The following is a 116,358-nucleotide window of genomic DNA, read 5'->3' on the forward strand; positions in this document are numbered from 1 at the left end:
ATCTCCTTTGCAAGGCTAAATCTTCTACAAGTTTTTTCAATGATCTTGTAATGCGAGGAAGAATTTTGGAACATCCTTTTACCTCACTGAATTCACCAAGGAGAAGCTGACAGTCAGCTGAGTACTATCACCAACACAGCATAGCTATGCAGGATGAGCTTCAGCTGGGGCAGCCATCTCTGAGATTTGCAAGGGAACTACAGGATTTTACTCCTGTGAAAATTTGTGTGTCACCCTGCCCTCCCTCCTCATGCTCAGTGTTAGGGGATCTTGGAGTTTAAGGTCCAGGAATATTTAGTGGTCTTGGAAAAGGCTCCAAATAAGCTACAACCAAATGTCAGGTTTCAGGTTAACAAGATACACAAGTATTTCTATAGTGCCTAGACTGCCATACACTACCTAAACGATCCACCATTGCTAGATCAAATGTAATATATAGTTATTGAAATAAGAAAAGAGCAGTAGTACTCTTTTCTCTCCTCAGAAATGCTAAGGGTTGATTTCCTTGGCACTCACAGGGAACCAGCATGCATTTAACCATGCCATGTGTACAGCCAGGGCCTCTCCCATCACAAGCAGCCAGCACTTAGTTCCAGCCTAAACATAGAGCTGAGCCATTAGGCATGACGGCTTAGGTACTAGAAGTGGTGCTGATCACTGAACCAGACAGGATCGTGCTGACCAGTTGGAGCTGTATCCCCCAGAAGCCACCAAGAGTCCCAGTGGCAGAAGGCAGTTTCTCCAAAAGATTTTGTGCAGGCAGCTAGGCACGGTGTCAAGAGCATTTTACCAGGTACACTGGGGAGCATGATGCTTCCCACCGACAGCAGGCAAAGGGCCACTGCCCCAACAGCCCAGTAACATTACCGCCAAGGCAGACTTGCAGCCAGCAGAGACGAGGAGCAGGTGGTGGTGTGGGTCGGCGGCGGGGATGGGTCCCGCGCAGCCTGTGGGTACCAAAGGCAGCTCCAAAGGAGGGCTGTAGCCATTCAAGCGCTTAGCTGCATTCCCTACTGAAGTTAAAGGGTAGCTGTTCCTCATGGACATCCACAAGGCCAGGATTTCACCCGAGCTGTTTAACAGCCCTGAGGATTAAGTGCTGTATCCTTTGTCTTGTTAGAGAGAGCGGAGAGCCTCCTGGCAGCAGTCATGGCATTTACAGAGGCTTGGCCCCCACTTTCTCTCACCTTAAAACCCATGTGCAAAGCACATGTCGGACTCACTCAACCTATTTTAAACGCCTCTGTGCATGCCCAGCCCTGAGCCTGCCTCAAAGTATCCTGAGGCGAAGGGGGGAAGATGGGCTCCACAGCCCCCGTGCCGCAGGGCTTCCTTCCCACCTCCTGCCGCGGGCGGCCCTGCTGCTCGCTGGGCTTTGCCTCGCCTCTCCAGGGGCTGCCACTGCACCGGCACGGCCCCTTGTGCCCATACTGGTGGGTCACGCTGGAAGGAGCTCCCCTCAGAAGCCTCCGGCTACGTGCATCTGTATTCACACACTTTTTTTTAATTAATTTAAAAGTTTTTTTAAATTAGCTGTTAAATTAACAAGAAAAACTGTATAAATATATATATATATACTTATATATATATATATATATATGTATCTTAATCTAGCCAACCTGGGGCTACTGCATTTCTTAAGGGTCACAGGGTCAGTGCTGTTCTTGCAATCTCAAGTTACCATGGTGATGCCTTTTTTAATTATTATTATTATTATTATTATTATTATTTTAATACCTTTCATTGCTATTTATGACTTTTTGCTCTATTTATTTCTTATGTAGTATTTTACTCCTGTCCATACGTTGAGTTGCGATTCCCTGGCTTGGACTTGTCTTTGAAGTTGCAAGCTTTATCCCCAGCCACCACCAAAACGTCTTACAAGCCCCAGCCGCCCCAACATCCACCATGCCCATGGTGGCATCCTCTGCAGGCACAGCACCAGCAGCACCCAGCTAGCTGGGCTCACCCAGCTGCCCTCTCTGGCCTCATGGAGGTAGCAAAATGCTTCTCCCAAGCAGTCCTGGCCCTGGCTGCGCAGCAGGTACCCTACAAGGGGGCTGCCTTACGTTGCTCATGGTTAGAAACACAAGAGACACCACAGAGCTTTGAGACTAGGAGGATGTAAATAGCAAGAGTTTCCAGCACTGTCTTAAGAGCGGTTGGGTACCATTTGCTGCTGAATACTCGGAGGCACTTCTTGCCTACGAGCAGTAGTTAGTGCTTTGGTAGCAATGTCAAACCAGTGGTGAACCAGGCCAAATTCTAAGGGCTGCTGTGCCTGACCAAGCTTATGAAGAGGAGCAAGATGGGGGCCAGGTCATCCCCCCCAGCACATCGCCCACCACCAGCGTTGCTGCCAGCCTGTGCTCCTAGCAGGCACTCCAGTCAGCAGCCAGGCTCTGGCTGCCTCTTGAATATGCTACTCAGGTCTTACTGCCCCAGAACCTACCTGGGTAAAGCCCCTGGGGAAGAGGACCAAGACAGCAAGGTGCAGGAGAACCAGCCTCCTTCTCCTCTAGAACCTACAGCAGCATGTGAGATAGTGTGCATCCCTGCCAGAGCACTCATCCCTGCCAGGGCACGCATCCCTGCCGGAGCATGCCCTGAGCACGAGCAGGGCATTATGGAAAGGCCCCATGCAGTGACGGCCCGTCACACATGAGGTCATGGAGCTGCAGCATGTGTGGCTGTACCTGCTCCATCAGCCCATGCAGGGTGTACCTGGTGTGCTGCCCCAGCAGTGCTGCCGCCTGGGTTTCTCGGGCGGTGGAGATGTTTTGGGGCAGGAAGGTGCATTTCCCTGATTCCCAGAGTACACCCAGACTGGGCAGCATGTTGTAAAACACTTTCCAAACAAACAAAGGCAAAAAAGGTAGTTTCCTGGAAAAGGGTTGAAAAATAATCAAGTGGAGGCAGAGCCCCGTGTTTATTTTGCTGCTCTGACTGACACAGCAAAAAGCAAACAGACCGAAGGAGAAATTAAACCCAAATGGGAAGGGGGAGCGGAATCGATGGAAAGTCACTCAGCCTTTTGCAGCTTCCCAGAGGGAGCTGGGAGGAGGTGAGGGAGCGGCCTTGCACCTCCTTAACTCTTTGCTGGTAACATGGTTCCACACTCCCCCCACATAGCTAGGTAGGTAGGTAGAGCTAGGACTTTTATACTACTGATTTTGAAGGACAGTTTTCAATGTATAATAATATATCAGTTTAGGTGTGCAGTGTTTGAAAGAGACTGGGAGAAAGAAAGAAAACAAACCTCAATCAATATTATTGGATTTTTTTGTTGTAAAATATTGTAACCTTGTATAAACGCAACCTTTTTTTTTTTTTTTTTCCTTTAGCTTAATGGCCTGGGGTAGGACATATTAAAAAAAATAAAAAAGTTCAGGAAAAAAAGAATAAAAAAAAAATCATTAAAAATGTTGCCATGTGAGGTTTGTGCCATGCAATGTTATTGCCTATGCAGCCATGTATTACCAGTTCATTACAGTGGAATATTAAAAAAGAACAAACAGTCTTGCAGCTTGGTTCTTTTTAACCTTTTCTGAAGTAAGTTATTGCACTTGCAGATTTTTTTTTTTTTTTTCGGGGGGGGGGGGGGAGGTGGGGCGGGAACTGGAATTTCTGGGTGCCAATTTTTCTTTTTTTCCAGTTTTTGGAAGGAGTGGCAACGCTGGGAAGGAACCTGCTTCCTGGCTGCCCTGGCCAAGGAGGCACAAACACTGTTGTTGTTGTTTTGGTTTGCAATAAACTCCTTCTCTTCTCTCTTCTCAACTGCAATCTGGCTGGTTTGTTCCTGACTCATGACAGATGAAATGTGATCAGAGGGGCCTCCAAAATCTCACGTTAATTGAAGTTGGCAAAAAATACTAACAGTGCCCTTTTGAACCGCTGACGCAGTGCGGGATGGATTAGCCGGGGGTAGATTAACAACAGGTGGCAGCTCACAGGCCACTGCCTCTTCCAGTACAAAGAGATAGGGACCAGCCAAGCGCGGGAACCTCCTGCCAGCCAGCTCCCAGAGAAGGAGAGTCTGCCCACCCCAGAGAGCCCGCCCACCCCAGAGAGCCCCAGTCGGCATCACTCGGCGTCCCCGCTATGAGAGGGCACCGTAGCAGCAGGGAAGAGAGGAGGATGGTCTCCCTTGCTTACTGCGCTGCTTCTGTCAGAGCTTAAGCCTCGCAGGACTTCTGCAGGTCTCACAGCCCTGTCCAAGCAGTCCGTAACAAGGCAGCGGGCAATCAGTCACAGCTGTCATGGGAGAAGTGACTTGGCAACAAGATGCCACGGAGCTGGGGAGCCTCAGCCACCCAGCTCCCTGTGCGACGGCACTGCTGCTTTTACACAGCACAGTCACACTCGGGGCACTGCAGTGCGAGGTCTCCTGGGGTCCAAAGAGAAGATGTCCAGGGCTGGCAGTGGGGGGATCTTGCCCCCAGAAGCATTCCTTTCTCCCATATTCCCACAGGTCCAGTCACACCCCTTCCCCTCCCAGCTGCACTTTGGCAGATGCCTCCAAGTCCCACTCGCCCTCTCCTCCGCCGTGGCTCTGCCAGGTTGCCCAGAGGCGACTGCCGGCAGCTACACTGCTCACCGGGCGGCCGGGCAGACTGAGCCCTCCGGGCTTCACTTCTCCCTGTATGGAGGGGAGTGGAAAACTGGATTCTGGGAGGGCCCTTTCTGCTGCTTTCATTCCATGAATGAACTCAGCTGTGACGCCGTTTCCTTCAGACTCCACAGACCGACCAGCACCAGTAACAGCCCAAGCCCGTGTACCCAGATGCTGGGTGAACTGCCAGGTGCCCTTTGTGGTCAGGCAGAGCTGAGAAGGTGCCCAGCAGCCATTAGCAACCCACCAAGACCCACCGAACCCCTCTGGCCTTTCCATCAGTCAGCTGGGAGCACCAGCTCAGTTCAGATGGAGCATGGCTGTTTTCCATCTCACAAAGAAATGGATAATGCAGGTGCTGTTGCAAGCTTATCCATTCCTCTCACTTGTACAGGAAAAATTCCTTCCCTCCCCAAGCACTCAAAGCCAGATTCTCTAGATGTTGGCAGAGTTCAGACTGTTGAGAGCCTAAAGCCAGTTTCAGTAACATCCTGGTTGTATGGGTTTACATCAGAAATTGCTCCTGGCCTGAACATTGCCAAAGAGCTAAAAAGTCTCTCTATAAACTCTAGATAGTAGCAGGACCCAGATTAGAAATGTGCATTCTTGTCTGGAAGCTGCACTTTCTTACTGGCATTACAGGAGTTGTTTAAAACACATGGAAAAATCTCACTCCCTGGGAGATGTGGCTACAGCACCTAGGTTAACACATTCCTTCTCTGCTGGAGAACATGACTTTGAGGCAGGGCAAAGATCGGGCAGTTTTAATGAAAAACAATTTTTTCTTCCTGTAAACTAAACCGATTTGCCTTTTTTCTCCCTCTTTTTAAAAACAGGTTATTAACCTTTAAGCAGATGGATGTACAATCATCTTCTCCTTGGCAAGGAAGGTAACAGCCATGCAAGGTGCATCTGCTTATGGCCAGCTGGAGCCCACATGCAAAGGTGTTGCATTTAATCTGAGACAAACAAGTGTTTATTATTTGTGAAGGGATCTTCCACTTTCTCTTGCTTTTCAGTTTGTAACTTACTCACAGGGCAAAGACAGATGCTCCGAGTTAACGATCCCCTCCTTTTGCTGTAGCCTTGCTGAATTCCTGGATCTCATTTTACGGTCCTTTTTCTGCTTCGAACCTTTTTGCCTGCTTGTTTGTACAAAGTGTGGCAAAGGGGGTAACAACCCTGTCAGTCCTCAGCTGAAGGCACCCAGCACTAACTGGGCCTAGCACCCAGCTGAGACCCGGGCCTCCCTTTGAAAGAAAGGTTTCGCTAAAGAAGGACCTGTAAATTTTCAAACGTCCAGACCAGCAGGTGAGAAAAAGTGTTTTTCTTGAGTGTATGGCTACATGGGCATGCAGAAGGGAACACAAGAGCCTCTGGCCTGAAAACCTCAGGTGTATTCCCAAGGGACTATGGGCTTATCTACAGGATGAGCACAAGATGTTCACTCTGGGCAGGTGAATATCCGTAAATGGCACTTTTTAGTCAGTCCCAAGCTTTGGCTTTTAGCTTTACAGGTTCCCATTGCTGCACAGAATGGGGGTGGGGGGGTAAAAGAGATAAGTTTCATCCTTAAAAGCACAGCGTGCAACAGCAACCACATCTCATAATCACATATGGAAAACCTCATGTGGGTCTGTATATCCCAAGTTCTTCACACCTTTCTTGGTCAAACGGTCGGTCCAGCCTTCACCTTTTTCCATTCCCTTACCAACTAAAATTTAGGTTAAAAATCCAACAGATGTGACTTAACAATTAAGCTGGCATTTTCTTTTTCTTGTTACTCTGTAGAAATAGTCACAACACAGATTATTTCTCTTTACAGACACCTGGTTCTCCCCTTGCCCATCTTACCTGTTGTCTTCCCCCCCCTGCATATAGTCTGGTACTGAGCACTGCTTCAAGTTCATAGACCTAATGAAATCACGACCAAGTTGCACTGATCTTAGTCCACAGTCACCGCAGAGTTGTCACGCTTGTTTGGAGCAGGAGCACTTACTATTTATGCAATTGAACAAGCATTTAGAATGAGTAAAGGAAACCTGAAGGAGAATTACTGGATCCTTTTCCAGACAAATGAAGACAGCAAACAGGCAACCTTGCAGGGAGAACCTTTAAGCTGCCCTGTTTTCAGTCGGAAAACTCCCTGCGTGCTGCTAGCTCCGTGCCACTCCACTTAATTGCCTCAATTGTCGCTGTTATCCTCTAATGGGAAACATAACTTGCTTTCAAAGCAACCACAAGAAGCTGCAGACAGGGGAATCCTGAAGATCAGCAGAGGTGGGACTGCATTACCACCATTTCCATCAAGCTGAGATTACACAGAGTGCACCAGGAATGTCACTAAATAGCTTCAAGACAGGGCAGGCTGAAGCACGCCGACACTGAACGTCAAGGCTAACGGTCCTCTACCTTGAGCTACCCCAAACTCCAAACAAACAACAGCTCAGACAACAGTGTGGCCGTTCTGCTAAAACACAGCCTCTCTCCATTCCCTTATCTGCAGCTACAGGTGAGAGGCTGATCCTACCCAAGCAGGAAGATCATGAAGCTCAGTTTATTGCACTCAGATACAGCAGTGGCAAACATCATAAAAAGAACTTGCACTGTCCTATATGCACTCCCAACAGCATGAGATACAGCAGAAGGATCCATGACTCAATCGTAAAGCAAAAGTGTTCTGGCTGATTTTTCTGCTAAGCAAATACCATCTCTGTCTACATATCAATGTTTGCAAGGAGTCTGAAATGACTGCCTGCTCAGGGGATAACTTTCAGATCCTACAGAAAGATGCAAAGAATATGGTGTTCAGAGTTTTCTGGCAGTTTTTGACAGAAATTATTTTTTCCAGCCTAAAAATCAAAAAGAAAAGGCAATATAGATGGAACACTATAGTGAACTATATATAGAACAATATAGATGGAACACACTTCAGTTTACAAAATAACATGCTTTGCAGCAGTCCTAGTAAAATTCAAACATGCAAGTCTTTAAGAAGAATGGTGAAAAAATCATACTCACCACATCTGATCTCTGGCTAAGGGATTTAAAATCCATTTTCTCATCCGCACCATCAGTTTTACTTTTTCTTTCCCGTATTGTGCTGTAGCCGTGTTAGGACAGCAGCTTCCATGTGAAGGGGCTGGATGGAAGATTTATGCAGTACGAATTAAACCATTCTGAGATATTTCCTGATCAAGAGATGCTCTATCTGTGAGAAACACCCAGGGTACGAGATGTTCATTATGGAGGGCATTCATGCCAAGTCTTCAAGGTATTTTTAACATTAAAATTGCCCACTTAAATCCATTTTCGTGTGTCTCAGTATAGCATTTTTCCAGAGTGCTCAACACTCGCCAATACAGTCTAAAAAGTAAACCAAGTCAGAAGTACTGAGCATCTCTTAAATCCAACCTCGCAAATATTTTGATATCTGTGTCTCGTAAGTCCCTGAGTTTAAGAGACCTTTGATTTCATAATTGAGAGTGGCTGCAATAAAGCATTATTTGAACTGCACCAGCAGAAGCAGGATGGACATCAAGAGGTTCAAGAACAGGAGCTGGAGATGGCAGGAGAAAGTAATTCAGAACATTAAGGCTTGAACTGGCATGTCCTGTATTGAGATAGTGGGACTGTGAGGAAGGAAAGAGCCAACACATTGTAGGAAGAGTTGGTGATACTAAAAATGCATCCTCAAGACTCACTGCGCCTGGAAGGACAAGGGCTGCAGCACATCACCCCCCTTGCTTTGCACAAGTACCAACCCCAACCGTACGGTGTGCCATGCACACGCGCTGCCCTTTTGCAGTGTGCTCCACAGGGACTGTGCTGCAGTGCTTCTGGAAACAAATTGCTGCCACCACACCGGCTTCCACAATCTCAAGGACTCAGCCGAAGTTCTTTTCTCCAAAGCACAATTCTTTAACAATTGCTGTCTCTCTTCACAAAAAGAGAAAGGATCTGTTTCCTATTTCTCCAAGATACATGCTACTGTCAAATCTTGGCAGAAAATTAGAGTAACAACTACTCTCCCCAAAAAGGTGACTGGGATGAATTCATGCAAGCAAACTTCTACTTCAAAAGACAACCATCCAGTTATGGGAAAGGCAAAACATTGGCAGCTCCTTCTGAAGTACACTGTGGCTATTGAAGTTTAACACAGATTTATGTAGCAAAACAGCCTTTCACCACAATTCTCCCTTCTAAATGCATCTATGTTCCCTTGTGCCACTCTAGAAGTGAAATACAACAAACACTCCTTGGATTTACTTTTTAATATACCAATATTAACCTTTTTTTATAACATATTTGCAACGAAAAGTTAAAAATTATCTTAAAGATTGACAGCAAATCCATTCCAAATCAGGCATATAGGTACATCTTACTTTACAGATTTTGCATCAAGAACATCACAATTATAAATGTGGAGTGGAAACAGGCCATTTTACAAATTTTTTTTTTTTTTTTTTACAGTCCATTGCCCAGTTTTCTCCATGGAGACAAAGTGCCGTCTAAACAAGAAGGCCCGATAAAAGTAAAATGCCAAAGGACAAACATGATTGATAGGGGTCACCGGGCATTTTGTAGAAGGGGAATCCATTCAGACGCTTTGAGATGCAGGCATGAGGACCTGTTGCCTTTTTACTGAGACTACAGATCAGTTTAGGAGGTTGGTTAGGCTGGTGCCCCCTAAAAATATCCCACCAACTACTTCAAATCCTCCATGTCTTTTAAGGCTGTGCAAAGCATGCACTTTTTACTGGCTTACAGAGAAAGAACGAAGAAATCCTGTCAGCTTCACAAAGGACCGCCAAAACTGAACTGACTACTGCACTGTCACGGCTACCCTTTTAAAGCAAACTTCTCCAGTGAAATCCACTGGTATCTCCTGATGCTCAAGCACCAGGACATAAATCAACAGGAAGATTCAGAAAGAAAGTTCACGTGCATGAATATGAGAGGCTGCAAAGGAGAACTAGCGAGTGACAAACCTTCCTCTACCTCGTGATACCCACTGGGAGGACAGCAGCTGCTGTCACTGCAACAGCGATTCTCCTAGCTCACCAATACCCCTTCCCACAGCAACTTCGGAATGAAACAAAGACTGCAGCAAAAACCATTTACTAGTAATTAAACGTTCCCAGAGAATTGGATGATAGTTTACAGGCATATCCCAGAGGAGTTATGAAGTGAAGCATCCCCCTCAGAGCTATTGTTCCAGTATGATTTTCATTCACAGCACATCCACTGCACTGGGCAATAAGATAAGTCTTAGTGGGGGTGAGACAAATAGGAGCAGATGTTTCCTGTTTCTAGCCTGACTTTCATTTGGTTTCTGTCATTGCTGCGTATCCAGCTTAGGAGAGGGGGTGAACTGTGATGCCTAACACTTGTCCTATTGTTTGGGGTTTGGCAAAATCTGAGGAATAAGGTTGCTTGCAGTGTAACAGAAAAACAGCCCATGGAGTAGGATGTCTAACTGGCATCAATGAGGTTTCAAAAGACAGTGAAATCACCTTTATCTGGTAAAAAACATTTTTATCAGTGGAGCTGGAAAAGAGATTCCTTTCTTGGCACAACTTGGGACACACATCAAAGCGCAAGCGTAACAGTCCAGGCAATTTTGTTTCTAATTTTGTTACATTGTCTTCTAATTCAGGTTAATTTCAGTATTGAGAAACAATTCCAATGCTCACAATAAATATAAAGCTTCTCCAAAAGCCTAAGCTGTACTTTTCAATGGCAGCCTGTGGCAATGGGCTCCTTAAATTACAAGCAAAGACCCAACAGTTTTACCAACAATGGTAATTCACAGGAGTTTGTAAGTGTGCATTTATAATAGTGTTGTACATACACATATCCCTGCACGCTGAAGCTGTAACTGGGAATTTCTGTAAATTTAAGTGTTCTACAAACCAATACTACAACACTTTGGTTGCTGAAGAGGATTCAGATGTGAAAACCTTACTTCATAGCTGTTGTCCCTGTGCATGGCTACAACGTAAAACAGTAACTTGACTGATGTTTTGATAATGAAAATAAAAACGTAAGACGACTGAGACATCCTTTTATGTATAATACAATTAGTTCTAACATACAGTCACAGTTTCTTTCACAGATGCAGCAGAAAACCTGAGGTTTATGCAGCAAGAAGAGGCACAGCAGTTGGAGTTCTGTTCTGCAGGTCTCTGCCTTGAAGGGGACCATCCTCCCAGCTGCCGTGTGTCTCAATTGGTGTCAAAATAACGTAAGTAACACAAAATGCTTTGCCCTTTAAACCATGTGACTACACACAGGTTTTTGTTGCTGATGTAAAAAAAATAAACATTTGTGTCACTACGCAGAAGAAAATGTTTATTACACAGCTACTCAAGCCAACAATTAAGCTCAAAAGACAGAGGCCCACCAACCACACAGGCAGTAAGTTCCTCCCAAAAGAGAGAAGCTACACGTTGCAGACAGTTGCTTCGAACGGATGGATTCTTACAAACCAGAGATCTGCAGCACATTCGATAGAAGAGGTCAGTCATGCCAGTCAGACCACAGAGAGCGAGACTGTTTTATTCTTTCAGGTGCACAGCCTCCTTTGGAGATAAACATGTGTTTGACATCACTGGGAGGACCCATGAATTGATTCAATCCTCTGTGAGCAGTGGAGAAGCAGTTGTTCAGCTTTCTGTTACATCTTTATGCAATGCAAAGGGAGGACAACATACCAGAACACAACATTAATACCCGTCTCCCTCAGATGTAACTCTCTCTCTAGCGATTTTATTCCTCAGGGCCTTATATTCCTCATAGCACCTTCTCAGCTGTCGTTTTCATCACTCTCAGGTTTGTCTCACAGCTGCCTTTACAAGCTGCCGATATTGGGAAAGCTCTTCAGTTTCTCAGGAAAGTCATCTTTGTACAGGACAGGGTCAGCACGGTGCTCCACCACTTTTAGAGGCATGGTCCCAAAGACAGAGGCAAACTTATTGATGCATTCAGATCTGGTGAAAGGGAAAGCAGTGTAATTAAGAACCCCAACAACCGGGTTAGCTACCAGCTCCCACACCAACATAACTGGTAGAAATCTTCCCTCTTGTGCTTGGAAGTATTTCAGCCATGCTGGCTACTAATAAATAAAAAGAGAGCCTCACAGAAGAGAGAACTGAAAAGAAGCTGGTGTTCTTTGATTTATCCATTTAATCGCAGAGACAAGCAAGGGGATGCTGGCAGCAGCACATGTGCACATGGAGGTCAAAGCTTCCCTTCGCCCTCCCCCTAGAATTCCAGTCATTCTTAAAGCAATGTACATGCTGTAAACCAGAACAGATTAACTGCCAACATGTCTCTTAAAGGGCCACTGTTGGGTCAATTTAGCTCATAACAAAGGTTTTGCAAAAACCAAGCCTTTGTGAAAATGGAGTTTTAAAAAAAAAAAAGTTTGGGTTTTTTCACGCTTCTTCAGAAGGTCCATCTTTTCCCACAAAAATAAACACGCCTCAGTGTATAGGCAGTACTGATTGTACTGTAACTTAAAAGCGAAGCTGAATTAAAACTATAAAATGAAACCAACTAGCTTATTTTCCTTGTCTAAATAAAGAGATATTGAGCAGTAAGGCATCACATTAGCCCCAAAAAGACTGGATCATTGATGACTCTTTCAGTTTTAATAATCTCAGGTGTCAGTAATGCTGTCGAAGGGAATAGCCACGTGCTTCAAAAAACAAGCAAACAGATGTTTAACCTTACATCGCTCCTTTAACTCTTTCACTGAAAGGCACAATACCTGTGGAAGCAAGGCAGGGAAAACTTGGCTCATCTCACCTCAGCCCATGCTCAGCTAACATTCGCTGCGTACCATCTAAAACAGCTTTTAAGAGCTTCAGACACTGAGAATCACGACAACAGTCCCCAACACACAGCATAACAGACACAGCTACAAGAAAACAGGTCACATTTCTTTTGCCGTTCAAAAGGGAAAATAAAAAAGAAACGAGGACTTTGACTCAGCTACAGAGGCTGACGTGCTGCAGGCGATCCCAGAGCAGGTCTCTCACTCTCCAACCACTGCACCCTCTCCCAACCCCTTCGAAGGGTTAGGGGGTCACTGCGGCTCCAGGATAATTTTCCTCAACAGACCCGGTCAATCACACCAACTGAATGTGACAGTTTTGTGATGGGGACTGCTCAACACTGCCCCAAACACTCTTTTGAAGTAAATGGGACAGCAAGACTGGTTTTCAAAATTAATTCCTCAGCCTCTGAGCCATCCCACGGCTCCCTCCTCAACTGGAGTAAATGACTGGAAAACACAAAGCCCAGGTTGTTAAAGCACTATGCTCTCTACATAGCTGTTTCAAGCCATAATGGTCAGGTTTCAGGCCATTCTTCGGCCTGAGAAAAGTGTCAGAAAACTACCTCATATAGGGCGATACTTGAATAAAATATTTACACAGGTAAATGCGGTTATTTCACTTTCTGATACCTTCCCACCCCCTCATACTTCTTCCTACCTCCTAGTTTTGGACTAGGAAACAAATGAAAAAGAATTCAGAGTGTAGGAGGAAACTGCAGTGGGAGGCAACCTCTAAACCTGATGTAAGCACTATTTGCTCCAGGGTAGCACAGATCTGAAACAGTAAAGGAGCCATCAGTCAGGACTGAAGTGAAGAGACCCAAGTAGCTGTTCAAAGTCTGCAGGAACAAGGTGAACCATCGGGAGGGTGAGCTTTGGGCCCTGGGCACAGGAAGGTTACATTGACACAGGAAGCAGGAGCCGAGTGTTTTCTCCAGGAACACTGTGTAGTTCCTGTTGCCTCCACGAGATGCCCAATGTGAGATAACTGAAAATCAGATGTGTTTAAGGTAAGGTCAGACTTCCAAATCATCTGCAGCTTCTAAGAAACATGGCTTACTGTAAGAAGTCTCATGGCAGGAAAACCACAAACTTCACAGGCGAGGAGGTAGATGCACTGGGAGATGTGCATGTGAGAAGTCTGCACAGCTGCTGGCCCTTACTGGTTCTGGAATACAAGAATACTTCTAGTCTACTGGTTCAAATCCTGCCTCTGCCAGTAATGACTGAAAGACATTGTAATGTAACAGCTGCTTGGTGGCCGGTGTGAAATGAATTAGTTATCTCAGCCTGTTGCCTGGCCGGCAGGTGTCCACATCAGACCAGCCATTGTCACAACCGGAACTAAGCAGCACCCTCAGAGCGAAAGACAAAACTAAATGGATAGTGGAGACAAAAATGACCTCTTCCCTCCAGAGGTTATACTCCCCAATCAAAGATGAGGTCTTAGGAGAAAATATCATGATGGAATCCTTCTACAGCCAAACTTATTCTGGTGGCAAGACCATTCAAGCACACAAGTACAACATCTTTAACCACCAAGAAACCACTTCATTGTTAAAGAAACGAAAAAATGGAAAATGGAAAAATCAATACATTCTAATCACTCTGGCTGAATCAAGTTAGTTAGTCCTCGGGAAATAACACATTCAAAGATCAGAAATAGGCTTTTTTAGACAAAGGAAATGGCACACACACCAAAATGTTCAAAGGAAAATTGCCTCTTTTGAAAAATTTCATCTCCTGCACTGAACTACATCCTTTGAATTCCAAAAGCCTTTGCCACTTTTGGACAATATAAACCAAAAAGGATATCTAGAACATTAAACATTCAAAGCTAGGTAGCCAAAAGAATGTAACATGTCACCTTAACATGGAGGGAAGGTGTTTTTCCTGGCCGTGTTGATTTTGCAAATTCATACTAACAGAGGCATGTTTGCTTCCAAGAACTATTCTTTTTTTACCTTGCTCTGCTGACAACATGCAGTTGTGCTCAACAAGGAACTAAGACTGCATGAACTCAGAAATGCAGAGCCCTGTTGCCCCTGGCAGACTGGGTGAACTTGGTGTCTGATAAGGTCTCTCTTAATAAGTTTCCTCTCCTTTATAACCCAAATACTTTTTGGCAGGTTAACTCTCCACCTGCAGCCTTTGGCTAACTGTTACCTGGTCAGTTTTCCTCTTAAGGGGATGGCTTCCTAGTTCCACTCTAACAAATACACATCCTAAATAAGATGCTGCTGTTAACGTTGCTGCAGAAGCAGCTCAGCCCTTTGTTCTATTTACTGACCAGGCAGCTGCCCTCTAGGCTGCATTTTACAGTTTGCCATTTTTGAGAGCCAGATGCAAAGATGCTAAAGGCAGAAAACTTGCTGCTACTTAAATGGCACCTATAAATACAGGGATTATGAGATCCTCCTACAGCTTCTTCTGTGACCTGATATAAAGGCTAACCTAAGGCAAGAAGGGGATTCTTGGTTCAAAGATTTCTTTTAGTTGATGTATTTTAATGACAGAGAATTAGTCATCTTGGAGAAATTACACAGCAGGAGGAACAGCAGTGTTGGCTTTCCCATGATTCGCTGTAAATATCCTTCAGTATTGGTCAAAAAGAATCTCTTAATAAGAGTTCAACTGTACCACCTTTCTGAAAGTGTCTCTGCTGAAAGCGTCAAAAGGCCCAATGGAACTGACTTCTCAAACCTTTTACGCTTACAAAACAATCATCGGGCAGTTGCTGGGCATCTCTCTGCTATTTCTGAACCAGAAACCTAACACCAAATACTGTGCATGCCCATGACAACCCTGATAAACTGTTTTACAAAGAGTAGGCTGATCCCTCGATATTCAGGCAAGTAATTAGCTCAGACTACCTTCTCGCTATTTCTGAATGCTGAAAAATGAGGAGTCAGGCACTTTGGGAAGCTGCAAGTAAAGCTGATAAATGGCTTTTTGCCTGATACCCCAGATATTGGTTTTGGTACCCAACACTGTAAAGTTATCTGTACAAAGTTATTCTTTTATAATACAACAAGGATTCCCTAATGCATGTGCTTTTTCCAGTCAGCTTCTCTCCTTGCCCTGAAAATAGCAAGTGTATATATATCTATATCTATATATATATATATACACACACACACACACAAGCCATAACAGCCTTACTCTCTGCTAAGTTAGGAAAATTTGCTCTAGGAGTTGCTATCATTTATTATACACTTAAAATGAATAGCTAGCTTAGCAGATTCAAGAAAAAGAAACCCTTTCAGATTTTCCAGTAACTCCCTTATATTGAAGGTAGATAATAATACAGGGCAAGAAGGTATTAGGTATAGCATGCAGTTTCAGTATGATATGAATGATCTTCAAAATGAAGCCTGAATACACCCAAACTGTATATCCCCTCAGATTTTCTCCTGCACTCATACTCTAACCCAGCATGTACTCCTTCAGCTGGGCAAATAAAAGTATGTGGATTTGCAGTCAGTCTTAACATTCCCCACAACCCAGTTATCTCTGGTGTAGGAAACTACAGAGATGCAAAGCAACAGTTTAAACATGTTCTCAATAAACTGTCAATGATACTTTACTCTGAGGATATAAGAATAGCTATAGACATGGAAATACGACCTTTACCCTGCATCATAATGCACTTCAGAGTAAAAAGCGCTTTTTCATCTTCTGTTTTTATAGTGTTTACCTTAATGAGAACCTAGTTAATAACCAAAATTCCTATGTGCTGTTGTAATGCTACTAGTATGATCATAGGAAAGCTCAACTGGCTTCAGGTAGTCCATCGTGTAAGCCAGTGCAGAATTGCTAGACACAGGACAACCTCTTGTGCTTCCCCTTCAGCTACAAAGCTTCCAGGCCCTTCCTTAAGAAGTCTTCTGCAGAGTAATTTTTACCATCTTAATGGTGTACATTTTGCTTCTGACTTGCATACTCCTGTTTTTTAATCCAGCCTTATTATACATCCAGCCTAAACACTTTGTCACTAACCTTGGCAGGTTATGCTCTTCAATACCTGGCACGATACTTGGTTAATAATCCATCAGCCAAACTATGTATGTGTTTATGTGCATTGTGTAACGTGTGTTTACACATCAAACAGACACATGCACGCACTCTTCTTGTAAATAAGACCCCAGCCTACCAACCAGTTTTGCAATAGTTCACTGCATGTATCACAACACATAAATATTACTTACATTGTTAAAGGCCAGTAAATGGATACAACACTTTAAATGTGCTGAGCACTGCAGGTAAGGACAGAAAAAAGCTCACTGTTAAGATGATAGCTGGTAAAATAACCATGTTTGTCTCTCAATGCAAATCTGAAATGGACTATTTTAAATGCAGGTCAGATTTTCTTTATTTTATCACCTCTTCTGGTGGTCTCTTCCAGCATTACGGCTACCCCTGCTTACCTACTCCATCAATTCTAAGGCTGCAAATAATTTTTCCCAAAGTTTGCAGGAGAGACGCAACAGCCCAGGAAGCCCAAGGTGAAATGACTTTATCAGTCCTAGATCTCAGGTTAATTCCACCAAATAATTAATATGTACATTTATTGTCAGATAACCCTTCTCAAACATGGGTGTTGAATAGTTTTGTAGAAAAGTGAAGCAATTTCCCTTATTTTACACATTCAGAAGCCAAGGCAGAGGGAAGCTTAGTGTCTTGGTCAAGGCTGGGAAGCCATTTTACTGTAAAGCAGGGAATGCAACTCTTATACTCACCAACTTTCAGTATTTCACTCTGAACATTCACTGCCTTTCCAAATAGATTTCAAATTTAAATTCTCACAAAAATATAATAATGCTGCCATTGTTAAAAAATGTGACATGCAATTGTGCAGGCAAATGCCTTTCAGCAACGTGCTTCGCAATCTTTGGAGCAAAGAAACGTACAAAAATTAATTCAAATAACATTATTAATAATTTACATCCTTGTAACTTACTCTTTGGTAAGCTAGCAACTGTCTGGTTTTAAAAAAATAAATCTCATACTCATTACAGTTGATGTTCCCCGGTAAAACAGAAATGTGGTATTACCGAAAGTACTGCCAACAACCTGAATTTCATCTGTGTCCTACACACTTCACAGCAAAGCTGCTAAAAATTGTGTCCTTCTAAAGTCCTCTCTTGCAGTAGTCCACTTTTCGGTGTCACATCATCCGCTGCAGGAATGGCTTATGCTGATCAAACCCATGTGACATTCTTCCAAAATCAGTAATTTACCGAAATACAATCAGTGAGCATTTTTGATTCTAATTTAATGAGACATAGGATAAGATTCTAGGGATGAGAATGAAGCAATCAGAAGAATAAAGGGTGGTCACTCACCTTTCCACCATGTGTGTCTGGTCCAGTGATAAGCCATCAATTGCTGTGCATTCTGGACATTTGAACTTCTTTCGTGGTGTCACCTGCAGAAAGGTATGCCAGATATCATCAAATATCAACAGAAGGGACATTAATCTCCTTTCACAGAGAGCAGCGCAATACCTCTGAGCATGCCTGCAGTGTAAGCTGAGCTGTCTCAAAAAAGGGGGGGGGGGGTAAAAAAAAAAAAAAAAAAAGCCACTCCATTCCTCCATTCAGCTCCATCTGGCCCGGCTGACTGCAAAATTCACAGGGGCCCAATAAAACCAGCTTGGAGGGTTTTTTGCTTCTGTAACTGAAAAGAAGTGGCGATGACAAGCTCCTTAATTCCTGTTTAATGACTGTTTTCTCACTGCCAAGGTCCCTGTATAAACACCATTTGTTCTTGCAGCCATAACAGCGATGAAATATAGCTTCCCATACTTCACCGTAACATCAATCCAACAGACGCTCTTTTGCTCACTCCAGTTAACAGCTGACTGGCAAACTCTGCAAGACTCTCCGAATCGCACAGAGGTGCCAAATTTCTCTGCTGTGCCCTCATACAGCTCAAAATCTTTTTCAGCAAAAACACACACTTTATCTTCTAAAGACTTTTCTAGGAAACGCAGCCACCAGTCCCAGTAAATGATGATGGACAGATGGGAAAACGGACCCTGCTAATTGAAGGAATGCCTGGTGGCCTCTAAATCTCATTCCAAGTTGACACACTTTGAAATGAATGTACAGAGTGAATGTCCAGACCTGAAAACGTGTCGAAACATGTCAGGAAATTAATTCAGGGATAAAAAGTTCATTTAAAGCTGATCTTGCAATTAACATTCTTGCAATTAACATTCCTATAAATCAGCTGTTACCAGGCCATGACAGAGTGAGCTGTGGACAGTTGTCAATTTCTTTCCTCTAGTGATCTCAAATAAGTTAAAATATTTGTATGTGGGTGTGTATATATACACACACATATATATAGCTATCATTTAAATTACCTTTTTTTATACCTCATCTACACGGCTAAAATAACCATCAGAAACAACTAGTGAAAAACAAGTCTCTGTTCCCGTTAGCATAAAAGTTTTACTAAAAGGGGTTTTCTACCATGGAAGGAGAACAAGACACCATACCAGGGTAAATGAGAGAAAAGGGAAGATTAAGTACTATATTGAAGCCTAGTAGATATTTATCTAGTAGATAAATTTGTATGAGTATGTACATCATGTTTTAAACTTTGTGAAGCTAAACTGCAGAAAAGTCCCACCTTAATGACTGATTTGCCAGTGACATTTGCCACTAGAAAATTCATGGCAATATCTTCACAATTCATATGAGCATCCACCCAATTCTTGATGTCTCCAGGCATTTTGTAGGTGTAAAGATAGTTGAAATACTGCAGGACAGAGGGAGCGAGAGAGAAGGTAATTTTAAATACAGATGCAGTAACTATAAGACTCTAAATCTTTCAGTCACTGAATAGCAGGTAATTAAGGATGGATTAAGGGCAAACTGTGACACTGCCTTCAGCCAAGGACTACTTTAGCAGATAGAAAATCATTTTGGGTGCTTAATTGCATAGTTACTCCTTTCCTGACCAGCACACAGATTTCATTAGAATCAGTTTTGTTTTCTTGAACTGCTAGCTACAAAACTACATTCACTACAAAATTTGCTATGCAGCTACAGGTCATGCAAACTGGCAAGAGTTATTCTGTAAGTTCATGAAGGCAAGGGTTTTATCTCACAGGCAGAGACAAATCAGGTGTTTTCACAGCAACTAAAAGAGGCTTAGGGAAAGTCTGCAATCTGTTCTATGTTGTAGAAAACATAATCATGGCACCACAAGACACTCACATAACCACAACAGAAACACATACAGCTCTTTAAAAAAGGCTGAAGTTACACACTAATATACTATATTACCTTGTGATAGAATGCTGCCCCAGTGAGCACCATTGAGACTTCATTGGTCCATTCTGATTCATATTTCCATTTGTTCATCTCATGGTCCCAAAGATGCAGGCGGCCTGGATATCCAACCAACCTGTCAGGGAACTCACGCCAAACCTGGAGAGAAAAAGATGTGCCACGCTGCTAACCAGGCCTGCACAGCGAGCAAACGCAAACATATGGATGCAACACATCTGGTTTGAGATGGTAGAGCTACAGTGGTGCAAAGACAACATCCATTCTTCTCAGTTCCGATTCTTGGACTAAGAAGCTGCCTGGAAGAAGTACGAAAAAGCCCAAGCTTGCTTTGGAAGGACCCTACAACTCAGGGAAGCTATACCCCAGAGCAAAATGCCACTAAAGCAGTTTCCTTGTCATAGAGAAATACAACCGACTACTCAAAAAGATTTTAATGCTAACTAAAACCAAGCATGATCAAAATGGAACTTTTGACATTAACTTCAGTAGATATGGCTACAACCTAACTACTTTCACAGCTGGCTTTGGATCTAACCAACCTGCTTCCTTTGATAGGAACAGTCTTAAAACAGGCTTATATTTTAATATTTCTGGTATTCTTTAGTGGGTGCTTAGATGGATCTACTGCTGCATGGAAGGCCTCTCTGCCCTTGACTTGTTCCAGACAGCTGGAATCAATCAAGCTACCATCCTTGTCACTCCATACATTATTTTGTAGCTGACTACAGGATCAAACACAGTAGACAAGAACAAGTAGAAGGGCATCATTAACACAACCCCAGTTCTCGACACTGCTGGCCACATTAAATAATGGGACAATTTTTGCATTAGGAAAAAAGGGAGAAAGGATAATAATTATTTAGAAGGGTCTGAATGCTATTTGCTTGCCAAATATAGTTTGTCTCTTTGCTGATCAACAATGAAATTAGTATTTATCTGCATTATTTGCAGACAAACTACTCAAAATTTGGCCTTTAATCCAAATAGCTGCTAGGTTTGTTGAAAGAATATGAGTCCAACACACAGTGTTAGGCCACAAGAGTTTCTGTTTCAGGTTGGTAGTGTATAAACAAACACATACCCAAATTTCATTTGGTATGCATGATCAACAACAACAACAAAATAGCTCATAAATCCCCAACAATCACTTCAATAGTACATCTTTTTTCTCTGTACAAAAGGCAAGAGAACTCTGTGGTTGAATATGCAGTAAAGAAACTGTTCTCTGGAATTCCACCATCCTGCAAAACTCACCTCGCCAGCAGTTCACTTGGGGCACTTTTTCTGTGCCAGCATGTTTCAGTTGGGAGGTCTGGACTACAAGGACTCTATGCTAGTATTTTGTCAAAGTATGATAAAACAATCAGCTTTAAGTTACTGCTTCCATATCTATATTTCTGTGATTTTGCATTACTATATACCTTTTCATCTATACATCTCAACACATTTTATTGCTGTCAGTTAATATAGCTTCAGAATCCCATGATGAGAGCAGTTGTTATTTCAAACGCACAGATGAGGAAACCTGCCAAAAATCATAGAGGAAACAAGAATGGGAACCAGATCTTCTGACTCTCCAACTTGTAGTTTATCCAGAAATCAATCTTCCTAGACAGTTCTAGGGCACAAGTACTGGGATAGTACTCAGACAGGACAATGCTCTAACACAGAGGCTCTTGAAAGCAGAGATGATTTGGAACTCAAGGAAGAGAATTCATAGGATGTTGTTATAAGTTGGTGCCATCAGCTAATTAAACAAAATACAGATTTTTGTCAGGCAAGCCAGTGAGGGCTTGAGATACCTATTTTGACACGATGTAAAAAACACTAATAAAGAACACAAAACCAAAGGTATGCCCACTCCCTCTTCCAAAATTTTATTCCTCACTCTCCAGGACTAAAAACATTAATGATGTAATTGTTTTTTTTAAAACCTGACTATTAAAATGCCCATCTCCCAGATGCTGGAAGGCAACACCACATAAGCTACTGAGGCTCAACAAAGGATTTGACAGAACACTACAGATCTGCACCATACTGGGCTAAGATTTCTTGTAGAGGGAATGGCATCTGTATTAAAGGCAGCTGAAAGAAAGATTAAACTTGGCTATTGCTTCCCAAGGGACATCAGTGCCCTCATGACACAGAACCACAGTCTCATATCCCTTTGAGTTTTTGCCCTTGGTGTCATCTTCAAGAGTCCAAATGACTAAAATAAAAGCCAACTGTAACGTATGTTACTCAGATTTCTTTGTATCACTGTAAAGCTCAACCCTACCCTGATTCTGGCCTCTGGAAATTGTCAGTTTGATGCATCTAAAAAATAATGTGGTTACCTTAAACAAAGATTCTTTTTAAAGTAATTCTATCAAAGTCAGTGGAAAAGTTTGGCTTTTTAATAGTGTTCATCACTAGCTCATTCAATGGTAATTCCTGGAAAGGCTCCAAAGAGCTCCATCCAGCTCATTGCCCAAATCCATACATATGTTTTGTGCCAAAATTAATATATACCGCTACTGCTTATAGGGAAGCTTTCAGAATAAAAACAGTAGTAATGATTCTTATACTACTCTCTATTTTGTACTACCATCCATTTTCTTGGTTGATGGTTGCCTATAATTTATTAGTCTGTTAGGAATACATTCCATTTTAGCCAGTTATCTTATTAGCTTTCTCAGACTAAAGAAGGACAGCCTGATTTAATATTGGTAAGGGACACATCCAAGGAAAAACACATTGCCAAGTGAGGAGGGGGTATGCTTCTTTGTGGACAACACTATTCCAATGACTCTACTAGACAACCCTGAAGATAAACATTTTTGGATGAAGCATCTCCCAGATGAAAAGTCAAATGGAAGTTCTGACTTCGTAGTTGCACTAAAAATCTTGTAAGAGACACCAAGAGAAAACAATAGTAACTTTGCTTCCAAGTTGTCCCTCAAGTGACATAAACAGCGCAGTTAAAACACCCTCCAGTCATACCTCTCCACAGACTTTCTGCCTCCTAGCCTTAACTGCTCTGCGCTGTTCCACTGTACCATGAGAGCAGCTGCCACAACTCATTCCCCATGTAGCTAGAAGGGCAGAGAAGCACTTCCCTTTCCAGAACATACTCCAACATTTAGGCATTAAATTTATTAGGCTATATTAAGTCCCATGCAACTTCAGGAACTGGTAATCACAACTAGAAAAATTTTAAATTTAATAAACAGAAAAATAAAAATCATTGCCAGCTATCATGGCAACATAAGAATGAAACACTGACTACTCTCTACGAATGAAAGAAAACCCAACCATCAGTATTCCTTCTCTCCTCCCACAGCCCCATCCACTCTTAATTCTCCCCTGGTCCTCAAAAGGATGGCTTTGGGCTATTACTAAAACACAAAGCTAAATGGAAACACAAAGCCCATTAAAAGATAAGTGATGCTTCACATGCACACAATTTGTAAAACAACTTTGATTTGAAAAAAAGCTTTGAATATGTCCATCAGTTACCCATGGATAAATCTTTTGGTAAGCAGAGTTGTATTATTCCTCCTACAAAGGAATATTGAAAAAACCCAACTTTTAACAGTCAAGATGAGTATGGAAGAATTCTGCTAAAGAAGGCATTCAAACTTTATGATGATTTTAGCCTAGTGAAATATGCAATTCATCAGAGTGTTGATTATTTTTTTTTTCAAAGAATACCAGAGACACGAAGCACTGAAAACCAGCTCTGAGACAGTGTATGATTATCTACTAGCAGAAGGCAAAAAGCTTCCAACAGAAAACACACAAACTTAGAAATGCATCAAACAGTATTTTCTATGAACAAAAGCCATGGAGTCAGAGCAATAATCCCAATTTAGATACTCTCTCCATTTCTTGGGTCTCTCCGATACTCCCCCTGTGAACAACAAAGATCGGGAAGTGGGGAAAAAGTTGTCCAGCCCTTACAGGGTTTTTTTTCTCCAGTGCCCCAAGTCACACCTATGATTTCATCATGTAACTTAACAGAAACACTGTTTTCAAAGTCAGAATGTCATGAGTATTCTTCTGCTACCTTAATACAGCAGCACACAGGGACTATTTTTCTGCTTGCTCCAATAGATTTATGCAATGTCATAAATCACTGTACCATAATAGCTCACTTATAACAAGTAAAAAATGTCTGACACTTTGAGTGTTACTATAATTTTTTATGGCTGAAAGTGTACAGAGATCAAAGTTTCCTGGTTTTTTTAGACTTGCTCTATACATTCAGACAAGTCTGTGACAGAGAGGGTTTTGCCACATGTTTAAATGTAAAGTCTCAAGGATGTCAGGAGGAGAAAAGAAAATTACTGAATGTCACGTTTCCAGCCCTTCTTATGACCAAAGCAGAAGCAGACATACTTTTAAAAGAAAACTTTCTAGTAACATTATATGCTGCTACTGTTCCCTCTGGATTCCCCTGCAAATGAGTCAAGAGCTTGAGAGATACTTTTCTGGTAACACACATAAACAGATAAATAAATTATCATAGGCTGAGGACAATTTAAACATCTGGGAGCCAGCTCAGGCCTGTCAAGCAAGTCACAGACACTCAGGGACAGGAAAGATCAATCTTCAGACCCTGATTTCTGTGCCAGAGTAGGAACCAAATCACCCACCCTCTATATGAGGAGAATTGTGTATTTATAAATTAATCCACTGTGCTTCTGTATTCAAAGACATTTCTATTCATTTATTCTATGGGGCAGGGGCAAAACAATCTCAAAATACAAGGATTCAAACTACCCATGGGTTTGTCTCAACTATCTGCTCAATAAGGCATTTTAATTTTCCATCGATGTGGCTGAGTAGTAAGCTGAATTCCCAGTATCAAAAAGGAACAGGATTTATAGTAAAATGTAAAAGACTGCAAAAGCAATAGTTTTTAGTCTGCCAGATTAAACAATCTCATGTCCAAACAGTTACATTCACACACTGAATATAAGGACTGTTACTTAGATAGTCCCTGCAACCAATGCATATGGTTCACAGAAGGCAAATAAATTAGCTGGCACAGTCCAACAGTTAGACCTGGGGATGATGAGTTCCAAGTCCCAACTGCCACCTAATCACATTGACTACAGAGGAATTCACATCACCTTTCCTTTGCCTCACTTTTTTTTTTTTTTTTTTTTCATGAGGACAACCCTTTCCTGCTTAAGTGACCAAGCTCAATATATTTGAAGTTACAGATATTCTCCATTGAGGGTGTTTAAATTAATGCTTCAGACACATGAGCACCACAGTTCTACTTCGGACGACTTCAGGCTGACACAGCTGAAACTCAGCTGCCGTTTGAATCTCTGCTTTGAAGCCCTGCAAGCCTGCTTTGCCAGTAGCAGAGATTCATTTGGAACTACTTACACAGCACTTAGGTTTTTATAAAACTTATTTTTATTTACTTTGAGACAGCTCAATGAAAATGAAAAATCAAACTGCAAAAGGAGCCAGGATTTGCACAGCATGCACATTATGGATTCACTATCTTTCATCCCATCAGTTCACCCCCTAAACCAGTAGTTATAAGCACCAACACGGACGAAAGTAAGTCAGCTTGCAGAACTGCCAACATTGGACTGCTCTGCTGTTGCAGTGCAGTGCTTAAGACATGCTGTGGAGACAAAGGAGTATAGAGGAGGCGTATGTGGCCAAGAAACCCCTTCCTTCAGTTGTCTTCTCTTCATTCCATCTTTCACACTTCATGTACTAACCTGTTACTCTTAACCTGGCAAGGGAAGTATTTCCTTTCTGGAGACACACATGATAGATTAAACCTCCGTCTCCACTACTTAACATCTTTGTTATTACATCAGCGTACCTACATTACCACAAGTCAGTTCTTGAGTCCAAAAGCTCGTTACTTGCTAACAGTCTCTTTCACTTGAGACAGACATGCATTTTACCACATATGCATTCACATTAAAGAAGTACTTCCAACATCTCTCAAAAAGTATCTTCTCATGTTAACAGCTACACTTAAGATTGTTAAAAATGAGACAACTATCACACTTAGTTTGCTTTCTACCCTTTAGAAAAGTGGTTTTCATTATTTCACTCAATTTAGGTAACAGTTTTGTGTTCTAGCTCTCATGTATGAAGCCCAGTGTTGTTTTGCTCCTGATATTGCAGGTACAGGTGTGACTCAATGATTCAAACCTGTCTTAAAACATGATATTACATTTTCTAATGTTTCTGATTTATTTACAAATATAGCATATTTGTCTCAAACACACACATGCAACATCAGTGTCAGACTATGGTCTGTGTCATACTCAAACACAAATGGAAGACAAAAAATAACTAATTCAAACCAAAGTTTTGGAAAGAAGATAACAAGGTTGCTTTAAGTAAGTGCACTTTTTAACAAACAACTCAAACGCCTAGGAAGACTGTCAGCTCTTTGTACTGCCACGGGTAACTGATTTGGACAAACTTTCTTTTTGTTGATACCCTCATCACAACAGCAGCAGTTGAAGCTTTGCCATTTCAAGCATATGATACACGTGTCCCCTCCTTGACATTCTTCAGTTCCTCTTTTCATTTGACTCCACCTTACTTCAGCATGTCCTCAAGAGGCCTCCTCTGTTCCCAACACTTAATCTCTGAAACTTGTCCATCAACACACACTAACTCGGACAGCACTTCTGATTTGTCTGAAAACTGTTGGAAACCGTTAAGAAGAATGCAATTCAGCCTCCAGACTGCTTCCATTACACCAATTACACAACACTTTCTGGAGTCTCTTGGCATTACTGTGCCAGTTACTGAACATTTTCTGTTAGCTGGCAGTTTTTTTCCATAAAGTAATAATTATCTGTAAAAACATTTCAGTCAGCATTGAACTGTTAGGGTAAAGAGAGATGCAATACTGAATTACCAGACTGTGCAGTGATTCCTCCACTTTACATACACATGCAATGCTGAAGCGGATGCCTAAGAGACAGGAAAAACTTAACTCTCTTACCTCATAGCCAAACTGGAGTTCATCTGAGGTTAGCATAATGATATCATCATCAATAGCCAATACCGCTTCTGTTTCAATCTCATCATAGGGGAAGAAGCGGTTACTAAGTTTGTTTTCTGCAGTCCTAACAACTTTCAGGGGAACACGAATCTTTGGCCAGAGAGAATCTAGAGAAAAAAAATTCAAAAGAAACAGAATTCAACATTATACTTTACTTCTGAACAAGTCTGCACATCTGTCTTAGCTTCTCTTTACTCATTTTTTCTTCTTATCTTAAAAAAAAAAAAAGCTTCTTAATGGCCAATTTATCCCTGACTTGCAGTTAGGCAAACACATAAGCATATGAAGGCAAGAGAAGTTCAGCTACATTTCCCTCTTTTGCTCTCTACAAAGAGCTTCACAGACAGCTATATGGACAATAGCTTGCCCAGAACAGCAGCGTGCAATAATCACAAGTCAGTGATAGTATGTATTGATTTAGGACACACAGCAAGAAAAGATATTTTACTCAACTGCAACTATTTAACAGAATTTGAAGCAGCAGTACACAATCACTGACAGCAAATAATTTGAAAAAGAATGTTAGTTCTATCAGGTGCTGAGAAAAAGAAATTTTATTATATCAATTAAAAATCTACATACACTTAAAACATTAATTGCTATTGACAGTTAAGGAGTAGATCCTGTGTATGAGTAATTTCTTTCATCCTCAAAGTCCTAAGTCACAGTGATAATTTAAGGTAGATAAATGCAAAAGGATTCTACTTGCGCCCTATAGCATCCTTACAAGTAGAATAGAGCACTGGAGTACACAGTCATGAAAATTCACAAGTCAAATGATGCTTCAACCAGCAACAAAAAACCCCTGTAGATACAAAACTTGATCAAATTCACTCTACAATGTGATTCGATTTCCATTTCTTGCTATGTGTTTAACACGTAGCACCTTGTCAGTTTCTGCAGGCTTTTCCACATATTCAAAAATTTTCAAAATTCTATTCTATTCCCAGAAAAGTGTAACTGCAGGCATAAGTATAGAACATCCAGCTAAAAGAAATACAACTAAGGACTGATTACTAAACATTCCTTGTAAACACACATATTTAACCATATACATTTTCTACCACAAAGCTTAACAGTAGTCATAACAGTATGATGCATCCCAAAAGCATCAATTAATCAAAAAGTAGTTTAATTAATAGCTAAATAAATAGCTAAAGTAGTACAAATGTGATTTGTTGGTTTCTTTCAGCTTTCACACCAACATATTTTAATGAAAATTTGAGGGACAAGAAAGCATTGTAAGCTGAGTCTAAGTACCTTGTGAACAGTAGATAGATAAACACTTGGGTGATTTACACTGGTGAAATGGAGGGGATGACAACGGTATGTGATAAGAAAAATAAGCAAAACTACATTAAATCAACCACAAAGTGACTGCTCGGATATTTTCTAAGTTGTTCTCTGTGTCAAATGAAAATGTGTGTAAGGATACTCCTTGCGAGAGGGGATCCTTCCCCTCTACTCAGCATTAGTGTGGCCACACCTCGAGTACTGTGTCCAGTTCTGGGCCCTGCAGCACAAGAGAGACACGGACAGACTGGAGAGAGTCCAGCAGAGAGCTATGTAGATGATGAAGGGACTGGAGCACCTCTCCTATGAGGAAAGGCTGAGAGAGCTGGGACTGTTGAAGCCTGGAGAAGAGAAGGCTCAGGGAAGGGCTCATGAATATATACAAATACCTGAAGGGAAGATGTAAAGAAGATGGAGACAGGCTCTCTTCACCAGCACCCAGTGACAGGACCAGAGGTAATGGGTGCAAACTGAAGCACTGGAGGTTACATCTGAAAGTGAGGAAACACTTTTGCACTGTGAGAGTGACCCAGCACTGGCACGGGTTGCCCAGGGAGGTGATGGAATCTCTATCCTTGGAGATACCCAGAAGCTCTCTGGAGATGGTCCTGTGCAACCTGCTTGAGGTAACCCTGCTTGAGCACGGGGATGGGACAGGATGATCTCCAGAGGTCCCTTCCCAGCTTAGCCATTCTGTTACTCTGTGCTAAGTGGAGTCTATATGAACTGACACTGAGCCCGAAGCTTCTGAAATTTTCACCAGTGGTCTGAAATACCTACAAATTGCCAGTGCAATTTGCAAGTGACATAATAGAGTCATGGAGACACGAAAAACAGCGAGAACAGTAAGGCCACAGAGAGCACTCTGGACTGCTTAGTAAACTAGCACATTTGAACAAAAATCAGACAGACACAACTTGACACACAGTTAAACACTAGGACCAAGGCAACTTTTTCCCTAAATGCAGCTGCTGAAGAGGATTAAGGGGTCCGAGTGGACACCAGTTCTCAGCAAGCTGTTGGGGCAAAATGGATTAATGCAATTTTTGCATATGTAGATGGGTAAGTAGTAAGAAATGGGGAGAGAGTGGAGGGCAATTTTCCTTGTATGCAGACATACAAACATACTGTCTGATTCTGGTGTTCGTATTTTTCAAAGCGTGTTAAAACACTGGAAATGATGCAGGACAGAGCCACATAAGTTATTTGAGGGCAGGAGAAAATGCCTTGTGGTGAAACTTGGAGACCAATCTGTTTATCTTACTAAAAGAAGGAACAAAAAGTGGATTTGATTAACATGCACAAGTACCTACAAGGAAGAAAAATGCCACATGTCTTCAACCAACTGGAGAAAGACATAACAAAAACCAATGACTGGAATCTGAAGCCAGGCAAATTCAAAGTATAAATAAGGCAGACATTTTTAATTGTAACAGTGGTTAACTTCTGGAAGAAGCTAACAAGGACAGCAGCTGATTCTGTCCATCTTGCCTTTCAACAAGATTGGGTATTATTATAGAATATGCACTCAAGCTAGAAGTCACTGTATTGAAAAGAAAGGTAATGTGATGACTCATGACTTACAGGTCAACCCAGACGACCTTATCACACCCTCAAACTCTATGAACAGTGAGATTATTGATCAATCGGGATGAGAATAGGAAGCACGAATGTAAACTACTAGGACATAGGGAGTGAATACAGAAATTCAGAAAATAGCACAAGGAAATAAGATTCTTGCTTGTGTGTTTTGAGAATAAAAAGAGGAAGGTAAAATGGGTGACAATGAAAAAAGCCACTGTAAGGGCCAAAATAAGAGAAATCCTAACATAAGTAAAAGCGGGTTTAGTTTGTAAACAACAATATATAATCAAATTCTGGAAGTGTTCTCAGCAGAAGGATCTGAAGAATGCTGGATGACAGACAACACCAAAAATAAATGGGTTATAACATGATACAATTATGCACACACACTTCCAATTTCATAATAATCCAGAACCAGGTCTGCTTCCAAGACAGCTTTGTCTTCTTTCCACTATCAGTCTGTTGCACTAGGAAGATAGTTACTACCAGAGAAGAAACGGAGTTGCTTTATTCCAACTTGCTCCCAGGTATGAGTGTCCACATCCTCACTGCCACTGGGCCTCTCAGATTCAACAGATCACACAACACTCAAATAAAACACAGAGCTGCACACTGCTTAAAGACACCAGGGTCCAAACACCACTTCTCTGGGAAAACAAAGCAGTATTTTCAAACCACAGTAAGAGTCTTCAAAAGTCAGTTTTTCTTGGAGCTGTATTTCAGAAAGAAGGATTGGCATACATGGGTGGCCAAAATAAAGGAGAAGAAATACAGAATGATATTTACTGGCAAAATTTGTATCCGGTTTCCTACCCTGAGGACATTCCTGTGAGACTGAAAAAGTGACTGTAAAATCTACCTTTATCTGGGTGGTCTTGCAGACCATGGCCTGTATTTGACATGCTACTCACCTCTTTTCCTTCTAGTAGAAGGCAAGAGGTATCAGCCCAAAGATCAATGCCCACTTGAATGGCTTGTGATATTGATCAGCAATCAGTTGGAAGGATTCAACCATGTTACTGATGGGCTCCAATGGAAGTCACAGTCAGGGAGCAGCTGGGGAGATATAGCAAGTGCCTTGGGGCCACAACAAAACGATCAAGAGCCATAGATTCCAATTATAGTGCAATGAGCTCATTTTATTCTGAGCATTGTAAGGTCTTTGGAATTGTCTGCTTGAACCATAATCTGAAAAAATGACTCCAGTAGGACACCACTGAAATTCCAAACTTTTCATCTAACTAGTCATCCTAACCTCAGGAGTCAGTAACAGTGAACGACTGGAACTGTTTATTGCAAATTAGGACTCCCAAGTCAACTTACTGTTTCCTTACGGGGTTACCATACAAGACACAAGTATAGGCTAATTGCCTATAATTATCCAATTACAATCCTAGTATTTATATCAAATAACTTTAAGCAACCTGCTAGAACCCCAAAATACAATTTCAATAGCTATCAGAATTGCCATATGTATGTATGCATTTGTAAATTTGCATTTATAAGTATCAACAAAGTTTACATTTTATACGTGTTAAGTACTGTTTTATTCGAGCTTTTCTTCCTCACACGTCTCCACACATTATGAGACAACTGAATTGCAACAAAGATCTTATTTCAGTGCAGGAATACACTGAAACAAAAATTGAAATTGAAAAGTCACCAGGATTGAAAAATAATAATTCAGAAAATTAAGCAAGCATGGATGCTTTAAACTTCTAGCTCTTCAGAAAATCAACTGTTTGATAGCTTACTAACAGACATGCCACTTGCATAAAAATATGGCAACAGAAGAAAAAGTAATGAAAAGTCTATGAAAAATGAAAGCGTAATCTAAATATAATCAGCATGCATCTCGGATGCCAGCAAATACTGTTAAATCCACATGATTTACTAAGGTCTTGGAAAGTCTCTCACAAAACAACCCATTCTCAAAAGGAGGTATGTTACTGTAAAATATTTGTGCTTTGAGAAATATAATACAAAGTTTCTGAGGTTGGACTTAAATTAATGAATCGGAAAATATCAGCATTTTGGAGAAACTTTGAATAGGACATTAGGGTACCAGTTACTCTGCAGCATGCAAAATGAAAGAAAGCGTAGGACTACTTGCTACCTAGAGGCTGATCTGATACTGAAGGCTGCTGTACCTACGGAGATGGAAGCGCATGGGAGATGTCATGACACAATGAGATCTGGGTAAGCACTTTGGCGGCCTGGGCAAAAATGACTATCACAAAGGACAGCAGGCTCCATTCAGAGATCCAAGCATTCAAAATCAGCCCTGCTGCAAGAACTCCCAAAGAAATATATGGTCAATTAAAAAAAAGACAACAGCTACATCAGAAGTCAAATTTTTGGAATCCATAAGGAAGGTTAAAATTGTCTATATTTATAAACAAAAGAAGAATAGTTGTACTTTTTTTACACGTAGGAGGAATGTGGCTTAAAGAGAAGTCAGAGACAGGGTCTGCCACTTCTTTAACATCACACTGAATTTTCAAGATACCGCTTGGAAAGTTATGAGAAACTTCAGCACTAGTAAAATGTATGGAGGGAATTCTCAGTTTAGACGACTTTATTACAATCAATGTAAAAGCACATGCTTTGTTCTTAAGGTAAGAGGGCACTGCATCATTTAACAGATAAAAGATAAAAGAAGTCCAAGACAAGAAGGCAGATGAAGTCTTACAAGACAGCATGAGAACTTTTAAGCATACAGAAGTAAAAACGCATGTTTGGACAGGGAATTATTCTTACTACTTTTAAAACCAGTGAGGACTTTCTGTGATGCAGTGGAAGACAGAGGTAAAATATGAATAAAAGCTCTCTGGAGTGTATAAACGTCTATGTATATACAGACTCTGAAGAGAATGACAGGTACCTCCTATTGCACGTCGTACTGAAATAGAATCATACAATCACAGAATGGTTTGGGTTGGAAGGGACCTTAAAGACCATCCAGTTCCAACCCCCTGCCATGGGCAGGGACACCTCCCACTAGACCAGGTTGCTCCAAGCCCCATCCAACCTGGTCTTGAACACTGCCAGGGAGGAGGCAGCCACAGCTTCTCTGGGCAACTTGTTCAGTGCCTCACCACCCTCACAGGGAAGAACTTCTTGCTGATACTTTGTCTAAATCTCCCCTCTTTCAGGTTGAAACCGTTATCCCTTGTCCTATCACTACGCTCCCTGATAAAGGGTCCCTCCTCACCTTTCTTGTAGCCCCCTTTAAGCACAGGAAGGCTGCTCTAAGGTCTCCCCGAAGCCTTCTCTTCTCCAGGATGAACAACTCGAACTCTCTCAGCCTGTCCTCACAGGGGAGGTGCTCCAGCCCCCTGAAACAATTACGAGAGAAGACACTTACACTTGCTCCTTGGTGACAAGACTCAGGGCACTCTTGGCACTTTGTGCCATTTAGAATTACTGACACAATGATTGCAGGAGCTGCCCATAGAAAACAGCATGTGGTCTTCTAAATAGAAAATGGGCAGTTTCCCAGCTCTGCCAAATGCAGCTTCCACTTCTAATGGGCTTAACAACCACATACATGACTGTGTTTCTGGCCAGCCCGCAATCCCACCATTAAGTCCTGCAAGTCCGCATCTCATAGCAAATTTTTCAAGCATGATTTCAAGATGATTTCCACAAACTGCAGGATCAAAAAAGTGATGTAATTACACTCTCATTTAAAACACTGAACCATAAGAGAGCAACGAAACCCCCCATCCTCTGAATACACATTTCTCAGCTACAATTCCCAGTGAACTACATGAAAGACAAGGAAGAGAAAGGAGGAGAATCACGACAGGAAACTTCATTACAACCTAAAGGAATACCCTCTCGCACCAAAAAACCCTTCACTTTCCACACCTCCCTAGGCTTGCCAGCAGGTGTTTGTAATAAAAATATAAGTAATACAAGCTTGCAAAATGCTTATATATAAAAATGAATTCTTAGTCTGAAATCTAGCCCTGTTTCTCAGCTCCAAATGAACTGTTACTTCATACATAAAGAGGGATCATTAAAAATAAGAGAGAGTAATAATTCTATAGAGTGTATTATCTCTTTTCAAAGAGAAATGGCACTATCGTGTTGTTAAATAGCATCATTCTCTGTATCCTTGATTCTAAGAAACTGGGAAGCATTTGAAGGGGTCCTTTGGCAGCAGACACATTATTATCTATCTAGTCAGCAGACAGAAGTGTATTCATATAGGAAGATACTTGCTGTAGTTACTAATCACCCTTTCCAGTTTCAACATTCAACCTAGGGCAAGTGAGAATCTCTGTACAGAAGCTGGTGTACAGAGCTAACCAGTATTCTTGGGACACCCACTCTAAGTAGTATCAAATGAAAATGCAGTGTACACTCTTGACGGCAAGAACTGAATGCTTGCCAGGATTAAGAGCAGTATTACAAATTAAAATTAAAAGAAGATCCACTTACTGGCTAAAATAACGGCAGTTTGATGACTCATACGAACATGCTTTTCCTGTTTTACTTCCCCAGTAACACCAGCTAGGAATATCTCACGACTACGGAAAACCTGGCATGAGGTATTAGTTCATATTAAGCTCAAAGTTCCCACAACATCTATGAAACCCACTTGGAACTACAAAAAGGAAAAATCTTTCCAGAAGTTGTGCAAGGTAGACTAAGATCAATAAAAAACTGGCAGAAAACATCTCTAAACACGCTCCTCCGTACGTACCTGCAGTTGCACAGAAATCCACACACCACTCTCAACTGTCTTACCTCATCTTTTATAAAATCTCTCATGTGATGCTCATTCTAATTGGTCTATAGTAGTCTGTATGGATTCAATTAATTGAACATGGATGATGGAAGCCTAAAAAGTACTTTTTCAGTCTCAGAGACTGAATGGCAGAACTTAGCTGGAACCTGAAGTTTCAGAAAACTGTCAGAAATGACATCAACCACGTTACATCTATTTATTACCAGAATTCCTTCAATAACGGCTGACTGAAACAGCCTATCCAGGCATTTCGACTACTTCGACTTAGAACTATCTGTTCAAAACACGTGCTCTCTACTTACATTACAATGTTTATATTGGTCTACAGTAATGCACAAAATTCCTCTTATATGTAACAAAATAGAATATGGGTTTCTAGGACATTATTTAGAACACAGTTTTGTTAAGCTAGGTTTATTAAGATAAATTTCTAGACTTCCTTGGGAAATAACATTGCAAAAAGTTCGTACTAGGACTTGTGGAAGACTAAAACATTATGAATTAGTTCTCTAGCTAAGCAAGGAAAATGGCATTAAGTCTATCGTCAAGAAGCAAAATTAATTCAAAACCCAAGGAGAAGTTAAAAAAATCCCATTCCTACCAGTGCTGACTATTAAAGGCACAGTATGCAAAAAAACTTGCCACTGAAGATTTTTTCACTATTTTTTTTAAGTTAGCACTTTCTTAAGATACCGTAATCCGTAAGACACACAGGTTCCTTATCCCCAGTGTTTTATATCAATGTTGTCCATTAACAGTATCAAACTGGAATACAAAGGTGATTATTGCAGTAATACCCATAAGCCTTATGGTCTGTATCTTATTCCAAGTTTATCAGCAACTTAGCTCCAGGAACCACTACTGATACAGCTACACAGAAATCACACATTCTTTAAAATACATTTTTCATTTTTATAAAACTGAACCTAAAAAGGAATCAAGCTACCCCAGACAATTTGTAGCTTGTTGCATATTTACTAACAGTAATGCATTTACACAGTTTTATGCCATTTCTGTGGTAGACAATATGGTTTCTTCAATTGTCTGAAACAAATGTGATGAAATACCAGTGGAAATTTCTATCACAGACTATTTTCTTGAATTTCAGAACTAGCAATTCAGACAAATACAAATGAAGGGGCAAAAGTATTTAGCTGATGGAGAAAAATGAAAAAAACATCCTGTCTACCCAAGTATTCCCAGCAGCAGGCACTTGGACCACAATGTTTATTTTAATGGATGCAGAGTGAGTGAGAAAAAATAATGTTTTTCTCCTGTAATATTTCAAAGCTTTGAATCTTTTAATTAATATTATACATGCAGTCATGGGCTTGCTGACACTACTGCTGGGTTGAAAGACTTCTTGCATACCCTGTAGGGCTGAGAATATATGCAAAACTCAGCCAAAGACACAATGCAGTGATCACATCCCCTAAATCCAGAGAGCACTTGGGATCAGCAAGATGATTCTATTAAGCTTTAAGGTTCCAGATTAAAAATCATCATCGTATGTGGTATTTTCTCTGTGCTATTTCACATATAACATTTTTTTACCATCATAAGCACATGGAAAACTTCAAAATCTTTGCACAAGACATCTACATTGCTCACAGATTTGTCTGTTGCAGTTGTATTTTGTTTCCTAAAACACTGCTCGCATTTTGAGCCTGAAACCAAAAGATTAGACCTTTGTTTTCTGTCTTACCCAAAATACACAGTAAAGCTTCCACTCCTTTACACACATCTATGTCTACAATATCTCTCAAATATGGGAAGGCAGTGTGTTCAACTAAGCAAAACAAAGGCCAAAGCACAGGACCTTCTTGAATCAACTCCTTGCCCTGAAGCTGAATTACTGAGTGATGGTGAAGACTACCTCTGTGTACCCCAGTTTCTAAAGCTGTAAAATGAGAAAAACCAGTTAATCTACTATTTGTAAAAGTTTTGAAGGTACTCAGATTAAATTAAACCCACAAAAAGCAGTTTCCTTTATTATTTATGTTTTAATACATTTATACTTTACTTTGATTTCAACGTAGACATTAACTTTCTAATTAGAAATCTTGCCATTACCTAATAATAATGCCATGAATGATGCTACTTACGTAGCAGTTTTAAACTATAGGTCTCAAAGCATTTTATCTAAGATAATATTGTTCTATTTGTTTTATGGTCATGGAAACTGAGGAACAGTAAGAAATTAGTTGCTCCCATTCAGTAGGCAGAAGTTGTGTCTGGTCAGTGTCCCAGCTACAAGCACTATCCGCCCAAGAAAAAAATAATTGGAACAGTCTGTAGGGCTCATTAATTTGTGTTCATTTCTCAAGAACCTTATAAGATAGCCTGTGTGTTCTTCCCTGTGTTCAGGTACCATTATGGCAAAGCAAGTAGGAACTCAGAGTAGTTACGTGACCAAACACCACTTAAGTCTGTACTAGTCACAGAATCACAGAATGGTAGGGGTTGGGAGGGACCTCTGAAGATCATCTGGTCCAACTCCCCCACCAAAGCAGGTTCACCTAGAGCAGGTCACACAGGGACACATCCAGGGGGGTTTTGAATATCTCCAGAGAAGGAGACTCCATAACTTCCATGGGCAGCCTGTTCCAGTGCTCTGCCACCCTCAGAGTAAAGAAGTTCCTCCTCATGTTCAAGCAGAACTTCCTGTGCTCCAGCTTGAGCCCGTTGCCCCTCGTCCTGTCACGGGGCACCACTGAGAAGAGCCTGGCCCCATCCTCTTGACACCCACCCTTTTTTATAAGTGTTGATAAGGTCCCCTCTCAGTCTGCTCTTCTCCAGGCTAAAGAGCCCCAGGTCTGTAGGAGAGATGCTCCAGCCCCCTAGTCATCTTTGTTGCCCTCCGCTGGACTCTCTCCAGTAGCGCCATCTCCTTCTTGAGCTGAGGGGCCCAGAACTAGTCATCTTGTGTTTCCTTCATACTCAGTGGAAGAAAAAAGGGTACTTCTGGAGGGGTGATTTAGTTTACCCTAAAATAAATACCTAATGCAGGTTAGATGGAGGTGCTTGGGTTTTTTCACAGATTCTACAGGAAACGCAGAGTGAGATGCTCAGACTTGCACACATTGCTCTCAAACATTTTAAGCTACGAGAGTGGTCCTTTCAAACTAAGGACAAAGGTAAAAACACCCAGTCTTTAAATTGATACTGATTTCTAGCCCATATACATGTAGCTACCTTTTCTCCAACTTTTTATTTTTGTATGTTATTTGGGTGAAAACTTTCCAGTCAAGTGTTCAATCAATCCACTGCTGCCTTAGCTGCTTCCTCTATTTACTATCAGCCAAAGTGACAAAAACTTGTTGTATCAGAGCTGCATCTACTCCAACAGGCCTGGATTTGCAAGGAGTTGGTTTCCACACACCTTGCACACTTCTCACACCCAGTACCATTCCACAGCACAGTAGCCAAAATCAGCTACAGGCTCTTACCTGCACTGAGAGATGCTCAGCAGTACTGAGGGCAGAGTGACCACAATTCAGTCTCAACATTCATCTGACAAATATCACCATTAGTCCATTTTCAGGTCATGCTGATAAATACCTTTTCACTCAAACTTTACTAAATGTTGAGGACAAGCAAAAAAGGATTTTTATTTTATAAAGTGTCATGTTTGTTGAAGGTGCAGCATCTTAAATTCTGTACAAGACTTAGAACATTTCATTTTTATTCTGTTTTCCTCTTAAGTCCTGAGTTTCATTACATAAAGGCATAATAACAAGCACATAAGCATTCATTAAAACCACAAAAAAACAATGTTAATTTTAGAATTTGCATGTACTTCCAAGTTTTCCATTCCTAGGGACAGATTCCCTCTATTTCCAATACATATTGCTTTGATAACAATGACATTTTCAGTTATATTTTTCTGGTGTTGACAGAGGAAAGAAAGGAGCAGCCACATGTCATATTTGAGTGGCACTGCACCAGCTACATCTCCGGAGATTGTAAATCCAATTCTCAATTTGCCACACATAATCACTAAGGAAGACAACTCCTTCATCCAGCCCTCCCACTGACATATGCAAAACAAAAACGCACAAAGGGTTGCAACGACAAAAGCCAAGTTTTGCTTCTGTACCGAAATGTGTCCCTTACATGGAAAGCACCAGGAAATACAGCACTGGGTGCTCTAGGAGGTTAAGCACCTCAGCTTTACTATAACCAATTAAAAGTGAACAGCCATAAAAGCGCAGATACTACTGTAGGGTAATAAACCAGACTTTATCAGTGACAGTGGTGCACATTACAAACTTCAAACTCATTCCTTGCTCTAATCCATCAGAAACTTCCTGGCTTTAACAGGCTATAAACAGCAGAAGCTTTGAAGTCCATGGATTAGGATCACTAACAGACAGACTGAACAAGAGACTGGCTGAAGAGCCAAGTGGAATGCCCTGCATGGATCTGGAATAGAACAAGTTAATTTAATCAAACTGACCTCTCTCTAGCCATAGGCCAAGAGATTACAACGGTTATAAGAGCAATAAAAGGACAAGGGACACTAGAAACAGATAGTTATCTGCTTCAATGCAATGCTTAGGCTAATGTGAGTGCAAACTGCCTGTGCTTTCAACTATGCTCTCAAATCCACAATTTTAAGCTCTACAGGAAAAAGTGTAGTTTTGGGGTTTGTTTTGGGTTTTGGTTTTAAACTAGTTTATGACTTAGTGGTAATCGAGGCAGAAAAAATTAAACACACCAGTTTTCAAGAATTTCTACCTGCAAGATTAATACAATCATTCAACAAAAAAGATCATTCTAATGATTTCTTTGCTTCAACTCTTCTGTATCTCAGACTCACTCAAGGGAAATCTGGAAACAATCCATTTAGGTGAAATCCACCTGCATTCAGTGCTCACATAGCTGAATATAATGGTAAGGACTTTTGCTTTTAGAAAACAACTTCTTACTGCAAAAATTCCCATTACCATTAATTTATATGCAACACTTCTCACTCTAAAGGACTGCAAAACATCTAATAAACCACTAAACTTGAGGTGTTTAGCACAGCAGTATTACAGAACACTTTAAAGGAAACAATAAAGCTACTCCGCTTTAAACCGGAGCAAGTTGCCAAAATGGCAAATGAGCCAAGCGAATGGTCACAATAGCGTGGCTCTGAGAAGCAGTCAGAAGATGGTAAACTGAGACACACTCAGGGATTAACTCTTACACTGTATCTTGCCGCTATGCAGAATGGCTAAATTCGAAGAATGGAAAGCTGCAGCAGCTGAAGCCTCTGCAAAGAAAAAATTACAAAGCGAGGAGTCCTAACGACACGCTTCATTCACTACAGAAGACAGAAGAACCCACAATACAGCATTTTTTGGAACATGTAGTGCTAGAGAGCAACATTTCTTGTCCCACAAATTCACCACATTTTCAGATGAGAATGACAGATTCATACATATGTACAGCACACAGGAAACCAACTCATTTACAGCTACTGTATCTACAGTATTTAATCAAGAATGAGAAGAGGAGGCTTTAAATGACCAGAACAATGGTCAGGATTTTAGTATTTGTGTTCAAAACTTGGAAGCTCACCCTAGGAAGCTATAAGGCATGGAAATAAAATGAGCAGCATTGGAGCAGCTGTCTGGCACTGGAGAGGATTACCACAGGCCAAGCCTAGCTACCTTCCTTTACACAGGGCAATGCCTCCTGGCTCTCCCATGTACTCCACAGTGATTTCATAAAGGAATTTGCCAGTGTCAGGACCTATGCTTCCAGCTGAGAACCTGGGAGAAGAGTAAGGGCAGCATGGTCTTGTGAGGCAGACAGCCCGGAGCTGGGAAAAAAGGGAGCTGGCGGGAGACAGAGCAGCCACGGTGGGTGCAGTGGCATTACGTGGAAGGAGACAGACAGACATGGGATTAGGATCTTGGGTTTGAAAACACAGGCAGCAAGCTGCGAGGACTGGGCAGCCTGAGACTGAGGTCCTGGCACGAGAGGATACAGCATGGCAGCATGACAGCCCAGCAGATATCCATGCCAGCAAAGCACACCTCAGCTACTGAAAATTAAACAAATGAATTCAGAGATTTACAGCATTGAGTTCACACTGGAGTCATTAATACACTTTTGAAACCAAATCCTCCAAAAATCTACACATTTAAATCATTTGGGAAAAGGTCTGTGAATGTGCCCTCATTTTACAACCATGAATTCAGAAAACTTAAAATATCATCCAGACTTCACCAGATTCAGTCACAAAGATTCTAAAGAGCAACATAGTATCATATGTGTTGGAAACAAATATTTTTAAAAAGGTACATATATCTTGTCTCACCGGGCTAGCTGTAGCATTTTCACCAGACTTCTGGTGGTGTAGGAACTTTTTTTCAGACATCCAAAACGTCCCAAGTTTTCATTTTATCAGTCAGAATATTCACCCATTTTATAGCTCCGAGCATTCAAACTACTTTGCTGCTTTGAACTACATTTGCCCTAGAAAACAGTCTAGCAGAAGTAATATTTACTGTGATGAGAGAGTGTCTACAGAGAAATAAAACTAAGCATTGACAAACAAAAGATGGGTCTTTCCTTACCGCTCCCCAAAATAAAGTTAAGGACTGGAATGTTTCTGTAACTATTATATCTGTTACCTTTGATTCAGAAGCTGGCAGCACAACCACTGGTATGCTTTTTTCTTTTAATCTACTTTGCCTTTTCTCATTTCACTTTCAAAAATACTGCCACAAAAAAAAATATCCAAAGTAATTATTTTGCAAGTAACCATGAAATAGTTTTTGAAGACATATTAGTGAAGTAGAAGAGAGGTCATTCTGTAACAGGTGCAACTAGGCATGCTACCCTGTTTCACCCTCCTTCACCACACCATGGGGTCTTACCTTCTGGTGGATTCTTATTCTGGTTGTTCCAGACAACTAACAATTTGGACAGACTAGGCACTTTAGACACCTCTGTGATGACTCGGAAAAGGCTCTCCACCCGGTCATAAGTCAGAACTACAGCTGTGAAACCTTGGGACTGAGGTGGGATCAGTGGAAGGAAGAGTGGGTTGCTCACACTGCTCCATTTCTGCAAAGGAAAAAAAGAATTTGATTAAAGTGACTTATAACAGTAGGGAGTAATTCACATAGTCAGAACTAGCTGTCAGATTTGGAATTTGCTCAGATAGGTAGATTGACTCAAATTCTGGCAACAGTGGACTTCAGCAATTTCTCAAAATCTTTTTTCCAATCTCTTTTTTAATTCAATTTTCATTTTCACCTAGCTGTAACATTACAAGAGGGGTTTTAGATAAAAAATAAAGTGGAAGAGGCAGGTAGATTTATGGAGAAGATAAACCAAGGTGAATTTTGAACCCAGCTAGTATGACTCAATTCTCATTTACTAATCACTATTTCAGGACATTTATATTTATAGTCGGGACTCAATAAACAAAGAGAAACTTAATCAGCACTACAATTTCAGAAGCAAAAAAGCTAACAACACAACCAAAGCAGCAAGACCATAAACCTGGCATAAAATGTGTACCCAAGCTAAAAAGGCAAAACCAGACACTAAGAGGAATAATGTTCTAGCTTCCACAAAACTGTTTGTTCAATGGCGAAAAAAACCCACCTATTGCACAAAAAAAAAAAAAAAAAAAAAAAAAAAGAGGCATGAGATGTAAAGATGAATTTCAGAGCATGATCTACTCCTCGTGAATTTTAACTAGGGCATTCTGAAGGTCTTACTTCAATACACTGCCAGCATAAGGAAGCCAGCTCAGCTGGCAAAAGACAAGACAGAGAACTAAATTCTCACTGACTGTGCCAACCTCCTTTGAAGCCAACAACGTGGAGGAGGTGGCAGTGAAAGGACCATTCCACAGGAATGAAAGCGCCAGCACTTCAGTCTCAACTTTTCCATTCCAGCTGATGTTCCAAGCAGGGGTCAGACAGAGAAGCAAAGGGAAAACCAAGACCTTTTTGGACAAGGTGAAATGAGGAGTTGGGAAAGCAGAAACTGAGTGATGCTGTTTTGCAGGGAAGTCTGGAATCCTAGCCTGTAAAAACTATGAACGCTCATAAGAGGTTAGTAACTGCCAGCAGTTCACAAAAATACTGCCAGAATCTCCAGCTAAACTCATACCAGAAGCCTGCTCGCATCAAGAGGAAAGCAAGTTTTACAGACTCAAAGTTATCAGCTCATATTTGCAGACAATATACTTTGTAATTTTCCATTTACTTATTTAGTCTCTGTGTTACCCAACAATCACCTTCCTCATGTTTAGTGGTTAGACACCTCTAACTAGAATAACTTCAAGGACAAGGAGAACAGAGAACCTATTTACTAAAAGAGATGATAACACTTTGACCGTTTTGGTAAAACAGAAAAAAGTATGATGTGAATATGTTTTCCTTCTACAAACACATCAACACTGAAGGGGGAATAAATATGTGAGATGGAAAAAAGAAACTTAAGGCACAGCATTGGCACACTTTTATCCAGGATGGCCTAAGCATATGTTCCAGGCAAGGATCTGCCAGTAGGAGTAATACCCTTCAGTAGACTTCCTCAAATACTTTGAAAGACAGACTAGTCTTCAGCTACATGTACTTTATCAGGCCTGACACAAGTAGAATTCAACTTAAACTGTTAATGGAAAGCATGAAGTTCCAGTTTTTACCCAACAGGAGTAATAGGATAATGTAGGAATAGTAACAGTGCAATATGGAACTTTGGTTCACGAAAGCAACATGGCTACCTGTGATAGCAGAGGACTACACTCAGTAATTCAGAAAATATATATCCAATATGTATATACATCTCCATTAATTTAGCAATTGATATAGGAACATAGAATGGTTTGGGTTGGAAAGAACCTTTAAAGGTCAGTAAGTCCAACCCCGCTGCAGTGATCAGGGACACCTTCAACTAGATTAGGCTGCTCAGAGCCCCGTCCAACCTGACCTTGAATGTTTCCAGGGACTGGGCATCTACCACTTCTCTGGGCAACCTGTGCCAGTGTTTCACTGGCAGATATTTAATATCTCACCAGAGATGTGCAGAGACAAATCTGCTTTCGGATTATCACATTTTCTAAAACTAAAGCTTTTATACACATTTTTGCTAATTTTACAAGATGACTGGTGGCAGACGGGGACAGCCCCCTGATATTGCTCCAGCCTCAGTAATTCCTACAGCAAATCACAATCTAAATGTTACCAGAGCATAATCCATCTCATTAAAGCTTTACAGACTCATTTCCACACAACCCCCACCCCAAGACTGTTATTACCCAAACAACCCTTTTAATGTCGAGCAGCTTCTTAAAACAACTTTCAGAAACCCCTTTTCATTAATACTTGAAGCAGAAGTTTAACATCATATTCAGCAGAGTGCCAAGAAAATCTTATGTTTCTACCCTACAAGAAGAAATAATGTAATCTACAGACAGTGCTGTATTTACTACTTACAGGTGAGTTTTGCCACCTAAAGTAATGGCTCCCATTTGAAGTTTTTTCTAGCAACTTTTTCTCTCTGGCCACAGCATTTCCTAACAAATTACTTGATATAATATCCTTGGAAAAGGATTATTCCTTTTCTATCATCCAAGGCTATTTTAGGTATTTACAGAAAAAAATACAGATGCACATGTGTGCACACATGCCTATGTGCCTAAAAAAATTAAGCTTCAGGTACATTACTTAAAAATCCAACTTTTACTACATTGAGAAAGGCATGAAAATTCTCCCCTGCTGGGTATAACTTAAGAAAAATAAGGCAACTTTTGAGGTGCTTTTGCTCATCTAAAGGATGATGGAGGGAGGGAAAAGCTTGTAGACATACACTAATGGATGGGAGAACCATGCCTCTCATTTGAGAAAAACATTTCAAAAAGGCAATTAAGCATCTCTCAAGTGCCATTAAGAGCCAACCCCCTGCTGCCTGCCTGAAGAGTGTGTCTACAGTCTGAGACCTATTGACCCCACTTTCTGCAGGAAATCGGGCAAATTCAAGCCTCCATAATTTGCTAAAGTCTTCCAGATTTCTGCTTGGGAAAAGCAAACCATACAGGCAATTAATTCAACAGCAACCTAATCAAATCTCCATTATGGCAGCAAAGCATGAAATGGATAATGACACAGGGATGGGTTCTCTCAGTCACTGCTCAAGAAACCAAGTCCTGAAGGAACATTTGCTCCAGTCCCATTTTTATTAATATTCTTGATGGAAATTCACAGGAACTTTCACTCTCAGGAGAAGAGCAAACAGCAACAGTGGAGTGATCATCCATCACTTTTCTTTAACAAAGTGCTGACACTCAGCTATGGATAAGACAACCCTTCACTCTTGCCCTCCCAGCTAATACCATTAGAAGAGCTAGAATAATTAATCTAAGATTAACAGGTTGTTTGCTGTGAATCAGAGTAATCTCATGTCACAAAATCACAGAATGTGAGGGGTTGGAAGGGACCTTGAAAGATCATCTAGTCCAATCCTCCTGCCAGAGCAGGACCACCTAGAGTAGGTCACACAGGAACATGTCCAGGAGGGTTTTGAATGTCTCCAGAGAAGGAGACTCCACAACTTCCCAAGTCTCGCAGTCTCAGTTGTCTGACAGCTCTTTGCAGTTCCCATGAAAATCCAAAGTAGTGGGACCTGAACAACAGTGAGAACTTACGAATAGCCTGAAGCTGGGGAGAGAGGAGAATTCAGGAATGGGTATGTATACAGGGCAGGAGTCCGACTGCTGCAGCTGTCCTGTGCATGCTTCCCACAAGTGTGCATGTGTAAGAATGCCTTAGAAATAAGGCACCTTCCTTTACTATAGAAACATCAAATATTGCTCTCCCTCTTGGTCATTAAAAACAACTTGATTGTATTTTAGGATAAGTTTATTAAGGACAAGATATCAAGTGAGTTGAATTCTTACTATGTAGGATGCTTAAGGCTGAACTCAATGTGGAGTCTTTGGGTTCAAGTTCGCAGAGAAGTTTTAAACAGACCATTCTTAGCAGGATACAGAAATGAGATAGATGGGAGTGTCAGGACATCAATGAACACAACTGGACTGGGAACCGGCCAATCATAATAAATACTACAGAGCCTCAAAGGTATTGGCAAAATACCAGACATAACTAAGACAGGGCCCTACCCCAAAACTTCTTATTTGGGTGTACACTGAGCACGATTGAAAGACACTTGAAGAAAGACAGAGCACACACATTACCAACTGCATCACAGAATGGCCTCCCGGAAAACAAGGCTGTGTAAGACGTTCCATTTGATGGAAGAGAGTCAAGAACTTCCCCGCTACCATTTATTGGGCAAACTCAGCGACAGAACTGTAGAAGAATAAAATTTCACTTCTCCCATGAACAAGACAGTCTGCTTTCCTCCCTGTGTATTTTATTTTCAATAACTAGACTGTTGTAACCACGTATTAAGTGAAATCACACAGTTTGAACCACAACTCACCATCTTTCAAAAGCACAGAGGTAAGGACAACAGTGTGTTGAATTTAAACAGTAGCTAGGCAGTTCTATACATCTAAGCAAAACAGAGATATAGCCCCTGCCTCTGTGGGCAAGGCTTTTTCAGATGGGCTGTACTGAATATCAATCTAACCTCAACGTGGTTTCAATTACGAATTAACAGACCAAAAAAAGCCTTGATTTATTCTATTTTGCTCCAATTATTCATGATAAGTTTCTGCTGAATACTTTGAGAAAGTATTTCATCATGCTTCCCATCCTCAAGTGGTCATAGGGCAAAACCAAAGGAATTAACCCTCTCTGCTTCTCCAGAACCAACCATAGTGCTTACACTCTACAGAATCACAAGCCAGGCTGCAGTGGCCACCATTTCATGATTTGATGAAGATTATAAACCCTCCTCAAAAAAATTTTCTCCACAAGACACATAGGAGTTGCTACCTATGCCTTCTTGAGTGATAAAATCTGATACTGTCATGAATCATGAACTTTGATTGCCAAAATATATCACGTAACTATGTTGTAAGTTACTCACTAAGCTACTCAGCATCTTTTTTTTTCTTTAGCTGCTTAAACCTAATCAGCTGTCTGAGCCAGTCTGACAATCTACTGGATGAACACATTCTTTGATATCAAAACTCAGCTTCAGGCTCATATTCTCAACTCCTTAATTTCAATAATGTGTCAAAGGAATAGATTTGCAGTGAGAGGACGAGAATTATCAAGAACTGAGTTATTATTTATGGCTGCCACAATACTTATGCTTTTTGGAATCCCTCCATCAATTTTCTTACCATTGTCTTGTAAGAATAAGAATATTCTAAAATTATAACCTTAATAAGAATACTTAAACAATCTGAAAGAGAACCAGGAAAAGGATCCATGTTTTTCTGTCGGGGTTTTTTTGTGGTTTTTTTTTTTTCCTGGTGTAATCAATGTAGCAGCTGCTGACCCAAAAAACACAGGGTATGACATAATCTGCATTGTGAAAATGGAGCTTAACATACCTTTCATGCTCCCAAATCCAGAAAAGACAGGGAGTACTGAAAAGATGACTTGTGGAATCCAAAGCAACAAAGTCTTTTTTTTTTTTTTTTTTTTTTTTTTTTACCGTTAATAGCTCCCATTACATATAATAAAGCTGCACAGTTATGAAGCCACATGAGGCACCAGGAAGTGCAACAAACAAGGTAAGAACAACAATGAGACCCCCATGCTTAGCCAGCAAAATTTTTCTTTGGGTGCATCTCAAAACCAGCTTTGCTAAGATTAAAAACATGTCTCTCACTTGTACATTTAGGTGTCTACTTCTAAGATAAAGACAAAGCAAAAAGCTCTTACAGAAAATAAAACCCAACAGTGTTAAATGGTTAGATGTAGTCTTAAGAATTAAAATGCCATTCAAGTGAAATATTTAAAATCCAGTTTCCGATTCTGTCAACCAAATCTAAAAATTTGTTGTTCGTGCCTCAAAGGATATCACTACAATAGAAATAAAACATACACCAGATACCAGCCAGGATAAATCAAAAAGTGAGTGTTAATATTTGCTTAATGCTTTGAAGATGAGGAATGGTACTAGGACAGAAGTACAGTTACAACAGTGGCATTATCTGGAGACTGAGTGCTGCAAAATACTAGTCAAAGAGCTTAGAAACAGTTTAATTGTTTAACAACTGTCAACCGCCTGGTAACTGGCAGAAGCCCACAAAGTAATCCATAAATGAACATCCTACTTAAGCTTTGCTAAATGAATGGCACATTTTGCACTAAGTTAATACAGCTATTTTAGTTTAAACCAAATGATGGTGCTGTTTTCTGCCTCACTGGGAGGAATTAAATCTGATATGTTTATTGTTCAGATCATAGTGATATTCTCTAGTGATTATTAAACTATGGTCTGTATCATCCAAGGTCAAAGCTCAAATGCAGCCCCTGACAAAAAAAAAGAATATTTTACAGGTCTACATTATAAACAGGCTTGAAAGAATTTCAGCAAAAGCAACTAAAGAAACCTGGGAAAACCCTGTCTTACACATTTTTCAGAAACCCATACACGTCAGCAAGGTACGAGGCAAAGTAAGAGGAGAATTTAAATAATCTACAAAGAAGCACAAGTGAGAAAGTAATTTACTTCTATTAGAGCATAAAAAAGTACTTAATTGAAGAGAACAGATCACCTCTCAAACCCAGGTCATTAGTTCTAATTCGGCCTGAACTGGTAACCATCAGAATGCACACTGTAGTAGCGTTCATTTGCTAGCTTACTTGAACACTGATTGCCCCTGTCTAACGGATAATGGTTGCACCAAGAAATACAAAAGGCATTAAACTCCCATGCTTGCAGCAAAAGACCGAGACAAAGTACTCAAGTTCAGGAATGAATTTCAGGCCCCAAAATCATCATTTGTCCCTCTTCATTAAACGGAGGAAAGATCTTGTACTGCATTTTTATTGAAAGTACTATTGCATAACGTATTAGCATTTTATACGCTACTATTCTTCCACTTCCTCAACAGGACAGTGAATGAGTAGGAAAATAATCCACTTTACAATGTTGTTTTTTTCTTTAGAAAAGGCCAACAACCTTCAGTCAACCCATACAAACACACCACAAAACTGCATGGATCACTTCCTCAACGCAATGTACTAAGTATCGAATTAATTGCATATGCATATATCTTCTGTGTACCTTATACTCTCTCCGGTTGGAAAGACACCCTCCTGTACTGCTGCTGTATCCACACTGCAGTGAAGATACTCAGGCAACACTCTCACTAATAATTTGATCCAATATAAGCCACACTAACACCAAAAAAGCAGCCTTCCAGCCACCCGGTCCCTCCCTTGCCACCAGCACCCCCACAACCCCCTTTTTTTTTTTTTTTTGCTGGGTAAGTTTCACCTGAGGAAAATTATTTTGGTTAATTCACCACAAGCGAATTAGAAAAGTCAAAAAGAAGGTAGCACACAGAGAAAGAGATCGTCATCCAACTGTAGAAGAGTGCAGGGCTGCTGCTTTTGGCAACAGTACTTGCTTACAGTGGTTAAAAATGTTTGGGAAACTATAGATTCAACACAATGTGGGTTGGTGTTTCTTTGTGTTGAGACTTGAGAAATATCTGGGGAACAGGAATAAAGCTTATCTATATGCAGATCCGGTCATGAGCATGCCTCACTGATTTTACATGTGTGAATATCACTTTCACGCTGGCTGTCCAACATAACAGCCAACCCCTCAGACACAAAAAACAATGTGATTTTGCTGAAAAGAGAATGTAATCATTATGTTTGCAGATATGACCTAATTAGAAGTATCAGAGTTCAAAATAAAGCTAAGCAAAAAATCTTCACAAAACAGCCAGAAGTCTCTACCAGTCCTGCTTTGCAAGTAACATCAAACTTGAGGCAGCCTTTTGTGAAAGATGCAGCTTTCTCTTCACAGGTGCTGTCATTACAAACTTACTTAATCAAATATTTGAGGCTCCTAAAAATCTCTTTTACCTAGCGTACTCCGACTGTAATCTGTTAAATGTTTGCTAACTCAGATTAAATTCTACTGTACTATAATCAAAATAATCAAAGGCAGTACAACACGGAATCATAGGCAATAGACCAAAATCAGATGATGAATCTTAAAACCAAAAGCAGACTCATGTGGCTGCAATAGCTCAACAAAATGCAGAGTAAAATGTGCCCCTTGGAGAGTTATCCTAAATGTCAAATAGAAATAATGTTTCTATTGCTTTATTTAACACCTGACGCAGTCACAACAATTGAGCAACAAAGCAATTAGCAACCAAAACATTTTACCAAGCTCTATTTTTCTGTTACTTCTCAGGATCCTAGTGACACACTAAGCAAAATTAACCCCTATAAGCACACACACACAAAAAACCAACCTTAAACCAAGAAGCTAGGCAGGTAAGCAACCACAGCCAAGGATTCTTTCTAGTTAAAGGGCTCTCCTCTGCATGATGACCTTGCACAGACAGCAAGCTCTTCTTTCTGTTAGAAAGGTGTATTTGTCCTAGCAAGTAAGCTCATAAACGAGTAATTTTCTGGATAAATATTCCATAGGCAAATCTCATTTTCAAAACCTCACTATTCAGAGCACAGGGAACTGAGTTCTGTTGTCCTGATTAAAGAAATCTGGCTAATTGCAGTAAGCCCCTTGCCTTAAAACGGTGATTGTACCTCCGTACCGTCTGTTAATCTACCTACAGGTTCTGCTCATTCTTTCTGCAACTCCATGTTCTTATCTAAATCGTGTTAACGTGAACAAGAGCGTGGAGAAGAGCACTGCATTTTATCCTTACTGACCACAACATCACCGGGAACAACAAGCAGAGCTAGAGGGACTGGATGCTGAGCCAGCTGAGCTTGAAGGCAGCATGCACAGGGGAAGTTCTGGAGGTACAGCTCTGGCCAGTAACATAGGAATTTATGATGCCCAGTTACTCGCACATTTCACTATGGTATTGCTGACTTGCAGGTGATTCACTTTATCAGTTACCTATATCCTGGCTCTGGGGCTGACCTGAAATAATTTTCTTTAAAAGCTTCAGTCTTGGAGTTTATATAGAGAAGAATATGGAAATTGTCTTGTAAATGAGGAACACATTCAAGTCATCTTTAGTTACTTCATCTTCTTATCAGAGTTAGAGGAGACAGTTGCCATCTTCTGCTACCTCAAATGTACATATGCATCTGCTTTCCAACTACAATTGTAACATTGCTACGAGCGGGCATTAGGCATGAGCCTAGATGACAAATATGCTCAGGCTCAACTGGATCATTATTCCCCTGACCAGCAGACACCAATTGTGGAATTCCAACTAGTGCAATTTTTTAAAAAAATAATTAAAATAACTAATATTAAATTTATTGACTTATTAAATTTACTAGCAGACACTGTATATATCATCACCTTCCAAATCGTCTGCAGTTAGAAATTATCTGAGTCTTGAAAAATATGCTCCCCTATAGACCACAAAGGATAATATTCTCTCACCTCAAAGAGATAAAATATATGCACAGGAAAAAAAAATATCTCAAAGACAAATTGGAGAAGGTTCCAGTTATTTGCTTTGAATGAAAGAACAACGGTCAAAACCAAGCAGTATTAGCTGGCTTAAACAAATAAGAAAAAAAGAAGAAAAAAGACTGATGGAAGGAAATGTCACACATGCTCCGAGTACCTATCAAAATCCCCAGTTAAAGACATCACAGGATCGTGTACTGCTGTTCTACAAATTTAACTGCTTTTGAACAACTCCTGATCTGAATTCTATTTTCTTTAACTGACCCTCTGAAAAAAGGTCACAAGCACTCTGTGTTGCTGGCTAATATGGAGCTTACACAGCCCATAAAGGAACTTATAATGACATTTCTGTTTCATATTGAAGCAAGAAATGAATTCATGCACATATTAAGCAATTTTCATAGACTAGGATAAACATCAAATTCTTTCAACTGAGACATAAAACCACCAAGGAACTGACCATTCATGGCATGAGAGAGTCACGATACAAGGTGTTAACTCCAACGTCCTGGACAAATTCCAGCCTGTCTAACTGCAGTCAGCCTTCCAACTTTTCTTTGCAATTTCACATTGATACAATATCCCTGCCCTACACCCTTGCACTCCCCCAGCATGGTATTGCTGCTACATGTTCCTCTACAGTTGCAGAGTTCTGTTCTGTATGTTGCTGTGTCTGTGGTCATAAACCTTCTGCTTAAGAACCTCTAGGCTGAATGACTAATAGAAATATTTTTTCCAAATATATATTAAAAAAAAAAAAAAAAAAAAAGGAGCCTGCTTGTTGTTCAGAGTAAGATTAGCTTCCCCAGAAATGGGTAGGTTTCCAGTATAGGACAGAACCCCAGAGACGATGTTTTTGCATCCCCTTTAAAAGACTGAGTAATCCTAACTCAGTTTTCTTCATTTTACTAGGTGTTTCAAGGTGGTTGTTTTGCTAGCGTAATCTAAAGGTGTTGTTCTGATCCCCATCTTGTGGAGTAAATACTTACATCTTGTGCAGCTTAATTTCTTCCTTAAATACTGACAAGTGCCATGTTTTCTCTCTAGGCAATGACAACAGAAGATTTTTAATGCCTTTGACTAGGTGATGGAAAGATGGAAAATCATCTTCTGAAACCCAGCAACGAGCTTCTAACTCTTCGTCAGCAACTCTACTGGCCTGAAGAGTTTAAAGTAAACCACACTCTGCTCCCGAGCACTCCTACCCAGCTTTCAGAGAAACTCTCTCTAAACCATCACAAAGTGAGACAGTTAACAAGTTTAGTTTTATTAGTAAAACAAAACTATTTTTCATATTTTGACATAGAAAATTAACTGATTATGAGTGAAAATCATCTGCAGGCTTTTATATAGTAAAAAAATCAGAATCAGCTGCTTAGTGCAGAAGGTTAATTAATACTTCAGTGTTTCTTCTTAACAGACGTACGTTCAACCAGTAAAACTTTTTTTTTTTTAAGACTTTTAAAGACAAAACTTTGATCATCAGTTTCTGTATAAGAGAAGTCACGTAGAAATAACATGGAGAAAATTGTAGGCACAGAAATAATTATCTATTTCATCAGAATTACATGAAGGAAGCCTTGCAGGTTGTTTAAGATCTTCAGAACTTCCAGCTACTATTTCCACTGCACTTACTTATTTTTAGGAGCATTAAACTCACACTAAATTCAATGCAAATGAAGAACTGTGTGTGCATGAAAAATAAATAAATATATAAACAAGCAAGCAATTCAGTGAGTGCAATAGCAAAAGTTAAAAGTTCGCATTTCACTGCCAGGACATAAAATGAACGGCTAGTTATTTTGCCAGTTGTCATAAAATATATTAGCTTCATCTGTGCGAGTTACTAACACAACACATACACAGGCAAACACACATACACAGAATTATTACCAAGTTTCATATGACATACCTTTTATACGAGAAAAAAACAATAAACCCACAATTTGTTTTATGAGTAAATCAAACGAATTTACTTACCACAGCTGGGGGATCATTCCATTCTTCATAAGAAATGGCAGCATATGGGTAAATTCTATCATTGATAATCTGAAGAGTAGTAAGAGCAATTGCTTTCATTGATCGAAAATATGCTTCCCAGAACCACCTTGCCTGTAAAGAGAATAAAGTTCACATTCACATTGTGCAAATCCAGTGCTCAATAATCAATTTTGGCTTGTCATGCACAGTCTGTGCCACGCAGTCTACGTGTCAGGTGGAAATTAAATTAGGAGGCATGTTTATCATAGCTAGGATATTTCCATAGAGCCTGAAGGCTTCAAACTCAGCCCCAGCCCCCAAAAAAACAGGACTTGGAGCCAATAAAAAGAAGCAGCAGCATTACTTTGCAAGTGATTAACTAGAGTGAGAGTACTTGAAGGAATCAGTTACTTTCACAATTTTATCATATCTTTTTCTCTTGAAAAATGTCAAAAGCAGACCATAGAACATAAGAAACTGCTGTTATACTCCATTTTTCCAAGGCAGAGGAATCCACAGTGCAGCTAAATAAATAGCCAAGTAAAAGCATGCAGCCTAAAACGTGGAACGTATTAGTCACTTTTTAACATCAATGAGACAGTTGATCAGCCAGAGAATTTCAGTATTCATGAACACTACCATACTAATACCTTCCTAAGTCTTCCAAAAAACAAATATTATTTTAAAAATTAAATATTAAATTTTTACATAAAAATACATATACATGCCAATTTGTTACAATCATTAATCTAGGCTAATTTACAACACAGGCAGTGTAAAACTGCTGAAGCGAAGCATTTGATTTTCTTATACACAGATGCACTGCATTTTGCAGATGAGTAATTTTCAAGATAAGGTCCTGCATAGCAAGTTTTAATCTTGTCCCAGTTTCTGTGTAAGACACAAATGCCAGAAGAAAAGCAAATTGGAAATGAAAACGTTGACTTATCTGATTTGCTGTTAGAGACACGAACATACTTTTTAAATGTCTAGAATCATCAAATGATCCTGCAGGACCCCATCCAATCCAGAAGGAAACACGCTTTGCCAATAAATGTATTTCAAGTGTTCTGACCTCAGAGATGTGAATTTTTTGAACATAATTTTTCTTCAGAAAACTCCAGCACCTTGAAGCGTGCAGAAGGTAATTTAATTTACAGTCTCCCTATGGTTCAGTATCAACTATGAGTGTATGCGTTTGCATCTAGGCTGTAGAACAATTAAAACAAAAGACATTTTTCTGATAATTGGAAGCTTAAAAAGCTTTCAGAGGCAGAATACAACTGAAGACAACATAGAAATTTGGGCAAGTGCTACTTTGCTTGTGCTATGGATTCCTTAAACAGCAAAAAGGCTCTACAGACAGGCTGGTTTTAACCACGTGCTGTGAGAACGTTAAATAACATTATATAAATATTAAGATACTGAAGGACTACCAAGCTTTCAAAGATAAAGACTTTCAAGATGAACCAAAAATAACACTCATTTTGTTGCTGTTAACAAGCTGCCAGCCTGTCTCGCTCTGCACGTCATTAATTTTTAATAGACGACAAAGAGCGATTCTCACATGTATACTTTGTGCCGGAGCATTCCTAGGCTCAGTAACAGTGTACAGGAAAGTTACAAGCACTGAAAATGCAAATTCACAAGCAAACTTGCACATACTCATGCATATGCTACCCTGTACTTTACTCTGAGCCTAAGCTATGGGATTCAGAACTAAAGACCTGTTGCCAAAACACTGGCCCTGAAACTCTGCTCTGTGGGTAGTTTGTAAAACATGTTCTTCAGAAGAGTTCTGTTAAATATTTAAGATTAAAAAATCCATGTCACAATTAAAAAAGTAAACCTGGAAAGTGCCAAGTACTCTCTGGAACACTACATTTATTGTGAGAAAACACTCCTGGACACAGTCCTGTGCAACCAGCTGTAGGTGAACCTGCTTTAGCAGGGGGTTGGACTAGATGATCTCCAGAGGTCCCTTCCAACCCCTACCATTCTGTGATTCTGTGAAAACACCAACAACCATAAGCCTCACTACTTCAGAATGTTTCAAAATTTTATTAAGGAGATTGTTGAGTATGTCCAAAAATCACACTTCTCTGGACCTCATCATCCAGAGAGAATGCAAAGCAATTTCACTCTAGAACAGAATCACTTCCCTCCCCTTATCTGTCTCCCTGGTAGTAGCTAACAGCTGGACAACAGCCCAACTACCAAGAACACAGAACAAAACAAATATTACATTCAACTATAAAAGCACAAGAATTCTATAAACAGGTAAGAATAAATAAAGTCTACCTTTCTAAAATATCAAAAAGACACTAAATAAAGCGAACACTACATGCCAAGCACAGACTTAAGTATTCCTTTCCCTACATCCCATTTCTTATGAAAAATGTATTATCCAGAACTCAGCAGCAACTGACTTAAAAAGAAAGCCAGAAGTCGATTAAAAACTAAAATTGACCAGAACAGTGAACCTGTCTATTAAAGTATCCCAAATAAACAAGAGTAAGAAGACAGATTTCAAATTTCATTTTCACATTAGATAACAGTTTAGAACCACTGCTATAAACAGCACAAAGTAGGAAGAAGAAATTATTTTATGTAGTCTTTTAACTTTATAAAGCAATTAAGTAGCTATTAATTGTGCAAAATACACATAGGACCATGTATTTAATTGTTATTAAATGACAGCATTCCTATACCACTCTAAATCTCAGATTGTTTATTAATACTGTAATATCTATGATTATCTAGCTTTGTAACTATAAAAGCTGTTTTTCTTCCTTTGGCAAAACTAGGATGGATCTGATCTAGCTTCAATCTGCTGAAAGAATCTTTGCCATGTCAGGCAAGATTACACCTTTATACCAGAAGCAAAACTGGAGAAGAGGGCAGAGGGAATTTACTTTTTACAGACTAACATTTATATAATTACTTTTTTGTAAAGAGCTAGAAAATGTTCCCACAGTTGGTTGTAATTTTTTGGAGTTGTGTTTCTTTAAGGCAGAACTCAGAACCTTCTAAGGGGATTTGAAGTCTCCAAACAGATGTTTCAGGGTCTCATTACTTCCTCCCCACCTTGTTTGCTTTTATAAAGCAGAACTGATTAACGTGGCTTGCTAGTGTCTGCTGCTCAGCATGCTAAGCTACTAAAGATTTTGGGAAAGTTTTCTATTGGGAAGATGTATGCCGATTCCATTTGAAATGTATTTTCAGCTCTACTTGGCATGGTTGAAAAAGCTTATGTTGGAATGTAACAAATACCTAGGAGGGATAAAAATCCCATGAATGTGTTTGGGATACAGGAGAGAGAAAAAGAAAAAACAAGAAAAAAAGAAAAAAGAAGAAAAAATTAAAAAAGAAAAAAAAAAAAGAAAATGAGAGAGATATCTGCTCTTGACTCCTATGACAACCTTCTTAGGATTCTTACGTAGTTTTCTGAGCCTTTTTTTTTTTTCCATATGTAGGAATTCAAAAGAGTAATGGTTATATACTCGAGAGTAGCTGGGTAACATTTGTAAGGTATGGCAAATTTAACACACTAATTAGAGCTATCTGAAAGCCTTTCGGGATCTTGAAATAAATGATCCATAATTACAATCTTATCTTCCACATAGTATTGATTATACACAGTCTACAACTATGATACCTTTCAACTTGAACTGAAATGAACTTCTAGTACTCTAGCAGTCTGCTTGATGAGGTTTCCAAATTTTCTAAAGAAACACACTATGTGGACCACAGACTTGTAGAGAATGCTAACTTCATAAACACCTAAATATTGTTTAGGTCACAGGTAATTTAACTTGTAAATAGAGATCGAACATTACTTTGCACAATGGCCAAAATGATGCGGATGAATGTATGTTGACCTATGGGATTTTGTTCTGGGTGTATGGCTTACCAGGAACTGCAAACAGGTATTTAAGGAACACAGCTTCTCTCCTCTTCTAAATTTCTAGGTATATAGAAAATCTATGATAGATCCACGATGAAAGACAGAAAAGCATTATTTTCTAACAGTTTTACCAACATGTGGAAGAGTCAAACGTAGAGTACTGAATGGTTTGACTGAGAATGAGAAATACATTATATTATTGGGTTGCCCAATGGGTTGGAAGTGACTGGAATCTCTTATAATAGATTCCTCATGAAATTAATTTGCCTGAATTAAATTTCTGCAGAAAATTTTACAAAGCCAAGACAGCCTCACCATGAAAGCCAAAGATCTCCAAGGGGTGAGCTCTGCAGATCAAGATCATGAACACGGGCATGCCAGTAGTAGGCTCTAAGCTGTTTCTCCTCCCTCCTCCACACCTCAGTTTCAACTGTCGCATCCTTATTAGATCACCCATGAAAACCCACCACCTCCTGTAAAGGCTAAAATTGCTTAATATAACGTAGAGGTATTAATTTATCTCTATAAATACATATGCACACTTTGAGGAACACCAGTAATATAGTTCAGAAACTTTATGTAGTTTTCTCCTTCAAAACTGTAGCTGGTATGCGAAATTTTGTGTTCCTTCAACCAAATAAGCAAACATCCAACCCAAGAGTTCAATTCCACTTGTTTTCAGTTCCAAGATTTTGTTCAAGTGGACTACGAAGAAACTAAACTGACAATACTCAGCACATACTGGTACAGTCAAGAGCTTAGGATGGAAGCACTTGCAGTTAATTTTCATAGGAGACAACAGGCAGCAGCACACAGCAATACGGTAGCCTACTGACAGAAAGTAACATTTATTTAGGCAAGGTGTTATTTTCCTTAGAAATAAACACACTTGGGGGCCTAGCATCTCTTCATAAGCTCTTTACAAGCCAGCATAGCATCAGGTTACAAAGCCCATTCATATAATGTTTATAAGTTCTAGTGTTAATGCCACTAATGGTGCTCCAGTGTAGAGTGCAGGCCAGATCAATGTAAATCTTTTGATTAGTTTGTGAAAAGAAAAACACTGGGCATGAGGCAAGGAAAAGAGACTTTCTGTAACTTTCAGATCAAGGGGAAAACAGTTCATGAAAGGAACGTTCTAGCCTCCTGTCTTTTCATAGCCCATGATTTGGTGGGAGTTGGTAAAATTAGCAAAAGGGGAAAAAAAGATTCACAAAACAGTAGTAAAAGTTAACTGCCCATAAACCACCACTTCTCTCAGCTTTTAGGTCAGGCACCATGATGCTGTAAGATTTTGCTCCATTGCAGGAGTTCAGTGTTTCCAAAATGCCTTGAAAAGGTTTGCAAGGCCTTGAAATACAACCATTTTCACACTGGCTGGGGTGACTCTACTTAACTACTTTCCCTTCTCAATGGCTCTTGGTGTTCCTGGTTTTTACTCCCTGACCAGCTGGGTTAGGGAAGTCTGGCCAAAGAAAAGAGCATGGCCTAGTTGCTGCAGCAGCACTGGCCTGGAAGCTTGGTGATCTTACTTTTAATCCTGGTTCTGTTACTTATTTACAGACAAATGTTTGACATTCGTTTGATTTCTTACTTCTACTTCAGCCTTTCAGTAGTATGTGTGATACTCACCTCACAGAGATGTTGTTATGAGACTTAACCATTCTAGACTTTCCAAATTTTGGGGTGGACAGAAGAACAGGGAAAAAAAAAACAAAACAAAAAAAACCACTTTATCCTCTCTTATTATTTGTAAAAAGAAACCTTAAACTAATAAAAGTAATATTTAGCTAACCAATGCTACCAAAGTAACCAACTGTGGCAACCCTCTGCTAACACACATGCCTTCAGCAGAGATAGAAAAGATATTACAAGAAATACCTACAGCTCTGTTGTGTATCTAATAGCTCTGGGCATAGAAGTTCATCCACAAAGACCTTCAGGCTCTTAAGTTACATGTGATACTGTAATATAATCAAATGTTTTTTAAGTTACTGAGACCTAACAAGTTATTGCCCATCAAGCAAGATACTTTAATTGGTCACAGGCAAGCCCCCCCCCCCCCACCTCATTCCATTGTGCAGTAGGATTAGATAGATCACTGAGGTTCAAGATAAACTGACATACATATTTGCCCCGTACTAAAGATGCGTATGAGGATAGCTGATATACAACAATCAGATAGTAAGTTTGAGCTCTCAAGCCCCCTACTCCCCCCACCCTGCCCCAAGGTAAAATGGGACTGAAGAGAGAGAGTAAGTTCCTCTTTTGGATGAATAAGCATTTTTATAAAAATTTCCCAAGACAAATTTTAGGTTCAGACCACGGATACTGTAATCCTAAATTCCCACAATTTTTCTGCCTATGAATTCTAATCTGCCCCCTCTTTCTGGGCCACCTTACTGTTCCTGCAGCTAGTTTCCCCATTCCAACAACTTCCTTGCTGATCGCACATACCACTTTTAGTACGCAGCTCTTCAGTCAGCTAAAACCAGTGTCATCTTTGCTTCTTTACACAGGCTTACAAGAAACCCTCACAAGACTTTGTATGATTAAGATTTAGGCAGTTATTTGTTGTTTCCAGAAAGTGACAAGAATTTGGGTTAAAATGTTTATTTGCTTTAGAACCTTTAGCAATATCACACAATCAAGTTCAACACACCTGAAGCTGGGTGGCTCAATCTTCTTTCTGTAATCAGTGGGGGAAAAAACAGGGTCATTCAGAGAGAAATTTAGAGCTCTGGTACCTTAAAATACCTCTTGAACAACCCATTCCTCTCTTATTAGGGGAGCATGAGAGGACAGAGTTAAGTATCTTTCTTTCTCTTAAAGCTTTATCTTCAAAAATTATCTGAGGGCCCTCTCATTTTTCCAGAAAGGCATGAAGATGTGAAATGAAAACAAATGTAGGGTGCATTTTTCAAAAATAATTCATGTTTCAGGCTATGGAAAAATGTAAGAGCTATGCTTTGAAAAGCTCGCTCACTTTTGGGGTGCCAGTACAATTACCCAAAGCAGGAGGCAACTTCTTTAGAAATCGCAATCTGAAAGTAAAAATTAGATTCTTACCCCCATACACAGACTACCATGTAGGAATTTTAAGAGTTAATCCATTAAATCAATGCAATACTGGTAAAATCATGCGAACTTGCCTAAAGCTGAAAAGCTTTCTGAATTATTTTCATGTTTTATAAAAGATCAGATTAAAAACTTTCAAATTTGACCTAAGCTAGTTGGGTTGTGCCTATCTGTCAACAAGGACCTCTCCAAGAAAAGCAGTAGTGTAGGCATTGTACAGAGTGCTTATAATATCAGCATGTCTCTTAAGGCTAAAAAATGGGGGTAGCAAGAAATTGCATTTTTGGGGGTGTCTGATGACTTCAGATAAAGACTAATCTGTAATTCAACATTGGGTTTTCCCAAAGGTCAAACCAGAAGTTTCTCCAGAAGGGGAAAGAGAGGAATGAGCAGTACAACAATGCAGGGCACATACAGATGCTTACAGTTTAGCTAAGGTTTGCTTCTAACAGAACACGACAACATTCTTTTAATATTGTTTCTGAATTTTCATTCCATCTTTCAACACTTGTTTCTCAGCTATGCATGATTCCCAAGTAAATCCCTGAAAACATTCATCTATTTAACTTATACAACTTATATATGAATTGTCCTTAATTACAAAACACTTCTGCAGGATGAACAAGCAAAGCAGTAATTTGTATTACAGTCCTGTATTTTAAGAAAGATTCTAGACAGACACTTTGCGGTCCTGGTTTTTATTGCAGTTCAGTCTCAAAAAATATATCTTCAAAAGTAAAGCAGTAAGTGGATTTAATCACCTGGCTCAATATTCTCCGCTGTAGTAATTTCAGCCAAGAAACAAGCACGTTTGCCTACTTTAGATACATCAGAGAGTGAAAACTACATCTTTTCGCTGTCCAAATTTCTTTTTTTTTTTTCTTTTTCTTTTTGAAGCTGCTGATTCTTAGAGGCACACAGGTCAGAGTTCAAAATGCTAGTCTTACCTTTCAGATACCAGCCGCTTGGGAGCAACTCACTTCTACTGGCTCTCAGTTTTATTGCTGTAAACTACTTGACAATTGCTGACTCAGCTAAGGGTAAAGCAAAATGTTAGTGCAAGTTCAGCTATTAATCTTAAAGTTCCTGCACTACAGTGTTCCTCAGATTCTCCTCCGTGGTGCTTTGAAAAGAATCACTTATATCAATTATAGTAATCCATACATATAACACCACATACTATGCATGTATGAGAATGATTCTTTGAAACATATCTGTTAAAGTTAACATTTTGGGTCTTGCTTCCATACTTTCAGATAATTTGTGGGGTTTGTGGTTTGTTTTTTTTTTTTGGGGGGTGGATTTTTTGTTTTCATTTTTTTGTCTTTTTTTTTTTTAAGGTTTTCATCTTCTGTTACAAACGAGAACCTTGTTCTGCTTAAAATCTAGCTCAAATATATGACACAGAAGCAGCTATTTTTAACAGAATAGTTCTTGTTCTCTCTCATGAAATGGTAACATTTCATAGGGGTTTGAAATCCTGCATTATCTTGACCCCGGCAATACAGATTTCTGCTATTTCTTGTCCTAGTGATAGTAACTTAGTTTTAAAAATAAGAAGAACACAAGACAAGATAAAAATACCACGTAGCACTGGCGTTCTCCCTTCCCTCCATGTATTTCTGCACCTCAAACTTCTTTGATTAATGAGCATCTCAGCTTCACAGCTCTGTTGCAGAAGGCAACATTGCACCAGCCAAGAAACCTGACTTACTGCCCTGGCACCCTACGAATCCACTGACAAAATACATTTTGGTTACGGAGCCAACAAATAGGCGTCAGCACTACAAGCAGCAAGGAATCACCCCGTTCTCAGCTTTGGCTGGGAATACTTTCACAAAGCATGGAAACGGAACCAGCAAAGAAAACAGCACATGAAGAAAAAAAAAAAAAAGTGAAGTTTCATAAAGTTTCACTTGGAGCTTTAAAAACATGTAATGTTACAATGGCTACCACTTACTGAATTCCCTTTGCTCCCAAAGAGCTTTCAAGCTCTGTCTTCCTATTTACAGCCAAATGACACGTGTTGACACCACAAAATAACACAGCTGTAAAGCTCCTACTCTGGCTTCCTATCTCGTCATATCTACATGATCTACTCATCCAGTAGTCATATCTACCCAATCATCACTGATAATGATGTAAAGACACAAAAAAGATGCTACTCTTTCCCTCCAGTTTCCAGGAGTTCGTAGGGCTCCCTAATTACTCCAATTTCACCAGGCTGTTACTGGGAAGGGGCAGGCACATCTAACCCATGGGGCAGTCAAAATTACCTGGATCAGCATCATCCTCTTTATGGTAAGTTTGTCCTTTACACACTCTCTGTTAACCACACGAAACCAGACTTACAGTGAGCTAAACTTACACTATCATTGATTCAACAGCAGTCTAGAAAATAATAGAAAACAAATATATGTATGTAGTTGCAGGGAACATTCAACTGCTATATGACCACAAGTTGCGGGGTGGGGAGATGTTTTAGTCACATTTCTTGACAAATGATGGACAGCTCCTGAAACTGAAAGCAATAGGTTTCTAGTCCCAGGGGTATTGCCTTCAAATATGTCTATGTTCTCAGGGTAGATCGGTTTTCCCTGCTGCAGGCATCCTGCTGAGAGGTGAGGTCCCAAGCAAAACACAGGAATCTGACTGCAAGCCTTTGAGGTGGCAGGAGCCAAGGGGGGTTCAAAGACAAGGCTGGCTGGCGGGCAGTGCCTCCGAGTATTTCAGAGGTTAGAGGTTAGTAAAGCAGGAGCCACTGGCCAATAAAACAGTGTTTGGAGAGCCCACTCTACAGATAAATTTGGGATCTGTTTACACCTTTCCCAGCTTTCTGAGTTACACACACTGATGCTTCCCACTGTGATCTTGTCCTATGTCCACCAGCAACTCCCCTCCTCAGCAGCTGCCCTGCTCTCTGCTGGTTGGCTTTATAACATGGCTAAAGGATGCATGGAAACTTTTAATCAGCATCCAGCATAAAAAAAAAAAAAAATAAAAGCACAACTGCTTTTATTTGTGTCAACTGTTGCAACAAGATCTGTCTTGTTTGAGATTTCCCATGACTGCTGTACTAATGCTGGGAGAATAGAAGCTTAAATTCCCTTGATTAGAGAAGCTAAACACAAAGCAAGCCCAGTGCCAATCACACACATGAAAGGACAGATTTCTGAAGCCAGAAAAAAAATATCTAGGTAGGGTTACTACCATATTATAGTGGTCAAAAATCAGCACATACCTCAATTTCAGACCTTAAGCCCTACACGAGGAAGAACTTGCCCTTTTGATGAAGACATGTTTTGCTCCATTTCCTGTAAGCCATACAGCTCTATTTTATACAAGCATAAACATACACATAGCCCCTTACACACAGTGCTCAACATTAGACAACTTTAACCACAGACATTGCTGCCAGCATTGCTTGAATACAGATATATCTTACTGGCTTCTATAAGCACAAAAGCTGAAGGACTGGCAGTCATGGGGTTTTTTCCTTATCTATGGGAAAAATTCAGTTTAGGTCATGGTGCTGCTTTTTTCCTCCACAACTTAAAAGTAACTGATCTTCAAGCTATGTAAAAGTACCTTATCCTTCACATCTCAAACTGTGCATGGCTGTCTGATGAAACAGATAAAGGAACTAACAATTGCTGGTTGTGGTAATGCTACATGGTGGTCACACTTCAATGGAACAGGATCAAAAATAATTTTACACGGACAAAATAACTGATAGACATCAACAGGAGTTATTTATTTCTTCTTGGCAAACACCTGAAATAGCATGCTGAAGGGGAATATTCTTTGCTGCATGCAGTCAAATTTTGTACAAAAGAGAAATAATCTCCAAGATAAACATTATAACTTACTACAGAAGTCCTTGCTACCCCAAAAAAAGATGGAAACCACACCACTGACCAGTGCTTGCATATTTATTCTGTATTAATCTTTTGCCTCACCTGAACAATTAAAAACACCAGGAAGGAGCTGTTTTCCCTTGGTATATATATAACATGGCCTCTGCAACAGATGGAACTCACATCTCAGGAGATTCCCTGAAGCACTGGCTACTAAACACAGGTAGCAACAGATCAGAAATGAAACAAGTGGTGAGAGGAAGAGCATAGAGCCTGCTAGCTTATTGAAGCGTTTCATACAGTAGTTAATGGGTGTTGCATTCACGCTCAGGCTTAACCTAATCATGAAACTCAGGATCAGCAAAGTTTTTCCCAATGCCATCACACGCACCATTTGTATTTTCTGGTTTTGTTTGCTACAGTGCTGGGAAGCATTTTACGGCAAACTGTGCTGGTGGGGGGAACCAAGATGAAGCATTCTGTGGACACCTGGGGCTGGAACTCTACTACCAGCTGAGCCCAATTGCAGGAAACAATGTCTTAAGCTTAACCATCATTCAACAACTTCTCTCCATGATTCCCTACTCCACTATTAGTATCCTGAATACGCACACCCTTTATAATCCTCCTCCCCACAGCATCTGTACAGATTTAAGCCACCAGGACAGAACACATATTCAAACACAATTAATGCCAGGTGCCATTTTCATTACTAAAGGGCATTCAAAATTGTCAGCTAACAGAGAGGGGGTAAAAAAAAAAAAGGAGCAGAGGGGAAAGGCAGGAGCCGACCCCCAGATACAAGTTACGCCATTCGCAAGCCAAAGGGCATTACAGTATATCCCTAGCACAGCCCACCTTTCCATTTATAACAAAGACACATAATTCTCCTACATACAGGCATCTAAATAACTGTTAGCTCTATCTGCACAACTTACAAAGACTAAAGGAAAAGCCATCTAAAGATTATCTGGCAGAACATTTATTTCCGTAGTACAGGTAAAAGTTTTGTAACTTAAAAGCCAAATGTTCCTACCTTGCTGTAAGATACATTTGATTCAGTCATTAAAACATGATCCAGGACTTCTAAATTCCATTACTAATATTATCATTTGACCTTGTACAAGTTATTTATGCCTCTATCCACTCATCAGTAAAATGGACACAAGACCAAGGTGTATTGACTAATACTACTTAATATACTCACATGCAAATTACTACAGCAATGCAGTGTATTTATACTATATAGGTAAATGTTAAAGTTGTAACACTTTCCATAATGAAGTGGTAAGTGGAGCAAGTGAATTTGATAAAGAAATGTGATGTGGTACAGACTAAACAGCAGCAGCAGGGAGAGCACAGAGTAACAAAAAATAAATGGAACACCAGAAGAGATGCTTGATCATCCACTTACTTGCAGCTAACTGCTTGAGGTAGAATATTTTCAAATATTGTTTCTAACAGAAGTACATGCCTTTCCAATTTTTGGATCATCTGGGTTTATCTGTAGTCTATCCAAGCTGTGTATAGCAATCTGCAAAGGGTAAGTACCAAAAGTCCACTTTGCAACAACATACAGACTCTTAAAATCTAATCTTAAAAAAAACCCCAACAAAATAATTATCGTCCTAAAATAGCATAATTTCCCCCTTAGAATTGAAGTTTAACCTTTTGTTGTCTAGAGGCTGCAAACCTCAATACAAAGGCAGCATAACTACATCCTATAAGAATTATCCACTGAGGTGCTGATGGCTCTCAAATTTCTGAGCGCTCTCAGAGAAGCCACGAAGACCACTCTGTAATACAACAGGCATGAAAAGAGTTCTCTTCCTTCTGGAAAGCAACAGGGCAGGACAGACAACACGAAACAAACAAAAAAGAAACCTAGGATAAGGATACTCTCTGCAACAAATGAAGAGGGGAGTGGGGAGCAATGGAAGTCTCACATATAAATGCCAAGGATTCTACAACTCCCCTGGCGATCCTAGCAGTAAGCCAGGAAAAAGTTTTGTCTTTCCTTTGCTGTTTGCAGCAACAAATCTCTGCTCTGGGGGAGGGGTGAGAGGGCTGGAACTAACTTCACTGCATCTGATAAGATGGGAAATTGTCCAGGCCTGATGTTTATGGAGGACCCGGAGCTCCACTGAAGCACTCTGGGAGGATTAAAGAAGGGTTAGCCCCTCCAATCGCACTCCTTAAAATGCTACAAATGGCAGACAGATGAAAGTTCGTTTAAATTTGATGAGTCTAAAGAACCCCAAGACAGAAGCTGTCCCCTGTCAGAGAAAGAACTGCAGCTGGCAGTCGAATGTTCTCATTAAAAGGACCTGTAAAAGATCTAACTATGCTCAAAGAACTTCCAGTGTCCAGATATTGAAATGAAGTTCTGTTTAATTGCTTAATGAGAACTAAATCCCATCTCTTAAGTGAGCTGCACCACCCACAGGAGAACACCACCCATTTGCTTTAACTCTACCCGGGGTTCACACTAAGAGTGAGATGTTTCACACGCCAGCACTGACTGCCTGGAGCCAGCAGAAAGGCTCATATAGCTGTCAGCAAGCTGATAAGAGTTGAAATTACTCTACAGAGCTCTCTTTAAAGAAGAGCCAAAGCAGCACAGTAAATGAAAGGGAGGAGGGGTCAGAAAAGCCAGCCACTCATGTTGTTTTAACGTGGCACTAAAACAAGTCATTGATTTATGCATGTATCTTCAGCTCTGTTTGACCCAGAGTCTGAACTTTTCTTCAGGTCAGGGCTGAGGCACATGGGATGTGCACTAGAAAAACCACAAGAGCCCGCCCAGGTATTCAGACTGTGGGAACAAACAATGCAAACGTCATGTTTTCTATGCACATTTTTTAAACTGAATTTACATCCTTTTTTAGCTTTTAATTGTCTACACCAGCTGAAAAGACAACGGGTTGTGATTATCTAAAACTTTAATTAATAAAAATAATCAAGAATGCTATGTGGCCACTATTTGAGAGAGTATCTTGTGGGGCTTCAGGAAAGCAAATTATCCATTCATAGAAAGGAAGAAACTATACATCACAACCAGTATTCTCTCACTGAAGTGTCTGGCAGCCAGTGAAGTTAAGATGCATTAAAAAAAACCACTGATGATCTGACAAGGTTATTCCACAAGGCATTATAATACCAAGGCCTCCTGCAAACCTGAGTCCTGAAGTTGCAGCACTGTGACCACATCAGGTCTGACCAAATGGCCTTCTGCTCCTGTATTCTGTCTCTGACAACAGGTACCTTAGGAACTCCCCCACACAGACACAGCAAGCACAAGCCACCACTTCCCCAAAGTACTCTCCAGCTTCCAGAAGCCTGCAAATTGGGAACTTCTAAGCCAGAGGGTATATCTTTGCATTCATCTCTGACATTTTTCTTTTCTAGATTTCTTCCTTCACCCTTTATGCCAATAAAACCCCTTCACTCACACAAAATGCTGAAGCAGCAAGTCTCACAGACTGCCTACTAGTTCAGGGAAGAGATCATCTCTGGTTTTATTTTTTTTAGAACAGATTCCTAATACAAGGAAACATCCAATGAAATTGTATCAAACAATGTACAGTCACATCCATTCACTTTCTTCGTGACCTTCTTCTTTTATAGTTCTGTATTATATTCTTGCTCCTCATCTTATCCTCAATCATTCGTTTTCAAGACGAAGAGTGTTAGGCTACTTAATAACACTTCTCGTGAAACTTTTGATCACCCATGTTCTACTATATCCTTTTTAAGATGCGAGAACCATAACTATGGACTGTATTTAGGGCACAGACATATGACGGATTTATGCAGTAGCATAGCATTTTCCATTTTGTTCTCTATCTCTTTTCTAAAAATTCTATTACTTTTTTTGACCCCAAGTGACCATGGAATTTATATTATCACATAACTATTTAATACAGCTCTAAGCAACCTCTTCCAAGTGACTGCAGCTAGCTGAGAGGCCATCACTGACTATGAGAAGGGCGTTTCAAATTACATACATACCCCTTTCTTTGTATACTGAATTTCATTTGTCACTTTATCACTTGGTCATCCTGTACCTGAATTTCTTTGGCCTAAGATTTGCCCGTTCCAAGTAAAACCTTTCCAAAAGCAGAATCACTCACAAAGGTTAACTGCAAAGGTGTTTTCTATTACTGTTAGCTTGAGCTGCAAATTTTCCCTTAAAAAGCCATGCTGTTCTGGGGTGCTTACCTTCTACAGAGCTACCGAATTTTATGGAATTTCTGTCTCCAACATCTTCACCTCTCTGTAAGTTTGGCTGAAATTGGGCAGTCACAGAAATCAGAAGAGAAATCAGCATGCACATCATATGTGATCATATCCTTGTTTCCCTAGGAAAACAGGATGAAAAGAATTCCTGCACTCCAGAATATGAGCTCTTCATTCTTGTACTATCAGAGTGTACAAAGTCACCCAGTCTTCCAGTCTAGATATTAATTCAAAAGTTTTATTTTTGGGAGGTGGGGGAGCGTTATAAAGTCAAAAAGAAACAGGCACACAAAGCCTTCTTTCGAAAATAAACTCCTTACCTAAAATCCGTTCTAGTGAGAAAGAATGCCTAAATAAACAGAGGAATAACTCCTCTATTCCCATTGCATAGTACTTTCACATTATGATTCTATGCCTTCATGAGCCTATCTGTGTTAAAACACTTCCAAGTAAGTTGATATTGACTGAGAAAAAACATTTACAAAATGTCTGTATATTCAGATAGACAGATTAATCTCACAAAAAGAAGGGAAAAAAAAAAGGCGCAGAGGCTCAGATACAAGTTAAGGAAAATTTTCATACAAGTTAAAGACATTTACATATCAACTAAAGTGGTGAAGTATGTTTCCGGAGATCAACAGGCTTTCAAAGCAAAACATTAGAAAAACTCTGTTGAGAGGGAAACTACACAAGGCATGGGATAAGCAGATACCAGCAAAATGTTGTTTCACTTTTTTACCCTTACCTATTACTCTTCTTCAGGAGCAACACAAAATTTCTAACTTCACTCTCTATCATACAGGTCTATTACATTTACTTCTATTTCTTGCCCCTCCACTTCTGGAACTTTGCTGTTACCTGGATGCTGGTTTGTGGCACAGCGAAAATGCAAGCATAAGGATGCAGCATCAAGTCTGCTGGATCAGTAGCTGTGCAGCTGAGCTGCTTATCAACTTGCCTCTGGGCACTTCTGCCAGTGTTTCAGACTCCATATGGAACTATTTGGGACAGGGGGATGGTTTAAGGAAGCTTCAAAGAAAATGAGAATGACAACATTACTGCAGAAAACAGACAAGACAGTAATCCCAGAGAAGCACAAGTTTCATCCAGATTGCTATTAAGTTTAGCAGCTCAACTAGCAGAGGCTCTTTTTCATAGTCAATCTGTTCGAGTTTATAAGAGCTATCATATGCTACTCTCCAGTTCCCATGGACTCAGGCTGTACACGTAGTATTGAAAATACGTAACAATTTTTCACAACTGCATAGACTAGGCAATAAGTACAAAAACCATTCCCTTTTGTGAGGAAAGACAGGAAACCAAACCAGGAATTTTGCAGGCAAAATGTTCTGCAAGTGTGAACAATAAAAGCCTAAGTTAATATGGATGATCTCCAGAGATCTCAGCACAATCAGGTATAACACAGGACAGTAGAAATTAATTCTGAGTTCCCACACACAAGCTCTGCTCAAACCAATAAACCTCCTTCCTGTTTATACCATATACTGTCTGACAAAACAGCTGAGCAAAATAAGGTTGTACTACAGGAAACCACAGCCCAGGTCATATCAGCTATAGATCCTAGCAGATGATGACTGCAAAGCTAAAGCACCTGTATTTCATCCTTTTCATGACAGTATTGTGTGATGCTCATGATCAGTGCATAAACTATATTTTGTTATATATTTTAAATGTAACAATTTCTCTTTAAGAGCCTTCCTCTCTTCTCCAGCAAATGTATGGGTAGCAGTACTACCAGAAACAAAGCAAAAATTAAGTATAGAGAAACTTTTACTCATTAAAAGCAGACAATCTATTTTGACTGTAAAAAATTATATATACTTATATCTGTGTGAATATATGTATTCTTTTTAACCTTGATGCATGATCACCAGAGAATCACTGAAATAAAATACTGCAAAAAAGAGGACCAAATCAACAAAGAAAACCGGCAAGCTAACATTTACAATAAAATTTGTTTTAATTATGAGGTTTTCCAACTAAGGATAAGAATCATAAACAACACAACCACTGAAACCAAAGTAGTCGGCCAGCAAGGCTCCAATCCCACAAAGGTTATCAGAACCAGAAAGTCTGATAGGTATGACAAACCTACTAAAAACCAGGAGAAATTTAGAGCAAGGATTTGTTCTGTTTGGCTAAAAAGAGGGTGATCTCAACCATATTCATGTCAGAACATATCAACTAGTTTCTTAACTTACTGAAAAAGTGCGCTAATCAGCAGGTACTGGCAAAGCATGTTTCACAAGTCTTTATCAAAAACGTATTGTCTCCCCAGTGGAATCTTATTTGCAACAAAACCAATTTTTTTTAAATAAAACATGAATACATCCAAACTGCAAAGGATACAGTGAAATGTTGTAAAACAATTTTCACACCAATTTTAGTAAAAGCTCTCTGCAAAGCTCACTTTTTCCTCATTTTAACATCAGTTGTGGACCAATCTTCTTGTAACTGTTATATCAAACTCCAAGTGTTTCACAATGTAAAAACAAGAAAGAACATGATCACTGTGATCTAACTGTCTTTGTTTCCATCTCAGTAAAAGCTCAGTGAAACTAGAATGGACTGGAAAAAAAAAAATCAAACATACCACATGACCAGTTTCAGTCAGTCCTCTTCCACTTGACAAAAAACAAGCATCAAAATAACGTATATCACATTATTAGCCCTTGAAGTTAAAGCGGAAAAAAAAAGTGGTTTAAATATTACTGAGAGTTATGGGTTACTTGCAAAACCAGAATATTTTGAAGCTTTTGTTGTCCTTCCATGACTAAACAGAACAAACAATTGCTCTAGATCAGACCTGTATAAATCACTCCAGTTTGTTTGCTGATTCATTCTATGAGTATTAGTTGAGTTTCATTTTAGTAATTCCTCAACTGAGAAACAAAATAGAGCACCTTAGGACAAATTCACTTTGCTTGTGAACTACCCTTAGTACCAGCCTCCTCAAAAGGTTCATTCCAACTTTAAATTCTCTCTTCTCCTATCATCCTTTTAGCCTTATTTTGCAAATCTTTATTTAGTAATTCCTGAGTATTGTTGCTGAAATGACGACACTGAAAAAATCTGGGAAGACATTTTGCCTAGCTGAAAAGTCCTAAGATACTTTCCCAAACCATTTAAATCAAAAGAGAGCAAGTGTGCAACTGCTCCCTACTGTGAGACTGATGAGGAGGAAGGAAACAATCTGTCTCACAGGCGGAATATCAATGTGTATTTATCAATGAGGAAAAACAATCAGGTCACTGGTAGCCCACACAATATCAGTCACTAAGTACTTTCTCACCATTCCAGACAGCTAGAACAGAGAACTGTGTATCAGCAAGGGAACTGCACGGATGCTTACAACACTGGGACCTTACCTTGTAAATAAGGCTGACAGGACATGAAACGTATGGATAACAACTTTAAGTATCCTCAATATGCAAACAGAAATAAATTCACAAAGACAAAAGACAGACCTTGTGATTTCATCCTGATATTGTTACTGCCAAACCAAACAACCATACCCTCAACAAAAGCATCAAGACGCAAGAGGAAGCTTTAGAAAAGACATACTTCCCACCTTTAGTCAACAGAATCACTGTTTCCACTATGTTCAGTGATGCTTTGGACCCAATGACAATGGCTACTGCAAACCACCTATAATCCAAAAAAATTAACTCCACAGACTAGAATTGCATTCTGGATATTAAAATATCTTCTATTTTAACTTAATTTTATGGAGTTACAGGTAATATAGATATCTTATAGATCACCTGAATTAAGGCGGGTTTTGTTGGTTTGTTTCATTGCGAATGTTTAGGGGTTTCGTTTGGTTGGTTTTGGTTTTGTTTGGGTTTTTTACAAACTAGTGTTGTTTGCTGATTTCATATGTCAAAACTACTGTTTAAGCTGTCCACAATGTTAAGTGCATTCTCTGTAGAAGGATAACACTATCCTGAACTGATTATTTTATGAAATTAGTAAAACGGACAACATGAAAATCAATGCACACTCTAACAGTCGATTACTGTCAGTTTTAAAGCTTTATCAGGCAAAACTCACTAGTGTTAACATCTCTACATTCATGTCAGAAACAAAAAAGAAAACAAAACAAAATCACATTTCTAGGAGCTGTAACAGTAAAGCTACTTTGTCAGCTGCCATCCCTGGCAGCAACTTGGTGCTGCCAGTGGGACCCACCAAAATGGTTCATCTGTATGAAGGGACTGAAGAGAAAGGAGACCCCTGATGGCTGCTGTGAGATCTGCAGACTCTGTACAGAGAATGAAGGGAAGCTGGTAACAGAATTCAGGTATGAACAGACAACACAAAATTGGAGTCTATTTCCTCCACATGTATCCAGTATTAATATACACTCTGCAGCTTTTAGCACCACCTAGGTAGAAATAACTACAGGCTACATCTGGAAAACCATGCCTTGGGTCACTTTTTACAAGGAGCACACAAAAGATGATGTTGTCACTAAGTTTGAGTAAGGGACTTTCAGAGATATGTCTTCACAATTCTTGCAAAAATCCGTCTACAGAAGTTCCACGCATCCTTAAAATTATCTGAGATCAGATAGTTTAATTTTTCCCTACATACATAGCTGTTACTTTCTCTATGCCTCAGTTTCTCATCAGGAAAAACAGTGATAACAGTATCTCCCTACCTTATAACAATATATGGTCAGGTACAGTAAGATGACAAAGATGAAAACCCCTGAAGTTTACAGTAAGTGTTAACATCTTACATCTTCGCCGGCCCAAAAATGCAGCCTATATATTCCAATCACCACAAGAACAACATGGTTGAATCTTACCCCCTTATCTGACAACAAAAAACTCTTCACGCTTTGCGAAAATCCTCGTATGGCTAACAGTCCTTATCTGTTGAGCTTGCACATAAAGAATTAAAGCAACTGATGATGATAGTGTCCGTAACAGCAAAGCTAATCAACAGGAATTGGCATCAACTGGAGTAAAGTAGAAGACACTTCCTTTTGAATATACACCCAGCCAACACAGATTCCATTCATGAGTTTGGACAGTTCATGATCCCAGCTCTTCTAGTTACCAAATAAATAAAATTTCCCCTCTCAGAGGAACTGTCAACTTAGTTAAAATATTTAAAACATTTCGGACTTAATGCTTCCCTCACATTTTGAGCGATTAAAATCTATCTACAAACCAAAGCTGCTCCTGAGATAAAGACAGATTCTTGAACAACTTCTTTAATACAATTTGAACACCATGTAGAAAAAAGAAACAAATACACACTGTGATTTCATCAGAAATATGTTAATATATGAGAGTAGGCAGTACACCTGCATTCAGGGAGAGCTTCCATCCCAGGGTGCATTAAGAAAGCAGAGGGGACAAAAGAAAAAATGAAATTAACGAAAGTAGAGTTGGACTACATTGGTAGAAACTGGCAGCCTCCACTCATGGCAAATATCATATGATCTTTACATGAAAAAGCAGTAGTTAAAACTTCAATTTCATATTTCAGGAGATCTGCTCCAAGCCAAGATGGGGAGGCACCGATCACTGTGGCTGCTAAAGATCCTGTATTTGACAATAGCACGTACACTAACATAGCAGGCTGGAGAAAATTGACGCTGAGTAACTGAAGTGTTCTTCTGCAATCACAATCACATCAATATTCTTAACTTCCTGACCTGACGGATGATGTAGCACTGATGAACACAGCTGCTGTTCAACACATTTAGCTGCAATGGGTAGAGACACAACATTCAAAAGCAATGGTGAATGCATATGTTCAGCATAAAAAAGAAGAGGGTCAAATAATCAAAATATTAATATAAGAGTACAATGGATGCTTCTGCATTCCAACAGATTTCATAGTAAGGCACATGTATGAACCTACGCTCCAACGGTAAATAAAGGAAAATAATTTAAACACCGTACATCATTTTACCTGTCTTTGCATCTCTTCAATCTGTCGCTGGGGGACACTTTGCAGAATACTGTACATTTCAGGCATCTTTTCTTCAGGGATGACAACAGAAGCCCTATAAACAAAAAAACAAAAAACAGAAAATAAATGGCAAGACGAGAAGAAAGGAGTTCTACATTAAAAGATGTCAACTGCTTTTCCAACCCAGAATCTTATCCTACTCTAGTAAGACACATTCAGAAGGTATTAGCAGAAAGTAGCAGGCTTCTCTCAGTGTAATTAATTATTCCGTAGCAGTTCCTTCACAACACCAACCGGTCTGCCCACAGATAATGCCACAGAAGCCTGTGGACTGATATGTGCAGACAATCTAATAAATATGGAAGGGACAGAGACTCAGAAATCCTGAATTCTCATCTCTCGATTGCCACTGACTTGCTGTCATGTGAGATTTTTGAGGTGACCAAATAATAATAGCATATACAGTGCTATGTATACAAACTAGTAATTTTTGTATGTATTATTCCAAGATCACATAACTGGACATGCATGGAAAAATAATCTAAGCTCTTAACACAGTGTACTCAGCAACAAAATAATTATATCTTTCAGTCTCAGGTGAACTTAGGAATCATGCTACAATATATAGAGAATTTAGCATTTATGCGATGCAATCTTTAGCACACAGTTTCCTTAAAAGAGCCTGAACACAGACCAGTCCTCACTGAATTCAAGCATAAGATAATAAAGCAAGTCTGTCAGCTACACGATAACTGAATGCTCTGTCATCTCTGCCTCGTTTGTTTTCCTCTCCTACTTTTGATGCATAATATATCAAGGGCAAAGACCGCATGTATCTTACTCTCTATTCTATTCCCTGTAACTCCCAGCACACTTCACTTACCACACAGATTTTATTCAAATCACTGAATGCAATGAAGTCAGTAGTTTAATGTACAATAGGGAGGGTACAGACCTCTTCCAGTCCAGAACCTCAGAGAACGGTAAAATGTAGGAGTCAGCAACGACAACTGGGACACAGCCAGCTTGAAGAACATCACTTAGCACAGCCTGTCCCAGGCGGGCTCCACGTAGAACGACACAGAACGTAGACTCCTGTCAACAAATGGTATCCAACACGCCAATGAGGAAAACCCAGGACATCTTAGATTTGCATTATGTGTGTGTATGTATATACGCATAATGCCTTTCCTGCCCACTCCCTCATAAACAAACAAGTCAAAAGGAAAACATGCTTGCTCTGTGCAAGCAATATATTCTGGATTATTAACTAATTCAAAATAATTATGCAACTTTATCTTCCAGAGGCTGAAAAATATCCTAAGTGGAGCAATGAGAAAACAGCTAATAGGACTACTCTATGCTTTATTTTAATGGCTGAACTTCAGAATTCTGACAAAATTCAAGGGGAAAAATAAGTTAAAACATCTTGAAAGTTTGGCACAACAAGATGAGTGACAAACAACACGAAGTTATTGAGTACAAACTGTATGAAGCCAACCTAATTTTCTTCTATCATAGGGCAATCCAGCTATACTGATAGCAGAGAAGTAATAGATGTCATATCTCAACTTTAATAGACATTTGACAGCTTTGATAGCATTTTCACAGGTAAATTAAGAAATCATCAGCTAGATAAAGCCCTGTAAGCTTTATAGTTACATAAATTAGAGTTACAGTTACAGAACCCTAAGTATAAAGCAGTTAGCAGTGGCTCACAGGTAAAAGAGTGATGGAGCAAATAATCTTTCCTAGGTGCAACAGTATTTGATGTGTCCCTTAGTAAACTGAGTAGCAGAATTAAGACCATACTTATTAGATCCAACAATACCTATGATTTTGTAGGATTAGCCAGCATATTAGCAAGTATAATGGATAACAGGATTAGAGTTTGACACTGAAGGGATAATTTGGCTAAAAAACCCCCGATACATGTAAGGTTCAACACTTAGATAAAAACAACCAGCTGCACAAATATAAAGCATGAAGTAACTGGCTAGGTTTTGCACTTTGCAGAAGAGGACATTTCCTACATAAGGACAAGAAAAGAAAAGGTATTCACGTGTCAACAATGTTGTGCTGTTGAAAAACCAAACCACTCCACTCACAGGTTGCATTAGAATGCAAAAAGAAGTACAATCTAAGAGACCTGAAGGAATCACTCAACTCGTCTCAGTAACAGACCTCAGACAGAGCAGCATGTTCAGTCTTGGGCAATGCACTTCCCACGGTTAAGAAAAAAGAAACAACAAATGATGATTACCTACCTTGAAAGTTACAATCTACAAGGAAAGATTGACTATATCAATACTACTTATTCTGAATGAGTGATGGCAGAAGAAAGGGAGCTTCAAAGATATAAAAAGTTGTCTCAAAAGGGAAGAATAATCTACTTACTCATGTCCACAACACGCAAGCCATGAGTTTAAACTGCAGCAGAGAAGACTCCTTGACTATGTTGCACTCACCCTGAAAACAGGGACTTCAGTTCTCACTGCCACTGAGGAATCTTGCTACAGATTCAAGATTGCAAAATACATGCTTGTAGAGTTCAGCTACACAAACAAGGAGTAAGCCCAAGTCAGTATTATCCCTAAGTTTAAGAAAGAAAAATTATGAAGTTGACACATGAGCTCCCACAGATAGGAAAACATCTTTCCAGCTTGCATTCTGTGGCCTCAGGAAAAGGAGCCAGGAGGCTCAGCAGGGCAGCAAAACATCAAAATGGAACTAGGAAATACAAGGGGGTTTGCTGGCTCTTCACTTGTTTCCTAATGCAATCATGAGACCTGTGTTCATACCCACAGAGCACTAAAAGCCTTGAAAATCCCATTCAAGAGAAGACTGCAAACAGGAAGCATTAGCAACCCAGAAGCTCAAGAGCCTGTCTAGAAGGAAGTCTGTAAAGGCAGCACTGGAAAGGATGAACTGTGACCACAGTCCCTCTTCCCCTACTCCCAGACAGGAAGAGAAGGAAAAGAAGGGTGTGGGGAATGGAAGGAGTGGAGAGAATGAACACCCACTGTAACCATTGGCTCACTAGATCACACAGCAGCAGGTGAAAGAGACTCTAGTAAGGTCTGGGAGAGAAAAAAAGAAGCCCAGATGTGAATACACATGCTCATCTGCCCAGATAACTCTTTTTCCTGTCTAGACAAAGGTTACTATAAATACATTTCTTCACATCACCACTGTTATCAGCCAGACATTCCAAAAGGAGATGCAGGGCTCTGCAAAGGAAAGCATTTTAACAATCTTGGCATGTGCCAGCTCTCTTCTAAGTTATAAAATCATATATAGCAAGATACAGATATAGATTCCCTGACTTTTTACTGGAGCAATCCGGTCTGTATTTAAAGAAATAAAGCAAGCTTTTTTTTTTTTTCCTTTTTGGCTGAATGTTTAGGACCCAGGGTAACCCCTTCCTCCCTCTCCCCCTCCTCCAGGAGAAATTTTAAACATATTTCCTACAAAACATAACAGGAGGGGTGGAAACTTTGCTTTTCCTCAGCTTGTTTGTTATTTTATAATCATTTGCTGAAGTTCAAAGACAGATTATGTGCTGGTGGCCACAGACTGAGCACAGTGGACGATGGCATAACTCACTTCACCACGTTGCACACCAAAGCACCTCTCTGTTAGTGAATTGCCAAAAGACACAGGGGTCTGAGAACGCTATCTAGTTTTATCTTCACTAACACATCAAAAGGCCTCTGGAAGTTGGGCCAAGGCCATGAAACACATTTCACCTAGATATTTTCATAGCTGCACACTGACAAGTCATCTAGCTCAGTCTGTCACATCTATACAGAGAATTTTGTAGGGTTTAACTACTAAGCTGCATACAAAAAATATCTGACCAACCCTCTCCTTAAATGTAGCACTCTTTTTTGCCCCCAAATAAATCAAACATGTAAGCTCTTTAAAGTTCATTTTAATCTTCCCTCGAGTTGACAAAGCCATCCTCTGTTCCAAGCTTCATCTAGCAAGGCCTGGATTGTCATATGTGAGAAATCAATTCCAGTCCAGGCCTGCTGAAGGTAACTTTGCCAGTTATTCTGGAGGGTTTAGATTCCAATGTTCTTCCCCAGTTTTAAAGTGAGCAATTTTGTCTGGTCTCCAAAAGCTTCTCCTCCCATTACTGCTGGATTTGGCAGTATCTTCATATCATTTAACTTTACACGATGTTGTCATGTGTTACTAGAAGATCACCATGACCAATCTCATGAAGTAGCTATACATAAGCAGGGTTTTCAAATTGCAGCGTAGTCTGCATATCAGTTTGAGTACATAGTTCTTGGTTCTCTTAAAAATAAGAATAAAGTTAGGATATAATATTTAAGCTAACATAATAAATTATGCAGTTCAAAACATAGCCAGCAAGATAACTAAATACAAGGCAGTACTCTTGCTAAACAGGAACAGCTCCACAGCTAAGACAGTCACCAAGGGGAAGAAAAGTCTGCAGGAGAGACAACCTTACCTGAAGCACCTGAGGATAATCAAAGACTTGATTCTTGTGACAGCGTTTGCGAACAGCAGGGACCCCATCTGACAGATTCGTACATTTGTCTAGGATCAACACTGATTCTCCATTCTCAGCCTGAAGAGCCTCCAATTCAGACCGGTATTCTGGGTGCAGAGCCATTTGAGATGACAGAATGAAATACCTGCGAGGACTGCAAAACCACAGCAAGGTTACCTGACAGCACTGCGAGTTTACTTCTAAGATGCTCTAGAACACATTTCCTGCCATCCTGGAAAAGCAGTGGAAGACTAACTAAGTGTGGACTCACTGCCAAGACCGTATTTTCAGACAAGGCTGTGAAGGGTAATGATGCAACACAGTTAAATCTTGGACAGTAAGAGGCTCAGCATTATTTACAACTTTGAATATGTTTGTACTTGGAAAGAGCGCTTATTACACTAGAATACATTATAACTTCTACTATAAACTGAAATAAACATTATTGAACTACACATTAAAACAGCTTGCTACTCATGCCCTGACTGTGTGTTCTTTTGTTTGGTGTTTGTGTACTACAACAAAGTAGATAGGACACTAAATGCTACTACTAGGACACTAAATGCTGCTACTAGTTTCTCCTCCCATATATTTTCTCACCAACATTAATTGAAAAAAGAAGCTGAACTGACAACTCAGCTACCCTGTCCTTATTTAATCTTGATATGGTGACAGCAGCAACAGGACAAGCTCATCTCATTTCCTGGGATTCAGTTCTGTCCCTTTTGGGCAACATAAAGGCAACATTTCCAGGACAAAGTTGAAGGCGTGTTATCCCATTCACTCTCAACTCCCACCATGTTCCAAAACGTGAATATTTAAAATGTACCTTAATACTGAAGTGTTTCAAGACACTAATTAACACTGGAAGTAAACCACACAGGAACAAGGCCTCATATTAGGTGCTCACTGCTTTAAAAAGTTACATTAATGTTGGGAAATAAAATGACATATAACTGTTATGCTCATTCTCATCTACTTTGGTTTCCTTTTTAACGGGGTCAGCTAAGTCAGACTGCTCCACCGCTCCCCACTGAAAGGAACACATAGTGAATGCCTAGCCTCACACTGCCAAAACAACACAGGAAACACGAGGCCCGCACTCAGGATTCCAGTTCTACTCCATGTGATGCTATCTTTAATTTACAGCTCTGAAAACACATACAAACACACACTTTATAAAGCCAGACCTCTCCTGCTGCTCTTCTCACCTCTTCTACTTATTTTCATGCTGGTCACTTTAGTTGCTCCAATTAACAGATGAGACTTGCCTAAATTTTTTTTAAACATTCTTTTTGCCAAGCCTCCAGCTGCTACCAACTTGCTACCAGCAGGTCTACAGAACAAGTATTTCTAGCAGAGATTGATTCAAAGTATTTTAAACAATCCAACTAGAAAGAAGAGTAAAACCCCTCAGTTCAGCTCTGTCAGAGGAATAAAAAAGGATTTGCCTTAAAAAAAGGAAATATTGCTGCAGATGAGTGATAAAAACCACCTATAACCAGCTAAAAATTACGCAAGTTTGTTTGTGTATTTGTTTAAAACCAAGTTTTGCCTTGAAACTGTCATCATCCCATAACACCCAAAATCTAGCTATCAAATTTGCTACAAAAGCTCCCAGGAAATAACACACTAGTGTAGTGGAATGTAATAATTTATCCCAAGGAAGCCTGAATTCTGAGCATCATTCCCTTGTCACACTCCTCCTGCATAAAGTGATCAAACCTGTGAATGCATTTCAATTAGCAATGCTAACTGGCCACTAGATGGTACTCTGGAGACTACAGTCTGCTCCTCACCAAAAAACCCAACTTTGAGAACACGGGAGCTCCAATACCTTCACAGAACACAGACTCATGCATTGCATCAGCTCCCACAAAACAGTTTCTCTTATCCGACCTAAAACCAGACATAGCATTTTGCTTACCACATGGACATGAACAACGTTAGTGCATCTCTCTTTACACGCTGAAGCCTATCATCACGTTCATGCTTTCCAGACAGACACACAAAGCATGCTTTCACTCTGTGTCGGACTGTAATAATACCTGAGGCCTATAAAGAATCAATTGGGATGCAATCAGATGCTCCTACACTGGCCCGATCCAGGAGCATCACAGGCAGGAACATAAAGGGTGTGAGCAAAGCAAACCACTGCTGCACAAGTTTGCCCTGTAACTGAATACAGTATCTTACTTGGAGCAGCCCAGAGCAACAGTAAGAGTACTGCCCTTACTGGAGGAAAAGGCAATCGGTGCCAAAGTGCAATAACTTTTGTGTCCAATAGCGGCAGCACCCTTTCAATCAGGGTTTTCAACTTTAATAATTCATGTTCTTCACAGGATGCTGTCAGAAAAAAGGACATAAAGTTTCTGCATTTCTAAACCTGATCTTCACAATCAGTGGGTACACCATTTACCCCCATTGCCTCAGTCTGCTCGTCTTTTAAATCATAGCAGAGGTAAGACCCTGCCACAGTGAAACATCTTCAGCTGTGTAATTAAAAGGCTAATGAAATATTAAAGAGCAGTCTTCCATAATCGATTAAAACATATCTTCCAGACTTGGAAGACCATCTACCTACTCTTGTTCTGAAGACATGAATGGATTAGAGAAACCACCGCTTTCCAGGGTAGCTCATTTTAATGGCTAATTACATTCCCTGTTAAAATTAGTGATTTCCCACTTGTCACACTTTACTTCCAACTACAATGTCAGGGCAGGGGGGTTGTTTGTGTTTGTGTCTTACTCCATAAAAAAAAAGAAGAAAATAAAATCAGTATTCTAAGCTCTGGATGTAACTATTCCCATAATCAAATCAACTCTCTTCTTTTTCACAAGCTAATCACACTAACCTCCTTAAGATTCACTCTGCAAGATCTTCTTCCCTTCAGAGCTGCATTTACAGGCTTCTCCTATTCCAAACTCTCAATGTCATTTTGAAAGGACTTCAGAACCACATAAACATCTGAACTGATTTACAAAAAATGTATCCATAAGACATACGGAGAGGTAAAGATCACATCCTCGCTCCTACTCTCCTGTTACTCATTCAAAGTTTACACAGGCTGATGCTACCTGAGCCCCTCACGTTGATCCCTGTGATCCCTTTCATCTCTTTAAAGCCACAATGAAGGTATAGCACACTTCTTTGATCATTGCAATAGCAATCTTCTGCCATTGCTTTGCTTTTAAGTATCCTAAAACAAACTGTCCGAAACAATCATTGATTAGGGAATCTATATCACTTTGAATTACTGCTCTGCTTTACTTTTACTTTAAAGAAACCGAACATATTAACAACTACTTTTATTTATATCCAAAAACACGTTGTCAGCTCACTGGTAATACTGAATCTAATTCTACTAGAAACACTGTCATGATATCAAGTTTCACAGCTCAGTTTCTGGAGTGGGAAAAACAGAATCGCTCCAAAAAAATCTCTCAGTTCATAGCTAAACCACACGTTGGCAGATGAGCCAAGGCACTGGAACCATCATACATTTTAATAGCAAGAGCTATTAAAAGCAACTCTCACCAAATTGCCCAAGCCCACCAACAAGTCAGTCACTATATTTGTATTTTATCAGCATCAATATTAACTATGACATTGAATGCACTTTGCCCAATTCATGGGCATTGCTTTACCCTGGTCCTCTTTCCGGCAGATCAACTTCCCCCGACAACGGGCTGTAAACAGGAACACTGACATCGTAGCCTTGCCGGTAAGTCCACGTGGAAAAGCCTCCACCAGCCAGCAGAGCTCTGAAAAACACAAGCAAGTGACTTTAAACTGAGAATGCAGTCCATTCAACCTCAGAGCACAATTTACTGATTGTCATTACCAGAACATCAAGAAGATGCATGCTCTGAGGTAAGTTTTGTCCTCAGCTTTTGCCAGTGGCATTTTTCATGCTGTTTTTCAGTTCACTTGAGTTTTCATGAACTGGGCTTACTGCCAGATTGGATCTAGTCATCAATGGAATGCCTACGATTGCTTATGATCACCGAGGAATGGACCATTTTTACATTAATATAGGGAAATTTAATGCATTGCAGTCATTATGATAATTTTGCATATAATTTTGCATTTTTGCAAGCTTACATGTCCTAAGTCAATTTTAATTTAAAGAAATACATTCTTAATTACTTACATTAGATAACACATTCCTCGATGCCTGCACTAAAATAGGGTATAGCACAGCTCTCAAAGTGTTAGAGACAAGCTATATTCAGACACAAGGCCAGGTAGAACAACATAGTTATTTTGGCAGCGTACAGTGACTCTGGACTCCTCAGGCTGGAAAATAAAATTGAGTTACTTGCAACTGTATTTTCCAAGTGATCATACAAACTAATGAGATTTACTGCATCTTTATATGACACAAAATATACTACAAACAGAAAACATGACAACAAAAACTCTGCATGTTCTCAAACTAACTTGCAAGACTAGAGGCTGCTTGAGACACTAAGCACTAGAGAGCATGGGAATCATCAAAGATCGATAAATTAAGATGTAATTCAACCTCTCAACAAGATGACCCTGATCTTCTGTGGCTTTTCCTAGATGGGACAACTGTTTGCCACACAGAAGAGCTTTAAGAAACAGAAGAGAACAACGAGTACAGAAGAAAGCAATGCATCACTCACAATGCCAGGAAAAATAGGCTTCTCACTATCGCCTAACCCAAATCAAGACTCTTTGAAATATGCTAGTAGAGAACATCAGCTTTTCAGTTGCCATTTCATCTCCAGTGACCAGGTGGCACCATCATCTTATTTCCTACGAACACATCATTCTATTTCCAAAGGAAGCTTCTTTAGTAAGACTTTCCAAACAGCTGATGAAACTTTCAGGCCTTTGTCACCCAGCAGCAGTGTGCTACACCTTAAATAGCCCCAGGGATACTGGGTCTGCTTAAGGTACCATACAAAGTAGGCTGGAGAAGACTATTTCTCCAATTCCAGTTTCTCTGTGGAGAGAAGCAGGACACAAATACACCGCTACACTAAGCAGTCCAGAAAGGATCTCAAGGAGCTGTTGCCATTGCAGCAACTACAATGACATCTAAAAGCCTGATTATCACAAGCTCACATGCTGTCACAGTTCGCATCAGAGCAGACACCTGTCTCATTGGTAATCAGAACAGACACATCAGAACAAAAAGTCAAGGTGAGACTGGAAGAGGTACTGACAATCCATTAGCTGATATTATTGTTTTCAGATACCACTGAACGAAATCCTTAGTACAGCATCTGGAGAAGCGGTTTTTCCACAGGTGTTATACAACAGATTATTGTTATACCTGATTATCATCCAAGACCTATAATTTTCTCCCATCAGAACATGACACCAGGATGTTCTGCCTGTTCTAGCCCCCGTCAGGTGTCCCACGGGATACTTCACTTCCTGCTCTGACCTGAAGCGCAGTTCTTCAGAGTTCAAACACCACAATCACACTTTGCCATAAATGTGACTTCACCCAAGTAGCCAAGCAAGCAATCCTAAGAGTTAAGAAGCTCTTTGAAAATCCCAGACTCTGGATTAGTGGATCTGGATTAGAGATGCATTTCAGATTGATGACAATTACAGAAATCAAAACAACCTGCCCTTTATTACTCTGAACACAAACTATAGTAGGAGCAGAAATCAGCTCAAGAACAGGATGATAAATTACGTATGTGCCGAGTGAAAATTTATGTTCCAAATCAAGTGATTATTTTGGATTCCTTTCCAACACCTCCCCCCACCCTTTGGTGACATGTACAATGCTGCTATGACTAGGTCTCACCCTTGAAGCTGCACGTTCCATGTCTTATCCATATTAACTCAGTTACAAGCAGGGAGAAAAAATTGGCTTGGGTGTTGCTGTTCTTGCACTTCATACCCCCCTCCTCTTTTTTTAACCCCCCCTAATTGGGAAACTGCAACCAGCTTGTTCTAATCAGATCCAGTGAAAACATGACAGCACCTCATCAGCCTTGAGAAAGCAGGTGTGTGTCATGCAGACTTTTATGTAAATAAATCCACAGGGAAAAAACACCAGTTAAATAACTCCACTCAAGATTTTCATTGTACGGTGCAGTAATGGAGTAGAGATAAACTCCTAATGTACTCAAGACAAAAAAAAAAAAAAAAAAAAAAATCTTCAAATTGCACTGCTCAGTGAGGAACGAGCCTGTTCCTGAGCAACTTTTCAGATATGGATCCTCCTTTCTTTCCAGGAGATGCCCCAACCGGCCTGTACTCCGAATGTTTCTGCCCAGCTGCCACCATCATCAGCTTTCTGCCAAACTTCCCAAGTCACAGGAACCCAATTCATCAACTGAAGCAGAATGAAAAAGTATCTTAGTTCATATGTTCAATTTTACAGCTACAGAGTAGCTTTGCAAAAGAAATCCCTTCATCTTCATTGTACCAAATTCAATAGCACTTATTAACAAACAAAAAAGAGCTTATTTTTTTAAGTTTCATGGCAGAGATTACATGTGTTATGGCAGCTACTACCAGCAACGTAGTCAACATGCCCATGAGGCAGACTTCTATCTTTGAAATTATGGAATAACGTGTTCTTACGCGATCTTTGGAAATTGGATTTAAAGATTTAATAAACAAACAACCCCTCAGTGAGGTAACTTAGCTAAAGACTTTTCCAGATGTAAAAATATCATATAACTGAATTCCCCTTCATATATAAGGTCTTATTTTACCTGGATCAATATTCTGCAGCAAATCAGCAGAACACAACTCTATCAAACCTCATGATCCACACTGTTCAACCACGTATGATCTTCGATACGAGCTGAGTAGAGAAGGCAGGCCACACGCCCTGTGCAAACTTCACAAATATTACCTGTTTATTTCATGAACAATCCACAAAATCCCACAAATCCAGTCTTTCTGGAGTTGTACTGGTACAGTTCAGACCAGTCATTCAAAACCAACTGAACTCTGCCAATGACCCTTTATTTTCGCCTGCAGCCTCTCACCCTACGATGCTACAAACTGTCCTTCACCCTTTGTTAGCCACCCATTCTGTAACACATGTGGACATTCTCAAATTAAGGAAACACATCCAGGTCACTTGTTCTTTAGACATGCACTAAGATCTCCAGAGGTCTCTAAAACCACACTGTAACCCCATAGTGCACCACTCAGGCCCTTCCAGGACTAGGTCCACACTACTGACTTTTTCACAGACCCCTTGTCTTCACACCTTTGACCTGTAGTACAGGTTCTGTACTACAATGAATACAACCTAACTGTTGGCTGCCTACAAAAAGGAGTTTCCACCTCTTATATATTACAGCTAGTGATTGTACAGCTGCAGGGTGAGTCAGTTTGGCAAACTAAAACAGCTGTATGCCAGAAAAGATTGGATTTTTTTAATTCAAATTACACAGCTTTCCATGTTAGCATGACAAGCACTTACAGCAAACACCTACCAAAATTATACACTTCCTGCATACTGCAGTCCTGCATAAGCCAAAACACATAAGGCCAAATATAAATGGACATTCTACATAAAAAAGACTAAAAAAAAAAGTTGTGCAGTGTAAGGAATCTACTGCGTCCGATTAATAAACCTACTTCTTTGATAGACACATGCATCCACAAACATGCAGTCCCAGAGCAGTCTGTTCCATTAAACAAAGCACTGTCAAATGAAAGATTCATACTTCTTCAGGGGAATTTAAGATCCCAAACACAAGTATTTACTAACACATTAACAGGTTTGGTTACGTAAGAATGATGCTTGACTGCCCTCTTCAGGTTAACCCACAGTGTATAACGTATTTCAACCAGAGAAATAAAAATCTCAAGCCTTACTTCACAGTCAGTGATGTAATTACAATGAGCAAACTTATTCTTTGAACCTGTCCAGAAAAAACATGCTCTGTTCTGGCACTGAAGGATGTTTTGGTGCAAAGAAATCAAGATATACTCCATATACAATCATCTTAGCAAAGATCCCGTATCTCTGGCAAGATTTTGTTGACTTTTGGCAGAAGAAAGTTAACCTTGACCTTCAAGAGAGGGACTGGTTACACGGGACCTAACTCAGCAGAACTAAGCACGTACAGGCTAATCTAGCAGAAACATGTTCAGTAACAGCATCTAAGCTGAATAAGTTTGTCTTACTCTTATTCCAATTTTCTTTGCCTTACAACCTCCTCTCCTGTACCAAAAGCAAACTATTCTGCAAGTGAAAACTGAGCTCAGGATTCACACCTTTTAAATTTCTGGCAAATATTTTCAAAACACACTTCCCAGAGAAAAACTAAGAGCATTTGTCCAATTACAAATGCAGTGTGATTGTTAAGATCACAAAACCTATTGAAATTCACCATAGTTTCGTCAAGTAGAGCAGCTGCTTTAAAATGCCCTCGAAGAACCTGACTTCTATCAGAAAGCTGCAGCTACAATCATCTTCGGACTTCTAATTTGCATCAAAGGGGACACTCTGTAAAGCGTTCAGGCTCAGTAACACACAAGATACAGATCGAACCTCAAGATTCTCCATCCTTACAGCAAGCCCAACAGTTAAGAGCAAAAGCTGTCAGCCCCATCCCGTAGAACACCAAGGATAGGGCCAAGCTGTCAGATTTCAGGAGCAAACACTTTTCCTATACAAGACAGAGACTTCACTCCTTCCCTTTTTTGAGAAGAGAGGAAGTCATATTCCAGCTTTGTAAACGTTAAGGAGCCCATCCTTCGCTATCAGCTGCACTTCTGAGCTTGTTGCTCCTTCAGTGGCATTTAAACGCAGATCTGTGCATTCAAACACAGCAAAACACATACCTGTCTCTGGGAACATCTAGAGCAGTGTTGTAATCTGGTGGCCCTCCAGGCAGCATATTGAAGAGCAAGTGATTTGTGCCTCGATCCCACCTAAGGCAGAAGAAGAAAAGGACAACAATTAGAAAGGCATCCTCAACATACGGATGAGAAGTTCTGTCAAAGCCTACCTCTGCCATTGACTTGCTGTGTCCTCCCCTCCTGCATTAACCTTAGTTTTTTCCACTTTGTGCTTTTTAACTTCACACACTGAAGTTTCAGTAAGTACCTGGATAACTGTGCCAAAGCCTGAGCTGTCTCCTTGATACGGAGCGTGTTCTGACTGAGGACATCTATGGATGGCACAAAAAGGCAGGCCCGGTTGACGTCATCAGTGTAGAATTCACTGTCAGAGATGGCAGTTAGCAACTCATTGTATTCCCTGGAAATGGTGTTGCTCACTGACGTCCCGTATTCATCCACATATTTTTTCAGTGAGTAGATGTATACCTTGATTTTGTTTTTGGGATTGAAGCCACATCGATAAACATCAAAGCAAGTGTGCATCCTACAGCTGAGGTCTCCCCGCTCAGGAATGGGACTATCAGCAGGAAGCTTGACCACAGGCACATCATGGACACTGCGTTTTTCAACAGTCCAGTCACTGGATGACTCAATGGAGTGAGGCCAGAACTGGAACACTCCTGTAGCAATTAGGCCAAGCAGAACTATGGAAAAGAGAGTGATGTAGTAGATGCGATGCTTGGTTTTCATCCTTGGGATGAGGGCTGGACCCCGGGTGTTATATTTGGCCGACGCACACATAATGGAATCAATTACCTCTTGTCTCTACAAAACAGAAAGACAGAAGTTTTAGGATGAACTCTGGAAGATACACAGTTATCACAATGCAGAGAAACATCCAGTTAGCCCTTACAAGACAGGTTCTTTGCCTCAGCAGATTACAGCAAAATTTCTTCAGAGGCTCACATGTGCCCCCAGAACATTAGATGCCAACCAGGACAGACACTGGGCAAGGACAATATGAGGCCAATCTGTTGGGTCTTGTAACAGAATGATGTTATCAGTTAACAACCACAAGTCAGAAAAGGACGTGGCTTGGGCAGAGAGGGGAGAAAGATGTCTCAGACACTACAGAAGTCTGAGTCCTCGTAGGCGGCACTCCATCTACATCTAAGTGAATTCATAGACAATACTAATAAAATAATAAAACGCTTATCTACAAGTGAAGAGAAACAACCTGCATGCCCCGCAAAGGGCTTATAACAGGGCATCACACTGACAACGTGTGATGCCGTTATAAGAAGATGTGTGATATAAGAAGAACTTAGGATGGTTATACTGCTTCTAATGTAAAGGAGCTTTTAAAATGAATTTTACAGGAGCCTCACCATATCTGACTAGAATGATGCTGAACTACGGCCAGTAAGAAAAAGGAACTTTGTCAATATGCCTTTGGGGGCAAAAAAAGTGTTCTGTGAGCTGCCACTGCAGCTACATTAAGGAAAGCATTTAAATAATAGTTCACTGTAGTCTGAAGAACACTTATGGTGAAAAACATGATGTAAAGTATCACAGAGTCATACAACTACTGTCATCTTTGATGTTTTTTACAAGTTTTTACACACAGAATTGCCAGCAAGACGCAATTTAACTACAGACTGAAGAACCAGCTACTTGCTGTCTGCAAAACCTGTTTAGGTTTTCAACTAAAGCTTCCACAATAAATAAATCCAACCTGAACTCTCCACAGCAGAAGCTTTTTAAATGCAGTAAGCACATTCTTCCTGAAGAAGAACAAGGATGGAATAATTATGTGTTTTCCCTTAGGACAAAGGGGATGTTTTCTTGCTTTGTGGGCAAGAAAGAACACCCGAAAGTAAACTGTAGAGTAGACAACAAATATGAATAAAGGAAGTATCAATAAGGCATTAAATAGTCTTTATAACAAATTAGGTTACATTTATTTGGCAGTTCTTAACAAAAGACTCTTAGGACGGGGTGGCTAATGCATGAAGTGACTGTACTTACACACAGCAGCACAAAAAAAATCTCAGATGCTAATAAATATTCCGCTTTTAACAGTTGCTCTCACCAATTTACATTCTGATTCTGGAGACTGCTTTCAAAGCATACTGTACAAGATAATACACACATGATGCTGTTACCGGGACAGATGCCAGAATGCTACATTACTATCCATTTTATAACTAAAATCTTCCCATACGCTTCTGACTGTTAACCATGTTATTCCTCCTTCCTGACAGAGCACCAGAACCACTTGGATTATGACAAAGATTATGATTTGCAATGAGCATTTGAGCCACTCAGCAAAGCTGCCCAGACCTAAGCCCAGGGGGAAAAAAACTCAGTGAAACGGAAGCGTTGAACCACTTTCACACCGCACAGAGTCCCCTTGGCCAACCTGCCGGCACCAGACAAGGTGTACCGGCATTTGGAGCATTAGAAGTAAGAGGAATCCGCCAAAGGGGCGGCAAAATAGTGACGGAATGTAACAGCCCGGTCACAGCCGCCGCCTCGGGAGGGCCCTGGCTGACCCGGGTGCCCCGCACCCCCGAAAACAACCGGCCGAAGCCAGCCCCGCCGCGGCTCCCCCACCTCCTGCTTCCTTCCCCGGCCGCGGGCACAGGGCAGGAGGCGCGGCCCCCCGGAGCGGCGGCACGGTGGGGGCTGCCGCCAACGCCCGCCACAGCCCTGCCCGGCCCAGCCCGGCCCGGCCTCCCCTCACGGCGCCGGACCAGGGCGGCCCGCACCCCCCACCGCCCACACTCACCTCCGCCCGCAGTGGCTCGGGCCCCACGCAGCGAAGCTCGCCCGGCAGCCGCCACCGCCTCCCGGCCTGGCAGGGGCGGCGTGCGCAGGCGCCACCACCCACCCGCTGCCCAAGAGGGTCGCAGTCCGGCCGCTCTACCGCGAAGCGCGCCCCCATGCGGCGGGAGGGCGAAGCTGCAGGGGGCAGGTCACGGCCCGGGGAGGCGTGGGTGCAGAGGCAGGGGCCGGGGCAAGGGCAAGTGGAAGGGCCAGGGCAGGGGCAAGGGCTAGAGCCAGGGCCAGGGCAAGTGGAAGGGCCAGGGCAAGGGCAAGGCTGCCATGCTGCTCAGCCTGCCGACACTCAGTGGCTGCAGGGGTTTAAGACCCTTTTGAATTCACCCGTGACTATAGCTCCTTTTTTCGGGGAAGAAACCCCGTATTTTCAAACTGCCAACATTTCCAGGCAAAGGCCATGGCCTTTCCTCCACCCCTACCCCATGTTCCTGCCTCAGCCCCTAGCCCCGTGTGCAACCCCACCACGCCATGCAGGCTCCTTGCCCTGGCTCACTTCCAAAGCCTGCTTTACATTTTGGGGAGTTTTCTTGACTGTTGGTGACTTTCCTTCCAACCTGGTGCTGGATTTAGCCCCAGCCCAGTGACTGAAGCCTGCTGCAGGATTCAGGAAGGCCTCTTGACACTGAAGGGATGCTTCTCCAGCCAGAAAGGGCACTGGGACGAGATAAGTGTTTATCTGGGCGCCCAAAATTTGTAACCAGTGAGCTGCCACTGCCCTGTTTTTCCATATATTTCCATTCCTGGCTCACTTTCTCCCAGTTTTGTGCCCCTCTCCAGAACGATTTTGGGCTTTCTCATCGACCAAAGACTTTTGGGTCATGTGTCACTTTCCAACCTGCTGGATCACACTGTTTAAGTGAGGAAAAAAAAAAAAAACCAACCAGACTCACACCTTTTCCAAACCTTTCTCAAGAGCAACTTGAACCAACCCCTGTCTTGACAGCAGACAGAGCAGAACAAACCTGTTGCACAGAACTTCAGCTGTGCGGGAGTCACAGAAACTGGTTTCAGTCCCCAAAAAAATGGGAGCTGACTTGATCTGTAGGCAAACTGACCCTTTGCAAGGAAAAAAACTAACTGGGTAAGGTGCTGCAGCTGAACCACACACACTGCAATGGCGCAGTGGAGAGGTTCCAGCAGTAGTAGCATATCATCTCTGCATGTGGCACCCATGTTCTTTACCTTTCTCTGCTCTCTGGGCTGATACCAGCAGACCCTGACTATGTTCAGTGCCCCTGAGGTGGAAACAAGGATGACTCTACATCTCTGGCCTGTAAACAGTTCTCACCTGGTTACTGGCTCTCTCCTCTGCCAATCTGAGGACCAACATGGGCTGTTTGAGGAGCAAGTCCTCTGTTTTGTAAAGCTGCAGGTCTCCAGGGAACATTGCAACAGCCATGGAGCTACCAGAGCTCGGTGAGGTCCTGCCATACTAACTTCTCCTGCTGTAGCCCCTTCAGTCGCCTGATTTCTGGGCCAGAAGCATCTCCAGTCTGCTACCCGCTCTCTGCTGCCTGGGGTGCAACTCAGGCCATCTCTGTTCCTACTCTATAATCCTTGGTTGTTTAAAAGACTCTTGTCACGTGTATCTCACAGTGTCAGCTTTTGCTGGCCTGACATGGATTATTCCCCTCTTCAATCTTTCTTGTATCCATTTTTATATATTTGTATCTTATGCACAACAGGGAGGCGATGGTGTACTATCCTATAAAGTGTGGTTGTGAAAGGGGGGGGGGATATATGTACCTGTTCCTACTCCAAATATCTGAACTGAGTTTCTGTCTCTCACACACAGTGTCCTCAAGCAGCCTTGACTGTCAGCAATGGGTTAGTTCTCTTCCACTTCACCCGCCTGTGGGAAAACTGCTTTCTGCAAAAACATGCACACACAGGGACAGCTCAGTGCTCCCGCAGGGAAGGAGAAATGCTGTCACTGCAGTGCTTTTCTTCTTTCTCTCAACCTCTTCTCACACAGGTTGCAGAGCAGGTGATGTAGTATTGTCCTCAGACTCACTGCTACCTTCTTTATCCTGCCTGTGACATTCAAAGCCAACAACAGAAAGGACTCAGGGATCTTAAAGCATCCTTTCTGAGTGCTGGTACCGGCTTTTTCCTCCTCCCTAGCGCAAGTCACTGGGGTTTGTTACAGCACATAGTGTTTCTGGTTTTAACTCATCAGCTTGAAATTGCTGTGAGCTGCCCCGTTCATAAATCAGAGGCGGGAACTCTCCTTCTGGAGGGTGAGTGGACAGTGTCCAGTTTTGTGAATCAGAAGGGGAACCATTCATGTGCTGGGGTGAGCGCTGGATCTCTGCAGCCATGGGACTCACCAGCGTGAGCTGTACTCAGATGCGACACAGCCAGGGAGGGGGGTCCACAGCCCCATCGCGTGACAGGGACACTGGCTGGTCCACGTGCTGCCGGGGGCGGGGGGCGGGGGCCACCGAATGCAGCCTGTGCCAGCCCATGCAGTGCCCACGGGCGTTTCCTCTGCCTCCCTGCTCCGCCAGGGAGAAGAAAGTGCATCAAATCAATTGTAGCTGAAATATTCACGGAGGCTTGGTGATCGTTTCATCCCTGTGGGAAAATTTGGAAAGCAGTGCAGTTTTATTAGAAGCTAGAATAAAAGAAATGCGAGTAGCATCAGATATTTTATAACAAAATAGCAAGAAAAATGGAGGATGTAGTCTGTTTTGATAGAGATTTCCCTGAAACCACATCAGGGAGCCTGTTTATATTCTAGTGATGTAGCTCAGCCAGACAAGTCTGCAGCACAACACCTATTTTTAGACTCCAGGTTGCCATTTATAGCTTGTAAAAATACTCATCAGCATTTGGCTATCGATTTTTATAAATGCACAAGGGAAGTCAGCTATTTCACCTCTCTTTGCTTTGCCCTTTTATGTCCTGCTTTCTGTGACTCTTTGTGGTCCGTCTGGGAATTTGTTTTTAAGGGCTTTACCATCACGCCATACATTTTCCTGCTGTGACATACAGCAGCATATATTTTCTGCTGGGATGATCAGTATGCAGAAGAGAAAGAGACTCTCAGAGAGCCTTCTAGTGCTGTGTCTCCACAACATAAAGCAGCTCCATGTGAGATTATGGTGCACCTTATGCAGTCAGTGCTGGAAGCAGCACATTCTGAAAACACCTTTATAATAAAAGGAGATGACTTTAGAAGGAAATATGAGGGGGAAAACCAGTGGCTTTGGGACATCTTTTCCACCTTATTTTCAACCTATGGCATAGCATAACTAAAAAGTCATAGCTTAATATTTTCTTCTGAAAAGTTTGGTAATGGCTACTGCCAATATATAAGGCGCTGGCCTAAATGAAAGAGTTTCTAGTACAAGAGAAAGCAGGATATTTTAACAGCCAGGACATTGCCTTGGTTTACCCTTTTGGTTTATGTCTTACAACCAAATGATACCCTCGTTTATATCAGTTGATTTATGATTAGTCTAATTACTAAACTGTATCTAGCAGGCAATTGTATGGTTTTATCTCTTGAGCCAATCCATCGTACACCTCCAGTGCTGCTGGTTTGTGACTGGTGGCACTGGCCAATACAGTGATCGGCCTGATGTCTGTGCCTCTACTGCCTTCCTGAATTCGAAGGAAAAAGAGACATAAGTATACTTTGGAGGTCTGCTGCTACAGCTCCCACCGAAAGATGTGAGACGTGAGGAGATTCAGGCAGGCAACTGTTCCCCTCAAAGAAACTGTAACGTGGCAGAAACATGCAGGTAGAAACACTCTGACAGTGTACATGCCCCCCTCCCTAAAGCTTTCTGCTGCCACGGTTTGCAGATGCATTAATCTTTAATCAATTGAATGCTTTCTGCAGTGGTCAGGGAAAGAACAGGTCATGACGAGTGTTCGCCTAGAATAACTAAGTCCTCGTGCATGAGCTGTACCATCAGACCTTGCTGGATAGCAGCAGGGAATAGACAGAGAGCTAAAAATAGCCTTTCCTTGCAGTGTTTTTCCGGACTATTTTTGATTCTTCATTTTGATAAGGTCAACTGGCTATTTGCTAAAAATAACCAATCCTGGCAAACTGAGGACAAAAAGCAGAGTATTTATAACCATCTCAGACTCTTTGGTGCACTTGTAAGCTGCATATAACCTAGGATCTTGTCATTGGTCAGTTGCCAGTGTTTTATGTAGTTAGTAATAAATAAAGCATTAATTGGAATGAAGAAAGAGTGTATCTTGCCACTCTAATTTTCTCAGGTGGAATACACATCTCTTTGTACATACATCCTTGTAGGTTACCTTGCCCTGTTCTTCATGATGCACTCTGAATTGCTTCAGGAAGAACCAAAACAATCCCCTGTTAGGTCAGCCAATCTTACAAAAATAGCTGCATATGCAACTCAAAGTGCAAAAGCAGCTTTACCCTTTTGCACACCTGATACTTTAGATGCAGAAATTTCCAAGCGCTGTGATTCATGTAGCTTCCTCCATGGGAAGGTTTTTTATCCAGCCCTTGTATGCCATCACCTCTCTGACGAAATGAAATCACTGCTCTCCCAGCAGCACAAGAGAGACAAAGGGATTCTGTAACCAAGTAACTGGAGGAGGACTGCAAAGAAATTGTCAATATAAATGATAATTTGACCCCAAGGCACGTTTTAAGAAACTGGGTGGTTATGGGGATGGGGGGGAGCACCACAGCAGCCAGCCCAGTCGTACGCTCAGTCAGATGCATTCTAATAAAGACAACAACTAAGGTATTAGCATTTATTTAGAAAAAAAAAAAATCTAATACACATTTGAGCAGCTGCCCTTCCTCAGCTAAGGTAGAGAACTATTAAGTTATTAGTGAGTATTTTCCCTTACAGATACTTTGCTTGTGATCTATTCAGTTTCAGTAAGAGAAAACTCATCTTCACAGATTCCTTCCTTAAGCAGGCATGATCCTGCGTAAATATTTATCTAGAATGGGCCCCACCTCTGCTGTTTGCTTAACTGCAAGTAACACAGGTCAACAATTTGGAGATTCGCAGATTCTCCTCTCCCACAAACATGGACACATCAACTGCAGACCTGAAATGTATGTTAGGGATGTTTCTACGACCGAGACCAGTGCCATATAGGAAATTCCCACCTCTGACCTAGGAACGCTGAACATTTCTCTGGAGTAGAGAGAGAAGGCGGCGGGGGGGAAGAAAGAGAGAGAGACGGAAACATGGCAAGGACCATGTAACCATCTAGGCACCTCTCTGGGCTCAAATGAAGGATAACCTGAACACAAACATTATATGCAAAGTGGATTTTATCATCTTGTTTAATTACAATGGACACAAGCAATGAAGGCACAGTGTTATACTCGTCTTGATGGCACTTCTTACTTTAGATAAAATGCAGCAATTTTTAAAAATACAGATCTGACTGGCTTGATCATGTCAGGTACTGCTCTCTCTGCCTAGTGCTTGACAAACTGGTAAAAGAAAGAAACACAGGGAGGACAGACCTCAATCATTTCTCCGTCAATCTTTTTTTTTTCCCCTGTAGAGATTTGCCACACAGAAAAAAAAAAAGGCCATTAATAATAACGATAAGAAATAGTGAGCAAAAAACCATCTAACACGGAGGTAGCAGAAGGAACAAACACTTTGTACAGGCAGAGCCTGTGTTTTTTCTGTCAGGGTATTCTTACAGCAAATACCGTTCCATTTAACGTCTATATACATACACACAGGACTTCCTAAATGTTTACCAATTCTTTTCAAACCATAAAGGCCATTTTCAAAATTTATGGGGTTTGTACAGTCAAAACAAATGTTTAATCCAACAGCAGCCTCATAACATCACATTTCTCTGTAGCCTCATTTCTAGTTACAGTTCGAGTTTTTGTGACTAAGCTAACATCCCTCAGTAGAGAGCTCCTCAGGCAGGTGTGAAACCTGAAAAAAACATGGAAAACATTCCATGCAACAAAGCATATGTCTGTCCTGTTATTTTGAGTTACAGCAGGCTCAGATGGAAGTGACTGTGGGCTGTATTATATTAGCTGAGATGATTCTGAAAGTATATTACACCCTCTTTCCTACAAAGGTGTGCTTTACTAGCTGCTTCCACAGAGAAAGCACAACAAATCTGCTTTCTGAGCAGTAAACATCTACAGGTGAAAAACATTATATTAATTGTTACTATTGTATATCAACATGCTCCAACCATAGGAGTGACCAGAACACCAAAAGAAAAGAAAATTAGGAGCAATTAATGAGTTGAGTTTGTTGTAAGAATCCCCTGAAACACCACTTCAACTAATGCCTATACAGTCTTACCTGGTTCTTCATTTCAAAGAGCTTTCTCCCCCAACTTTTGTTGCTCAGACCCTCCTTGGGATACATAAATAAGAGGGAGCAAACCAGTAAGTCCATTTGTGTTTTGGTTGTAGGTCTTGCCTCTCATTCCATTAAGGAGACCTGTCTTGTGCTATAGCTTTCTTTGTGGGCACCCAAAAGCAAATGGAAAATAAATTATAATAATGAAAGGATGTACTTAAAAATGTTGTACGTGGAAAAATACCAAGCCAACGGGCAAATATGATGCTTATAACTAGCCCTTACAGTCACCTTACCAATCACCTCACCAACCTTGCCTCATCGCTGGCATCTGAGAGAGGGACCAATTACTCCTAACAGCCACCGCATGTAGCACCATCTTCTCCTCAGCCACAGGTCAGACTCTCCTTCTCACTATCCAGGCAACTCTCCACCATCACCTCACCAAAGTGCAGTCGCATTAATTATTTGCTACCTATGCCTCAGTAATTTGGTTTATGATATAGACATGTGCTTTTGGCACTCATTATGACATGGTCACCAGCCCAAATCTACGACGGCCAAGAACAAAACCAATGGAGCCGCAACAGTACTGCTGTGAGCCATCACTGACATCTCACCTCACAAAGTAACGGTAAAATGAAAGCTGTTTTACTGGACGATTGAACCAAAGAATAATCTGAATTTCCTGTTAACTCGCAATACTACCCTTCTCCTAAATGGATCTACAGAGAAGAAATCTAAGCAAGATGCATGTATTTCATGGGACCAAGGGTTTTTTTCCTACCTTTCCAATTTCATATAGGAGGCTTGATCAGAAGAGTAGAAGACGGTGTTTCACTTGTGACCAGCAAATTCCAACTGCTTTGACAGCACAGAATTTAGCCTAAATTTTATCTTTCACCTCTCTAACTCATAGAAAAAAATTCCATAATGCCACCAGGATGAAACTTGGTTACTACTAGAACAAATTACAGAAGGACAAAGTCGTACTTCCATTTAGTTTTCATGGGCAATTTCCTTGAACTCTGGATTAATATGTATGCAGAAAAACCAGCTCCAATTCCTTTAAGATACCTAAAATTTTACAGTACTGGAAATTAAAGAGCTTTGTATCTGTGAAAGAAGCTTTCCAACTGAAATACTTTATCACCATCAAACAGGAAACAGTGTCTTTTAAAATGGAAAAGAGAGGAGACTGAAGAATACTGTTTAGTCAAAAAATTACCTGGCAAATTGACAAACATAGCTAAAAAATTGCCTTAATTGCACTGAAAATAGTGGAAGGTGCCACCTTCCAAGCCTGTGGGCTTAAAGTAGGTACACCTAGCAGAGTGGCAGAAGAAGCATTTGCACTGTCTTGTCAATCTACCTCACTGCTAACCAGAAGGGACGGACTGCCAGGAACAGGAAGGCTGCAGAAAGAACATCCACTTTCAGTCGCCTCTCCGTTCTTAGCTCTTTTGCAGACACTGTGCCAAGAGGCCAATGGATGCTGTTTATTTATAGGGATACAAAAAAGAAAGATGGAAACAAAACCCAGCATTTCAGCAAACAAGGGTGCTGGATACTGTCTGACCTGAGGTTAGACTGGAAACCAACTCAAAATCCAAAGCTTTACAGAACTTGGACTAGATGACCACAGTCCTAAGAACCTCACCCATGCAGATAAACCCATACACATACTTATTAACCCTTAGCTGAGGCTAAGTTACAGCTGACACTGGGTTCTAGCTCCCAAAACCACCTCTTTGTGAAAGCAGTCATCTTCTGGCCCCAAAACAGTTAGTTACATCTGATCGTCATTCAGGAAAAGGGAAACATTATACACGTTAACAATCTCAAGTCTCTGTCTTCTTGGAAAGCGGGAAATAAGAAGCATAAAGAACGACACCACAGGACCTTATAAGAGAGTGTAAGAGCATATTCATTAGAAATGAAATACAAAATACAATGATGCCGCAGGGCAGGGGGCAGCAGGCAAACAAGACCCCCACCATTCCCTACCCTCACCCCAATCCAAGGAATGCACCTATATAATACAAATTAGAGATTTGAAACAAGGGGGAGAGGAGGGGTTTTACAAAGTGATTTCCTTGCTATACAGAAAATATATTATTTGCTGGAAGTCACTGCTGAGCTGTTAAGGGCCCAGGGTCAGTCACTGCTCAGGAAAGCCCCTGAAGGCACACTGACACCTACTGCTTCCCCACCAGTTTGCTGAACACATCGTAGATCTCTGGCTTTTCCTGTGCAAACTGCTCGGCTGTATTTTTCTGTAGCCAGTCGGATGAACGCATCTGTTGCTGCAGGAGGCCAATGAGGTCACCAAGGTTGGAGCTGCCGGCACAGGTAGGCTCCTGGTGGCGGGAGACAAAGATGACTTCATCTGTGCTGTCTGCTTTGCCATCCTGATCTGACTGACAAGGCTGCTCTTTCTCCTCAGCCAGTATCTCCTGCTCCCGCTCTTCCAAAACCTTGCGGATACGTTGCATACCTGAAGTAGTATAAGGAGGAGAAACACTAGTGGATTAGTTTAAGCCACAAGTGTTCCCAGATACATCAGATTCAGAAAAATACAGAGGATGGGAGGAAAGGGAGGAAAAACAGAGAAGACGAGGATAATAATAATAGGGTAAGTTTAGAAATAAGGAGAGAAGCAAGCAGCGCTGCAGAAATTCTAGTGGGAGGAAAAAGAGAAGAAAGCATTACTCACCTAACTGTAGCCGGTGGGTCTTGTCAGCAAAGATGATGCGGAACCATCCAGGTTCACTGCATTCAAAGGCTTTACCACAGGACAGGAGGACCTTGTTATCCAGAAAACGCCTCCAGAGCAGCATCTCCTCCTCAAATGTGCCTGTCCTAAGGTACTAGGAGAGTCAGCAGAAGGGCCAGAGGTTAGTAACATACAGGCTAAATCACCGAGATCCTCATGAATTTGTGATTCCCATGAGGTCTGCAAAGGCCAGGGGAGACACCTTTTACCTCTGAAGTACAGCAGTTTGATATAAAGGAAGAAATGGGGAGGAAAGTGGCTTGAGAGCAGTAAGATTCCTGCAAGGCGGGAAATGCAGACAGACGAAAGGAAAAGAACGGACAGAAATACCAGGCAGCCATTCCCTCTGCTCAACCAGACAACAGACTCATTAAAACAAAATGCTTATTGCAATATTAAACTTCCCTCTAGATGCAGTTGCACTACATGCCTGCCATCATCACAGGAGAAGCCTCCCTTCCTAAGTCTACCAACCTTTCGGAAATCAATCCAGACAAAGAAGCCTGCATTGCGGTTGAGAAAAGGAACCCCAAGGGTCTTCAGCTCATCTGTCACATACGTATGGGCAGCTTTTAGGCGGGCATGGTTGGCCCTGAGGTACACTTGGTTGATCCAGTCTGACCAGAGGAGAAAATAAAGACAAAAATCACAAACTGAGAAAGAATTCAGTTCTGTTCAAGTTTCCAAAACACTCACGGTGCCTTTTTCCATTTCACCCTTCACCTCCTTTTTTTGTTTTCTGTTTCCTCAAATAGCAAAAAGAGGGGCAAGAACTGTTTAGCAGTTTCATGTCTCTGCAGAAGAGTATCTTCCTGAGGAAGTTTCCCTACATTCATAGCTCTTAGTTGTTGTGGATTATCAGCACTCCATCCAGGGCAAAGCTATAAACCCAGTTCCATGTCCCGCATCCCACAGGCCTGTATTCTTTGTTTCTGCTCAGCTGGTTCTACTCAACACTGGCTAGTTCTATACAAATAATATCATGCTTCTTCAAAGCTGCTCCTCTAATCCTGCTGATCCAGAGCTCTGCAGGAATGGTCCTTTTCTGTAGAACTGCCAGCCTCGTGTTACATGGGCAGCTTCAGGATTACAGAAGATTGTCGGTTAAGCTGTACAAACAGGAGACCACTTGGGAAAATAAGGGGAGGGGATGCCCTAGGCATCAGGACACATGGAACAGCAGAGGATCATACATGGAGCTACTGACTCACCTCTGTCTCTAAGCAGCTGCGCAACCTTGTGCTGGACAGGTCCACAAACCCCATGGAAATAACACAAAGAAGCCACCGCATTAGCAACATCTTGGTTCTCTGTATATAAAGTACCAAAACGAATCCCAGAGACAGCAAAATCCTGCAGAAGACACAGACAGACTAATTTATTACACAGGAAGACCAGGATCCTATTACTACCACCTTGTTCTTTCCAGCAAGAGGAACTTGAGGACACCAGGCCAACTCTACCAGCCAGGAAGCCATGGCACGATGGCAACCAGCACTCACCTTGCTTATTCCCCACATCACGTGAGTCCGCTGTGGATCAGGCAATCTGTATGTAGAAGGATGCAGATGGGCAGTTAGTGTCATAGGTGCTGAAGTTTTTGGATCACCAGTGCAGCATTGCAGAAACAGAGAGGCAGCATTACACAATGACAGACAGCGCGGAACATCAGTCAAGTGGGGAAAATTCAAATGCGACCTAACTTTAGAAGCTAGGAACTCCCTGGAACTAGCTTTAGACACAATCCTTAAATATTTCAGATGTACAGATACTTGCAAATGCTGTATTTCATGCGCAGATTTCCTGCACACATGAAGCTTGTACATATAATGCCAGAAACCAGGCCTGTGCCAACGTATTTGCCAAGAATTAAAAATAATTTTCTTTCTTTCAAACCCCAGTATTTTGCAGAAGGAGATACCATTCTTCTTTTGCAATGTTGTACATCCAGCAACACGGAGCTAACACTTAACCAAGGGTATTTTATTTCCTTGCAATTGAGCACAAAAAGAAAGATAGCACCACTGGTGAAAACTAGAAATTTAAAACAAACAAACAAACAAAAAATCACCACAAAAAACACAGCGTGTTTTTAAAAGGTGAGATTTGAAAAGTTTTTCATCTCATTAAATCAATACCTAATAAACCCGTTCTCCAGTCTGTAATAACACTGAGACCCATGACTACTGTATGAAAAAAAAGAAAGTAAATAACAACAGAAAGTCTTCACAGGCATCAACAGAAACATGGGAAAGAGGTAACAGTGGTTAGGTAGGAAGAAAAGCCTCACTCTCAACAAATGAAACATCTGTTTCCAGTTTTAGGGACTGTCACAAGCAAATACCGAAGCACACATGGAAAAGCATACCACAACAGAAAACTAACTACCATTTTTTACTTGCTAGATTGCAGTTGACAAAATGCATTTGCCATTCAGAAATTACAAAAAAAAAAAGAAAAGAAAAGAAATCAGCATAAGGCAGATTCAGAATTTGCTAGCTCATGACTTAACTTCCAGTCACAAGTTCTCAGCAAGGCATCATGTTGAACTGTCACTGGAAGATGGCCAGGGAAGTAGGAGCTGATTTTACCTGTCCATGCCTAGGACACTGTGAAACGTGGCTGATTCATCAAAAACTGACAGCATGTAGATCTCATCTACTATCACATGCAATTCATGTCTGCAAAAGGACAACAGAAGCAGAAATAAAAGCAGGCTGTAAGGACTTGGTTTATACAAAGAAGAAGGACAGCAAATTGTGCAGAAGTAAAGCATTTTTTTTTACAACTCAGAAGGTCTGTTTTGTGTACATTGACGTGATTTGAGATAGATCTGCCTAACTGGCACCCACTGCAACCATATAATGAGATAAAAATTCAGTCATTTCCAATGCACTATGAAAATTAATTCCTCTATGTACAACCTGTCTAGAGTAAGTTGTATCATCATCCCCTCAGAATATCATGGATTCTGAATCTCAGAGTATCCGTGATCCACGATGAACCTGGGAAACATTTTCATATATTTCTTCGGTTTTGCACATACAGAGAAACTGAAAGGAACTCAGCTTCCTACCAGAGAAGCACAGCACCACAGTGTTTGCTACCAACAAATAAAACTTGCATTCTTCAACTCAAGTTGCTTTGCCACTCCAGACAACTGTATGCCCATGCTCCCTTGTCTCCAGCACTCCCTTCTCCTCTCTTAAGCCCACCACTGTGTGTGAAGAATAGACTATTTGCCGGACTTAAAAGATATTCACAGATAAATTCAGGGACAGCAAGTAGTGCACCAGGTTCTGGAAGCCGTATCTGACTCGGGATGCCTCGGCCTTCCAAACAGACATACCTTTTAGCAAATTCCAGGTAATCCCGTAGCTCTGACAAGGAGTAAACGTCCCCAAGGGGATTTTGGGGATTCAGAATAATTAAGGCCCTTACAGTGACACCCTGCAGAACACAAATAATGCAGTATTAAGAGAGCACCCATCATGGTATAAATTGTCAGTCCCTCTACTTGCGCAGTGAGTGCCACACAAGACCCACCTTGAGCTTCCACCATGACTATTCACCAGAGGTTAGATTTGTATGAGAATACTTTTAGCCACAAATTAAGATTATTTTTTTTTACAATTACATCACTTGCAAAGCGAACTGAGGAAAAGCTTATAGAATGAATCTGTGATTTTGAAAAGAGGTAGTCTGCCACAACCATCGCCATCTGGTCAACCAACTGATGAGAAGGAGGCTCTCACACATTCTGAGCATGGAAGAGAACTTTCTCTGAGCTGTATCAGTAATTTGGAAGTAACAAATCACTGAATATTGCCCATGAATGAGGGAAGAAATATAGGAATTTGAGCTACGTGGATGCAAACTGTTCTCATTTAGAACACACTTGGCTGGAGATGTCAGAGCCGGTAATCATCTAAAGATGCAGCTAAACATATATAGGGCTTAGGACCACGTCACAACTTACAGGCTAACTCTTCAGAAAGGTGATACTCATCTGCATTTATCCTCTAGATTTGCACGTCTCTCCCTCCTGCAAAAACTCATGGTGTTCTTAGTGGATGCATCTGCACTACTGTAGAGCAGTCAGTTTTGAGGTAACTCAGCTGGCCTTCCTGAAGGAGAAACCCTGGGTCGTCCCGACTTTTTAGTGCATGCCCAAGTACATTTTTTTAAGGATATGAATGGGTTGCAGTGCTTTGTGAATGGTCTAGTACTCCTGGTTTATCTACTGTGACCAAAACTGGATAGACACAATACAGGCTGATTCCTCCTAAGACTGCCCCTGAGTTCGGAAGCAGCCTAATCTCAGGTGGTCTGCAAGGACAACCAGAAAGCCAGGTGCTAGGTTTTGAAAATGTTTTGATCTTCAAGTCACTTCTGGGATGTGCCATCTCAAACATATTGTAGACTTAACTGGTAATGTGAAGCTCAGCTAAACTCACCTCTGCCCGGGCATCCTGCAAGCCTTTTTCCAGTTTTTCCACTGTAAGCTGAAAAGGTCGAGTGCTTGTTCCAGTAATCTGAAAGACATTACAAAGATTAAAAAAGGCCAAATTATTTCAATAGAGTCTGTCTTGAGCCAATCCTCCCCAAAAGAAAATAAAAACCCAACAATTATGACCTAGCAACCATCTTCTTATCCTTCTATACTACAGAGAGAATAACTAACTAAATAAATAAATAAAATCAAAGAAATGTCCATCATAGGCTGGCCACACACAGAGAATTCTCCGTTAATCCTTGAATAACTGAAACAATGCAAGACCTCCATCTGCTCTTCCACTCCTAGGAGCATCTTTAGTAGGACAGTACACACTTCTGTCTCCAAGGCTCAAAATGGTAATTTTTTTTCCTCTCAAGAGCTGTTATTGGGAGTAAGAAACAAGAAAAGGACAAGATTGGAATCCAGATTTATGGTCTCAAACAACTTTCTTGCAAATTATGTGCTCAGTTTCCCAGCAATAAATTGGGAAAATGTCCACAGGCTGCAGTCTATCCTTGTTCTGAGGACTGCTTTCAGAGGTTCCCAAAGCTCGGCACTTTCCAGCATCAATTATTTTCTAACTACAGAGGCTGGTATTCCCTCCCCTCGGATCTTACCTTACTGTCTAAATAGGCATACACCAGCTTGACATTACCATAGAGGAAGACACTCTGGGTAATACCACCGTAAAAGGGAGTAGCAATCAGAACAGCTTCTGGAACAGAGAAAACAAAATTGGTCATCAACAGGTCACAGTCCTTCTCTCTTGTCTAATGTACTTCAGCTAAACATGAAAGCTTTTTAACAGCAGTGCCCTCTGGAAACATTGTAATGGTACTGCCTTTTCCTCCACTTCATTTTTACGTTAATTCTTTAATCTTCTGCAAGAACCCAGGTGAACATGAACATAACCTACACTTGGTCTAACAAACTAAAACAGGGCACCACAAAAACAGTGAAGGCAGACAGGGCAAGACAACAAATGTGAGTGCATGACATCTGCAGACCATGGAGATGATGAATTTCACAGCATAATCTTGCAGGAAACAAGAATTTCGCAGTAGGTCAATGCTACTTCCACTACTTCACTTCTGTCAAACAATATTTAAACAGAGTAACACAGTATTTCCCAGCAAAAATAAACATTAAAAATATCTCCCAGCCATCTACTTACCCCCTGGATCACAAAGGACTGTAGCTAATGCAGAAAATAAAGAGCCACAACCATTTAAAACAATCACCTGCAGAAGACAGAGAGAGGCTAGTGATAAATTTGTCCATAGAAGGACAACACTATAAAATAGTAATTTCTGACCTTATCACTGAAACATATTTTCTCCCCTATTCTCTAGCATGGATGTTCCCAGAATTTTCCTGCTGAAATTCCACTTCTACCAGAAATAACTTTAATCCTGTTCTTTGCTTCAGAGACACTTTCTCCCAGTGCCATTCTTGATTCTAATAAGCAGTTTAGAAAAAGAGTAGGCTTCAAATAGGGAAAAAATTTGGGAGCAGTTCTGAACTGCTAGAAACATAAACTACTTTTCACCAGCTAATACATGTTGTCATCGCTTTGTGGTAATGGCAGCTCTGACCTCCTGCCAAATTTGTGCAAAAATGGAAACCACTGCCTTGTACAGGAGCAGGTTTGACTCCTGCTTCTGGAAGACAGACGCTTACAGGTCCCACGAGTTTCACTTCAATTATCAGGCAGAATCTGCTGCCTTGGAGAAGCAGTGATCAGCAAACTCATCAGCGGTAACTTCAGGGCTTCTGCTGAATTACTGTAGCCAGAAAAAGCAAAGGCTGCACCAGCTCCTGGTGCCTTCAGCACTCAGCACAGGCAGGAGTCTCTGACCTCTGCAGGTGCCTGCATCCAGCCTGCATCTCTCCCAAGTCAGCAAGTCCTGCAGAGACACTGCCACGAAGTTTGAAAAGGTCTGTTTTTACAGGCTAAAACTACTTTTGGCTCCATTACAGATTTTTGTCCTGAGGTGTAAGAGCAGAACGGAACGAAATTAAAGTCAACTGAAACAATGGGCACTCTTTGTCGAGGCTGAGGGATATGGGCACAGTTGGTCCCAGAGCTGAATAAGAAGATGAAAACATAAAGCCCCACTGAGAGCATTGGCATGAGGAGTTCACACAGAAAAGGAAAGCATGAGGCAACTCATGCTCATATGGCATGAGGCAACTCATATGGTAGACTCAAAGTGTTTTGGCTGAAGTGTGCACCAAAAGCTACTGAAATGGCTATAAATCAATCTCATTTACACAATAAAAGGCTGTCATCTTACCAAATAATTTGTTTAAAAAAAAGATGAAACTGTTTGACAACAAATGGCAATATGTTAGAATAGACACCGATGGAAAATATGTTACCCACATTTTCTGCCTTAAGAGGTGCAGGGGCCTTGCAGTAATAGGTCAAAAATCGAGCCACTTCCTCCCGTAAACTGAGAAAAACACAAAAGCAAATATTGATTCAGCATATTCTCCAAGAGGTTGGGCTTCCCCAGGTCCACATCTCAGGAGAATAGAGCCAGGGCACAGCAAAGTCTGGTGAAAACAGCTAGAAAACCAGATAGCTGAGGCCCACGCCACAGACATGATGTTCACACACAGCAAAGGTGACATGGATAATGTCTGTAACGGTGCATATTATTTCCGATGAGCTTTAATCAAGGCACAGAAGAGAAGGATTAAAGTCCCCAAATGTTCAGTACGTTTCAAATAAATTGTTTGGAGTTACCTAATTTGTTAATGTATACACTGCTTTTAAAACTGTGTTTATCTTAGAAAATTTGCACCTTCTCTCACATAAAAGGATTTTTAACTGGATGAACTAGTAGGGCAGCCAATTTACAGTTTTGTGAGGAAAAAAACTATCAAATGACCTAGAAAAGTTTTAACCAGTAAGTGTGGCAGAAGCAGTTTGTATTCATTCATTCCACTTATCAGAGAAGTAGCCACAGAGAGAAGTGCTACAGAAAAGAGCGGACTTACAACATATGTCCCTTCCAGTCAGGATACTGAAGCAGTGGAGGCTCCATCAGATTCATATCGGTCTGTGTCAGCTGGGTGCAATGAGAAGAGCCATTAAAAGCACAATCACTGATATCAGAAACATGGAGACAGACGGGATGCCTGTACAGGCACATACCTGCACGCACGCACGCGCACACACACACACGTGCAACTTCAACAGTTGTAAAACTGGATTGAGAAAGCCACTGACCATCAAAATTAATGCAGCTTGGAGAAACAAGGACCAGCAAACTGATCAGTGATAACTTCAAGTTATGTGAGATTATGCTAAGTTATTGCAGCCAAAACTTTGCTGCATGGAGATCTACAAACAGGACACAGAAGGGGCAATACACACGATGCTCAGAACCAAGATGCCTGTAGAAGACTTTCTTAGCAAATGAAGAAACCCAAAGAATGTTTCGCCCAAGCTTTGAGGACAACACCTTTCAGCTGGAAAGTCCCAGTTGTGAAAGCTCAAGTCTAGACTGTCAGAAAGAGATAGAAAGGACTTTGAGTCACAGTCAGAGATGTATTTTCTTTAAAAAACTTTCAATGTATAAATTGTTTAATGAATTCTAACTTTCATCTATGTTTAAGTTCCAAGCTAATGCAGCTCCTTCAGATCTATAATTCTGCTAAGTTTTGCTAAGTGTTAAAGCATAAAGGGAGATTTCAAAAGACAAGAGAAAAATTACATTATCTTCTTGATAATTCTTCCCTGGGGCAGTCACTTTGTTCCTTACTAGGAGTTCATTCTGCCCTCAAAGACTGATTCACCTGAACCGTGGAGCCCTTTTTAATGTTTATATTTAGATAAAGTATGCACACTGCTTTTATCTATATATTTTCAAGGTTGTAGGTATCAGGGTTTCACATAATCCAGTTCTATGAAGTTGCAAGGGAAAGCACAGCAGTGATACAGGCAGAGAGAAGACGACATTTTACATAAACAAAAAGGGAATAAACAAATATTATGTACAAAGTACCTTCCAAATAGTTAATGGCAACCAAATCTATAAGTTAATATTAAAAAAGGTGACGGTGCGGGGACACAAGTATGTGGTAGTGCAAGGGAGGAGAGAAATTCAACATGCAGTGTGAAAGTTTCCCACATAATAACAAAACCACAACATTCTGTATTGGTGTTTTAATAACTGGTGCCAAGCTCTGGAGTTTAAAGACACTGCCCTTATCCCATGCAGAATTACAACCTGATATTATAGGATTAAAGTTCCTTTATTCAGCTGTAGATGTTCTTGAAGCCTATGTAGCACAGAACTGTGCCTCCTTAGATCTCTCTCCTAAACTTATCTAGAGAATGCAACATAAAACACATCAGCAGACTCGGCCAAAAATGGTGATACAATAATAAAGAGGAGAACCCTTAAAGGTAATGCCCGAAGGGCTAAGGAAACCAGATGGGCCAACTGAAAGGAAGACCATCTGAGATCTCACGCCACAAAATATTCTCTAATTTAAGGGTCAAAAGTTGAAGACAGAAATCTGATACATTACTTTATTCACTGGAAACAGTAACTACTTATTGTCCCAAATTATTGGCCTACATTCCCAGCTGGTGCTGCATTCAGTGAATCCATACTTTAACTCCAGGCTGCAATGACCAAGAAGCTGGCAACAATATCTTTGTTCAGCTTGTTGCCACAAGAGTAATGGCTCATCTCACTGTAGCCAACGAAGTCTTAACTCATTTTCATAATAAGGCTAGTGAAGATGCAGCTGACTACCGTTTCCCTCTGCGCTACTTCCTGCAGGCTTGGTGTTAGTTGTAAGGGGACAGGACAGCGAAGGAAGGTACCACCTACACAGCCTAGAAGGCACCTTTTTCGTGCAGGCAGCAGGTCTGCCTTACCTGTTCTTTTAGCTGGAAGGCGGAGCGGTGGGGTAGCATCCCCCGAGTCAGTGGAGTGGCAGGCAGAAATAAAACAAGGAACATTTTGAGGGTGGGAATTGGTGGAATGGGAACAACCACGAACTTCAAACCGCAGTGGCCGCCTGTCCGACCCTCAGCCGCCTTCCCTCCCCGCAGACAACTTCAGGTAGGAGAAACTGCCACCTGCCCACCTCGCACGCTGCACCAGGTCACTGATTTTAATGGGGATTCAGAAACATGCCTCTACAGCACAGGCCTGTTGGTTTCTTTTGACTTTTTCTACTTTTTCTGTTGTGCCGTGTGTTTCCCGCCTCTCCCAGGTGCAACTGAACACAGTGAGCAGCTGACCCAGCCTGATTTCAAGAGATGTCAAGAGTGGCCACCATTCACTGCTGCCACCCTTGGGTGCACATTTTGGGTAAGTTCAGAACTGGGTGTCCAAATCATGTCACTCTATAACGGACAGATGTAAAGATCCGTGAAATTAAATAGAGTTCAAAATCCATTTCAAAACCTCTCTATTAAATCAACTCAGCAGGAGAAAATAAAATGTATCTTATTTTCATTTAGTTTTCTGAGCCAAGTACATTCCCAAAGGGAAACCCATCATGAAGAGGAACAGAAAAACACCCTTGTTCCTACCCTCCTGGAAAAATAACATCAATAAATGTACAAATAGCTGGATTCAAAAGTGACTTCCAACAAATAAAAAATTCATGATTAAAAGCTTTACCAGAGAAACATGAGCAACAGTAGTAACTCCAGGAAAGCACAAGCACAGAGGAGGAACTACACAGCAAATTCAGTATTTCTTTTTAGAACAGGACTTACCCGCTTAGACATCAGGTCAAAGCAGAGTTTATTCTCACTGGTGCCAAAGTTTATTATACCCTAGGAAAAGAAATAATTTATTGTTCAATATTAAAACACTAACATTAAAATGCAGGTGCATACATCACCTTGCCTATCACTTCACTAAATTGCCTCCAAAAAGCTTACAGAGGGAAAGTCAAAACACGGTTCACATAAACTTCACCATATATAACTCAAGACATGTAACTGTAAGTGTTTACTTATATATCCCAGGCACTCAGGTTCTTAGTCAATAAACTGTCTGTAAATGAGTATGTACTAATGGTTTATACTTCTTTACAGAACACGTTTAACTTAATCTTGAATTCACTCATTGGTATGCAATCTAACCACAAAAGAAATCCTACAACAATTCCGAGAAAATCGAGGTTTACCCTTCTGCAGCAGTTTTAAACAAGATTTTGGATATATTTCTTTACCTAAAAGCATTTGTTTATCAGTCATTACCATTCCATCCCACTGATTTGCTCAGAAACCACATAAACACGCAGTTATGAAAAGTGGGTAAAACACTAAATTTTCCCCTCTGGAGAGATGACCCTACAGTTCCAGGTTTAGGATTTGGCCCTGCTTATTTAGCACTACATTAGATCTTGAAGAGTTCGAATCTACTAGCACATTTTCATCACTGGAAGAGGTTGGGTAAATAAATTTTTAAAAATGGGAAAGGAAATCTAAGCAACCCTACCTTTATGATGTTACTAAAGTACAAGTGCAATTTTAGGCATTTGTACCTCCATAGACAACAGCTGGTAGAAGAGGCAGTTTGCGCCTCATAGTGCACCTTGTATCAAAAACTTCACTGTTTTTCTGCCTTAAAAATCTAGTTTTCACTTCCCAAGACAGTGTGACTAAAGTCAGGGCTAATAACAAAACATTTTCTAGTAGTTCAGTACCTGAATGCGGGATCTATTTAAAAGTAATCCACATATAAATCATCATTTATATTTACTACACTTGTTACTCAGTAATAATTTGCCATGAAGTATCAAGACTCAGCCTTTGTGCCACAAGGGGGGTATGATGAGCTACTTACAAGTGAGCAGCTCAGCATGACCAGGCAGAAAAAGTGCTGAGTATTAGTTAAAAGTAACTAAACAATAATAAAAAAAAGTCTACTACTTAGTCGTTGTATCTCCTGCACCCATCACCTGCAATAATCAGATATAATCAAAGATGGTCTTCAGTGGGCAACAGAGGTGACGAGGTGAAAGGAGGAACAGGAGCTCTGCTTGTTCCTGCAGATTTCTTACAACTTTCAAGGTCTACTACTGCGAATATTTCCCCACAGAGAAATCAAGGTGTGCAAACCTGACCTGAGAACTGCGTTCACCTTTGACACACAGATGATCTGCAAAGCTACCGTTTATCTCTCTTCCTCAAACAGCTTGACCCGCCATGTATTAGTGAGATTAAAAATCCCCTACACTTTTAGTGTATCTGTCAGCAAACCTCCATGAAAGTTTTTTTCCTAGAAAGAAAACCATGAAAACACTCTGAGGTTCTCACTCACATTTGGGTTTTTGTCTTCATCATACTTGTCAGCATGATAAGCTTTGTACCCTTCCTCAGTGGAGCCACGAAAAATGCTGGCAATGTTGCCGCGAGCAGAGAGGTAGGGGCTTCTCTGGAAGTCACTGGGGTTACAGAAGCTGTGCATGTCAACCCTTCTCTCAGTAAGCTGCCGAGCCCTCATCTCTTGCAGGTCGCCTCCTCCTCCTCCCATTCCCGCAATTTCGGACAATGCCTGGCTGAAGTCCAAGCCCCGAGGCACCACAACGGAGGAGGAGGAGCCACTATGGCTCTGCTTTAGGATGCTGAGCATCTGAGCAAAGACATTGAACATGCGAAACTCATGCTCCCTCTCCAGTTCAAACCGGCGCTGCTCCAGCTGCATCCGACGCTCCTCCACATCCAAATCTCGCTGAAATCGGCGTTCTTCCATCTGCAAAAAGCGCTCTTCCATGGCCCGCTGAGAGGTCAGGGTCTTCAGCAAGAGATCGTCGAGCGGGTCCTTCACGCGCTGGCCTTTCCTCTTTTTTCTCAGTCGATGCAAGGCAGAGAAGCCAGGCCGGGGAACCACGTTCTGGATCCGTGACGAGTTTGCCATGCTGGGCTCACTGAAACCTGTGAACACGTAAAAGCAAGGAAGAAAAATTAAACACGTAGGAAGTAAAGTGGCGCGGACGTGCTTCACCACCTTCCCTTGCCCTTCCTAGGAAATACCCTTTGATCTACTGTAGGGTTATTACAGGAAAACCAAAGTAAACCCTGCCAGGTACATCTTGAAGTCTGCAAGTTTTGCTGAAGTTTGTTTTCAACTTCACGCATTGGGCACCCCATTATGCTGCCAGCCCCCAACCCATACTCGGCCTCTGAATTAACATGAATGATTCAGTTCCCTCCACTGGACTAACTATGCAACAAACGAAGAGGATGTAGCATTTCTTCCTGATCTCAGACATCAACCTCACACTGGTTATCGTCTCTTCCATCAGCCAGTCCTAGAACGATTTGAAACCTCCAGAATTTCCAGACTGTTCCCGTCCTGGCAGCCAAGCAATGGCCAACTGCACTTTCAGTGCAGGAGCCTCGTCTCTTGTAAACAGATACGCTGTTTCTGCCAGTGACTTTCAAAACCATCTTCTTTCCAAGTCCTAATGAATACTTTAGAAAGCCAGGCAATGATTATTCCCAAGTATTCTTCATTGTTGTGTGTCCTAAAAGATTAGATCCATAAAATATTTTAAAAGAAGGCAAGGAAAGTTTCACCTGCAGGTTTATAGTGTAGCCATGGCAAGAAGAGGGTCTCCTGATACAATTCAGCATGAGGACCGCAGACAGCCCTGGTGATGCTCAAACGACAACAAAAAGCATGCGCTTTTTTTTTTTTTTCTCCAATAAAGTAAGTACTGTCAGCATTATATGCAGAAATCTAGCACAAATGCCTAGCCCAACTTATGGCAGACATGCCAGCCCTTTGGGTTTCATACACAATATTTAGCCTAGCGCAGTAATTTCAGATTTTATTTACCTGCAGCAAGATACATTTAGGGAATGGCCAGAAGACCATGAATGCAGATACCAGCCTTCTACTTTAAAGCTTTTTGGGACATGGAAAAATAAGGATCCAAATGTCAGGGCGAAAACCAGGTGTCTATCTCTGCTCCAGAAAAAAAAATACCTCCTTCTGGGAAACTGGGCAGAAACCTTATGCTGGAATGTAAAAGGCTATCCCTACCTGAAGGTGAAACACTGGTTTCAATGGGAATCTCCACCCTGGAGATGGGAGAGTCGTTCTGGGCCCTCTCCAAGAAGGCTCTCTCCATCTCATGTTCTTCAGGGGAGCCCTGCTGGTAAGACATGGATGGTGGGGGCTCTGGGGTCAAGCAGTGTTCATCAGAGTTCACCTCCTCACATTTGATTTCCATCAGTTCGGGGTGCTGAGAGTGTCCAAAGGGCAGTGCCGAGGAGGCGAACTGGTGATGGTAGTTCTCCACCATGCTGCCCTGCAGCACCTGCTGAGCCATCATGCTGCCGCTCAGGGAGCTGTAGGCCAGGGTGGGCCGGCTGGTCAGCACCCGGTCCATCACCTCGTAGAACTTCCATGTCCGACCTCCTCGGGCGGCCTTGCTGTTGTCCTTGATCCGCCGGTACTCCAGCTTCATCTTCTTGATCTTCTCCCGGCACTGGTCGCCTGTCCGGTGGATGCCCTTCTCCCGCAGCACCTCGGCGATGCGGTTGAAGACGTGCTGGTTGCGCAAGCAGCTCTCCAGCTCCATCTGCACCGACTCGTCGGCCCAGAGCTGCAGCAGCTCCACCACCTCGGGGTCCGACCAGTTACTGCCGCGCTCGTACTTCTTCCCTCGAAAATCCATCGCTCCCGGGCCCCGGCCGCGGGGCGGCGGGGCGGCCCGCGGCGGGGCGGTGCCGGCGCGCCGGGGGCACGGCCCCCGCGCTGCCCTGCCCCCCCGGGCCGAGCCCCGCCGGGCCAGCGGCGGGAAGGGGCGCCGAGGGGGGCCGCGGGGGGGAAGGCAGTGGCGGCGGCACGGCGGGGGCGCCCGGGGAGGGCTGCGCCGAGGGTCCCGCCCGCCGCTCGGCCCTGCCCGGCCCCGCCCGGGCGGCGCACCTGCCCCTGCCCCTGCCGCCGCCCCGCCCTGGCCCGGGGGGCCGGGCCCCCCGCCGGGAGGGGGCTCTCGCACCTTGGCCCTCGGGGGCGCCCGGACGGCCCTGCCTCCCCCCAGGCCCTAGCGGGCTGTACGGCCGCCGGCCTGCCTCGGCCCGGCTCGGCCCGGCACGGCTCGGTTTAGCCCGTCCGCTAGAGCCGGGCGGAGCGAGCTAGCGGGGAGCCGGGCCGGCATGTTCACATCCGGGGTGACGCACATGCGTGCAGCCTTATTCCGGGATAACTTTAGTCCGTGCCAGGCGCTCGCTGCGCTCTCGGGGCCGCGCCGCGGGGTCCCTCCCCCGCCCCACCCCGCCCCCGGCTGGCAGCACCGGCCCGTGCCGTACCATGCTGTGCCGGGCAGAAGCCGCCCCGCCCCTCACCGCGCCGGGCACCGCTGGCCCGCCCGCCCCCGCCAGGCACGGCTCGGCACGGCCTCGCCCGCGGTCCCCCCGCCGCCTGCTCCGGCCCGGGACCAGGCGGGAGCCCTCGGGAGCGGGGCTGGCGGGGGCGGGGCCGCTCTCCGTGTCCGTAGCCGACGGTGAAGGGGCTGATCGCGCACACAATGACCCCGCAGAGCTGCTCCCCCGGGCCCGGTTTACTGGCGGGTGGAGGGGCGGGTCTTTGGTGAGGGAGGTCTAGGGGGGGCGCGGGTCCGACCTAGCTGGAGCCGCGTAGGGTGCGGGGCATGCAGCATCAGCTGGTGCCAACGGCTGCCCCCGGCGGCCTCCCTGGGTCACTCGGGCAGGGCCCGGGGACACGTCGCTGTCTGCGGTCCCTGGACATCAGCGAAGGACTTATGAGTCCAGTTTGGAGTTTGGCCGTCTTCCCTCCAGCAGCTAGAGAGCTTAGCAAGCAGCGGGTATGGAGGGACAGGACATTACATCAGTTCACTCCCTTACTTACCGCCTGCCGTCCGTTAGTGGCACAGTTCAAATCCTTCCACATACCCCTCGTCCTGTGCCACATCCCTGGATGGGGTGGAGGACTGCAGAATTTCTTACTTTCCCTCTACATCACCAGGTCAAATTCCCCACAGGGATCTGCAGCTGCAGAACTCAAGTCTTCCCACAGCTGTCCTGCCACATCAGCCCAAGGATGGCCTCAAGCTGAGCTGCAGGACAAACCGTGCTGCACCGTGGCCCATCGATTTGGACATTTCAGTGCGGACCTGAGCCCAGCAGGATAAGGAATGAGCCCTAAGGCAGCGAGCATGAACATAAAACCAGTAATTTATGAGAAAACCAGAATGAAACACCAGTGTGTCCATATCCGGTATCACAGTTTTCACAGCTAGTGTACAGATTGTGAAACACATACATACTGGGTTTGTGATTTTCCTTGTACGTCAAAAGATCTGCTTCATCGCAGTACTGTGGGGTTTTTATCCAACTCTCCCCTCTGGGAAGGATTGTCTTAACTTCCCTCTGGATTTTAATAAATCATTCATAGGCTCTATGATTCAATTTCTCAGTCTGTGAAATGGAAATAAAAATACTGATCTTCATTATATGTTGTGAAATACTTTGAATACTGTCTCTATGTGGGGAAAAAAGGAGAAAAGACAGCTTTAAAAGTGATACTACCTTTCCTAATAACTTATGATCAGAGAGTCATTTGGATTTTTTCCAGTGGTCTGCTTAACTAGAGTTTGTACATAAGGAAGATGTGCTTTTACTTTCCTAGAGTTTTTCATAGGAATGTCACTCTATGTTCTACAAATACAGGCAACACAAATATCCTTACATAAGGATATTTACATATACTGTGTACTGGAGTACACAAAGACCAGGGGAACAATGAATAGAGCCATTGATGATAGAAGTTTAATAGTAAATATAAATAGACTAAAGGCAGCATAGAATAATCTTTTCAAAAGCTTTTCAAAGGAGCCCAAGAGCCTGGCTGCAGCCTCTTATACCTGAGGGCCATAACTTAGCCAGGCAGCAGCAGAGCTTTCTCAAAATTAACTTGACATATGCCCTGGCTTCAGAAAGAGCCAGTTTCAAAATGCAAGCATTAAAAGGTATTGAAACCTAGATTCATGATATAAAACAATAATAATAAATCTTGAACTATTGTTCATGGTTCAGTTGTTTCCACCTTTTTATGCTACATGAAGTGGAAACTGAATTGTTTTAAACGAAATTAAGAGCACTCCTTGCAATCATGTGTCAGGCATGCGTGGCCTTGAGAACAAACGTATCACATCCTGTTATATTGCTGAGATAATTGTTTGAGCTGCCGGTCCTTTGAGCTGCTTTTCTAATTCAGATGGAAAAGAGGACTAAGAGGGACTGTGTTCCCAAAGCACAGGAAGAGATGGTGTTGAAATGTGCACAGTGCAAGCCACGGAGAACTGCAAAACCAAAAAGGAAGACTTCATTTTCTGAACCTATTTTAATGACAAAAGTGTAGGTTACACCTAATTTGATGTATCTAAGACAGGCTGATTCTTTTAACACTCGCTTGACAAAAACCTGTCTCTACCTTTCCTTTTCATGCAGCAAGCTCAGGATTGCAAACCAAATGCTGTCATAGAGTACCTTCCTTATTCTCTCCAAGAATTTCATGGCTCAGTTTTGTCTCAGCAGAAGACACAGTTACAGGGCGTTCATCCCCTGAACAAACTACATACCAGAGCTCCCTTTCTAACAAGCTATGACATGCAGTCCTGAAAATA

General features: G+C 41.3%; 2 protein-coding genes across 2 annotated transcripts; both read right to left on the bottom strand.

Moving 5' to 3' along the window:
- Nucleotides 1-10,720: 10,720 nt before the first annotated feature.
- On the bottom strand, nt 10,721-90,113 carry EXT2 (exostosin glycosyltransferase 2). The gene is made up of 14 exons (XM_086462041.1): nt 90,091-90,113; nt 87,565-88,124; nt 87,300-87,389; nt 82,142-82,258; nt 78,452-78,647; nt 74,924-75,063; nt 73,969-74,062; nt 52,936-53,067; nt 41,313-41,502; nt 26,742-26,908; nt 19,754-19,897; nt 19,095-19,223; nt 17,801-17,883; nt 10,721-11,604 (listed from the first exon to the last, which is right to left on the bottom strand). Exons 2-14 carry the CDS (start codon nt 88,098-88,100, stop codon nt 11,466-11,468), a joined length of 2,157 nt encoding a protein of 718 aa, XP_086318167.1. The 5' UTR covers nt 88,101-88,124; nt 90,091-90,113; the 3' UTR covers nt 10,721-11,465.
- An 8,527-nt stretch (nt 90,114-98,640) lies between these two features.
- Nucleotides 98,641-113,388, bottom strand: LOC104350697 (1-aminocyclopropane-1-carboxylate synthase-like protein 1). The gene is made up of 15 exons (XM_009956608.2): nt 112,752-113,388; nt 111,024-111,637; nt 109,469-109,528; nt 106,723-106,793; nt 106,103-106,172; nt 104,891-104,957; nt 104,334-104,431; nt 103,676-103,753; nt 102,568-102,668; nt 101,810-101,899; nt 100,721-100,766; nt 100,430-100,571; nt 99,693-99,835; nt 99,159-99,312; nt 98,641-98,939 (listed from the first exon to the last, which is right to left on the bottom strand). The coding sequence occupies exons 1-15, from the start codon at nt 113,386-113,388 to the stop codon at nt 98,641-98,643; spliced, it is 2,670 nt and encodes an 889-aa protein (XP_009954910.2).
- Between the last annotated feature and the right edge of the window lie 2,970 nt (nt 113,389-116,358).

Source organism: Leptosomus discolor, chromosome 3, assembly GCF_034619465.1.
Source record: "Leptosomus discolor isolate bLepDis1 chromosome 3, bLepDis1.hap2, whole genome shotgun sequence".
Classification (NCBI taxonomy): domain Eukaryota; kingdom Metazoa; phylum Chordata; class Aves; order Leptosomiformes; family Leptosomidae; genus Leptosomus; species Leptosomus discolor.

What these genes read in the sequence shown, in the direction of transcription:
- EXT2 (XM_086462041.1), bottom strand. Translation starts at nt 88,100, where the DNA reads ATGTGTGCGTCGGCCAAATATAACACCCGGGGTCCAGCCCTCATCCCA. An exon ending in AACTCCAGTTTGGCTATGAG is followed by an intron (nt 19,898 to 26,741) that starts GTAAGAGAGTTA and finishes TTTTCTCTCCAG; the next exon opens with GTTTGGCGTGAGTTCCCTGA. An exon ending in CTGGCAAATCAGTCATTAAG is followed by an intron (nt 17,884 to 19,094) that starts GTGGGACTTTTC and finishes ACCTTTCTGCAG; the next exon opens with GTGACACCACGAAAGAAGTT.
- LOC104350697 (XM_009956608.2), bottom strand. Translation starts at nt 113,388, where the DNA reads ATGGATTTTCGAGGGAAGAAGTACGAGCGCGGCAGTAACTGGTCGGAC. An exon ending in TACCTGGAATTTGCTAAAAG is followed by an intron (nt 101,900 to 102,567) that starts GTATGTCTGTTT and finishes GTCCTTTTGCAG; the next exon opens with ACATGAATTGCATGTGATAG. An exon ending in AGTGTCCTAGGCATGGACAG is followed by an intron (nt 100,767 to 101,809) that starts GTAAAATCAGCT and finishes TTCTACATACAG; the next exon opens with ATTGCCTGATCCACAGCGGA.